Source organism: Salvelinus namaycush, chromosome 17 (genome assembly GCF_016432855.1).
Source record: "Salvelinus namaycush isolate Seneca chromosome 17, SaNama_1.0, whole genome shotgun sequence".
Classification (NCBI taxonomy): domain Eukaryota; kingdom Metazoa; phylum Chordata; class Actinopteri; order Salmoniformes; family Salmonidae; genus Salvelinus; species Salvelinus namaycush.
In genome coordinates this window covers 10,888,173-11,024,501 of record NC_052323.1, presented here as the reverse complement: position 1 = coordinate 11,024,501, position 136,329 = coordinate 10,888,173, and the positions used below count along the sequence as shown (strand labels likewise).

At 43.8% G+C, this 136,329-nt stretch overlaps 8 protein-coding genes across 10 annotated transcripts in view; 2 read left to right on the top strand and 6 right to left on the bottom strand.

Moving 5' to 3' along the window:
- The first annotated feature begins 18,585 nt into the window (after nucleotides 1-18,585).
- Nucleotides 18,586-49,325, top strand: LOC120062293 (large neutral amino acids transporter small subunit 3-like). Its single transcript, XM_039012144.1, has 15 exons — nucleotides 18,586-18,938; nucleotides 24,541-24,696; nucleotides 24,839-25,037; nucleotides 29,956-30,011; nucleotides 30,126-30,202; nucleotides 41,717-41,809; nucleotides 41,988-42,121; nucleotides 42,339-42,454; nucleotides 42,561-42,707; nucleotides 42,831-42,866; nucleotides 42,938-43,055; nucleotides 46,782-46,911; nucleotides 47,004-47,077; nucleotides 47,165-47,288; nucleotides 47,363-49,325. Exons 2-15 carry the CDS (start codon nucleotides 24,543-24,545, stop codon nucleotides 47,546-47,548), a joined length of 1,644 nt encoding a protein of 547 aa, XP_038868072.1. The 5' UTR covers nucleotides 18,586-18,938; nucleotides 24,541-24,542; the 3' UTR covers nucleotides 47,549-49,325.
- Nucleotides 49,326-49,581: 256 nt separating this feature from the next.
- LOC120062292 (mediator of RNA polymerase II transcription subunit 19-A-like) lies at nucleotides 49,582-54,421 on the bottom strand. Its single transcript, XM_039012142.1, has 6 exons — nucleotides 53,865-54,421; nucleotides 53,396-53,518; nucleotides 53,108-53,241; nucleotides 52,849-52,945; nucleotides 52,593-52,687; nucleotides 49,582-49,959 (listed from the first exon to the last, which is right to left on the bottom strand). Exons 1-6 carry the CDS (start codon nucleotides 54,082-54,084, stop codon nucleotides 49,900-49,902), a joined length of 729 nt encoding a protein of 242 aa, XP_038868070.1. The 5' UTR covers nucleotides 54,085-54,421; the 3' UTR covers nucleotides 49,582-49,899.
- Nucleotides 54,422-56,345: 1,924 nt separating this feature from the next.
- Nucleotides 56,346-59,637, top strand: LOC120062291 (thioredoxin-related transmembrane protein 2-B-like). The gene is made up of 8 exons (XM_039012141.1): nucleotides 56,346-56,651; nucleotides 56,758-56,818; nucleotides 57,311-57,424; nucleotides 57,697-57,773; nucleotides 57,964-58,070; nucleotides 58,222-58,287; nucleotides 58,462-58,591; nucleotides 58,700-59,637. Exons 1-8 carry the CDS (start codon nucleotides 56,463-56,465, stop codon nucleotides 58,853-58,855), a joined length of 900 nt encoding a protein of 299 aa, XP_038868069.1. The 5' UTR covers nucleotides 56,346-56,462; the 3' UTR covers nucleotides 58,856-59,637.
- Nucleotides 59,638-59,684: 47 nt separating this feature from the next.
- Nucleotides 59,685-70,588, bottom strand: LOC120062289 (palmitoyltransferase ZDHHC5-B-like). Of its 3 annotated transcripts, none has more exons than XM_039012138.1 (12): nucleotides 70,486-70,588; nucleotides 67,292-68,648; nucleotides 67,084-67,205; nucleotides 66,851-67,008; nucleotides 66,460-66,632; nucleotides 65,627-65,729; nucleotides 64,941-65,032; nucleotides 64,593-64,725; nucleotides 64,380-64,488; nucleotides 64,117-64,223; nucleotides 62,606-63,558; nucleotides 59,685-62,033 (listed from the first exon to the last, which is right to left on the bottom strand). In XM_039012138.1, exons 2-12 carry the CDS (start codon nucleotides 67,438-67,440, stop codon nucleotides 61,928-61,930), a joined length of 2,205 nt encoding a protein of 734 aa, XP_038868066.1. In that variant the 5' UTR covers nucleotides 67,441-68,648; nucleotides 70,486-70,588; the 3' UTR covers nucleotides 59,685-61,927. The 3 variants fall into 3 exon arrangements, with proteins under 3 accessions (XP_038868066.1, XP_038868068.1, XP_038868067.1); XM_039012140.1 differs by lacking the exon at nucleotides 70,486-70,588 and adding an exon at nucleotides 69,974-70,295; XM_039012139.1 differs by lacking the exon at nucleotides 70,486-70,588 and adding an exon at nucleotides 69,979-70,295.
- Nucleotides 70,589-71,130: 542 nt separating this feature from the next.
- Nucleotides 71,131-75,775, bottom strand: LOC120062008 (polyribonucleotide 5'-hydroxyl-kinase Clp1). Its single transcript, XM_039011807.1, has 6 exons — nucleotides 75,690-75,775; nucleotides 73,321-73,598; nucleotides 73,086-73,193; nucleotides 72,867-72,986; nucleotides 72,522-72,659; nucleotides 71,131-72,370 (listed from the first exon to the last, which is right to left on the bottom strand). Exons 2-6 carry the CDS (start codon nucleotides 73,594-73,596, stop codon nucleotides 71,675-71,677), a joined length of 1,338 nt encoding a protein of 445 aa, XP_038867735.1. The 5' UTR covers nucleotides 73,597-73,598; nucleotides 75,690-75,775; the 3' UTR covers nucleotides 71,131-71,674.
- Nucleotides 75,776-81,334: 5,559 nt separating this feature from the next.
- Nucleotides 81,335-83,257, bottom strand: selenoh (selenoprotein H). Its single transcript, XM_039011806.1, has 5 exons — nucleotides 83,174-83,257; nucleotides 82,666-82,798; nucleotides 82,088-82,230; nucleotides 81,881-82,006; nucleotides 81,335-81,601 (listed from the first exon to the last, which is right to left on the bottom strand). Exons 1-4 carry the CDS (start codon nucleotides 83,193-83,195, stop codon nucleotides 81,900-81,902), a joined length of 405 nt encoding a protein of 134 aa, XP_038867734.1. The 5' UTR covers nucleotides 83,196-83,257; the 3' UTR covers nucleotides 81,335-81,601; nucleotides 81,881-81,899.
- An 11,809-nt stretch (nucleotides 83,258-95,066) lies between these two features.
- Nucleotides 95,067-98,141, bottom strand: LOC120062006 (reticulon-4 receptor-like 2). The gene is made up of 4 exons (XM_039011805.1): nucleotides 98,084-98,141; nucleotides 96,445-96,671; nucleotides 96,048-96,281; nucleotides 95,067-95,939 (listed from the first exon to the last, which is right to left on the bottom strand). Exons 1-4 carry the CDS (start codon nucleotides 98,139-98,141, stop codon nucleotides 95,067-95,069), a joined length of 1,392 nt encoding a protein of 463 aa, XP_038867733.1.
- Nucleotides 98,142-129,843: 31,702 nt separating this feature from the next.
- The window catches only part of LOC120061893 (solute carrier family 43 member 3-like), a 7,876-nt gene continuing 1,390 nt past the window's right edge, over nucleotides 129,844-136,329 (bottom strand). Inside the window, exons 3-12 of the mRNA XM_039011670.1 lie at nucleotides 135,978-136,024; nucleotides 135,730-135,806; nucleotides 135,374-135,466; nucleotides 135,123-135,262; nucleotides 134,801-134,943; nucleotides 134,494-134,637; nucleotides 133,805-133,912; nucleotides 133,205-133,391; nucleotides 132,797-132,920; nucleotides 129,844-129,963 (exon numbers count right to left, since the gene is read on the bottom strand). Of these exons, the coding sequence (XP_038867598.1) occupies nucleotides 129,844-129,963; nucleotides 132,797-132,920; nucleotides 133,205-133,391; nucleotides 133,805-133,912; nucleotides 134,494-134,637; nucleotides 134,801-134,943; nucleotides 135,123-135,262; nucleotides 135,374-135,466; nucleotides 135,730-135,806; nucleotides 135,978-136,024 (1,183 nt within the window). The remainder of the gene's footprint in view (nucleotides 129,964-132,796; nucleotides 132,921-133,204; nucleotides 133,392-133,804; nucleotides 133,913-134,493; nucleotides 134,638-134,800; nucleotides 134,944-135,122; nucleotides 135,263-135,373; nucleotides 135,467-135,729; nucleotides 135,807-135,977; nucleotides 136,025-136,329) is intronic.

The window sequence follows — 136,329 nt, the reverse complement described above, 5'->3', positions numbered from 1 at the left end:
TGCAACTAAATATATAGAGTATATAGAGTAGAGAGCTTTAGATGTTGTTCGACCAAACACTAGAACGGGCAAGATGCGTAATCTAAGCAACTTTGACCGTGGTATGATTGTGGTGATTCCAGCATCTCAGAAACAGCTGCCTTCCTGGGATTTTTACGCACTACAGTCTCTAGAGTTTACAGAGAATGGTGCGATAAACAAAACACATTCAGTGAGCGGCAGTTCTGTGGTCAAAACACCTTGTTAATGAGAGAGGTCAGAGGAGAATGTCCAGACTCATTCAAGCAAACAGAAAGGCCACAAATGCTCAAATAACAGCTGTTTAAAACAGTAGTGTCTCTTAACGTACAACACCGTGAATAATTCAGGCTGTTGTGGAGGCAAAAGGGGGTCCTACCCAGTACTAGATAGGTGTACCTAATAAAGTGGCCGGTGAGTGTACAGTAATGTCAAATCTGAAAACATGATCTGGAAAAGTGTTACATGGGACCATAGAAACAGTGCCTGATAAAGAATGATGATGAAATATTACATCCATAGATAATGTAGTCCAATTGGTTCATATTCCACGGTAATTGGTGTCAATGGATCTCGTTATCCAGAAACTTTCATGATCTAAACATGGAATATTGTTTGTCAGTTTCCATAAAACTATGCATTAAGAGTAATGCAACAGTTACTTATCATTTTGAGCAGTTGTATCAATTGATAGTTAGATCATTGTAATGAAATGAATAGACAGTCATCTCAGATGTAATGTGTGAATTGCGTTTTGAAATGGTAATACTTTGATGTTAAGTTGTGTCATTTTGAACAGGTGATTTTTTTTCAATTAACAAATTCATTTAGCTTTATGTGTATTGTATCCAAGCAATTGGAAAAAGTGTTAGAGGTTTGAAAATTTTTCATTTTGATCATTGGTTGTGAGTTTTGTGCCTAGAGTTTTGAAAAATGACATCAAGGTTCCGAAATTAGTGCCAAAGTGATTGTAAAAACTGTAAATACAGTGCGTGATCATGGCTAGTTGGTGTTAAAACGAAGTGATGGTGTGTGACAGTGTTGATGCCTCAACAAAGGTTTTAGGAGGTTGAAATAATTAGTGACGATCAAACATGATTGGCACATCAAAGTGGTGACAGCTGGGACCGGTTTCCTTCTGCATTTGCGTACCAAACTTGCGGTTTGAAGAATAGGACACAAAAATAATTGACGTCAACAAAGATTATTAGCAGAGGCACAATCGCTTTATTTTCCATCCTCTGTTGTTTTACAGTAAGACCCAAATGCTATGAAGCAGTTACTGTAGTAAGACCAGCACCACATTATAAATAATTTCTCATTTATTTAGTATCACTGTCAGAATGACAGAATCAGAGTGACAGAGAGCTACAGGTAATTTTCAGTGAGGGTGTTCACATGTCACTTGTCAATTCTTAATTCCAGTCAATTCAGGAAGTACACTGAAAACTTGAATCCTAATTCTCTTCAATACTTGTAGAATGCGGAATTGGAATTGGGTTTACTTTCTGAATTGACCAGAATTGAAATGGAATTGACCCCAAACCTGCTGGTCTTTACATTCAGAATCTCTTCTATCTCTCTGACTCACCTCAGACTCACACATGGTACCCCCTCCTTAGAGGTCAAAGGCCAGGTTTCAGCCAATCACAGCCTTCTGACCCAAAGACACAAGGTCATACAGGCGAGTTGGCGAAAGAAGGAGCGAGAGAAGCACTAGAAACTTGTACGAATGTGATGTTTGGAAGGGATGGACAGGAGGAAGGAGGTGAGAAGATCAACAGTTTTAAAAAGCGGGATGGAACTAAAGAGGGAAGACAGAGGCTGAGGTTGGAGAGGATGCAGGAAAGAGAGAGAACGTCTTTAGCTGGGGGCACAATTCCTTTTCACACTGCCTTTCTCTTAGCTAAATCTGCCCTTGAAGGTTGATGAAATCATGCTTTTAAGGTCACTGCGTGATCTTATCGCGTATCTCTAACACGCCAAGCACTGCTTAAACCTCTTCACCCCCACCACTCCATTTGTCACTTCTAATCTCCCTCTTCCTCTCTATGTCCCCCACAGCCCCTCTCCCTTCATCTCTCCCCCACATTCCCCTTCTCCCGTTTTCACCTCCCTCCATGGATTTCTGTCTCCCTTCCCTGCTCCCCCTTTTCCTACTTGTTAGCTGTCCCTCCTCTCTATCTCTCCCCTCCTACTTATCTCTTTCCTTACCCTCTTCATGCTCCCCCTCTCTCCCCAGTCTTCCTCCCTCTCTCCCTCTCACACTCTCTCTCCCATCTACAAAGCACCTCATTGCTGGAACCAACTACAAAATATATTAGAGTTGGATGTTCTGGTGCCGCTCGGGCAATTTCCAATATTGATTGGGGACCTTCTAATTGAGGAATGTAATTGTTTTTCTTAAATATTTGTGTCGTGCTGTATTTGACTGGTTTTATGTTGTATTTGATTTTAGATTTTAGATTTTGTCTACGAAATTGTATATGCAGGGCTCCCTTGTGAAAGAGACCCTGGTCTCAATAGTGACTCCCTGCTTAAATAAAGGTCCAATACATATCTCTCCCTTTCACTCCCTCTCTCTCCCCTCCTCCCTTCTTCCCCTATATGATTTACTCAGTCTGCTAGGAGGCACACATTACACACTTGACATTGGTTCATCTTAGCCATAAAAGGTAGAAACAGAGTAAGGAGAGTATAAAAGGCAGCACTTAAGTCCGGAGACAACGCCCTCTCCACCCTTCCACTTCTCCATCCCACCCCTCCACCTTTCGTGTTGTCTTTCACTCTTATCCCTCCATCCACAGTTAATGTTACGTTAACCCTTCCCCCTACTCCCTTCTTACTATGTTCTCTCTCTCTCGCCCTCGCCCTCTCGCTCTCTTTCCGCTCTCTTTCTTTTTATCCCACGCTCGTCCATCATCTGCTGTCGCCGGCGGTAACTGTGCTGTCGTGTAATTATCTCATATTTATGTGACTATTCTTGTCCCATATTGGTTCTCTAAACCCCTAAACCCATCCAAAGCCTGTTCTCAGGGGTTGATGTCATAATTCAACAGAGAGTTAGTTATGGATGGCCCACAGGCACAGCGGCAGTATTTGAGGTTCTCATCATTCAGAGTACAGTAGTAATGAATAATTCTCAGACATGAAGGGAGTCTGTTGAATGTGCTAATTGGGGATCTTTGGGTACTGAGCAATTGCCAACCAACCAGACAGTGGGATGGTTAGACCTATATATTGAGTTGTGTTTCCGTATATGGTGAGTTGGAACGTACAGGTGACTTGTGACGAAGCCTTGTCTAGCAAAGTTCTGGGAATCACTGCTCTGTACGATCCTCTGCTGCCTCCCAGTGGTCACAGAGTGTCACATCAGGCACACATCTCCGTGTACCGTGCAGTAGATTAGATGCTGTAGGGACAACTCATTTTTCCAGCTGCGTGTAGTTTACACTTAATAGGAAATTGGATTTATGGTCTTTTCATAATGGAATCAAGGGATGAAGTGAGTTTAGCGAGGTATCGTGCGACTTCTACTCCTCTCTGCCAACTCAGAGGCTCGCCACATAATGAAAATTAAGAACACATTGACTGTGTGTGTGTGAGTGTGTGTGTGTGTGTGTGTGTGAGAGCGAGAGAGAGCGAGAGAGAGAGAGAAAGTGTGTGTGTGTGTGTGTGTGTGTGTGCGTGTGTGTGTGTGTATGTGCGTTTTTGCTGATTGCTGTCTTGACCTTATTAAGTAGAAACAGATTTAAGAATGATAATGAGGTCTAATAGTTAGGAATTTCCCTGACTTTGTCAAACATCAGCCGCATCACACAACTGGCTTTAAACAAGGTTTGGGTCAATTAGAAACACACACACACACAAAGTATGATTTTTTTTGTGAACATAGGGAAGAGACTTGCTGGTGGAGCACCTAAGTGACCTGGTCGACCACATACAGAACAAGACCTCTGACCTCTGACCTGTGGAGCTAAGACAGCTTGAGTAATGTTTGTCTTTAACCACAGATCTAGGATCAGAATATCCTACTGATAACTGCTACATCGGTAAAGCAAATATTAGTAACACTTTACTTAAAGCATCCTAAAATAATGCATTATAACTTAATATAGGCCTGTATGTGTAAAGTGGGGGATTTAACCAGGAAGTGCTTTGAAAGGCTGGTCCTGGCTCACATCAACAGCATCCTAGACCCACTCCAATTTGCATACCGCCCAAACAGATCCACAGATGACGCAATCTCAATCGCACTCCACACTGCCCTTTCCCACCTGGACAAAAGGAACACCTATGTGAGAATGCTGTACAGCTCAGCGTTCAACACCATAGTGCCCACGAAGCTCATCACTAAGCTAAGGACCCTGGGACTAAACACCTCCCTCTGCAACTGGATCCTGGACTTCCTGACGGGCCGCCCCCAGGTGGTAACAATAACACGTCTCCCATGCTGATCCTCAACACTGGGGCCCCTCAGGGGTATGTACTTAGTCCCCTCCTGTACTCCCTGTTCACTCACGACTGCGTGGCCAAACACGACTCCAACACCATCATTAAGTTTGCTGATGACACAACAGTGGTAGGCCTGATCACCGACAACGATGTGACAGCCTATAGGGAGGAGGTCAGAGAACTGGCAGTGTGGTGCCAGGACAACAACCTCTCCCTGAATGTGAGCAAGAGAAAGGAGCTGATCGTGGATTATAGGAAAAGGCGGGACGAACAGGCCCCCATTAACATCAACGGGGCTGTAGTGGAGCTGGTCGAGTGTTTCAAGTTCCTTGGTGTCCACATCACAAACAAACTATCATGGTCCAAACACACCAAGACAGTCGTGAAGAGGGCACGACAATACCTTTTCCCCCTGAGGGGACTGAAAAAATTTGTCATGGGCCCCCAGATCCTCAAAAGGTTCTACAGCTGCACCATCGAGAGCATCCTGACTGGTTGCATCACCGCCTGGTATGGCAACTGCTCGGCATCTGATCGTAAGGTGCTACAGAGGGTAGTGCGTACGGCCAAGTGCATCACTGGGACCAAGCTTCCTGCCATCCAGGACCTATATACTAGGCGGTGTCAGAGGAAAGCCCATAAAATTGTCAGCGACTGCAGTCACCCAAGTCATAGACTGTTTTCTCTGTTAACGCACGGCAAGCGGTGCCGGAGCGCCAAGTCTAGGACCAAAAGGCTCCTTAACAGCTTCTACCCTCAAGCCATAAGACTGCTGAACAATTAATCAAATGGCCACCAGACTATTACATTGACCCCCCCCCCCCCCCCCCCCCCCCACTCCATTTGTTGTGTACACTTCTGCTACTCGCTGTTTATTATCGATGCATAGTCACTTCACCCCTACCTACATGTACAAATGACCTCAACTAACCTGTACCCCCGCACACTGACTCGGTAAGGTCTACACTTGTTGTATTCGGCGCATGTGACAAATAAAGTTTGATTTGATTTAACAATAAATGCATTTATAAATAATGCTGCACTTTGGCAGTTTACAGTAAAGAACTGAATTACAGTGCAGCTTACAGTACATAAGATAATAAAAACATGAACATGATTAAAAGGAGAAACACAAAAATATAAAAAATGAATGTGAACTTCTACCCCATCTAATGTCCATTTAAAGGAATTGATGGAATTGGGCTTTTTCAGGCGCTGTCACCATTACATATTATTTTAATAAACTTGTCTCAGCAGCATAGCCTGCATATTCGTCCAAAGAGGGTAGAGAACAAAAATCAGACTTCTTGTGTGTGTGTGTCTGTTGGCGCATAGTATCCCACTATGCACCAACAGGATATTTGTATCTTGACAAGACAACTCTGCCAGGCTTGTTAAGCGATAACGGGTAAAACCATCTCTACCCTCTTTGGATGAATATGCAGGCTATGCTGCTGAGACAAGTTTATTTTAAAAAATGTGATGGTGACAGCGCCAGGAAAAGCCCAATTCCATCAATAGTTTTAAACTGACATTTTTGTTACTAAACATAAATATATTGTAAAGAAATACTGGGATTGAGACAGACAATAGGCTTAACATACAGCAGACTGTGCAGATATATACATTGACAGAGATAATATATAAATAAAACAAAAGAAATCAAAAGAAAGTAGAAATGAATTGACAGCAACTTGGTGACCAGGTACATTTTGTCCATAACCTGAGAGTCCTGCTTTGTACTGTATGCAGCCTAGCAAACTAAGCAGCAGATTTTGTCTAATCGATGCATGTTTCCTTTGCAGTCCTAAGAGCAGCAAGAAGGAGCCTACAGTGAGTAAAAAGTCAGATTTATAAATAAATTACTCATTTGTCACTTTGGTATTCAATACAAATAGAACAAGTACAGGTGTAGGATCTTAATTTGATCACTCTTTTGTTGCTGAGAATTGCCCTGCACTGCAGGAATTGCAAATGAGCTTTGTGATTTACATACATTTACTGAAACCTGCCCTAACACATGGTTATATTGATAGTGCAGGTTTTCAGTGAATTTATGTCAATCACAAAGCTCATTTGCTATTAGTTGGACAAAAGTAGGCTACATGAAAATAGAAAGAGAAATGTATTTCTATTTTCATGTAGCCTACTTTTGTCCAACTAGCCTAACTACCGACCAGGCAACATTATGTACTAAATGTTCAAATCCTGTTGCTGCAGGATTATTTTGTTACAACTGGTCAAATTAAGATCCTACGTTTGTATAACAAACAATAGAAATAAATAAATAAATAAATAAAATAAATAAATGCACAATCGATAGTTTCCATATTCAGTTTATGTTACAACCCTGATTCAGATTGCCTGGTATTTACTAAATATATATTTGAAATACCATTGAAATACAAGCTGACACAGGGCTGTAGAAAAAACTGTTACCCGATTAATGAATGTCTAATCTGTTCTATGAGGTGCAGTCGAGATTTAGACTGTTTAGAATCTTCATCCAGTGAGGAAGACGACCCATCTTCCACCTCAGACTGTTCCAGGGGTCGAGGTCGACATGGCACAGAGACAGACACGGGCCGGTGTCAGGCACAGCCTGGGATGCGAGATGGAAGAAGGTGTGAGAGAGAATCTTCAACCCAGATGCACACACACACACACACACACACACACACACACACACACACACACACACACACACACACACACACACACACACACACACACACACACACACACACACACACACTCACCGCTATTTTCAAAGACTGTCTCAATGATTGGGCATGCTTGCGGACAACTTCAGGCATGTTGTGGTAATTACAATCTATTTGGTGTAGTAGGCACCATGTCTGTAGGCAAAAATAGAATCAAATGACAGTATTAATATCCATGTTTGGCTGGCTATAGGCTGTGTTGTAATGTGTTGAGTTCTATAGAGTTATACGTCACCCACCTCTCTTATTATTCCAGATTGTTCCTGGGGCAATATCAAGTTCATCTGTTGGACATAATACATGAAACTTTAAAATGTACGTCACACTCGTACACACCTTCACAGATACAAACAGAATAGAACAGTATCAAATTTACAGCCATTAAACATCCGTGTGAATTTCTGCCATTTCTTTTGCCAACATCAATCTGTTAAATGACGATAAAATGTTTTAATTTACCTAGTTACTACCATGTCAGATACAACATTTCAATGTATTCAGTTTTGAGTTTGCATCCCAATATTACACTTTATATACATCACAGATGACTGAAATATAACAACATTTTTGACATAGCAACACCGGATTTTCGTTGTTTACATTTTTTTTTTTTCCATTAATTATGAAATTATGAAAAATAGTACGAATAGTCCATACAAGGCCAAAGAAGGCACTTTTGGTCATTGACTGCAGAAAAGGGCTACGCGATAACGGGTAAAGACATCTCTACCCTCTTTCGATCCAATATGCCAACATGCTAATATGAAGGCTGCTGAGACAAGTTTACTACTTTTTCAATCGTGTTGACAGTGCTTCAAACAGGCACCAAAAAGTCCATTCCGGAGGAGAGTCCAGGCCAGACCGTGCTATTCCCCATAAGATTTTTATTCATTCTTCACCATTTTTTTCTTCAGGAAATACAAATGTTATATTTCAATTAATAAGTCCACTAAACACAGTTTCCTTAAATAATTGTAGCCGATTAGTCACTGTAACCACAGGCTACCCTTTTCTCGCTGTTCTCCAATGTTTCTATTCATCCAATTAGCTAAATAAAGGCCTAACATTAACAAAACATGCAGGCTATTTGAATAGCTCCTGGATCTGCGGTTAAAGGCAACCATAACTCAAGCTGTCTTACCTCCAAAGGTGAGAGGTCAGAGTTCTCCTTCTGCATGAGGTTGACCTCATCACTCAGCCGTTCCACCAGCAATTCCTTTTCATTCTGAGCATGTTCTGCCGATTGGAGGCTGCAAAGAACTGGGGCTGCACAGATCCCTCGCACATACACCAACACACACACACACACCACCAGCTCCAAACCCGCCACTGAGAGAGATAGATAGATAGATAGATAGATAGATAGATAGATAGATAGATAGATAGATAGATAGATAGATAGATAGATAGATAGATAGATAGATAGATAGATAGATAGAGAGAGAGAGAGAGAGAGAGAGAGAGAGAGAGAGAGAGAGAGAGAGAGAGAGAGAGAGAGAGAGAGAGAGAGAGAGAGAGAGAGAGAGAGAGAGAGAGAGAGAGAGAGCAAAGGAAGGAAGGAGACAATGAGAAAGAAGGGAAATTAGTTGGTTCAATAAATGTTTTCCCCATCATTATGTACGTGATGCTATCTATATGGTGGTATGTTACTCTAAACAGATGATAAAAGACTTTCAGTCAAGCAGAAACCTTTTAACCTCCCCAACCAAGGCAATTATATACTTACTTTGCTCTGTGAAGTTGTTAGCCTTCAGGCTACTCTGTAGGTAGAAGTAGCCACCTGATTGTCTCTATGTAATAAGAGAAGAGTCTTTCTTTGTGTCGCAAGGCGGTGGCGCTCAGATAGCTAAGGGGTGCTTCCAATCAATGGTCTTCATTTAAGGCCAGGGGGATCCTTATTTATATGAGGGGTTGAAACATAGAAATGGGGTGTGAGTAATGTACAGAAGGAGAGGGGCTGGATGGTGAACAGAGTCAGAGTTCCTTAGAATGATGTTGTGAAAGACATCCATGCCTCTGTGACGGAAATGAGATGGGGTTTTTCCCAACATGTGCCTGGAAGTTAAATGAAGGAATATCCCAGTTGTTCGTGTTTTTGCCGTCATCCATCAAGTCCTTACCAGTCGTATGACACTGACTAATCTTTCAGAGGGAAGGTTTAAATTAGTGCGGTCATCCGTCGCTTGTTAAGACTGGGACAGCCATTACTATTATAATGGTTTTCCATGGAATGGACAACATTGACAAATGTTAATGAAATCCTTATTATACCAACACATCATATCCTCTTACTCACACTACTGGGTTTATTCTTAAAAGCACCATGGTGGCACCGTGTTCCTCACAAACAGATAGGCTATTCGTCAGCTGTAGAACACAGCTGTGGAACAATCAGTTACTATAGTGCACACTGTAACACCCGATAAGTTCAGTGAACTCACATTTTTGGGGGGGAAATCGATTACCTAAAAAAAAAAAATGGTTAAACTCTTAAACTTAAAGAGTAAGGTCACACCTAATTATTTTGAATTACTTGTACTTAACCTAATGGTTTTATGCAAACATATTTTTTAAAACTGTACTTCACTTAAAAATATTGTTTAAATAATTTAATACATTTAATTGCTGCATATTTAATTGCTATGCTTTATCTGTACTCAACTTCATTGAGTAGTGCAATAGTCGTACCAACTCAAAATATTAACTTCAATTAAACTCAAATTCTTATGACGTTACTCAAACCATTTTTGGAAACAGATTACCTCGATTTAGTTAGGTACTATTAACTCAAAACTTACCAAACCATGCTATATTCTTAGTACACACAACTCAAAGTCAGTCAATTTCCAGGCATTCAAGTCATCATTATTCTAAGGCTTGAATAATATAAAAACAATAACATAGATTACTATAAACATACTGTACAAAATACAATTTGGAATCAAATAAAGTAAACAATTTAAAATGTTCTTGACAACTCAAACCAGACTTTAATATTCCTATGCCTGTGTATTCAACACTACAACATTATATGTGAGTAAAGACAAGGTGGTATATTTTTGTCTCTGTAAAATTAATTATTTGAGTAATGTCAGTGGAAACGCTTTTATGAATAACGACACAAGGTGAGACCCAGGTGCAGACAAAGGAGGCAGATGGTTTGAGCTCTGATATTTATTATAGTCCAAGGGATAGACAAAAGGCAGTTTGGGGCCAGGCAAGAGTTCATAGCTAGGGCAGAGTCCAAAACGGTACAGGGCAGCAGGCAGGCTTGAGGTCAGGGACAGGCAGAGTGGTCAGGCAGACGGGCTCAGAATCAGGACAGGCAAGGGTCAAAACCAGGAGGACGAGAAAAAGAGAGACTGGGGAAAACAGGAGCTGAGAGAAAAACGCTGGTTGACTTGGCAAACAAGACGAACTGGCACAGACAGAAAACACAGGTATAAATACCCAGGGGATAATGGGGAAGATGGGCAACACCTGGAAGGGGGTGGAGACAAGCACAAAGACAGGTGAAACAGATCAGACTGTGACAGTACCCCCCCTCTAGGGGCACCGCCTGGCGTCCTACCTGGGTGCATACCTCGTTGACCAGGGTGCCGGCGGTGGAAGTCGGTGATGAGGCCTGGGTCCAGGATGTCTCTAGCGAGGACCCAGCACCTCTCCTCCAGGCCATAACCCTCCCAGTCAACCAGGTACTGGAAACCCCTGCCACATGGTCGAACACTCAGGAGGCGTCTCAGGGTGGAGGGGTGGGCCTGGGAACAGAAGACAAAGGGCTGTGAGACACGGGCTTGTTGTTGTGCTAGAAGGCACCGAATTGTGTTAAAATCCCCTCCACAGATAAGAGTGCCAGTGGTTTCTGTGGCAAATAAATCAAACACCTTCCCGTAAAAGACCATGTCACTCCCTGGGGGTGGCGTGTACATTAAATAATGTAACTTCCTTGTTATCCAGTTTACATTTAACAAGTATAAATCCACCCTCCTTGTCTTTTATTTCTGACATAGAATCAAAATTAACTGAATTTGGGATCAAGATTGCAACTCCCCTTCTACCCATTTTGTAAGAAGAAAAAAAAGTGTTCCTATATCCCATTTTCTTGAGTTTCTCGTGTTCAGGTGTGGATACGTTCGTTTCCTGCCAGAATAGTATGTCACCTCTCTCCCGTTTCATCTTTGCTATTACCTTACTTCTCTTGATGGCACTCCCCAGTCCGTTTACATTGAGACTTATGACCTTAAATTCCCGATGATGCATCGATATAAATTTAAAAAAACATGTGCCTAAAAATGAACGAAAAATCAAGAACGATAACAGTAAACCAAAGTGGGAAAATACTTTGGTATTTGGACTCCCATGTCAGAGGACTGTCTCTTGCCTCTGGGGTTTGAGGGGATGAGCCTGTCCGCAGGAAGGGCCCCTCGCTCAGATATGAAAACGCGTGACGTAGTCACAAACAAGACCTGGTGGAACCGAAAATAATAAGGGCACCTATTTCGTCGCTTATACACATCGGTTAATTACAAGTGAAAACTATATTGGTCATGCGTGCATATCATGAATCCTCCCCTTGATATGCCCTTCTGTCGCCCCGTTGTAAATGTGTCATTAATCCTTAGCTAATATATATGTTATTAAAGTGACGCTACTTAGTGTGTTCATAAAGAACACATACTTTTGGCTACTCAACCTTGTTCAGCATTGGGGGTAAATATGGGAGATATTTTACCTATTGCAATGTCAACCGTAACAACCCAAAGTTTTAACAGCTCGCGGTAACTATTAATTATGTTAAATCCGATTCAGTGTCTTCCATCTTCCCATTGGAAATGCCTGAGTCTCTCTCGGATGTGAACGTCCTCTCGCCGAGATGCTTTCCCTCTTTCTCCATGACCCTGCTTGTCGACAACGATCCATAGGAGAGCCTGCTCGAGTCTTTCCGCTGGTGATGTTGCCTTTCTCCTGGCGGTATACTCCACTGGGAAGCCCCTTGACTTCAGGTCCTCAGCCCCCTCGTCTGCATGCTCGTATGTAACCAGGCCATTTTCCAGAAATATCCGCATTTTTGCCGGGAATGGTGTTTGGAAGCGAATACCCTTCCCTTTAAGTGCTTTCTTAATGGGGGTGTAACGATTTTCTTCTTTTTCAGATGAGGAATATGAAGGATCGGACCAAAATGCAGCGTGGTAAGTGTCCATGTTACTTTAATATAACAGAACACGAAAAAATAACAAAGTGAATGACAAATGACCAAAACAGTCCTGAATGGTGAAAACAAACACAAAACAGGAAACAACTACCCACAAACACAGGTGGGAACAGGCTACCTAAGTATGATTCTCAATCAGATACAACATTGACAGCTGCCTCTGATTGGGAACCATACTAGGCCAAACACAGAAATACAACACATAGAACAAAACATAGAATATAGAACATAGAATACCCACCCCAACTCACGCCCTGACCAAACCAAAATAAAGACATAAAAAAGGAACTAAGTCCTGGCCCACTTATGTGGCGCCTCTGGAGTGGCGACCCACGCCACCGACCCCGGACTGGGAGCCCTTACAGCGGGCCTCGAATAGGAGGGAGACTCTGGCAGCGCCGGACAGGCGGGAGACTCTGGCAGCGCCGGACAGGCGGGAGACTCTGGCAGCGCCGGACAGGCGGGAGACTCTGGCAGCGCCGGACAGACGGGAGACTCTGGCAGCGCCGGACAGGCGGGGGACTCTGGCAGCGCCGGACAGGAGGGCGGCTCTGGCAGCTCCGGACTGACGGGCGGCTCTGGCAGCTCTGGACTGACGGGCGGCTCTGGCAGCTCCGGACTGGAGAGAGAACCTGGAGGGAGGAGACGGAGAGACAGCCTGGTGTGTGGGGCTGCCACAGGACCCACCAGGCTGGGGAGACCTACAGGTGTTCTGGTGCGTGGAGGAGGCACCAGATGGACCGGGCTGTGGGGGAGCACTGGAGCTCTGGTGCGCAGCCTTGGCACCACTCCTCCAGGCTGGATGACCACTTTAGCCCGGACCCTCCAGAGTGCAGGCACAGGTTGAACCGGGCTGTGGGGGAGCACTGGAGATCTGGTGCATACCACTCGCACCTCTCCATTAGGCTCAATGCCCACATTCACCCGGCACGGGCGGAGCGCAGGCATAGGGCGCACTGCACCCTCCCAGCGCCCCGGAGACACAGCACGCAGAGCCGGCGCAGGATACCCTGGGCCAAAACGACGTACCGGAGACCAAACATGCTGAGCCGGCACAATACGCCCTGGCTGGATGCCCACTCTCGCATGGCACTTGCGGGGGGGCTGGCCTATAGCGCTCCGGGCTATGAGCGCGTACTGGCGACACCGTGCGCTTGACCGCATAACACGGTGCCTGACCAGTACTGCGCTTCTTCCGGTAAGCACAGGGAGTTGGCTCAGGTCTATCGCCTGACTCCGCCAATCTCCCCGTGTGCCCACCCCAAACATTTTTGGGGGGGGCTGCCTCTCGTGCCTGTTGCGCTGCCTTACCTCTTATCGCCGCCGCTCAGCTTTAGCTGCCTCCAGTTCTTCTTTGGGGCGGCGATATTCCCCAGCCTGTGCCCAGGGTCCCTTGCCGTCCAATATCTCCTCCCATGTCCATTTCTCCAGATCGCGCTGCTCCCTGTTACCACGCTGCTTGGTCCGTTTGTGGTGGGTAGTTCTGTAACGATTTTCTTCTTCTTCAGATGAGGAATATGAAGGATCGGACCAAAATGCAGCGTGGTAAGTGTCCATGTTTAGTTGCCTGTGAGCACTACGTTGGCTTCACGTTTCGTTTGTTAGTTTGTTATTTTGTTAGTTTGTTAAGTGTTCTTCATTGTATTAAAATATGTATTCCAATCGCGCTGCACCTTGGTCCACTCCTTTAAACGGCTGTGACAGGGGGTGCATTCTTTCCTTCTTTTCAGTATCTCTCCCGCGTAGTCATGATCAAAGAACACTCGTTGGCCTTGGAAGTTAATAACAGGCTTTTTCCAGGTTGCATGTAAGACTTTCTCTTTGACTGAGAATTTTAGGAACCGTACTACTATGAATCTTGGTGGGGCACCGCTGGGGGGTTTTGAGGCCAGAGCTCGGTGTGCTCTCTCGATTCCCAGGTCCGTGTCGTCTTCAAGTATGTCCTTGAATAGACCCTCCACGAATTTGGGCATAGAGTATTTTTCTGCGCCCTCTACTACATTATAAAGTCTAATGTTGTTTTGACGTGAGAAACCTTCGAGTTCTGTCACTTTGCCTGTAGTGCGTGTTGGCTTTTCAGTGACTGTTCAAGTATTTCCTTGACTGCGAAGTTCCATGTGTCCGTTTGCCCAATGCGCTGTTCTGCGTCCCCCATTCTTGTAGATATGCTGTGAAGTTCTAATTTGTTTTCTTCAAGTTTCTGGTTAATGCCCTTCTTGAACTCATTTTAGTTATTTTCTTACATCTTTCTTACATTGGTCTCGAGTGGCTGTCCAGAATCTACACACAGTCAGCACTAAAGGACTGTAAAAAGCCTGCTAACCCACAGGCTGCAAGATTGTCAGCTGCAACACACAGGACAGTGCCCTGGACACACTGACCGATGGACTCAATGAAAACCCCATCCTGTTCTAGAGTGTGAATGTCTTGGAACAAAGGGCCTAACACACTTTCAGAACCGCACCTGTGGAGATCAGGCACCTTACATAGTACTGCCAGCTGAATCATTTGCAAAGCTGATCTGTATTTACTTGTCAGATTGGTAAGCACCCACTATACTGCACAGAGTTTTATGTATTTTCCTGGAAGTGCCCAGGGGATTTGCTCGTTTTTTGTCATCAATACACAAAAGCTATGACAATTTAAGTTCTGTAAAAGGTTGCGTCAATCGAATCTAGTATCAGGATAAAATGTGATTCAGAGTCACCGAACATACTTTAATTATTTTTATTTAACACAAGCGATAAATGGTAAATGCAATTTTCGTATATACTGGTTCACTGTATCACCACGCAGGGTAAAGCAGAGAACTGACTGAAATAGTACAGACATCTTCTTTTATACTGTGACAGATGTAGTTCCAACTTTAGAGTTGGCCTGTCACAGTAGAGGCTTAGCGTGGTTTAAACTTGCTAGCCTATCGGTGGTGCCCAGGCTGGTCCCAGCCTCACAGCACACAGGATCCAGATATATGGAAGTGTTTGTTGTGAAGTTTGAGCTAAGTTGTCGGTGGCTACACTGCTCAGTTCCTGTTTTCTTGTTATTCAGCATTTTTCCATCTTGTCTCAACCTTCTGGTTAGCCCAGTCCACACCCTAGATTAACAACAGCTTTTCTGCTGTCACGCTATGTTTTGTGATTAACATGTCCTATTTCTATAAGGCATATATTTTTGTTAAAAAGAGAACAAAACCATCCTTCACAATCCCCCTTTTTACACCCCTTGTGGGTGTAAATACTAAGAAAAAGATACCATCACGTTCAATGATCGAGACACACATACCAGGTTGTAGTTAAACCCGGGAATTTTAAACCCTTAAAGACCATTCAGAACACAGCTCTAGTTTATTGGTGTTTTTATGATTCCCCCTTTTGACACCCGCTAGGGTGTCACTCACCAAAAACAACATTATTAATTTTATAAAACATTATTGATATTAGAAAACACATTATTGATATTAGAAAACACATTATTGATATTAGAAAACACAGAGTAAAACATTATAAACCATCTGGTCCTCCCTGCTACACCTATCCTGTACCAGGTGGGCTCCTTGCCACCCAGGAACTTTAAACCTTCATATAAGGGAGGACAACATGTATGTTAGTTTCATCACGCTGCTGTTTGTTAACTTCTGTCATTCCACAACCTCACCCACAGCAAACCAGGGGTCATCCTCAGTCAGCCCCATTTTTCTCCGGAAGTTAGACTCAGTGTCAGCATCTCCTTCCGGAGCCTCAAGCAATGGCATCATACCTGAAGCCCGTGCCACATCTGTAATAGATTTCTTCAAACAGGGTATGATGCAAGCAGCACAGCACATCAGCATAAGGAATACAACAACGAGGGTCAGAAACCCAGTAACCATCAATGCAGTGTACTTACCGAACCAGCCACCCAACCAGGAGAACAGTCCACTCTCCCCTTAAATGACATAAGAGTGTTAGCTCTGAGAAGGGTTGTTTGAATCCACACATAGGACAGATGAAATACACACATTTTCCCTGACCTTACATCTCTCGGTGTCAAGCGATGGAATCAAGATAAATTCATATTGAGTGCATTGTTGGATTGAAATGTGCACAGGCAATCATGATAAAGACATGGCAGTGGGCTTATTATTTAGTCAAATCTGTGCTTCAAACAGTAGTGTTTAAGTAATTTAGCTCTGGTATCAAAGGAGGCAGCACACAACTTACATTTTCACTCCATTGAATAAAGAATCTGAAAGACAAAACGAAAATGGTGTTCATTCCTTAAGTCACTTAGATGTATCTAAATAGACTCCTGTTGAGGCTATTTCCTAAATCTTATGGCATCACAGGACAGATATTCATGGATACTCAAATGGTACAGCCTTCCATTGAGACTTGCCTTTAAGCACGACATTAATTAAATGATCTAGGCTTGGGTCATTGATAAGTCATTGTCTCAATGCAGCCTTCTAATGCTGTGAAAGGATGCAGGAACCCAAATGATTTGGGTGGATCCCATCCTCCTTATAAAACGAGCTTTGTTTCCAGAAGATATGAAAATGTTCAATAATGTTACACCCACAGAGCTGCAATAGTCTCGTAGCCAGTTATGGAAATCTGCTGAACTGTTCAATGCCAAGATTTAGGGAGGGCAGAGGGACAGATATTATGGGGCGTTTGTTGGTGTCAAGTAGTGACCAAATCAGTTCTTTAAAATCCATCTTCAGCTGTTTTGAGCTGCCTTTCAAAATGTCATTGAATCCCACATGAACTATGATAAACTCAATTTCCTGATGCTGGTTTACACATCGACAGGGCTGTAGTAGAGCGGGTCGAGAGCTTCAAGTTTCTTGGTGTCCAAATCACTTCTTGGTGTCCAAATCACAAAAACACAGTCATGAAGAGGGCATGACAACAACTATTCCCCTTCAGGAGGCTGAAAAGATTTGGCATGGGACCTCAGATCTTCAAAAAGTTATACAGCTGCACCATCGAGAGCATCCTGACTGGTTGCATCACCGCTTGGTATGGCAACTGTTCGGCCTCCGACTGCAAGGCACTACAGAGGGTAGTGCGTACGGCCCAGTATATCACTGGGGCCGAGCTTTCTGCCACCCAGGACCTCTATACCAGGCGGTGTCAGAGGAAGGCCCTAAAAATTGTCAAAGACTCTAGCCACCCAAGTCATAGACTGTTCTCTCTGCTACCACACGACAAGCGATACCAGAGCGCCAAGTCTGGGACCAAAAGGCTCCTTAACAGCTTCTACCCCTAAGCCATAAGACTGCTCAACAGTTAATCAAAAGACTACCCAGACTATTTGCATTGAGCCCCTCATTGTACCCCTTGATTACTTTTTTCTTCTTTTTTTTTATCACAGACTCTCTTGCACAGGCTCAATGTAAACTGAATAGACACTGACCACACACTCACACACACACACACACACACGCACACAAAACACACACACGCATGCATATTGACGCCACACACACACACACACACACACACACATACATTCACATTCCTTCACACCCTTTACATACCCTGCTACTACTCTCTGTTTATTATCTATGCAAAGTCATTTTACCCCTACCTACATGTACAAATTACCTCAATTACTTTGACAACCCCGTACCCCTGCAGATTGACTCGGTGCGGGTACCCCTTGTATATAGCCTGGTTATTGTCATTTTATTGTGTTACTATTTTTCCTATAGTTTATTGAGCACATTTTTTATAACATTTTGAACATTTTTGGTTAAGGGCTCGTAAGTTAGCATTTCACGGTAAGGTTTCCCTCCACCTGTTGTATTCGGCGCATGGACTAAAAGTTTCAGACATAGTTGTTGCAATACCATTTCTGGCCTACAGGTGTCATCCATGCCTCAGGGACTGGGGCCCCATACCATGTCCTGTGTGCTCTGAAGGATAGGGGGCCCATTTAATTGAGAGGGTACCCAAAGAAAATGTTGGCACTGGCAGAGGGAACAGATAGAGAAGGTGCATTTATAGGGTTTCTGTCCTGTATATATGAAACTTAATATCACCAATTCTAATAGGTATAATGGAGGAAAAGGGAGTTTATCTTCTTTTTATGTTTTTATGTGAAAAGGTGAAAATCTTCTTCCTCACGCTCACGTTTTCACTTTCCAGGAGGCTACAGGTAGCCTACACCCAGTCGTCCGCACTGGCAGAGAAAGCCACGACAAAGATAAAGGAGCGCAAATAGGCTACCCATAGTGGGGAGTGGGCGGATTGCTAGGAAGTCAAATTACAATGAGTAAAGTCAAATTCGGAGAAAGGAGAGTCAACCAAAGAGAGGGAGAGAAAGAGTACAGGGGGAAAAAACGTTTACATTATGCCGTGTCAGTAAAGACTCGTAAGAAGACGGTGTAGTTTTAATATAAGAGACCAGTGTTTTGTTTTAGGAGGGGAAGAGAATAAATAGAAGAACGTGACATTTGAAAAATAGTTTTCTACAGCTAGAAACTTTCTCTCAACGTTCTGTACTACAGACTGTGGTTTCTTTTTTGAGAAAGAAAGACAACTGAAGTAAGTATTTTTTTAAATTGGAAACTTAAACATATTTTAGTTGACTTTATATGTAAACGCGACAATAAAAGCTAGCAAATGTGCCGAAATGCCACTTCTCACACACGTGGCACGAGATTTCTAACTTTAGCTATTTCATTACGTTACATTTTGGTTTAGCTGAAGCGTCTAAATAGCGTTTTAGCAATTACTTCCAGACGTAGATAGCTATATGTGCTTGTTAATTAGTTATTAAAATGACAAAAGTCGATTTGTTATGTTATGTTATTTGCTTGTTATCTTTGGATGACAATAATGCCTATTAATTAGGCCTACTTAGCTAGCTAGCTTGTTAGCTGAGCTGAGATTAACCAGGTTAGCTAACGTTACTATTTTGGAAATGACTGTGACCAACCTAGATACGTTAGTCCACATTTGGCAAACCGGTCAATGTCAATATTTTGCATTGACATTGGAACTAGCTGGCTAACTACAGCTAGCTAATGTGATGCAGATGGAGACTTGGTTATTGAGCCACACATTTGAACGAAATATATATAGTACCAGTCAAAAGTTTGGACACAACTACTCATTCAATGTTTTTTTTCTTTATTTTGTACTATTTTATGCATTGTAGAATAGTAGTGAAGACATCAAAACTATGAAATAACACATGGAATCATGTAGTAACCAAAAAAATGTTAAACATAATATATTTAATATTTTAGATCCATCATAGTAGCCACCCTTTTCCTTGATGACAGCTTTGCACACTCTTGGCATTCTCTCAACCAGCTTCATGAAGAATGCTTTTCCAACAGCCTTGAAGAGTTCCCACATATGCTGAGCAATTGTTGGCTGCTTTTCCTTCACTCTGCGGTCCAACTCATCCCAAACTATCTCAATTGGGTTGAGGTCTGGTGATTGTGGAGGCCAGGTCATCTGATGCAGCTCTATCACTCTCCTTCTTGGTCAAATAGCCCTTATACAGCCTGGAGGTGTGTTTTGGGTCATTGTCCTGTTGAAAAACAAATGATAGTCCCACTAAGCGCAAACCAGATGGGATGGCGTTTCGCTGCAGAATGTGGTAGCCATGCTGGTAAAGTCTGCCTTGAATTCTAAATAAATCACTGATGGTGTCACCAGCCAAAGCACCATCACACCACCTCTATGCTTCACGGTGGGAACCACACATGCCAAAATTGTTCACCTACTCTGCGTCTCATAAAGACATAGCAGTTGGAACCAAAAATCTCAAATTTGGACAGATTTCCACTGGTCTAATGTACATTGTGTGTGTTTTTTGGCCCAAGCAAGTCTCTTCTTATTGGTGTCCTTTAGTAGTGATTTCTTTGTAGCAATTCGACCATGAAGGCCTGATTCACACAGTCTCCTCTGAACAGTTGTTGACGTGTCTGTTACTTGAAGTCCGTGAAGCATTTATTTGGGCTGCAATCTGAGGTGCAGTAAACTCTAATGAACTTATCCTCTGCAGCAGAGGTAACTCTGGGTCTTCCTTTCCTGCGGCCGTCCTCATGAGAGCCAGTTTCATCATAGCGCTTGATGGTTTTTGCGACTGCACTTGAAGAAACTTTAAAAGTTCTTAACATTTTCCGCATTGTCTTCAAGTAATGTGGACTGTCATTTCTCTTTGCTTATTTGAGCTGTTCAAGCCATGATATGGACTTGGTCTTTTACCAAATAGTGCAATCTTCTGTATACCACCCATACCTTGTCACAACACAACCGATTGGCTCAAACGCATTAAGAAGGAAAGAAATTCTACAAATTAACTTTTAACAAGGCACACCTGTTAATTGAAATACATTCCAGGTGACTACCTCATGAAGCTGGTTGAGAGAATGCCAAGAGTGTGCAAAGCTGTCAAGGCAAAGGGTGGCTACTTTGAAGAATCTCAAATATAAAATATATTTTGATTTGTTTAACACCTTCTTGTGGGTAAACAAATTAAATCAAAGTTTATTTGTCATGTGTGCCGAATACAACAGGTGTAGTAGACCTTACAGTGAAATGCTTACTTACAGGCTCTAACCAACAGTGCAAAAAAGGTATTAGGTGAACATTAGGTAAGTAAAGAAATAAAAACAACAGTAAAAAGACAGTGAAAAATAACAGTAGCGAGGCTATAAAAGTAGCGAGGCTATATACAGGCACCGGTTAGACAGGCTAAAGGAGGTAGTATGTACATGTAGATATGGTTAAAGTGACTATGCGTATATGATGAACAGAGAGTAGCAGTAGCTTAAAAGAGGGGTTGGCGGGTGTTGGGTGGCGGGACACAATGCAGATTGCCCGGTTAGCCAATGTGTGGGTGCACTGGTTGGTCGGGCCAATTGAGGTAGTATGTACATGAATTTCTAGTTAATGTGACTACGCATATATGTTAAACACAGAGTAATAGAGCAGCGTAAAAGAGGGGGTGGGGGGGCACAATGCAAATGGTCCGGGTAGCCATTTGATTACCTGTTCAGGAGTCTTATGGCTTGGAGGCAAAAACTGTTGAGAAGCCTTTTTGTCATAGACTTGGCACTCCGGTATGCGGTAGTAGAGAGAACAGTCTATGACTGGGGTGGCTGGGGTCTTTGACAATTTTTAGGGCATTTCTCTGACACCGCCTGGTGTAGAGGTCCTGGATGGCTTAGCCCCCAGTGACGTACTGGGCCGTATGCACTGCCCTCTGTAGTGCCTTGCGGTCAGAGGCTGAGCAATTGCCGTACCAGGCAGTGATGCAACCAGTCAGGATGCTCTCGATGTTGCAGCTGTAGAACCTTTTGAGGATCTCAGGACCCATGCCAAATCTTTTTAGTTTCCTGAGGGGGAATAGGCTTTGTCGTGCCCTCTTCACGACTGTCTTGGTGTGTTTGGACCGTTCTAGTTAGTTGGTGATGTGGACACCAAGGAACTTGAAGCTCTCAACCTGCTCCACTACAACCCCGTTGATGAGAATGGGGGCGTACTTGGTCCTCCTTTTCCTGTAGTCCACAATAATCTCCTTAGTCTAGGCTATGTTGAGGGATAGGTTGTTATTCTGGCACCACCCGGCCAGGTCTCTGACCTCCCTATAGGCTGTCTCGTCGTTGTCGGTGATCAGGCCTACCACTGTTGTGTCGTCTGCAAACTTAATGATGGTGTTGGAGTCGTGCCTGGCCATGCAGTCGTGGGTGAACAGAGAGTACAGGAGGAAATGTGTTATTTCATAGTTTTGATGTCTTTACTATTATTCTACAATGTAGAAAATAGTACAAATAAAAACCATTGAATGAGCAGGTATGTCCAAACTTTTGACTGGTGCTGTATGTATGTGTATATATATATATGTGTATGTGTATATATATGTGTGTTGTGTCCTAAATTTGAGGACATGAGGTCAGCAAGAATGAACTTCATTTCCTTCCTAACATGGCGAAGACCCACTACCACCCCACAGAGTCGGTAACCAGAGACAAGTTTGAGGTTAGGCCCGTAGAGAGACAGCTGTGAGCGAGTCACTGACCACGCACTATTGTGTTTTTTAGACACCATTGGGAAGAGAAGTCCCGTGCTGTGTGTCATTTATTGAATGAGAACTTGAAAGTAAATTGTTTTCCCTGACGTCTTGTCCTGTTGTCCAGCCCATGAGGTTGGTAAACCCCACTGGTCAAGGTCAGATTCAGAATGATCCTTTGGGGAGAGAGAGAGTGGAGAGAATTAGTTTTAAAAACAGTGTAATAATAACCATGTCATAAGTATTTCTAATAGGCTTCCACACATTTTCAAACCTCTAACCTACACACAGCCTGATCCATATCTGGGTAAATATCAAGTAGAAGTTTGTTACAGCATGTTGCATCATTCAGCTGTATCCTAGCTATGCTAGAGGTGTACAGTCGTCTGCGATACAGGCACTGCAGGAAATAATGTGTGTTTGTGGTCTGCTCTTTCTCCAACAGACACAAACATTACACACTTCGCTGTGATAGGGGTTGACAGGTGTTTGTTAACTGTAAATGACCTTGTTTCTTTGTGCTTCTACTTGTTTGCAAGCCTCTGTGGTGTGTATTCACCTCAGCTCCCAGGACTGTGCTAATGGACGTGTCGTTCAGTTGGGCGTAAACCTGTCTTTCCGTCTAGTGTTGGGGTTCAGTCTCTCGCTCTGTCAGAGATTTGTTGAATGGTGAATGTTGAATCATTGAAAAACAAATACAAGGGGGTGGAATTTAGATGTTATATTTTTGAGTAGTGCACCAAAAAGAACATGTCCACATTTCCTACACCGGTACAGTCACCTTTCTACTCTCCCCTCTTTATTACAAACAACTAATTACCCACTCAAGGCCAAGGGGAAGGAAGGAGTGATAACATCACAAGTAGGGGGAAAAAGAGGCAGGAAATCTTGTGAAGTGAGAGAGGAATAGTGAGAGAACCCACAAATGCTGACGCTCCAGATACTCAACTAGTCTAAAAGAAGGCCAGTTTTATTGCTTCTTTAATCAGCACAACCGTTTTCAGCTGCGCTAACATAATTGCGAAAGGGTTTTCTCATGATCAATTAGCCTTTTAAAATTATAAACTTGGATTAGCTAACACAACGTGCCATTGGAACACAGAAGTGATGGTTGCTGATAATGGGCCTCTATACGCCTATGTAGATAAAATTAAAAAAAATGGAATATTTGCCTTTCCAGCTACAATAGTCAATTACAACATTAACAATGTCTACACTGTATTTCTTATCAATTTGATATTTTAATGGACAAAAAAATAGCTTTTCTTTTAAAAACAAGGACATTTCTAAGTGACGCTGAACTTTTGAACGGTAGTGTACGTTGCTAAGTGCCTGTGAAGATGTTACTCATTGTTGAGAGGGTAAAGAGAGTCGTGTGTGATTGTGTGTCCAGCATGGAGTGTCAGTTACAAGAGAAATCACCCTCTTCAGATACTTTCTTGGGACAAAGGATTGAGCTGTACTTTGCTTAATCACATTACACACAGTCTCTATCTCCCCTCGACACACACCACCCATTTTTTTTTTTTCCCCCCTATACTTCTCACAGCCATCTCTCAATAAAACACATGCTCTCGGTCTGTCCTTAAGACACACATGCACAGTTTTGTATTGCTATCCTTGTGGGGACCAAATCATTGATTCCCATCCAAAATACTATTTTCCTAACCCTAAATCTAACCCTTAACCATAACCCTAAAACTATACCTATCCCTAAACTTAATTCTAACCCTAATTGTAAACCAAACCACTAAGCCTAAAATAGCAATAGCCTTGTGGGGACCAGCAAAATGGCCCTACTTGCCAAATGTTCCTTGTTTTACTGTCCTTGTGAGGACTTCTGGTACCCACAAGGATAGTTAAACAAAAACACACGCACACACACTGGACTCCCTCATAAAGTATGTTGAATGGGTTTCCTGTTCACATCTGTCCAACCCCCACTTAGGCAAACTCAAAGACCACTGACACAGACGCCCCCCTCACACTGACTGGATCCTAGCCAGTGTCCACTTGTCAAAGTGACATACTGGCCTATAGCTGGAAATTTGTAGTCTAATATTGTACTGTTGGCTGTAACATCTACATGAATTACTCTCTCTCTCTCTCTCTGAGCAGCAATGGCGCCCTCTCTTCTCCAGGCCTATAGGAGGCGCTGGTGGATGGCTATGACGGCGGTGTTGGAGAACCTTCTGTGTTCTGCCGTGCTGCTGGGATGGGGCTCACTCCTCCTCATGCTGAAGGGCGAGGGCTTCTACTCACACCTCTGCTCAGGTAGAACACACACACAAACACAGAGGAAGACAGTTTCACGCTGTCTCTCATGCACACACTATTCCTCAGCATACATTATCAGCATACATTATATGTTATCAAGGATGAGGGGTAACCTCTCCCACTCCCCCCTTTCCCATAGAGAACGACACGAATGCCCACGTGCTGTTGCTGGGTAACAAGTCCTCCTGGGAGAGTGGTATCTGGGTGAGCTGTGTGGACCAGGAGGAGATGCTCAACCTGGGCTTCACCATTGGCTCCTTCCTCCTCAGCGCTGCCACTCTGCCCCTGGGCATCCTCATGGACAAGTACGGCCCGCGTCCGCTACGCCTCCTCGGCAGGTAATAATAGAACATTAACTAGTGGTGGGCACCAATAGCGATAATTCGGTATGATTTCGATATGGATATGAGCAAGGTATATCTTGATATGGTTTATCCTTGCCGTTAATCTACACTATTATGTAGAAGAGCATACGTTACTGTTGGGGGCGGTGGTAGCCTTGAGAGTTAGCTGGAGAGTTACCGGCTTCAATATCCTTTGTACCATCAACTACCGTTGTGCCCTTGAGCATGGCACTTTACCACTAAGTGCTCCAGGGCCGCTGCTAGGCAATAAAACAAATATTTTATTGAATGGTATTGTCCCTGCTGGCACAAGACCCTCTCACGAGTTCTGAACTTAGCATACTTAAAGGAAAATTCCACCCCAAAGTTTATGGGGTATTTGTTTCATTAGTCCATTGTTGATATAGTCCCAAAATGTTTTGCATGTCAGCAATCAAGTGTAAGATATTTAACTTGAAAATTGCTTGAAAACTTGATTGCTGACATGCAAAACATTTTGGGACTATATCAACAATGGACTAATGAAACAAATGCCAGAAGAGTTTTTGGTTGGAACTTTCCTTTAACTGCCATCATCGGGCTTCCCATTGTATTCAAACTGATTGGGTATGTTAAGCTCCCCCAGTACATTCACCCCTGGCCCAATGATTCGGAGTGTTTAATTGTCACATGTACAGGGATGCAGGTGTGATTGCAGGGCACAGTGAACATTTTAGGCTTGGAGCTCCAACATGCAGGACTAAGTGAAATAAAATAATGACAGTGGTAATAAAAACAATAGAAATAGCACTATAATAACAACTGTGGCAGTGATGAATAAATCATGTCCATTGGGGTGGAGGCAGAGTAAAGACTGTTGAGGGGATGCGGTGGAATGACCATGGGGGAGCAGCAGCATGACCATTGAGTGAAATAAAAACAAAAAAGTTAAAATATACAATCAAACCATTGCAACAGTGATGAATGTTGTTGGGGTGGGGCCAGATTAAAGTCCGCTGGGGGGTGGGGCAGCAGGAGAAGGAATGTCCATGGGGGAGTAGCAAGTAAGGTAAGTCAGAGTTGAGCGTATGGAGGGGAGTAGCGGGGGGAATGGCCATAGGGGGAGTAGGTAGCTGACTAGTGGTGGCTATCCAGCAGCCTGATGGTCTGAGGCTATATGATCTTATTGGCCTTCCTGCGACACCTGGTGTTGTAGGTGTCTTGTAGGTCAGGAAGTGAGCACCCAATGCACATATCACCCTCTGAAGAGGGTCCGTGGCGTTAGAGTTGCTGTACCAGGCTGTGATGCAGTCCGACAGTATGCTCTCGATGGGGCTCTTGTAGAACACTGTGAGATCCCTCTGGAACATGCTTAATTTCTTCAGTATCCTGAGGTTGAAGAGCCGCTGCCTTCTTCACTATGGTGTCTGTGTGGTTAGACCATTTCACATTCTCTGAGATGTGTATGCAGAGGAATTGTAAGTTATGGACCGTCTCCACAGTGGCGCCGTTGATGAGGATAGGTGTTTGTCCAGCCTGGTTCCAGAGAATACAGGAGGGTACTGAGGATGCACCCTTGTGGGGCCCCCGTGTTGACGATCAGTGTCGAGGAGGTAATGTTGCTTACCTTCACCACCCGGGGGTGGCCCGTCAGGAAGTCCAGGACCCAGTTGTATAGGGATGAGTTCAGAACCAGGGCTGTGAGCTTTTAGGGCACTATGATATTGAAGGCCGGGCTGTAGTCAATGAACTGCATCCTCAGATATGCGTTCCTTTTGTTCAGGTGGGTAAGGGCGGTCTGCAATGCAGTTGCGTCGTCTGTGGATCTGTCAGGGGGGTAGGCGAATTGGAGAGGATCGAGTGTGTCGGGGAGGGAGGCGGTGACATAGTCTTTAACTAGCCTCTTGAAGCACTTCATGATGACTGAAGAGTGCTACTGGTCCGTAGTCGTTCAGTTACTTTCCCTTTCTTGGTCACAGGGAGGATAGTGGACATCTTGAAGCAGGTGGGTATAGAGGCCTGGGCTAGGGAGACATTGAAAATGTCAGAGAACACAACAGCCAGCTGGTCTGCACATGCTTTGAGTGCACGGCTAGAGATGCCATCTGGGCCGGCAGCCTTGAGGGTTAACACGTTTGAATGACTTACAAACATCCTCATTGGAGACAGTGTGTAGCCCATATTGTCATCGGGGGCTCTCCTCGGCAGCTCGGGGGTCATTGTGCTCAAATCTTGAGGAAAAGGTGTTTAGATCGTGTGGTAGGGTGACCGTGATGTGGCTTTCTTTTTGTAATCCATGATCGTTAGGAGCCCCTGCCACATACGCTTTGTGTCTGACCCGCTGAATTGCTCCTGCACTTTGTCTCTATACTTGTGTTTTGCCATCTTGATTGATCTGCGTAAGTCATATTTGTACTGTTTAACCAAACTATTGACCCCGGTCACCTTGCCCTGTTTATAAGCGGCATCTCTCTTTCAGTTTTCCTACAAGGCTGCTATCAATCCACGGTTTTTGATTCTGGTTCATTTTGAAAGATACTATCGGTATCATGTCATCTCTGCATTTTTAAAATTAATCCTGTGACTGAGTCTGCGTATTCAGTGACATTATCTCCAGAGGCAACTCGGAACATATTCCAGTCCGCTAGTCCGCGTGATCAAAACAGTCTTGGAGCGTGAATTCTTATTGGTCGGACCAACGCTGTACAGACCTGATCACTGGAACTTCCATCTTGAGCCTTTGTTTGTAGTCGGGGAGAAGCAAGATGGAGTCAATTGTTGGATTTTCCAAAAGTAGGACTGAAGAGGGCCTTATACCTGTGTCGAAAATTCATGTAGCAGTGGTCAAGAGTAGAATTTTCGGGAGCACGGTTCTCAAATTACTTTTGTTAAAGTCCCCCACCACAATGAACGCTGCCTTCGGGAATGCGGTTTCCATATTGTTCAGGGTCCAATGAAGATCTTTGAGAGCCTTTTTTGTGTCAGTTTGCTGCGGGATGTACACAGCCATGGCGACAATCCCGGTGAAATGTCTCGGCAGGTAAAAGGGACAACATTTTACAATCAAGTATTCCAAGTCGTGGAAGCAGAAACTAGCAAGGTCCTGTACGTTTCCCCCGTCGCACCATGTGTTATTGGTCATAAAGCAGAGCCCACCAACCTTGCTCTTGCCAGAGAGAGCCCGCTTCCTATCTGCTCGAAAAACTGTAAAACCCGCTGGTTGTATATAATCCGTCTAGATGCCAGAGGAAAGCCAAATCTCAGAAAAACTGTATGTTAGCGGATCTGATGTCCCTCTGGAAAGATATCCTCACTCTGAGTTCGTCAAGTTTGTTCAATGGGCAATCAAAACTTTGCAAAGCCATGAAAGTGAAGTCCACAGAGTTGCAATGTTAAAGGGTCTTCACACTTACTAGACTTTTCTCAGAAATACACTCTGCTACACATGTACTTGTCACGCCTGCCCCCGCTCCCCTCAAGCGCCAGGCTGCCCTTCATTACACCCACCTGTCACCATCATTACGCTCCTCAGCGCTCATTGGACTCAGCTGGACTACTTCACGTTGTTGATTGCCCCTCTATCTGTCTGTTCCTCGGTGTTGTTACCCGTGTCAGCATTATTGTCGGAATGTCGTTTTGTTCCCCCCATCCAGACGCTTTTCTTGTTTTGTTTGATGTTTGTTTTCCATTAAATGTTCACTCTCTGTAATTGCTTTTCGTCTCCAGCGTCGGTCCTTACAATACCAATGTAAACTTGCGAACCTGTCATGCCTCGACCGCTGCCTCTGGAAATAGCGCACAACACTCACCCGCGAGTTGCCTCCCTCTACACTCTTAGAAAAAAAGCAATCTAAAAAGGATACTCGGTTGTACCCATAGGCAAACCCTTTTTGGTTCCAGATAGAACCGTATTGGGTTCCATGTAGAACATTTCCCACAGAGTTTTTCTGGAAATTGTAGTAACAGCCTGTTACGTTCTGAAATGATTGCCCTAGTTTAAAATCTCGTGTTTGTTGAATTTTTTTGCTTGGCTGAGATCCAGGTGAGAGAAGCAACTCCCTAGGGAATTATCAAACTTTTCAGTGAAACGTCAGCATTCAGCTACAGCCAGCATGTTTGTGAGGATGCAGGAATTATTTTGTATGCTAGCTAACGTTACCTAGCTGTGTAGACTATATTATAATATGAATGACACTGTATGATAACGTTACATACTTTTATATTTGAATAGGGGGTAAACATTCAATATTGATATGCCAACGTTACTTGATCATGAAGCATGTAGTTTGTTCGCTAGTTCGCAGGAGTTAGCTGTGTTGTCAGCTAATTTAATGTGTATTTACAAGAAAATAAACCCTTTTAATTGTCTGCAAATGCTTGTGGATTGTTGCATTATTCACGAGAGCAATATGGTTTGGTTGCATTATTCAATATTGTAATATGTTTCAGAAGAAAAGTTGCTCGGATCGTTAAATAGTTTGTGCTAGTGGCTTCTGAAATATTTACGGGCAGTTTGAGCTGAGGAGTGAGAATTTTGCGTTGCCAACCACAATGAAAGGTAAGGCAAGGATGTGATGTGAATTGAAAAGTAGAAATCTCTTTTGCCACTCCGTTCCTCAGACTCCTTCATCTCTCGTAGTGGGAATAGGGCCTTATTCATTCTGTGTGTTTGTCTTTGTGACTGTGTGTGTGACAGACGAAAGAGGTGTGTGTGAACTCTGTAATGACTGATAGTGGGTGTAGGAGAACACCGGCCTCGTTGGAATCTCTTCCGGGGGACAAAGTAGGAGATGGAGAGCAAATAGAGAGATTTGACTAATAAACCTAATCTCTCTCCTTGGCTTGAAATAGACCATTATTTGTTAATAAATGTATAATTATGTATTCCATATTTTAGATATCCATCTAAAAACGAAACTTTCTTTTTCTGCAGTTTTTGTTTTGGTCTCTCCTGTGCCATAATGTCAATATCAGCGTACGATCCTCAACGTAAGTGACAGACATTATCCCCAGCAACACAAAATACACATTCACTTGCTGATACCTGTAGACGACACACCTAGTTATTTTTAAACAATGCTTTTTGCTGCTCTCTCTTATCAGGGCTCTCTGCTCTCATCTTTCTGGCCCTCTCCTTCAACGGATTCGGTGGCATTTGCTTGACCTTCACCTCCCTCACGGTGAGACACACACACAGAAACAATATTTCACTGCGACACTGTTCTCTACACTGTTCAAACAAGACAGGCTGAAACCCCGCCCCCTGTCACTTAACATACAGACAGTTCCTCCACGCTGTGCCTGTTTCTCTCAGAATGCACTCAACAGATTCTTTCAAAACAGCAACGAAACTGCTTTCCACATTGCTTCTAAATATGAATCCACATATTTTTTTCTATTGTAATATTAGTTTGTGTATCTTGCTCTTTTGCAAAATGCGAGTTAGTCTACGGAAGCTAGCATGTGCCTAATGCTAATCGCTTACTAGCTAGCTGCCCTTTAGCTAGGGCAAAGCAAACGTTAGCTCTAACATAGGTTGCTACCTGTGGTGGTGTATATCAGCATGTTTGTGCAATGGCGTGTTCTGAATCATATAGCCTATTCTAAATTCTTAGTCTAAATGTAACATTTATGCATCTATTCAAATGCTATTAGGGTCCTCTGAGAAACACTGACCAGCACTTTGGTTCTTACTCTGTCATAACACCTACCTGGATATTCTGTGGTTATGCCAAAGAACACCAACCATAGAATAATCATTCTATTAGATGTTAGATGTTTTGCCCATATTGCACTAACTAGAGGTCGACCGATTAATCGGAATGACCGATTTCAAGTTTTCATAACAATCGTAAATCGTTAATTTTGGATGCCGATTTTTTTTTATTTTTTTTATTTTTGTACATCTTTTATTTAACTAGGCAAGTCAGTTAAGAACACATTCTTATTTTCAATGACGGCCTAGGAACGGTGGACTCGTTTAACTGTAAGGTTGCAAGATTGAATCCCCCGAGCTGACAAGGTAAAAATCTGTCGTTCTGCCCCTGAACGAGGCAGTTAACCCACCGTTCCTAGGCCGTCATTGAAAATAAGAATATGTAATTTAACTGACTTGCCTAGTTAAATAAAGATTAAATAAAGGTGTATAAAATAAAATATTTTAAAAATCGGTGTCCAAAAATACCGATTTCCGATTGTTATGAAAACCTGAAATCGGCCCTAATTCCGATTTAATTGGTTGAACTCTAATGTTAACCAGGTGAAATTGTGTCACTTCTCTTGCGTTCATTGCACGCAGAGTCAGGGTATATGCAACAGTTTGGGCCGCCTGGCTCATTGCGAACTAATTTGACAGAATTTTACGTAATTATGACATAACATTGGAGGTTGTGCAATGTAACAGGAATATTTAGACTTATGGATGCCACCCGTTAGATAAAATACGGAACGGTTCCGTATTTCACTGAAAGAATAAACATTTTGTTTTTGAGATGATAGTTTCCGGATTCGACCATATTAATGACCTAAGGCTCGTATTTTTGTGTGTTATTATGTTATAATTAAGTCTATGATTTGATAGAGCAGTCTGACTGAGCGATGGTATGCACCAGCAGGCTCGTAAGCATTCATTCAAACAGCACTTTCGTGCGTTTTGCCAGCAGCTCTTTGCAATGCTTCAAGCATTGCGCTGTTTATGACTTCAAGCCTATCAACTCCCGTGATTAGGCTGGTGTAACCGATGTGAAATGGCTAGCTAGTTAGCGGGGTGCGCGCTAATAGCGTTTCAAACGTCACTCGCTCTGAGACTTGGAGTAGTTATTCCCCTTGCTCTGCATGGGTAACGCTGCTTCAAGGGTGGCTGTTGTCGATATGTTCCTGGATCGAGCCCAGGTAGCGGCGAGGAGAGGGATGGAAGCTATACTGTTACACTGGCAATACTAAAGTGCCTATAAGAACATCCAATAGTCAAAGGTATATGAAATACAAATCGTATAGAGAGAAATAGTCCTATAATAACTACAACCTAAAACTTCTTACCTGGGAATATTGAAGACTCATGTTAAAAGCAACCACCAGCTGTCATATGTTCTCATGTTCTGAGCAAGGAACTTAAACGTTAGCTTTCTTACATGGCACATATTGCACTTTTACTTTCTTCTCCAACACTTTGTTTTTGCATTATTTAAACCAAATTGAACATGTTTCATTATTTATTTGAGGCTAAATTGATTTTATTGATGTATTATATTAAGTTAAAATAAGTGTTCATTCAGTATTGTTGTAATTGTCATTATTACAAATACATTTTAAAAACCGGCCGATTAATCGGTATCGGCATTTTTTGGTACTCCAATAATCGGTATCGGCGTTGAAAAATCATAATCGGTCGACCTCTAGCACTAACAACCTGATAACCCGACCTTCATGCAATCATTTGGTGGCAGAGAAAGGAAAAAGGTTATCTTATTCAGATGTGCAGCAGAAGTAGGATTCATACAGGCCCAATGTAGGCTACATCTAAATCAATAAAAAATCTATCTGGTGCTCCTACACTTTGTGGTAAAAGTTAGCATCAGTGCTACCAATAGAACATTTTAATTTATACAACTGGTGGGTGTAATCCTGAATGCTGATTGGTTAAAACCATATTCCAGCCGGTGTCTATTCCACAAGTTACCACCGGCTAAATGTATGACATTAAAATGCCTATTTACTCTGTTCCATCTGACTGCTCAATCCACTGTCTCATCAGCCCAGCCATGCACTTTATACATTTGATCTCCACTATAAAAAGCATCTAGACATTTAGACTAACATTTAGTTTTCAACAGTGGAGATTTGTATAAACCTTGCTGTCTGTCTCTCTGACATTTGCAACATTGTTTCAATATTCAAATTCGATCTCCAGCTGTCCCATAGTAATGAACGTGTCGGGATGAGACCGACAGGCAGCGTGTCTGTCAGTTCGAAATCATGAAACAGCTGGCATAATTTGTATGGATATATACAAAGTAATGTCAATTGAAAAAAGGTCAGCTAGTTTGCAGTCTTTCCAGCTTCAATTTGAGGTGATTGTGTTAGCTGTGTTGTCTAGCTCCTCTGAACAACAGTGTCCTGGCGAGTGAGCACATTTTCTATGCCAGGCGAAATCACGCCTCATTAGCTCATTGTCCTGGATGTATCCAAATAAATGTCACTAGAAAACAGCTTATGCGAATGCAGCTACTTTGCTGTTATTCTGGCTGCGCTGACGTAACAGTAAGTTAGCCGTAGTTGGCTAGCTAGCAAGCAAGGGATAAGAACGTTACCAGCCAGTATGGCAATGGAACATTTAGAACCAACAACTGAGTCGCATCCATAGAAGCAGAACAAAAAGACTGAACGACTGGGTCGCGTCTCTAGCAACCGAACCGATAGAACGAATGACCAGCCGGCTTGGGCAGCAACCCTAGATTTGTGTCAGGGCTATATCTTGGTGAAGGATGAAATGGTATGAATAAATTCATCAAAATAACGTTTTTAATAAATGTCAATCATTATTTAAATATGCTGGTAGCCCGTTGTATTAAAGTGATAATGCCCTCAAAGCCGATGTTTGGAGGATATATTGGCACTGTTAACAACAGCCGTGCCTATATATATCTCGTCCAAACACTGGCTTCTCCGGCATTATCACTTAATTAGAGCCCAGGTTGTAGGGCTCTATAAAATCAGTTTTATCTTTAGCTAAATTCTATTTTCCCATTTGAGTATTTTTCTTATTTTCCTTGTTTCTTTCATGTTTTACTCAAAATCACACTTTTAAAATAGAACATCCCATGTTTTGTGATTTTATTTTAATTTTAAGTCCACAACAATGCTTAAACCACATCGAGAGATCCCTTTCGAGGCCTGGAAACCATTTTTTTGAAATGGGGGGGGGGGTGTAATTGCCCTTTTTAATTCAATTTTGCACTGTTTGGCTAGCTGTGTTTTTTATGTGCTGTACAATAGACGGTGTAGGCTACATATAATGGTAGAGTTTGCACAACAATTGCCCTGCGATACAAACAATCATATAATTCTGCCAGGTAGGGGACTTTGCAGTCAACATTTAATTGGAACGGTATTTGGGAAAGACTTCATTCAAATAGCGCATAATGCCTGAATTCCGCATCGCAAAGATTCAACCAAGACTTACATTTACATTTTAATCGTTTAGCAGACACTCTTATCCAGAGTGACTTATAGTTAGTGCATTCATCTTAAGATAGCTAGGTGGAACAACCACATACAGTGCCTTCAGAAAGTATTCACATTTTGTTGTCACAGCCTGAATTCAAAATGGATTAAATATATATTTTTCTCACACAATACCCCATAATGACAAAGTGAAAACATGTTTTTAGAGATGTTTGCAAATGTACATAAGTATTCACACCCCATTGCTATGACACTTCAAATTGAGCTCAGGTCTATCCAATTTCCTCTGCTCATCCTTGAGATGCCGCTACAACTTGATTAGAGTCCACATGTGGCCAATTCAATTGTTTGGACATGATTTAGAAAGAAACACACCTGTCTATATAAGGGCCCAAAGTTGACAGTGCATGTCAGGGCAGAACCTATACCATGAAGTCCAAGGAACTGTCCGTAATCTCCGAGATACATGCCTCATCACAATTCTATCTAGGGAATATATCAGAAATGTAACAAAACCAAACAAAAATATAAGCTCAACATGTAAACTGTATTTTTAATTAGCTGAAACAAAAGATCCCAGAAATGTTCCATATGCACAAAAAGCTTATTTCTCTAAAATGGCTACATCCCTGTTAGTGAGCATTTCTCCTTTGCCAAGATAATCTATCCACCTGGACAGGTGCAGCATATCAAGAAGCATGATCATTACACAAGTGCACCTTGTGCTGGGGACAATAAAAGTCCACTCTAAACTGTGCAGTTTTGTCACACAACACCACAGCTGTCTAAAGTTTTGAGGGAGTGTGCAATTAGCATGTAGTTTCTTATTTATTTATCATTATACGAATTAACCGTTTCTGGAATTTTCTGTTTTTTTCCATCAATTATATAGCATTATTACAAACAAAAAAATTCACTGGTCTAACTGGGCAACTGACGGATAATTGACTGACCCGGAAGGTTAACAAAATCTCCCCGGGCCCGTAGCAGCCCTGTATGTTGAGCCAAGCAGTATTTTCAAATAACTAGGTTAAATGCATGGGAGTTTATTTGAGTCAGTGTATTTGGGTATTTTCAAACGCATTGAAATAATCAACTACTTGTCTTTTCAAATAAAAGATATCTGAATACTTCGAATGTATGTGAAAGTAATTGAGATATTTAAAATAGTATTTGAACCCATGTCTGACCCATATCACTGAAAAAACAATATAGGTTTTGGCCTGTTTGTATGATGTGCCAACAAGGTGTTTTTGCAGCACAAATGAAGTTGAGTAATATGGTGGTGGTCAGCATCATAGAACTGAGAAGACAGAGAGTGTTGTTTTGTGTCTGGAAGCTATTTGTTTGTGTGTGTGATGTGGCGTATGCACGTCATATGATATGGGGCACCTTGTCTGTGTTTGTCTTGGGCAACCAGTGTGCTATTATTACCCTCCTGAAGGGCTGTGTTACCGTATGTTAGTCAGGTGTTGTTTAGTCCGTATCTTAGTCAGGTGTTTAGCCTTTTTCCGTATGGAAATTGTCCCACTTGTGCCCCCCACCAATCGTAAGCCCTGACTTGTCACACATCCTCCTCTGCTCCACCCATCCACCTCTACCCAAAACACCCAAGGGCGCTCTCCCCCCCTCCCTTTTGTCTCAGAGCGTGTTTTCATTGTCACACATATACACCAATCTTGCTAGACATTGACATTCACTCTTCTCCATTTGTCCCTTTCTGACCCCTCTCTATGATGTCTCTGTTTTTCCAAGCGGTTCTATATGTGACAGAGATTAATATCTGAGACATAGAAAGAGAATCTAATAGCAACAACTAAGATGGTTTGCTAATATGACTAGGATTGTGTCTTTAGGTTCTGGACAACGAAAGAAAGATATGAAAACCAATAGAGCAGTAGAAAATGATGGTTAATGGCATGAGGAAGTCTTTATAAAATAATATTTTCCTCCATGTTTCTATGGTTGGATTTTGGCTAGGCTACTCTAAAGCAAGGTAAGACATGCCTCGTTATTTAAAGTAAAGTGAAATGTTCAAGTTTCAAACAATTACACTGCCTCAAGCTCCCATTACTAAGTGGTGGGTGGTGCGCTAATAGCCTGCCTACTGTTGACTATAGCCTGCCTACTGTTGACTATAGCCTGCCTACTGTTGACTATAGCCTATGCACTGGAATGGGAGTCACGCTTTAGTTACGAGTTGAGATTGAGAAATACAAATAGTAGCTATTTTTAGTCGTGGCCATCAAAACAGTTTTTAACTTGCGATTTCCAATTTAAGAATTTATTTGTTGTGCAATAACTGGGCTAACAAAAGCACTTTTCACTCCAGTACCAGCTTCTTTTCCCCCCCAACTGGGCTCTGTATGCTGTGCGCATGTGATAAGATGCTTGACAACCAACGAAAATACACATGCGGCAATTTTAATTCCACTAAATTAATGCAAATTAGACCACTGAATCATGACATGTCAAATTCATTTTCGGTGGCTAACCGATTAACGGTTAACCGTTAACATCCCTAGTTAAAGGGGTTATATTGAGTTAAGGTTGTGTTTAGGATTGGCTGGTGGACAATTGGCATTTCATGCTATGTATAAGAGTAGGGCCAGGACTTTACCAGGAAAACACTAGACTATAACTAGGGCCTAGAGTTGTTTCTGGTCAGGAACACCTCCTGGCCAATTTTAAGCGGGCTGAGGCTTTCCTGAGACTGAGCCCGCAGGTGATTGCTACTCAGCTGTTCCGTTTTAAGATCTCCTATGGCAACCGCCACATTCCTCCCAAGCCCTTCCCCCCAGCTGTGTCTTGAGAGAGTCAAACAGACAGACAGGTGGCAGACCGACAGATGTGGACCTGACAAAGAGAGAGGGCAGATGAGAGAGGGGTTTGAAAACAGGATCTCACTTACTTAACTTGGGCCCAGAGTATTTCCTGGTTAGATTATATGGTCAGGAACCCCTCCTGGGCCTACAGAAGGGGGTGTAAGACAGAGACAAAGAGAGTACTATCAGCCGTGGTTTAGTGCTTCCTGCTAGGGGTGTGAATTTTTAAATGAAATTGGAATACTTCATGTTAAGAAAAATCCCAAACTGAAAAACAATTAAAATCCCAGTGCAGTTATCACAAAACATATCATTTTGCTTGTTATAGGCTATAAAGGCCTGGCGGAAAGAGGCGAACTTTAGGCTACTTTGGTAAATTTCCGAGGCATGCGAAACAGATTACCAAGACACATGCTCACCACGTTTTTTTTTGCCTCCTCTCCCTCGCGCTGGCTCGCTTGGGGCTTATTCATTACGTAGATTCTGTTGCAAAACATTTCTTAAACGGAAGCAAACGGAACCAAACCTGAATTTGTCCAGTAGAAACTCTCAAATCTTGGCACTCAGAAATGGGAGTTGACGTGCAAGGAGTCGAGGAATCAATTTAGAGTTGACTGCACCAGAACATCATCGTCGTTGACAGTTGGAAAGGCAAGCAACAGCAGCAAAGTCCTGTATGGCAATACTTTGAGAAGTTAAATGAGAAAGAAATGCAAACTTTGCAAGGTGAAATTGAGGTACATGTATGGCCCTATAAAATCCATAAATTTGCCCGCAAAATCACACGTTTTAATAGAAAAACAACAACATTGGATGTTCTAAGTCCACAACAATGCTTAAACCACATCAGGAGACCACTTTTGAGGTCAGAAATCAAGAGGAAAAAATGAATTGTGCATGTGTGCACCAGCCAGAGACCTTTTGTTTGGTTGGTTAGCCGTGTTTCTGTTTCATGCAATTGCAGAGTTTGCAAAACAAATGGCAACTGGATTGGTGCAAATAATAATGTCATTCAGCCAGGTAGGCATAGGCTACTTTGTAGTTCACCTTTAATTGAGAAGGTTTTGGGGAAACCTTTTCCATCTACCAGCAGGCGTTTATCATTAGCATTATTGCTAACGGCTACACTGAGTGTAGACTAAACTTACACACGCACAGCACACAACACACACAATGGGCGAGATGCTTGTAAATTCGGATAGCCACCCATGCTTTGAGTCAGGTTGGTGCTAGCAAGATATAAAAAACAGGCTAGGTGGTGCCTAGGTATCAACAGCCAATCCAGTAGGAGCTGGAAACTTTAGTGAGCTTTGATTGGTAAATAGCAATGAGTTGTCAGAGTATTTGCATAAAGTTCAGCTTTCCCCAACTTTCACGTCCCTCTCCCATTCTCCACATCGCCCAACGGTCCCCGCCCACTTAGCTTCCTTCATTTGAAAATGAATGGGCTTCGGTTGTTTTATCGTCCACAACGTGCTATGGATCTCTTGTGAAAGACTGGGGCGTTCCTGTGCCATTTCAAAAAGTTGCCGGAAAATACAAATCACTGATCAATTTGTGCATGTCTTATGATTTAACTTGGGCAACTTAATACATTTTCTAATAAGTTCAATACATTTTTTAATATTGTTGAATTCCGTTTTAATGTCAGGGATTCCGTGATTCTGGCTAGAATAACTGATAGGACCCTAGTAAATGGTAGTGCAGGTGCAATGCTTAACCATCTGAAAGGGATGCACGGTGAGACCCAAATCTTTGCTGGCAGCAGCACAGCTGCATTGTGAATTCACATGGAATGTTATGGATTTTTCTTAATGTTTGAATGGAAAACCGATGCAAAAATGGCTGTTTAAACGTTAAGTTAGAGTGAAGAGGCCAACCGCTGTATATTCTCTTTCTTTGGGGACCCTAACATCAACTCAACTACACGTTTCGCTCACACTGTCGTTCTTCCCTGTCTCTTTCTCTCTGTTTCTCTGACACATTTACACCCATATTCTCTTTTCACAGATCTGCTTTTTAAATGTATGTATATATATATATATATCCTGGAATGCATTTTCAAATCCATGTCAAATTTCCAGTAGTTCACAAGTACCTGACAGACTGTATGGTCTGTCAGTAAACCAGCTACACTATACAATGCATTCGGAAAGTATTCAGACCCCTTCCCATTTCCACATTTTATTACGTTACAGCCTTATTCTAAAATTAATTTCTTAATTTGTAGTTAAAAGTTGTAGAAACTTCAAGGATGATCAATGGAAACAGGATGGACCTGAGCTCAATTTCCAGTCTCATAGCAAAGGGATACTTATACTGAATACTTATGTACATGTGATGTGCACACAAAAAAATTGACTTTTTGCTTTGTCATTATGGGATATTGTGTGTAGATTAATGAGGGGGAAAACCAAATTATTTTAGATTAAGGCTGTAACGTAACAATATGGAAAAGGTCAATGTCTGAATATCTCCCGAATGCACTGCATATACAAAAGTATGTGGACACATCTTCAAATTAGTGGATTTGGTTATTTCATCCACACCCGTTGCTGACAGGTGTATAAAATTGCGCACACAGCCATGCAATCTCCTAGACAAACATTGGCAGTGGAATGGTCTTACTGAAGAGCTCAGTGACTTTCAACGTGGCACCGTCATAGGATGCCACCTTTCCAACAAGTCAGTTCATCAAATTTCTGCCCTGTTAGAGCTTCCCCGGTCAACTGTAAGTGCTGTTATTGTGAAGTGGAAACATCTAGCAACAACAGCAGCTCAGCCGGGAAGTGGTAGGCCACAGAATCTCACAGAACGAGAACTCTGTTTACAGAAGCGCGTACCGCGTAAAAATCGTCTGTCCGAGATTGCAATACTGATACAAACTGCCTTTGGAAGTAACGTCAGCACAACAACTGTTTGTCGGGAGCTTCATGAAATGGGTTTCCATTGCCGAACAACCGCACACACACAAGCCTACGTGTCGGCTGGAGTGGTGTAAAGCTCGCTGGCCATTGGAATCTGGAGCAGTGGAAACTTCTCTGGAGTGATGAATCACGCTTCACCATCTTGCAGTCCGACAGACGAATCTGGGTTTGGCAGATGCCAGGAGATCCCTACCTGCCCTAATGCATAGTGCCAACTGTATAGTTTAGTGGAGGAGGAATAATGGTCTGTGGCTTTTTCATGGTTCGGGCTAGGCCCCTTCATTCCAGTGAAGGGAAGTCTTAACTCAACAGCATACAATGACATTCTAGACGATTCTGTGCTTCCAACATTGTGGCAACAGTTTGGGGAAGGCCCTTTCCTGTTGACAATGATTTTGGAATGCGATGTTCGTCGAGCAGGTGTCCACATACTTTTGGTCACGTGGTGTAGGTCATTCCTGTCTGCTAAACACACGTGTTTCCACTGACCCTGGCTGTCTAAACAGGGATGTCGTGCTTGAAGGAAATGTGTGCTTTATGGGCTCCTGCCAGAGAACCAGTGGGAATATCTCCTCCTGCACACACACACACACACACACACACACACACACACACACACACACACACCACACAAACAGACAGGTGCCGAGACACTCTGTCACACTGTGCTGTACAGTTAGGTAACAGTCAAACAGGCAAACGTTAAGACTGGCATTTTAACATGGCTAGAATAACTTTACTTTGATGTTTGTAAGAGATACTAGCTTTCCTCTGTGTGTTTTTAGCACATGGCCCCTGGCATTCACAAAATCTGCCAGAGATCATCCTGGTATATCTGTACCGTTACACGTTGTCTGCCACGCCAGGATGGGAAATATTTGCCTTCTAGGAATCCATCAATGAGGACGGGTGTTTCAGGTGTCTTTTACTAGTCCAGTGTCATGTCGGAACACGGCCAGGAACAGCTTGTTGTTGTGCCATACCTGACTCCTCTGACCTGACCCTAGGGAGACCTCTAGGCTCCAGCAACACACCAACCTAGTGACAAAAAGATCACAACTTCCCCTCGCTCACGCCGTCACGTTTCACTTTGTCGGCACAAGTACTACTGCTCTTGGGAAGAAAATATTGTGTAAAAATATTTCCCTAAACTCTGAGATTCAGTTATGCAAATAACTTCAATGGGCATCTTGACTTGTTGAAAGTAACGTTAAGTTTGTGCTGCAAGATGGCTCTGTAGTCTGCTCTTACAAGTAATAATGACTATCATAGTGATCAATTTGGGATGAGATCCTGAACATGAAAAAATGATCAAAACTTTTTTTAATCAAGGGACGTTGACACTGCACGTCAGCGTGTCGCTGTTATTCGTTTACGCATCGTTGATGTATGGTTGCTAATAGAGAAAGTCTGTGCTGAGAATGGCCTAGCTCATGAACAGTACTCTTATTGAATGTCATTGGGTCTAAAACAATTTAATTATGCTTCCATCCTTCTGCGTCTATGACATGTCTATTATTAACTTTATTAAATGATAGGAAGTTGTTTTAGTTGATACTTCCTTTTCCAAAGTGATACTGTATGCCTGTTTTACTCAATACCTTTGTGCCCTCTGCTGGTGAAATTGCATTACTGCACTCCTAAAACAAGACTTTACTAGTACTGAGTGTCTGTGCTCTCACTGTATCAGTGTGTGTTGATTTTGGTCAAATTGTCAATGTTTAAGACTGTTCGTAAATATATATCTTTCTCCCTCCAGCTACCCAACATGTTTGGCAGTCTGAGCTCCACCATCATGTCTCTGATGATTGGCTCCTACGCCTCCTCCGCTGTCACCTTCCCTGGAGTCAAGGTAACCATGATGGATGCACATTTGCACGTTTGTCAGATATGAATGCATATTTGTTACCGTTGCCCCGTAACACTCATACATATAGAATGCACGTTCAATGACCTTTCCACCGTTAGCCTCAAATATTTGTACTATTCTATACAAATAACACCCCATTTTCCCTTCGTCCCTCTCTAAGCTGATCTATGATGCGGGTGTGTCGTTCCGGGTGATCATGTGGGTGTGGTCGGGTCTAGCAGGCTTAGTCTTCCTCAATTGTTTCCTCAACTGGCCAGTGGAGGCCTTCCCCACGCCCGACGAGGTCGACTACAGGTCAGTACAACAGTAAAACAACGTCAGATCACAAAAGAATGGCTATAACAATATTATCATAATACTTCTACAATGCTAGAACAAGACAGTAAACTTAATCAGGTTACTGTAGTAGTAAGAGTGACAGTTAAGTAGAAATACAACAGTTACCATACTGACATGCAACATAAGAGGTAATAAACAACTTTCTCCTTTGTTTTTTCCCCCTCTTTAACAGTAAGAAGTTAGCGCTGACTTATCTGTCTGGGGACCATAAGGGTGTGGGAGAGAGGTTGAGTCAGAAGAATGGAGGCCTGAACGACTCCACTGAGAAACTCCCAGCTGACACACAGAGTGAGTCCAGAACACACACCTGAAAACACAACAGCAGCTCTTGCTCACAAACACATCCCATAGACCCATATTAACTGTCTGCCTACTCTCTCTCTCTCTCTCTCAGATGCCATCCCATTCCGTAGGTCGGTGTTCTCGCCCATCTTCCTGTGGAGTCTGGTTACCATGGGGATGACCCAGCTCAGGATCATTTTCTTTATGGGCGCCATGAACAAGATGCTGGAGTTCCTCGTCACCCACGGCAACCCTCACGGTGAGTAACTGACAAACCAGACCAGCTGGCAGTCAACTGACAAACCAACACACTGTTATGACTGGGCCCTATTCCCTCCATGTAAATGTGTTCTAATCAAGTTGTCCTCCTTTTTTCCCTCAGCTTCTGGGGAGTTGATCGTCGAGGCAAAGAAGAAAGGTGAGAAATGTCTCCTGGTGAAAGTGACATGTCCTTGTCATGTGTGTCTAAATGTGTGTTCTCTCCTCCAGTGAGTTTCTACTCGTCCATCTTTGGCACCCTGCAGCTGCTCTGCCTGGTCACCTGTCCTCTGATTGGCTACATCATGGACTGGAGGATGAAGGAGTGTGTGGCAGAGACAGAGAAGAGGTGTGTGAGAGCGAAAGCAAGAGAGCAGTGTGAGAATGACACCATGACATTCCGGGGGGTGTCTCTATTGGGCATGTATACGTGAAGTTTTTATGGGCCTACTAGTAAAACGACACAAATTAATTACCTTTATGTGGCATGAACACAACCAGTCATCATGTTTTCATCTGATTGTCAAACAAATCACTTCAAAAAGTGAGCTACCTGTGCATGTTCGTCCACTTCAAAATAATTCCCGCATCCAAACAGTGCATGTGCACTAGGACCGTTTAATGAACTGAAATATACATCTGTTACAAAACACCCAAAAGTGTGCTTAATGACTAGGCCTACATTAATTGATGCATTTTGCGGACAAATTTACCTTTTTTGTAGACTGAAAAGTTGGTACACCTGAAATGGGTCTGAAACGGGCCAATTTACTAGACAAAGCAACAATGTGTATGAACTTTAACACTCATGAACATATGCAGACTCCAGATACAGCTGCTTAAGATAAAACAGCTAACACAACCATTTAGAAACGGAGCCAATTAATTGATAAGGCCATTGTAAACAGTAACATATTGGAGATTTTTATGTTAGTGCTTGCTCCTGTCGTGTCTGGACTATCATTAAATGTGAAGACTTATTTTATCAAATCAATTCTCTAGGTTTAATTATTACATGATTTAAACTAAACATGTAAACATTAACTAGGAAGTCAGGGCACCACAGAAAATGTTGAGATTTAGAGTTATAGTTTTCTGAATTAGTCTTCTATAAATGAAACCATGAGGAAATCTGTACGAATCCTAGCCTAAATTATAAATCAGCGATATACAAATTGGGTTATTTATTTACTAACTAAATAATCACACACAATTAAATAAAACAAACAGTAGATATTTGGGTTACTACATGATACAAAGAAAAAGTCCCTAGCGGACAAAGCCAATATGACGGCTTGATAGACAAAGGAAAGGGGTGGGGACAGAGAGAGCGGGAAAGACTAAATGGATTCACTACACACAGTTGATAATTATATTCATTGAAATGCTAATCGAGAATAATTGCAATGTATATATTTACACCCGTATGTTGTCTTCTCTGTTGGAATCGCTGGTCCGTCTGTTGGAGAGTCAGTTCATCAGGGTCTCTGGTTAACTTCCCCAGAAGTCACAATGTCCTTCGTGGTTGTAGTTTTCTCCGCGGCTCTGGATAGTTGCTGTTGTAATTAGAGGTCGACCGATTAATTAGGGCCGATTTTCAAGTTTTCATAACAATCGGAAATCGGTAATTTTGGATGCCGATTTTGACGATATATATATATATATTACACCTTTATTTAACTAGGCAAATCAGTTAAGAACACATTCTTATTTTCCATGACGGCCTAGGAACGGTTGGTTAACTGCCTTGTTCAGGGGCAGAATGACAGATTTTTACCTTGTCAGCTCAGGGATTCAATCTTGCAACCTTACGGTTAACTAGTCCAATGCTCTAACCACCTGCCTCACGAGGAGCCCGCCTGTTACGCGAATGCAGAAGCCAAGGTAAGTTGCTAGCTAGCATTAAACTTATCTTATAAAAAACAATCAATCAATCATAATCACTAGTTATAACTACACATGGTTGATGATATTACTAGTTTATCTAGCGTGTCCTGCGTTGCATATAATCGATGCGGTGCGCATTCGCGAAAAAAGACTGTCGTTGCTCCGTGTACCTAACCATAAACATCAATGCCTTTCTTAAAATCAATACACAGAAGTATATATTTTTTAAACCTGCATATTTAGCTAAAAGAAATCCAGGTTAGCAGGCAATATTAACCAGGTGAAATTGTGTCACTTCTCTTGCATTCATTGCACGCAGAGTCAGGGTATATGCAAAAGTTTGGGCCGCCTGGCTCATTGCAAACTAATTTGCCAGAATTTTACGTAATTATGACATAACATTGGAGGTTGTGCAATGTAACAGGAATATTTAGACTTATGGATGCCACCCGTTAGATAAATTTCACTGAAAGAATAAATGTTTTGTTTTCGAGATGATAGTTTCCGGATTCGACAATATTAATGAAGGCTCGTATTTCTGTGCGTTATAATTAAGTCTATGATTTGATAGAGCAGTCTGACTGAGCGATGGTGGGCACCAGCAGGCTCGTAAGCATTCATTCAAACAGCACTTTCGTGCGTTTTGCCAGCAGCTATGCTGTTTATGAATTCAAGCCTATCAACTCCCGAGATTAGGCTGGTGTAACCGATGTGAAATGGCTAGCTAGTTAGCAGGGTGCGCGCTAATAGCGCTTCAAACGTCACCCGTTTTATACTCTGTGGAAAAAGGGGCAATTCCATGACGCTGACGTAATGTCTATGCTCACGTGGGCGTGACCACTGATTTGGTTAACTTTATATGAAAACCCATATTTTCTCATTTAGAAGGTTAACATCACATTACATCTTTTCACAAATAGTTTAATGTTTAATCACATACATTTCACAATATTTAGATGTTAACCTGACAGCTGGGAAATGTACACTTTAAGAGATACAGTTGTGTGCGTTTCCTGTCCTTCATGAGATCACCAAATGAAACACACTTGTCATGACTGTCCCTTAAGTGTCCACGGACCACTCCCACATTCTCAACAATAGAAATATTGTTCAATTATTCAAACTTTTGATGTCCAAGGGTGTCTCTGTGTTCTCACAGTTTACATTCCAGCCTTGAACACTACAGAGCATTGGGGCAGCTATTTGATTAGCGCCATAAAACAGCAGACTTCCCGCTCTCCCCCTCTACGAGAGAGAGAGAGCACGCTGTAGAGCGGACCCACTGTAAACTGATCCTTCAGATCGTCACAGGAGAGTCATGACACTCCTTTCAAAACACCGCACAAGAAAATAGTGATTCAGGATCACGGCTCGCTACCACAACTCAGCACAGAGAGCAGTGTGATGTTAAAATACAAAACGTACAAAGTAGTAACAACGACTTAATAGGGAGTTAGTGACACAACAATCAATGGCAATAGCATGAGAAATACACAAAATGATAAACATCAAGTGCATTCCTCTGAACAGATAGCCTACACATTCAATATAATACAAATATTGCTAGAAAATAATGAAGCTAATTAAAATGGTCTACCTCTTCTGGCCAGGGAGAACACCAGTACCCGCACGCACCTGAAAAACAAAGCAATGTGCGCTCTTAACAGCTGACTGACAAAAGAAAACCATGACAAATCAACAGATAAATCTAATGCATTGGAATGAAAATCTGTGCGTAAAGGAGCTCAGCTGAGGCCAAAATTCAGCACTACTGAGTGGACAGCGCTGCGGTCTAGCCAGCTATAGAATTGTACCATCCGAACAGCACTCCGCCTGGCCTGGATGACAAGTGCTGCCCTTTAGAAATAAATGGTTTCCACCATGACAGAGAGCGGGGGTGTTAGTTTCAATTGGAAGCTTTTATTTGAATATTTAAACACCTGTAAAACATATTTACCACTGCATTTTAAACAAATAGGAGACTGGTCAAATTATCATTATTTAGAGACACCCCCCCAAGTTTGACCTATTGTTGCGTTCAGGGGAGCTGAGCACCCCTGGATCCCCTGTAATTTGCACCCTGGGGGGGGGGCATAATGGGAGCTCTGTGGAAAAATAGAATGAGGAAAGAGGCTAAATGGATATGAGGTGAGGTTGATGTCTTTTGTCCCTGTCCAATCCCACACAGACCAACAGACGGGCCGACGAGAGACAAAAAGATCCAGAAAATCACCAATGCCATGAGAGCCTTCATCTTCACTAATCTGCTACTGCTGGTGTTCGGAGTATGTTGTCTGATAGACAACCTGCCGCTCCAGGTACACACACACACTAATGATTGCTCGTTCATTCTGACATACTATATCAGACAAACGCACAGGAATACCCAAATGTCAACATTCTCCTGTAGATCCTGACCTTCATCCTCCACACCATGGTCAGAGGGTTCATCCACTCTTGCTGTGGAGGCCTGTATGCTGCCGTGTAAGTTCTCATCTTCATCATGCAACTATGGTCACCAACATCTTTTAAATACAGAATTTGACTTTAGGAATAATTTCTCTCCCTCAGGTACCCCTCTAACCACTTTGGTACTCTGACTGGGCTGCAGTCGATGATCAGTGCTGTGGTGGCCCTGCTGCAGCAGCCCCTCTTCATCATCATGGTGGGATCCCTGCACGGAGACCCCTATTGGGTGAGTCAGTTAACCATACAAGGCTTTTTAACCCCTCACTGGTCGTCTAACTTCCCATATCCGTCACCCATCAGATCAACCTGGGCATGATCCTCTTCTCATTGGGTGGCTTCCTGTTGCCTGGATACCTATTCTACCATCGCAGACACCTGATCCAGGAGAAGGAGGCTCGAGAAAAGAATGGCATTGGCCAGGAGAGAGAGGGTCTCAACCACTCAGATCACAATGGCCTCAAACACCATAGCAACGGTCTAGCATAGGAAGTGGTTCCTGCGCAATGCTAAGGATTGTGGGAACTGTAGGATTTTTTTTGTCAGTGTCCATGGTTATCCACAAAATCAGCAACGTTTTCTTTTTCATTTAGGATTATTGCTGTTTTTGTTGACTAAACCATATTTTTTATCCTAATCCACACATTTGTCTCGATAAGGAGAAGTTGTGTCGTCAATATTTTATGCTGTTTAGTTTCTGGGTTCAGTTCAGAATATCCAAATGACTTGTTAAAAAGCCACAACACTTTTCACTGGTCACAAGCAGACACTCACACCTTCATATGTCCGTGTTGCTAGGCCAAAACTTCTAAGGTACTTGAAAGACCCTTCTGTGGCGTGTTAATCCTTTAGTATTACTCAATCCATGCAGACGAACACACACACAACACCAAAGAATGATATTCAGATATGAATTGTGCAACTTCTCCAGGGAAAAAAAGCCATTCATGATAGTGTCTGTTGTAAATCAAATACACTGGTTGTCATATACAAAAAAAGGAATCAAAATGTCATTAAGTATGAATTAACACAGTAAGGTAGTGATACGTTTTACTAGGAAGCTTGGGAAAACCAAAGCCATGCACACTTCACCCAGCCATGAGTAATGCTACAATTTGCTATACCAAATATGCCAATGCTTTTTCTATTGCAATATTTTTAATCACATTAACACAGACTGACTGTAGAGACACTGACTACCTCTTCTATCCCCCAACTGTCTCTCTTCAATCAAGACCTGTCTGTGTGTGGTGTGTAGAATTGAAATACGTAGATATTCTATGCGAAGATTCAAGAAGTGGAGTTAATCGGTCATTCTCCACTGAACATACAATTCCGATGTTTTTAAATAGGAAAACATGAACTTGTGACACTTGACCCCCAAAAGCATAGACTTTTTAAAGTAGACACGTAGAATGGTAGTGTCCACTGTGTCATATTTTCACAGCTTTGTGCACAGGAATGAACTTGTGTGTGTAAATAAATATGTATTCAAGTGTCTTTTTGTACCTTTTAGCTGCATATGTGTTAAAAAAGGGAAGTTGTGTGTTATTGTTAGCAGATGTATTCATTGTAGTGCCATGAATATAACTACATCTGATGAAGATTGTGTTTTTGCTGTGTACTCTACCCGGTTACAGAGCTCATGTATAGTGTAGGGCCAGGAATTTTTCCTATCCACATATCCTGACCAGGGAAAACTCTGTGCCCTATGTATACACAAAGCTCTGGCCTACAGAGACCGTTTTTGTAAATATAACTTTTTTTTATATCTCTTATGCAAATGCTTCTGGTGTAATGCTCCACTGTGCATATGTAACACAACACTATTGGCTGAGAAGACACCAATGTTCTCAATATAGTCTGATGCGTTTCTATTATACAACTGTTAATGTGAATCATTAGTTTATAGTGGGGAAGGGGGGATTGGAAGTGTTATTTTTGTATTAACTCAGTGCCTTGCCTGACCTCAGTGCATAGAATTGAATGTAAATCGACAGGAAAAGACTACCAAACTTCACCTAGGAAACCAAATCCATGTTGGGAGCCGTTCTAGTCATATTTCTATGGGCTGCTAACAGCACCTTCAGGGGCATGTAGCTATGCCAAAATGATGAAATGTATTGTATCTAATCCCCTCCCCATCATGCTCCTGTTTATAGCTTTTGTGTGTCAGAAGTGATATGCATCATTTTTTTGTGCCATGTCTCATTTGGGGACTAAAACCAGCTTTAAGTCTAATCAAATAAACATATGTAAGAAACTGTCCTGTGACTGTTTTAATATCCCTGACAATCTTCCAAGTTAGTACTATATTCTTCATTCATTATATTCATATTAGAAATGAAAATGTTGAATGGATGTTTTCAGATTGTAAACACGCCGGTGCATATTCCTGACTTCGCTAGTTCCCCTTTACCTGGAGAAGAGTCCTGTGCCCAAGACTGAAACAGCATATCACTAAAGGCAACCCTTGAGGCGTCAGGGAGAAAACCATGCCACAGACAAAGAGGATCAACGCAGCATGGACAAAAACAAAGTTTATTGGAATATAATGTGGTCAGAAAATATCACAACCAAATGAAAAAGGGGAACATAATATACACTCATTCAGAATATCAGTGGCCTTCCGTCTCTCATCCTCGAACAATATTACACTGCTGACATCCAATCTACCACACACACACTTTGACGACACATACATAAGACTGTCTTTCCCCTCCCTGTCACACAAGCATAATCTCTCGTTATCTAAATACATACTCTCCTAAACATTTCCTGATTCTTCTAAACACACTCGTACCACCTTCTCACACACACACTTGTTGTCTCTGTCTGGTCTATCGGAGGCTGTTGGGCTGAGAGCCAGCCAGGCCAGGGTGGTCCGGACTGTGGCGGTTCTGTAAGGACAGACAGAAACACTATAGAAAAAGTGCCGATCCATAACCATTGGCTTCATCTCCAATAACCTCCCTCTGAACTCGTATCCCCGTTTATGTTCCCCCTGTATGCGCTCATTTGATGCAATATGGAGATTTCAGCCATTTTTCTGCAGATTTCAGTCCATTATGTTTTTGTTGGGACAGTAAGTGTTGATAACACAAATGTTGATGTATAGCCAGCAATATGTTAAGTTGGCTAACTCAAAAAGGTAGACAGCTAGCGTTTAGTCTCTCAAATTTGGGGAAATTATTTTGCTAGCACACCACATGTTTTCTGATTTAGAGCCACAGCTTGCAGTCATGTGATTCGCTAAGATCAAATAATGATAAATATGCTATTATTTAGTCGACTGCTTGCGCGATAGGCTGTTGGTCGACCTACATTTATTTAGTCGAGCAGTAGCAAAAAAATCTAATTAAAATACAAATCATGGACACCTGTCTGATTGGCTCCTGTCAGTGGACTAATCCATTGTAGAGGCCGTGGGGATGGCACAGTCAATCAGTCCAAGACGTGCTACTGAAATTGTATATGGTTATATTAAGTAGCAACAATGGTGCAACACTAATAAAAATATTATAACAGATGTGCTTTCTCCCACGTTGGATAGCGGTTGCTGTCCGCGGTTCTGAAACATCAGTGCGCTGTTGAATTGGTGCCTTTTCCTAGAACATGTTGCTACGTGTATAATAACAAAGTTAATCAGCATATTGGTGTTGAGAACAATGCGGCGGAGGCAATAATGGAATGAGGACACAAGAAAACAGCCCTTGCCTTACTGTCTTAGAAAAGTGAAGAGAGGAAACCAACTTAATTAGGTCTATAATCAATAGCCTAACTGTTAAATGTGCCTGCCTCTATAAATCATTCACATAGTGTCTGTTTTTAATCATTGCTATGCTGTAATAAGCTTTTTTTTTCGTTAGACCAGCATCTCTGGTATTAAATATAATGTATTTAGTGCTGCTTAAACTGTTCCAAATTGTCAATTTTTTAAATAATAATAATAACCACCCTCCTTTTTTCTTGATCTCCTTATGTTATTACTATTATTATGATCATAATAATAAGTAATGTCATTATCATTAGTAGGCTTATTATAAACTGGGAGCCCTGAATGCTGATTGGCTGACAGCCGTGTTATAGCATACCGTATACCACGGGTATGATAAAAATATGTATTTTTACTGCTCTAATTACGTTGTTAACCAGTTCATAATAGCAATAAGGCACCTCGGGGGTTTGTGGTATATGGCCAATATACCACAGCTAAGGGTTGTATCCAGACACTCTGCTTTGTGCCTAAGAACAGCCCTTAGCCGTGGTATATTGGCCATATACCACACCTCCTCGTGCCTTATTGCTTAAGTATATCAGTCTTGTATAACCACCATCGCGCTGTAGGCCTAAGAGCGCATCCTGTTTAGTCTTAATACCGTAACTTACTTAGTAGCCTATATAAGTATTGAAATATAGGCCTGTCTCAATCATTTATTCATTCATGTCATCACACAGCATACGAGTCATTCATGATGTGAAATGCAATCAAGCATTTTTTTGTTTTTAAATAAAATAAAGCGACCATTGAATAATTAGTGTAACAATAAATAGGCCTAAACCTTTCCGTTTTGGAAATTGCATTCACAAATGAATGCTACTATTTTTTAAATGTTATTAGTTAGACTCTTTGGTACGCTTATACATGTATTTAGTGTTGTTTACATTGTTCTAAATGGTCAGAAAAATGATATTGTAAAATAACAGCACCTGTTTGGCCCACACAGGCCTAATATGCAAGCAGCGCTTGCGCCATAGCTTATTTTTCTTGATCTCCAGTATTTTCCACAACTAGTCACATTTATTCCACACGTCCGTCTTCCCCTTTACCTTCTGCACAAACAGTAAACATTCCCCCGTTTCGAGTTTGTCACGTCCTCTCCACCCATTTTGCTGTCACATGTGTTGCGGCGTTTAGAGTTTGTTATTACCAATTTATTGATGTGATTATGATGTGCAATAGGTCAGGACCTATTGGTCACGTGCATGCGAAGCATAGATATGCCACGTAAAGAGAGCAAGGGTTGAGAGAATGTTTATCCTAAACAACTGAGGGATTTCGGGGAACATAATTTGTCACTTCTGACTGAAAAGTTATGTTGCAGCTTCAGCAACACAGACAGCGCTATACACACAGTTGATGTTCTGTGGTGGTCACTGCAGCAGGGAGACACACAACGGGTGCTAGTCCCTCGCTGTCTCTAGTCATTTGTGTGTCTTAATTATTTCATCATACAGTTTGCTTAAAACATCAGACAAATTCAGTGCATATAGTTGATTTAATTAAAATACATAGGTTGTGTCAATATATGGAAAAATACATGTTTTAAAACCGGTCGAAAGAACAGACGACTCTTGGTCGACAAATGTTGTTTTTTGGGGGGGAAAGCCCTAGTTCACTCCCACATTTGACTCGTTGTTGTTCCAGGCGTATATGAGCAATTAGCCCGGGGACAAGGTTGTAGGCTTATAGGCCTCCTATATACCAACTTCGGTGCAAGAGATGGAGAAAGGGTCAGGGCAGCAGTCTTACCTTCTTCTTTTTCTTGTCTTTCTTTTTCTTCTTGCGGTCAGGGTCGTCATCCCTTTTCTTCTTCTTCTTCTTGGGGTCAGAGTCTGAGGGCGTCTCTGTGAAGACAGAAGGGTTTCAAAGGCTGAAGGGATGGTTGTGTGTGTGTGTGTGTGTGTGTGTGTGTGTGTGTGTGTGTGTGTGTGTGTGTGTGTGTGTGTGTGTGTGTGTGTGTGTGTGTGTGTGTGTGTGTGTGTGTGCGTGCGTGCGCATGTGTTACCTTGCGGTATGGGATCCTGTGGTCGGTTGTGTTTGTGCTTATGCTTGCTCTTCTTCTTTGGAGGCTGGATGTGCATCAGTCGATACTGCTCCGGTAGCTGGAACACAAACACACAGAGTAGATAACGTCTTAACATCGTCGTTAACAGTACAGAAATGATACGGAGGCCTAGTGTTGGATGAATAAAGTACCCTAAAAATTTGAGTATTGTGGTCAAAGGAAGGTGTGTGTGTGTGTGTGTGTGTGTCTCTCTCTCTACCGGTCCGGTGTGCAGTCTGAAGCCGGTGAGGCTGGCTCCGGTCAGAGGGCTGAAGGAGTTGCCACACACTGGAGGCTTCTCTATCAGAGAGCGCAACGAACTGCCATCCTGGGTACCAGGCCAGTCTATCATACCTACAGATACAGGAAAGAGGGAAAACAGACAATTTATTACTCAGAGAAAGGGGAGAGATGGGGGAAGAGGCAAGTGAGGTGGGATACTCAGTGGGATGGGTCCACAGAAATCACTTACAGACAGACATAGTAAAGGTGATGAATGGTAGTTCACCTGGTAACTCTGGCAGGAAGTTGCTGAGCTTCTCCTTGACTTTCTTGCCACAGAACTTGTTGTAAGCGTGTTCCAGGTTGTAATGGGTGATGAGGTTGGTATTGCCCGTAAGCTCATTGCCCACTGTGAGGCAAAATACACTGTCAATGCAGTAACAAGATCCAGAGTTTGTCCACACGGACGTCAATGTCCAATACTACTAGGGTCCAGACCCCAGAGGGAGTAACTTGTGATGGCTAATGTAGGAAGTGCACTTCGAAATTGATATAGCAATATAACACACACAAAATGTAACGTTCTACTAGTCGCTGGGCTCTTGGCCAATAACCAGCTAGCTCAGAAAGGCTAACGTTAGTTAATGTTATAATTAGAAAATAACCTAAGGGGCTAGCTAAAAATTACTTAAAATCCTCCACTCGGGTACGAATAAACATATTACGTAGTGCCCACACTGAAATGTTAACTGTACCTGGTAGTTCTCGCAGTAAATAAAAAGGTTCGTTCATGGCTCCCGGCTTCCGTAGAGCAGGCCCCTCATCCCCGAGCTGAGGTGGCATCTGGGCCGCCATCGGGACTTGGTTTGGCGGCAGAGGGGGTGGTGGATTTCCCGGTCCAAATCCCAGAGACGATGATCGGGCAGGACCCTGAGCATCATTTTGCCCATACAGAGTTGAAAACATTTCCGTCATATCTATTGCGAGTAATACATTTAAATAACTAATAAATCGATGTATTCCTAAAGCGATACGGTTAGTTTTGTACACATGTGACTACAGACGATAATCTGACAACAACCGCTTAATTAGTCTCTACTCCTTTGTGGTATAGTTGCATACTGTCATTGCATATTTTCCATTGGAGAAGTACCGTAATACCAGGAATATATTGGCCGACCAAATTTGTACTGACGATGGCCGAACTCCCCACTACAAAAGTGTGCGTTTCTAACGTTCATCAAGTACACTTGATTAAGCACCCTAGCTACTAAATGAAGGAAAATGTGTTTTTTAATTTTTTGGGGGGGGAGTTTATTTAATGACAAAAACAGAGCACAAAGCACATAATAAAACAGAACTGGTATACTAAGTACAAAAATGTAACATGTTAAGGTTCAAATTGTTCAAAGCCTAGTGGTTAGAGCGGAAGACACATTTCAGTTGAAGGCATTCAGTTGTACAACTAACTAGGTATCCCCCTTTCCAATCTGTTTTAGTACAGGGCTGTACTCAGGGTCATCAAAGGTCGCAAGTGGGCAGAGGGAGAAAGAGAGCGTCTGGAACTCACTAACAGATGCAGGAATTGACAAAAACAAACAGTGAAACTACAGTAGGCCTAGGCTAGTCTCTATGGACGCAGACGAATGAAAATATTTGTGCTTTACAATCACCATTGTATAGCAGGGGCAGCCTAGACAACCTAATCTTCATAACATCTGTTCTTTCTTGACAGCTAAACCAAAGCAAAAGCGTACACCAACTAATTTATTCCATTCCATTTACAACTCATTGGATCTGGGCGGCGCACAATTGGCCCAGCGTCGTCCGGGTTAGGCCGTCATTGTAAATGATTTGCCTAGTTAAATAAAGGTTAAACAAAGTGTGGGCTCCAATGCATCATGGTTCTCTCTCACTCGTGTAATGGAGTGAAATCATACTGGATAAACTCACCCCACAGCTTGAAATGACACCAATGAACTGGATCCTTTTCAGGGGCCCAACTGCTTTGCATGCTGTCAATCGTGCGGTCAAATGTGTTGGCGAGGCGTAGGACCCAGGTTCAAGCCCAGTCAGAGGCAAGTTGAGGGAGGAAGTGAAGCTGCCAAGCTAGCACAGTGACGCCGGTTACACTCACCTTCCACAGCTGTTGCAATGCGCTGTTCGGTCTGGGTGATTCCTTCCCTGCCTGCCTGCACCCTCTGAGCCAGCACAGCGTTCTCCTGCTAAATCTTCTTCAGCTCCCTCCGCTGGTACGCCTCCTGCTTCCAGTAGTAAGGCATCACAAAACTACACAGGTCCTGCTCAGGCACTCCACTGGGAAGCCTGAGGGGACACGAGGTGGAGTAGGTGCCCCTGGACACTGATCTAAGGTCCGATTTTTCAAGGTGAACACACATACAGGACAATCCAAGATGGAGGAAAACACTAGGTACGGCAGCATACAGACACAAACAAAGAGGCCAACGTCTTCTTTGGTGGCAGACAGTGACTAACCATGCTGTGTCTTGGCTGTTCTTAGCAGCTTCTTCTAGCTTGTTCAGCTGATCCAGTTTGCACTGTAGCTCCCCCTCATCGATCAGTTGTTGATGTCATCCTGTATAGGTGCCACACACGCACGTGTCAAAAGTCTAACAAAAGCCTACTTAAGCCAAAGGGATGGTGCCCAACCTGTAAAGTCCTCTGTAAATATTTTCTTAACTGCTTATGGATGTTCTCTGTCACCTGCGGGTTCTTCTTATAGAACGGATTGAACGTGTGGCCAAATCTGTGAAAACTGACGACACATTCAGACAGATTTAACGTTAGCTAGTTTCCCAAGGATGCAAAAAAAATTCAGCTCAACGTGATGTATGGCCAAATGTATTATTCATACAATATGTACCTGGCATCGGATATAAACTTCTCTAGGCTCTTCTCCGTGACTTTGCTGAACAACAGTTGCCTGTTCCTCTGGGGTTCGGGTCCGTCTGACAGGTGAGAATAATTTCCACGACTGAGACGAAACATCTCCTGTTGCATTACTAGGCTGATCCTGTACGTTATCTCGTGTACTTTTAGCAACTGTGTGTGTTGTTTCACCAATTTACTCGATTTTTTAAAACGTTGTTTGTGTTTTAGAGTACCCGCTAGAAACGACCGTCTACGGAACGACAACAGGTACAAAAAAGGTTTTTGCTTTTCTGTCAATGTCCGCATGCGCAGTCAAGTGTCATATGTCGCGCTCATTCACGTTGAGCAATCTTTGGTTGAACTCTTGCTGCTTCAGCTGTCACCACTGAGGTATAATAAGAACGGCTGTCACTGTGCTCAACCCCCTTTCTTTCTCTTCTCTTCTCTCATGCTGAGGGAACATGGGGTTGATCACCGGAGTTATTGCTTTCTTTTACCACTTACCTCAAATATACAAATGGCTCTTCAAGCCTTATTACATCTTGTCTATATTGATGTCCTCCGCATTCCTCATACTTCGCAAGTGTCCGGGACTTTGCGAAAACCTCAACACAGAACGGGAGGACGGGAACCCATGCGACTTTGACTGGGTCAGTATCGGGGTAGAGTTGCTCTTGCGCTAAATCTTGTGGGGTTTATTGTTACCGTAAATGTTGCAATACTTGTATGTAATATTATGGGGCCTATGTCTTACAGAGAGAAGTGGAGATTCTAATGTTTCTCAGTGCGATTGTCATGATGAAGAACAGAAGAGCCAGTAGGTGCAGAATGAAACACAAATACACACACAGGTTTGGCCATGTAGCAGGGGTGAGCCCACTGTTGTCACTGAAAATCTCTCATAGGTTTACAGTATAAACAGTTAACATCAGAACAAACACATACACTGTTATTTCAATTTTCCCAACAAACCCGGTCCCTCACATCTTGTAAACCATCTCCTGAGAATACAGAACTCCCAAGGTTCATCTGCTTGTTCATTGGCTCTTGACAATGTGTTTGCTTTGTAAACATGAGAATACAGTTGTGTGAGGGGGGGGCACTGTTTATTTTGTTAACTCCTCCTACCCCCCCCCCCCCTCTTTTCTATCCTTGAGTCTTATTATTGCTCTCTGTACTATCTCCCTCCCCCTGTCACTCTATTCATCCCCCCAGTCTCTCTTACCCCTCTCTTTCTCTACTCGCCCCCCCCCCCCCCCCCCCTCTCTGTTTCTCTGTCATGAACCCTAACCTTTCCCCTGTTCTCCAGTCACATTAGAGCAGCATGCAGGGAACCTGTTTATGTTCAGTAAGGTGGCCAACGTCATCCTCTTCTTCAGGCTGGACATCAGACTGGGCATCTTCTACTTCTCTCTGTGTATTGGTGAGCTGCTTGTCATACTGCCCTTCATGTCACTGCTGTCAGTCAGTTAATATGCATTATAACTAGTGACCAGAGGAAGTTGGTGTGCTCCTTGTTAAGACAAGACAGTGCTCGCTTCAGGGATTGATTTGCACTTTGACTTTACTGGTCGAAACCAACCAGTCTGTCTGTGCTCTGTGAGTGAATTTGACAGCATGGGTTAGGAGTTAGGGTTAGTACCAAATATACATTCTGCAATGTCAAGAATGATTCTGTTTCCTTTCCTGTCCAAGCATTTGTCATGACCTGCAAACCGCCACTCTACATGGGCCCAGAGTACATCAAGTACTTCAGTGAAAAGACCATAGACGTAAGTGGGTTGATCCAAGACTTGAGATGTGACATGACAGCCATGAGTGTGAAGACGAGACGCCATACTGTAGGCTGTCAGCCTAGTGACAATACTATTAGTAGGGAGACACCTGGCTGGGAACCAGACTACTGATACAGTGATTGTGATCTACTTAGGTAATCTGATCTGGTCTAATCCCATTGGACAGGAGGAGCTGAATCATGATACTCGCTTGACGTGGATCGTTGAGTTCTATGCTAACTGGTCTCCCGAGTGCCAGTCCTTCGCCCCCGTCTTTGCCGACCTTTCCCTCAAGTTAGTATTCTTCCCGTTTCCTCTTTCGCTCCATCTCTCCTCTATCTGCGTGACTTCACCCCTCTACTCTTCCTCCAGTGAAACACATCTTTCTAATGTTGTTGTGTTAACTTAACATGGCCGTCTCTTGTTCTCTTCCTCTGTTATGCAGGTATAACTGTGCAGGACTGCGGTTTGGGAAGATAGACGCTGGCCGGTACGGAGAGGTGGCTCAGAGGTAAGACTTTCCCTCTGACGTTGGTAGTGTCTCTTACAAACTACATTTTCACCAGAATGCAAAAAAAATTAATTTACATTGACATGCAGTCTACAGTCTTAGTTTGTCTATAAGTCAGATGAGAAGGGACCACCTATTTCTATAGTCTGACACTTTTTCTGCCCTTCTCTGCAGGTACAAGGTTAGCACCTCCCCTCTGGCCAAGCAGCTCCCCTCATTGGTGCTTTTCCAGTCAGGGCGGGAGGTCATGAGACGTCCAATGGTGGACAATAAGTGTCGAGCAGTGTCCTGGACTTTCAGCGAGGTGTGTGTTGTGTGGGGATCACTAATCTGTGCGTGCGCCATACTTTTTGAAGTGTGTGAATGGCTTTGGGTCCCCACTCACACACCCGTTTGTCTCATTCTTTTCTAGGAGAACATCATCCGCGAGTTCAACCTGAACGAGCTCTTCGAGGCGTCAAAGAAGATAAAGAAGGGTCGTGGCGAGGACAACCCCTTACCACCAGAGGGCAGCGAAGAGCCTCAACCTGAACCCGACACCCCAGCAGAGAGCAAGAAAGACCAGTAGCGACAAAGGGAGAACAGGGACTGGATTCCACTACCAGTCCTACACACAGTTCACTGCTAGTCATATAATCTGCCTGTGTCTGTTATATCACTGTTGTATTATCAGACTACCAGTATTCAAGTTAATTCAAGACTCGGGGCAGAATGAGCCATCTAAAACGGAAACATCTAACCGTCCTAATTATTGATGCCTTAAAAAGGTCCAATGCAGCAGTTCAATAGATTATGATTATTCTGCGCAACAATTAAGTACCTAAATTGTGATCAATTTAAAACAAAATTGTAAAAAAGAAACAAATAGCAATTTCTCAAGCAAGAATTTTGCTAAGACTTTCTGGGAGTGGTTTGAGTGGGGAAGGGAAAACTAGTTATTTGTAGATGTTTGGAACTAATTTACCACATTGTCACCATGGAAGGCCAGAACTCCCTCCCATCAAAACAGGCTGAAATTACAGGAATTCTTTTCAAATAGCTCCTACACTAAAAGGGCATTAACATTATTTTCACAATATTATTTCAACCTCAGTTTGGAAAAATATATAAAACAGAAAAATCAAGTTTGATTGCACTGGGCCTTTAAATGATTTAAGTGAAAATGCCTTACACTACCATATCACTCATCCATTTCAGTTCACCTGTTTTTCAGTTCACCACCTTTTTCATGTCCTGCTGCTTTTTGGGTCATATTTTTCAACACCAAAGAATGAATTCAAACTGACAGTTTGTAGGCTATAATCTGTTCTGCCAAAAGTTAAATAAAACTTTTCAATGTTCCGAGACCCCCATACGCTCTTGGCTGATCTTTGATTGAAGACAGACACGTTTTTCCATCAGGTTGACCTTTTATTCTGAGAAAACACCTTAAACTCTTAAGGCCATTTTGGAAATGTCTTCTACATATTCATCAGAAATATTTGTGACACTCCATTCAGCATAGCCCACAACAATAGCAGCATTCTTATTTAATCACGTATATTCTGTTGTTCAAAGCCCCCTTCCCCACCAGGAGTAAGACTCTCTCTAGCCCTGTATGTTTGACTGCTTGTACTCATATCAACCAGGTGTGCATTTGACAAGGATATTCTCACACATACACACCGGGAGTGCATTCAACACACACAGAATCACATGCACACCTACTGTACACATGGCGAGGGGGGGGGTGGGGGTGCATACAAACACTGACTGTGGCCACACTGCTGTGTGATTGGTTGATCGTTTGTGTGCTTCAGAATTCCCTGAACATAAAACGTGCTACATTCAGCTAGCTTTGACATTCCAACTCTGTAGTGGGCTTGGATTAAACATACCACCTCCTTCTCCCAACCACACACTCCTGACACACAAACACATCTTTCTGTTTCTGACTGTGCCTTCCTAAACCTATACATGGGCAAAATGTTAACTGTACCATAAAGAGATTAAAAAAACAACAGAAAGCAGATAAGGAAATCAAGAGGCCAGAATGTCAACAAAACCAATACAAATATTAAATACAATAGTTGTAAGAAATACTTAAAAATATATTTTTTCAACGCTTTGTTTTACTACGAATGGTCTCAAGGCAAAAAAAAAGATCAAAACAGTCCTCAATTTCAAACCAACTCCGACATCTGTCGCCTCCTAGACACGTCATACATATATGAACAAAGAAAAGTTACTACAGAATACCTATATTTATATCACCCCCCAGAATTTGATTTGTTGGAATCTTCCAATTATATTAGAATCTAAGGACAAGGCACTATGATAGGGATGTGGTCTCTGGGTAGAAGTTACCCTTCTGGGAGTAGATTTAGAACCAGCTTACCCTCCCTTAGTGCCCTAACAATTAGGGGCAAAAGGCCTCAATGTGTAGGGGCAACTTCTTCCAACTCCTGGATATAGAGATTGGTTTGGAATTGTGTTCAGAACTCAAAGGGTTTTCCTGTCCGGTAAAATAAATATGCCCCCTCACACTCTTAACATGTTTGGCTGACCATCCTTAAAGTTTTTCTAGCACTGATTGACAAACAAAACATTTTGAACACCAAAATGACAGGCAAATCATTTAAAAGCTACGAAGAGAGAATTTGCATAATGTATCAATAATAAACATTTCTAGTGTACATTCCACAAAGAGGCTTGTACTGTATTTATGATTCGGAATAAACATTTTCTTTGTGGCTTTCAACATCCTCAGTGACAGGCCTCTTCCGCTGGCCGTCATATAGGATCACCAATCTTTTTGAATGAGAATTGCAGCGAGCTCTATGACTGGCTGATACAGCCATCAATCAAAACAAGCGATTAGTCTAACTCACATTCATAGTCATTCACAAACCCCAAAACGCTATCTCCAACATCTGAACAATTGACCCAATAATTCTTAAAGATTCTTTAGGCATTTATATAAAAAAACAATATAAAAAAAAAAAAGCTTTATAAAACTCAAATGAAACTGTGTTTGCAGGGGTTGAGGCATCATCTCTGCAGTCTGAATATTCTCTGCAGCCTAATTACATTAGTGACAACTGTGGAGTGGTGATCCATTGTGATTGGTCCATCCATTTGAATGGGACAGGAAGTCTTGAACCACTGAGCACCACAATTGGTCACCAGTCCATATGCGCCCTCTCAGGCTCCATACTGATTGGTTCAAATGCCCTCCTTTCCAGGATTATATTTTATCGTATAAATTCTCCATGTACTAACGTACCGAAATAAATAATCTTTGTATATATGCGTTAAAGAGTTTAGTACCCAGCTGTCATAACAGACTGCGGAGAGGTTGTCCCATTCCATTACTGGTCAACATTCAGAGTTTCACTTCAGTCGCCATTCGATCCAATATGAAAGATCGGCAGTAAAAAGATGGCCAGTGGCATTATAAAGATACTAAGGTCATTGAAGTACCAGTGAGCCAAACACTTCTGTTCCACTATCCACACCATATTGACCAAGAGCAGAGGATAGTCCTTTCATTGTGTGCGTGCATGTGAGTGAATAACCATCTCCAAGTCTCCTCAGAGTAAGAACATTGGAATCTGTCCAGTGGAACATTCTATCTTCGGCTGGGGCGGATGTCCGTCACTCAAACCGATATCTTATAGGTGGTCCCTCCAACGCCAGTCACCTTCTTCACCCCCCCCACTGGTTTGGATGTGCTGTGATTGGCCAAGCCTGGGCGACAGGTGGATCTGATTGGATAGCCGTTAGGAAAAGGGGGGGGTTAAGGATGTAGATAGGGGTGACAGAGGGAGGAGTGAGAAGAAGAGGTGAGTAGATCCGATTCAAAAATAGACTAATAGAACAGGATATATGATAAGGTTACAAGAGTAGAAAAATCATTGAAAAGGAGGAAAAAGGGCCCAGAAATAGACAGTGAGAAAACAGTAGCATGCTAAACTGCTCATGCTAACAAACACAACCACTCCTATTTCACACACATAAACACATACTTGCATGCCTCTATATCAAGTAGACAGCCTACAGATACAAACATCTATCCTACTACACAGTTATACCCGAGCATGGTTTTGATCAACTTTAAAAAGAGACTCCTCGTAGACAAACACACACACACACACACACACACACACACACACACACACACACACACACACACACACACAATCCAGCAGAAACACACTGACATCAAGAGGAGGAAAAGGAAGACTCACACAGATCAGGGAGGAAGAGGGCTCATATAGATCAATCAGGGAGGAAGAGGATGAAGAGTAGCAGGCTCATGGCTCAGATCTCTACTCACTGTTGAGCCTGGGTCACGCCGATTCCGCCCCCTCCCGACAAACTGCCGCCTCCCATTGGCCGAGCCTTGAGCTGGAGCCCTGCCTCCCCGGTGTAGGAGGGGGACTTCCCTAGGGAGCGGCCTCTGGGCGGGGGAGACACAGGGGGGTCCGGGGAACAGGCATGCGGGGAGGAGGGGGAGGGCTGTTCAGAGACGGGAGGAAGGGGGCGAATGGAGGAGGTGGCACGGAGGTGTGGGTGTCTTGAGTCCTGGTGGAGGAGGTGGTGCTGTGTCTCAGGGTGGGCAGCGTGTGGGGGATTCGGCGGGGGAGGGCTGACGGCGCGGAGGTATGCCCTGTTGGGGGAGGAGAAAGAGGCAGAGCCCTGGAGCAGCTGGCCCTCTCTCTGCTGGGCCATCTGTGCTGAGAGGAAGGGTGAGGTGTACCCCTGCAAGGGCACGTCCCTGACCCCGGGGGGCGGCGAGGAGGTAATCGCCGGGGGAAACGTTGCAGGGGCGTGGGGCTTCTGTGGGGACAACTCGTGAGCGGCCGACTCAAACTCAGGGCTCTCGGACGGCGTCAGCAGGCTGTCGTAGGACAGGCTGCCGTTCTGAGGTGTCTGATTGGCCAGGCTCTTGTAGCTGGTGTCGGTGGTGCCCTCTGATTGGAGCGTTCCCAGAGTATTATGGTGTGTGTGGGCAGAGCGCATGCTGGAGGAGTGAGAACCACCGGTGGACAGGACCAGAGAGGAGGGGTAGGAAGTGTACGACCGCCCCCCTAGGGAGTACCCGGAGATACCCCCCGCAACCACCCCACCCGTCCCACTGGACCCCCCGGGGCCCTCGCCCCTCTCCCCTCCACGTGCCGCAAAACCAATTACCGACCCCCCATCCAGGCTGCTGGGCTCAGACCGATAGCTGGGCTGGCGACTCGACTGGAGAATGGAGGGAGAGTCCAGACTGTCCCCACGAATCATCTGGAGTGCGAGAAAGAGACACAGAGACAGAGACAGAGGCAAGGAGAGCAGTAAGAGGTAGTGAAGGTAGAATGAAGAGAGGGAGGGAGGGTGGAAACCTATGTTACAAAAGGGATTACTTTGAGGAGACATTCCTCAACAGAAGACAACAGACGTTTCTACAGAACACAGTTTCTCCAGAGAGCCAGCAAGACGGAGGACTACTGGGGAATCACATGATCAAGACCACTAACCTCAACACCACAAGAACAAACACCTAAGAAGACATATGCATTGAAGTAGATGGAGTCACGAGCACAAACCATTTTCACAGACATTCACGGACACACACAGAGAGATGACACTAACAGACTTACTCATCAACCGATGACCAGAGCGATCAATTCAAAGTCAAAGAGAGGGGGATGGAGTTAAGCACAAAGGAAAGAAGGGACAGTACCTGAGAGAGGGGTCTGTCAGAAACCTCTGCTCGTCCCACCTGGATGCCCTAGGCTTAATCCTTCTACAGCTGATCTATCAACTGATTTGACCTTTTGTTTAACGTGTGTGTACGCGTACCTTGTTTGGGTGTGTCAGAGCTGTGTGGTTCCTCTGTGGGCTGCTATAGGCCGGCCGGTACATGTACATAGAGGGGGTGGACGGACCTTCAGACAGCAGGCTGCTTTCTGAGGGGGGGGGGAGGGGAAAAAAAAAAAAAAATATATATATATATATATATATATATATATATATATATATATAAAAACCAGTGTTACAAACTAGACAGCACGTCCGTGTGGGATACTTGAGCGAGTGTGTGTGCGCGTGCGTTCACTGCTCACCCTCGGTGTCTGCGCGGGGCAGGCCAGGGTAGCGGACCTCCGGTTTGGGAGGAGGTGGAGGCTCTGCATCTGCTGACTGGCTCTCCATCTGCTCTAAACTGCTCTTAGACTGACAGGGACAGGAAAGGGACAAGACTGTTCATATGACACAAATGAGAGCTGTATGTTAGATCTGTATGTTAGATCTGTGTGTGTGTGTGTGTGTGTGTATACCCGTGTGCTGTGGTGGTCGTTCTGGATGCCGTTGTCCAGGACTTTGGCCTCTAGCTGCGCCTCGGCGAGAGGAGGGCGGAGAAAGGGAGGCTGCACCTCCACTGTCTGCTTGCCCCGCCACCGCCCCACGTACCTGACAGATGGGAAAACACATGAATGACCCAGAAACCTTCCACTGAAATACAAACTTCATACTCCATTACACACACATATATATTGTTAGATATTTTACTTAGTTAACAACCATAACTCTTAAGCTACACTGAGTTGTCCCCTTAGGGGCTTGTTCAACCAGAAGCTGCAACAGCAGAGGAAAACAGGAGGAATGAAGGAGAGACCGTCGCTAACCTGGGAGCCTGAGAGCTACAGAGCACGTGCGAGACGTTCCTCAGACAGCCATTGGTGAAAGGGTTAACTCCGCCCCTAAACTTCCCTGTGACCTGAGAGCGAGAGAGACAGAGAGAGAGAGCGAGACAGAGAGAGAGAGCGAGACAGAGAGAGAGAGCGAGACAGAGAGAGAGAGCGAGACAGAGAGAGAGAGCGAGACAGAGAGAGAGAGAGAGAGCGAGACAGAGAGAGAGAGCGAGACAGAGAGAGCGCGAGAGAGCGAGACAGAGAGAGCGAGACAGAGAGAGAGAGCGCGAGACAGAGAGAGAGCGCGAGACAGAGAGAGAGAGCGCGAGACAGAGAGAGAGAGCGCGAGACAGAGAGAGAGAGCGCGAGACAGAGAGAGAGAGCGCGAGACAGAGAGAGAGAGCGCGAGACAGAGAGAGAGAGCGCGAGACAGAGAGAGAGAGCGCGAGACAGAGAGAGAGAGCGCGAGACAGAGAGAGAGAGCGCGAGACAGAGAGAGAGAGCGCGAGACAGAGAGAGAGAGCGCGAGACAGAGAGAGAGAGCGAGACAGAGAGAGAGAGAGCGAGACAGAGAGAGAGAGAGCGAGACAGAGAGAGAGAGCGAGACAGAGAATCTATTTTTAGATAATCTGGATCATGTCGGCCCTCTCAGAGGAGCACACCCAGATAGACAGACGTACCTGCTCGTTAGTGGTCCTACCCCGAGCTACCAGTACCATGTGGAAACCAGTAAGACCAGCTACCGGGATGAAGAACAGGCCAGCGGTACACATCGTAGCCATACTGGGAACACACAGTCAAGGACACAACCTAAATCAGCGCAACAACGAGACTGTGTGTGTGTCTATGGTCGTGTCTACACTTGACACTTAGATTGCGACTTCTGCGATCAGAATAGGAAGATCGCATTGAAAAGACGGGTTTAGACGCACAAAAGTGGCTTTGTGGTCTGATTGTGTTCAGATCTGTCTGACCACTTCAGGAGCTGATCAGGGAGGCGTTGTGTGTGGATTTCTCCTCAGTCTGGACACAATCAGGCTACCGAAAGCATATAGAGTGGGCGACGTCATCAGCGCTCCTCCCACAAGTCTCCAGAAAAATGTTGTTTTGGGACCGAGAGGCACCGCTTCATTATAACGTTGGAGGAAGTACGTTCCTAGCATGTGAGGAAGGTGTTTGCTGGACCCCTAAATGCTAGCCAGCTAGCTAATTAAAAAAAAATTTGGGCTAGACTTACGCTGATCTATTTTCAATCCCTTTAGCATTGCTTGCTAGCTACAGAGGTTAGCCGGCTAGTTAGCTACAGCCATCGGTTGCTGTTGCGTTATCATATTTAGCCTATTCCACCGTTTGTAGAATGCATAGTGGCATTTGAATATAGCGCGGGAAAAGGGAATCCGGACACACTTAAATGTAGGTGCATGACTAGTTCAGGACTCCATGATCAGAACTCCATGATCAGAATACTAAAGCTGCATGAACTGTCAAGTCTAGACACGGCCTATAAGGATACGTGACAGAGGAGTGAACACTGTCCAGCTGGTGCTGGTGCTGGAGGATGTACAGCAGGCCGAAGCCAAACACACCCATGATGTGGATCGTCAGGGACAACAGGAACAGGAAGAAGTGACGGTAGTTCCTGCGCCCGATACAGTTGTTCACCCAAGGGCAGTGGTGGTCAAAGTCCTGCCAGGTCACACACACACACACACACACACACACACATCCAACGGTCACAAAAGGGTCAAGAAATAAAACAACAAAAAATACCAATCAAATAACTGATGTTTTGCTGATATTTCTACTGCTGCCTCTGACAACTTGTTACAACACAGTTGTCACCTGTCATACCGCGTGTAATGTTAGCACGGTGGCAGTCTGGAGTAGTGTGGGTGTGTGTTTACCTCCACACAGTTGTCACACACAGAGCAGTGTGAGCAGCGGGGCGGTCTGTAGAAACGGCAGCTGGAACACCACTTCATCCGGACCTGAATGCCCTTAACCTCCACCGTTTTATAGAGCGGAGCGCGGAAATCATCCTCTTTATCCTCATCCTCTTCCGCTGTGAACACACACACACACTGAAACACTTTCTTTACACCTTAAGACAGGCATCTCTAACACACACTCTGCTTACCTCTGGGAAAGACCCCTGGGTCCATAAAGGTGGCCATGCAGAAGTTGGCGAGGGTGAAGAGGAAGACCACAGCGTTATAGATGGGAATGACAGAGGAGACATGCTCTGACAACCACGGAGACCTGGAGGGAGAGGGATGAGGTGAGAGATATTTTATATGGGATTCAGTGTGTGTGTGTGTGTGTGTGTGTGTGTGTGTGTCACTCACGTGAAGCAGAAGAAGAGCGTGGTGGAGCCGACCAGGAAAGTGGTTGCCGCGGAGACGGGAACGTAGCGACTGGGTCGGAACGGGCAGGGAGGAGAGAAGGCGGGGCCACCCACCTCCTCACCTAGTCCCCCACTACTGAACCCCGGCATCAGAGGGAGGGAGAGAGGAGGAGGGAGCGAGGTAGAAGAGGTATATCTAAAGAGAAGGATGTTGGAAAGGTCAGAGGGAAGACCTCAGTGTCCGTATGGGATAAGGGGGCATGATGGTAGATGGGAAGGGTCTTAGGTAGCAGAAATAGTATTATTACAGAAAGAGGCCATTTGGAAGAAACATCTTAAGGTAGCCAGATATTTGCACTTCAGCCACTAAAACATCTTAAACTAAAATACTTATTTTATAGTAAAGTCTACACCTTTGTTTGCATATGTGTAGATTTTTGCAGGTATATCTACAGCTAGCTATACATTTTATATCTTTTGAAAACAAAACTATACATTATACAAAAAGAATTGCAACTTTTATAAATATTTCTGTATGGCTTTCATGTAACCTTATTTGGTGCAACAATATACATAAATCAACCAAATCTTTCCTGCCTACTGCAACAAAGACCCACAAGGGCACACACAATTAACTGCTTTTACAAATACTTCCTGACCTGGTGAGACCACAAACCAACCATAACCCTCCACCAGGGATCAAAAACTACATCTATCACTACTATTTACAAACTCTCTTGTAAGGGAAATATTGGGGGGGGGGGGGGGGGGGGAGGAAATTAGGCAGTAGTAGCAGGACTGCCTGTAAAACAACAGAACAGGGGTGTCTAGCAGAGCAGTGACCATCCACTGAACTCTGGTCTTGTACAAGGTGTATCTAGGCACTGAGTGTGTTTGTGAGACAATGTGATTGTGTGAGACAGAGAAAAGTGTGACAGAATGCTTGCAAAGGAGGGAGTTCCAGGGTCTATATTCTGGGGAGGCAGCAGCAGCTGGGACAAAACAACAACAAAAAATGTAAACCTGCCCAGTAAAAATCCAAGCACCCAGTAAAAAATGCCTGAATACAAAAGCTCTCAAATGTTGTATACACTATTCAGTGCTCTGTCCGTCTAAGAGAGCGTTCATATCCACAGGTGAGATCAGTCTTGTTGGATCAACTTGATAAATTATCTGTTTTTCTAGCTGTTTGTTTTAGTCTTTGTAACAGTGCAGGTAAAACCCCTCCCATCTCTGAAACCACCGTAGACACGCCTCCTTTCCCATGATGCCACGCAGAAAGAGGAAGCCACTCAGACAACTGCAGGTCTTCTCAGTCCAGTGTTCGATCACACGGTTGTTGTCTATGACAGCACCTCCTGAAACATAGGGCATGTTACACAACTACTAGATTACATCAATAGCATTAACCAACACCACAAGCTTCAACCATTAGTAATTGCACACACAAAATCACTAACACGAATGCAGCCATGAACAACATATTGTTGCAAGGTGTGACAATAACATGTACTTTACATAGCTAGTTGTTGCACGCCACAGAAGTGTGTGTACGTTTAGGGAGTGGCAGGTCGTGTGTTGAAACCTGACAAATTTGTCAACTGTACTCCATCTTAATTTCCCAGTACTGACTAACGAGGTCAAAACGGGTATCTAAAAGCGTTTCTAGCGCTCTCTCACACGTATTCACAAATATACAACAGCACCCTCATCCACACCGTTAGAACACTGAAAACAGTTCTAAGGCAATGGTGGAACCTGAGCATTAGAACACACCTCTACTTCAACCTTCAACAACCTAGCTAGCTACTCAACACACCCCCATCTATGACAGAGGCGCACAAAAGAACATACCGGTACAATCAACAACACCTGACATTCAAATATTCTGTAGATAATATATTTAAAGCAAACACTACATATCTTATTAGCACCAAAACAACCCTAGCCTTCTCTACACGGACCGTGTCTGTGATAACAGGCTGCTGAATGTTGGACGTTGTGTGACCTACTGTTAGCAGACGACTAATCATCTCCATGCAGCGCACACATTAAATCCCCCTGATTTAAATGGCTGTTATAATCCTGAAATATCCCTGTTCAGCAGAGTAACGTTACCCTGCCTTTGCCACTGTCACGTTAGCTTCCAAACATTATGTCTGTTAGTGACGAGTCTGACAGCCAGCACTTCACTTCTATCAAGTCTGCTAACTCAAACTATAAAGTATCCGATTGCATGCTCCATCGTCGATGCTAAACAGAGCTAGTCAGCTAACCATGTTCTGCAGGAGATGCTAGGTATGTAGCTAGTTAGCGAGCATAGGCATTGTAATTGTGTCCCAATGAACATGTACGTTTATTTTACGCCTGCTGCGATGGGTTAGTGTACATGTGACAAAATTAAAAGACAAGAGGATAATTACTACGCATTCTGAGAGCTGTTGGGACTCGAAAGTTACGTGAAACTGTAACCCCCAGTTTTTTTTAAGTGACCTAGCCTAACGTTACTCCTTAGTCCAAGGACCTAATATGTTGTTAGGGCGAATTGGCTCGTGAAGCCAAAACAGCCAAATACTCCATCTAAACGTGAATCGATTCTCAATTGGGGTATGGTTCTAGAAACACAAATCCCTCTACTTTCATATCACATTAAAACAACTTCACAAATGCAAAATACACTTACTGTACCGGGTTAACAGTTGCAGCGGACAGTATTTTTCAGTGACATGTTTGTGGCGTTTGTCTTCCGTTTACACAGGTGTTCGGATTCCCAGATAACGTTAGCTGTCTGCGTAAACAAACACTAACATGGAAACATGGCCGTGTGGGAACCCAAACGCTATGAAGTTGTGTAACAATTTAACCTTTTGTTTGGAAAATATGTATCTTTGATGTTAAAGATTAGGTCATTATGCTTCCAAAATCGTACCGCAAGCGAATCGTTTTCATGTTCAGACCGAGTGTCGTTAAAAATACTCCCCCGCACAGAAGACGCCTTCTTCCAATGACTCGTTATGTGTAATGTAATAATGGAACAGAGTCCTGATCAAGGAATAAATGTTAGCTAACTAGCTAGCCAAACCAGGGCAAGTTTGTCGCGACGACCTGTGTTTGATCACCGCTTGAGACAGTAGAACTATAAACTATCAGTTACTTGAATATTGGGGAAAGCAGTTCACCAAAAACGGGGCATACCTGACATCCAGGGCTGATGTTTTAAAGTTCTTAATATTTGGGTGAGTTTCGAGTCCCGAGGCTAGTTAGCTACTAGCTAGGCAAATGGGGGAGTTATTTTACGCTGGCCCGTGTTGAACCGGGCAAAAGCCCATCACGGCATCCGGAGGAGCGCCCTTCTCAAATCGAACAGTAATTGAGCATGGTGCATCGTCCAGAAACATTATTTTCCATAAAGTAAATAGTTTTCATTTGGAAGACAGATTTAACAATCACTTTTGCATGTGAAACAGAATCCTAATAATTACTAAACGTCACTTTTGTTTGAGCCGACCCCCGTTGGACAGAGCGAGGCACCTGGCGCCAGCTCGGTTCCAAATCGAATGCAATCAACTTTCAGCCGGTGCAAAACACGCCATCACCTGCGCCCGGGCGAGATTAATCGAACCCCCTCAATGTTGGCACGCCGGAACTGCCCTCGCTCCTTTAGGTGGGACGTTTGTCCAATCAGTGATTGAGATTAGCGTCATTCCCACAAATCTCTTGGCCTTCGCGGGTGAGTCGGTATGTGTATGAGGGACAACATTTGAAAGCTTTCAACATGCCAGAGGTCGCTCAGGATAGTGGTCTGTTATCTAAAGCAGTTTACAGCTTCTGAACAAAGAGTCATATCTAAAACATTGCTTTTATTTAAAAATGTATTTTCACAATAAAAACAATCATACCAAACAGTCTTGTGTGGGAAAACAACTTGATAGAACTGATATAAAACCAAGACCAGTTTCTGTACATTGCAATTGATAAGTTGAAGTGAAAAAATATTTACAGCCGTTTTCCCTCCTCCCTCAGCTCGATTCCTCTCCACCCAACACTAAACCCCTCCCTCCTCTATTCAACACTCTCCACCCTACACTTGTGCTGTATTTCATCTCTCCCTTATCAGTTGAGTGTGAAACCAAATATTGACAGAACAGATACCGCTCTCCTAGTCTGGGTACCACTCTGTTTAGCTATCATTCCAACCCTTGTCATATGCCAAAGATAGATTTTTGGTACAAGGAGTGTAATGTCAGCTAAACAGAGCAACCAGGCTACTGCTCTGCTGCCCCAAACACTGTGCTACTGAAAAAAAACTCCTTGACAGAGCCATCAGATTTCAGAAATACTGCATCTCTCGCTCTTCCTCTTGCGTTTTCCCCGCTCTCCTCCTCTATTTGAGGTCGATAAAGCGAATGTCCATGATGAGCAGTGTGTGTCTGGGGAGGGGTCTTGGGGCGGGCGAGAGCACGGTCATCACCTGTCCCTGTGTGTCCACGTTAGTCACCACAATGAACCCACACACCGGGCTCTCCAGCAAGCCCCTGCGCACCCCACCAGCCACCTCCTCCCCCTCATCGGCACAGCTTACACTCAGTACGTGGTGCGTGAGGTCGCGACCTGGGGTCACAGGGACTAGCTTCAGCTGGGTATCGTCCTGCGACATCCCCAGAGGAAGGCACGAATCCGGGATGGACGGCGCTCCGATCTTGTAGATGCGCACGTCAGAAAAGCGCACGTCGAAGGCGTGAGGGTAGAACGAGACACCGCGGAAACCATAGAAGTACTCCCGGATCTTGTCGTCCCGAGCCTCACGCCGGCAGTCTTTGGAGCGCTCCACGACCCCTCCGGATTTGGGTAACAGCACGACTCGGACGAAATGCGGCAGGTCCCGCTTCAGCTCGTTGTAGAGCCTCTCCTGGTCCAGCACCAGAACCACATCGACCTCGAAGGCTGAGGCGCAGTGGACCAGGGCCTGGTAGCCAGAACCCTTCACCCACCCACAGGTGTTGATGATGCAGCCGCCCACACTGGCTTTCCTGTTCACCTCACAGCGCTGGGAAAACACCTCAGCCAGACATGATGTCAACTAGGAGGGAGGGAGAGAGAAAGAGAGGAATGGATGGGGAAGAAAGAGTGAGAAAGATTACATACACCAGGGGGAAAAAGTCCATTACAAAGTTATGGGTTCATATAACCTAATACCATAATCATAGAGGGTTATCTGAGTCATCTTTCACCTTGTTGTAGAGTTTGATGTTGGTTCCTGGAGTGGTGGAGCCAAAGTGGTAGACCAACGGAGCCTGTACTGAGTACCCCTCTTCCACGTCAGCGGGACGCTCAATACACAGCGCTGACATTGTGCCCGGGACTGACACCTGACACACACACAAGACAGGAAAGCGTCACGTCATCAACAGCACTAACCAGACACAGCCAGTCAACACCATCACAGAAGCATGATTCATTTCAATATTACATGCAATTATCCTTATTAGCGTAATAGCAGTGATAGTAGAGGGGAACAGTAGCAAAGAGACGATATGCACGCCTCCATCCACAGAGACAACATATTCATGTCTCACCCCACTCTGGCCCACATCGAGCTCCACCAGTGTAGGCCTCCTGCCCAGTCTGACAGCGTAGCTCAGCAACAGCCTGCACACCGTCGACTTCCCCACGTCTGTAGGCCCCACCACCATCACCTGTGGGACAACGTTGAAGCAACGATTACACAACAAGCGAAAACACACACACTGACCAAGGGCCACTTCTCACAAACAGACACACAGCCGAACACAGACCCGTGGGCCCCTTTCGTTGTCTCTCTCCGCCTGTCGTCTCATCTGTTCCAGTGCGGCGTGGGTGTTCAGGTAGAGCAGCATGGGTGTGTCCTTTGATACGTATGCCACCTAGAAGAGAGCGAGATCGACACATTTCTGCATCCGTCACTCCTAGCAGTTGCAGATACCAAGGCAGACGTTTCAGCCATGCACATATCCCCCTCCATCCATCGGTTACTCCTCCACAGCCTCTCACCTCTGTCTTCCCTGAGAGAGAAACACTGCAGCCCTGCCAGGTGAACACAGCGATCTTGGAGCCCGGTGGGAACGTGTACTTCTTGTTGCGGTTGAGCTCCGAACCAAAGACTTCGGCCAATCCCGTGAGCAGCTCCAGCTGCACCTTCTCCCCAGCCTCCACCTCGAACCGCAGCTCTGTCTCTTTCTCCAGGTCGAACCTCGTCCCCCCCCCACCAGCGCCCGCCCCGGCCCCCGCAGCCTCCTCACCAGTCTTCTCTGGGCCCTCAGTCGCCATGGCTGTACAGAGACAAAGGTTCGATTTAGCCTCAACAGCACTGATACTTCACTGACATGGCTGCTTCATCTCTGCCATGTGATAAGTTGACGCTGGATAGGATTTATAACGTGACTGATCATTAGATGCTGCAATGTCAGATTTCAGTGGTGCTCTCTCATAAGTCATGACAGGATATGAACATCCCTGGAATGACTTATGATAGCACAAGCACACTATAGTGCAGAGTCCTCTATTTCAGTGTGGAACAGTATGCCGCTAATCACGGTACCAAAACAGCATGATACTTATGATACCAACATTTTAGAGTACCGTTTCATATCATACCACCAAATTTGTCGGCCCTGCCGATCTTAAGGAGCTGCTGACGCCTGTTATAACATGTTTATAAAGTCAGCTTTATTCATATATTCAGTTGAATTGAAGCAACAGCCACTAGTATGCACGGTCCAATAGTATCCACATCACTTTCATGCGCATATCAGGTGGCAGCTGTAATCAGCTAGCCGCATTCCCCTACCAACCCTCACCCACCTGCTTCTCCCCGTCCGCTCTTCCTGCACATCCATCATTTATAAATATAATTTAGCCTTAATGGCGAGCGGGGCTGCAGACCCTGATAAGTCTTGTGTTGTTATATTTGTACATGTGTTACAGTGGAGCAGAGCTAGCAAAGTTGATACATTGTATCATTTCAAGTGTTATAAGTACACTGTCATGCAACCTCTGAGTGCCAGAGAGGGGAAATTGAGCACAGCTTCACCACAGGCATGCTTGCAGCTTTGCAGCAGAGAAAACCGCTTGTCTCTAGCCTAAACGTAAAAAAATATACGACCCATATTAGATACATTTTCTCTCCATCAGGAATTGCACTCGTTTTATATAATTTCACAAACCATGTCACGGTCCGCTAATTATTGGTTTGATAATGTTGTTCAGTCATGTTACATAGCTAGCTAACCACCTTTTAACTTCACAGTAGGTCTAGGCAACTGAGATTTTTTATTTAACTAAGCAAGTCTTATGAACAAATTATTATTACAATGACGACCCACCCCGACCAAGCCCTAACACGGCCGGTTGTGATAGAGCCTGGAATCGAACCAGGGTCTGTAGTGACACCTCTAGCACTGAGATGCAGTGCCTTAGACGGCTTCGCCACTGATTGGCACAGGAAGAAAGAAAAAGGGCATGCTACTCATGAAATGTGCTTCAAAGGTAAAGATTCATATAGGCCGAATGAAAACCTAAGCTAAATAAAAAATAGATTTTTGGTGCTGCTTAATTTGTTTGATGCCTAACGTTTCAAAAGTTGAGAGCAGTGTGTGTTTGTGGTAGAGAGGAGAGTGTGTGTGTTAACTGAAGAGTAAAGGTTTTATGCAGTGTTTTCCCTTACTGCCACAATGACACGCAGATCATTATGCATGTAAAGTTATATTCCTTCCTTCCTCCCATTCCTCCAGCCAAATCACAGGTAGGCCTATACAAATATGAGCAAATCAGCCATTCTGTGCAGTATTCTATAATTACACTATTCAGTGTAAAGTTAAATTCACCATGTTTTATTGAGTAGAAGTGCGACTTTCAGTGACAGGTTTCTGCGTAGCACATAAGCAGAACATCTGAAACCCGGAACAAGCGTCCGGGGGACGGGGCGAACAGGACAATAGGCCACTGACATTTCCCCCCCATCGTTTCGTTAGTACAAATGTGGTATCGTGACAACACTACAAGGCTCTGGTATAGGCAAAAGCAGAACAGTAACGCGTGCCAATCATTTACAACACTTAACATAAATTACATGTTGAAAAGCTACAACTAAGTTGATCAAGAGGGGTGTTTCTTTCTACCTTTATATATGAACAACTTGAAACGGCTAGGTACAAAAAAAGTGAGCGTCTGTATAAAGTCCAATATCATGCGAGAAGTAAATAACAATGCTAGCTAATGTTAGCATGCAGGCCAGCTATCCGGCAATGCCTGGCTAGAACGGTACCAGTGAAAACCTGCTGAATGCATAGAACTGAGATATATATATTTATTTTTTATTTTTAGATAATCGTTTGTGCCAAAATACTACATTTGCTACTTACAGGATAAGTGATTGGTCCTAAATTCGTTTTCAAAGCGTCCTCCACCTCACCGGAAGACCAACCATAGAACCATAGTCTGACAGACGTCATTCGTCTTAGAACCAATCAGCGTCTGTGATTGTGTGACTCGTTGACGCATTTTTTAAAAAAAGTATGAAATCCGGTTGATTAAAAAAAAAAAAAAAAAACTTTATTTAACCAGGTAGGCTAGTTGAGAACAAGTTCTCATTTGCAACTGCGACCTGGCCAAGATAAAGCATAGCAATTCGACACATACAACAACACAGAGTTACACATGGAATAAACAAAACAAAGAAGAAAAAACAAGTCTATATACAGTGAGTGCAAATGAGGTAAGATAAGGGAGTTAAGGCAATAAATAGGCCATGGCAGTGAAGTAATTACAATATAGCAATTAAACACTTGAATGGTAGATGTGCAAAAGATGAATGTGCAAGTAGAGATACTGGGGTGCAAAGGAGCAAGATAAATAAATAAATACAGTATGGGGATGAGGTAGATAGATGGGCTGTTTACAGATGGGCTATGCACAGGTGCAGTGATCTGTGAGCTGCTCTGACAGCTGGTGCTTAAAGCTAGTGAGGGAGATATGAGTCTCCAGCTTCAGTGATTTTTGCAGTTCGTTCCAGTCATTGGAAGCAGAGAACTGGAAGGAAAGGCGACCAAAGGAGGAATTGGCTTTGGGGGTGACCAGTGAGATATACCTGCTGGAGCGCGTGCTACGAGTGGGTGCTGCTATGGTGACCAGTGAGCTGAGATAAGGCGGGGCTTTACCTAGCAGAGACTTGTAGATGACCTGTAGCCAGTGGGTTTGGCGACGAGTATGAAGCGAGGGCCAACCAACGAGAGCGTATAGGTCGCAGTGGTGGGTAGTGTATGGGGCTTTGGTGACAAAACGGATGGCACTGTGATAGACTGCATCCAATTTGTTGAGTAGAGTGTTGGAGGCTATTTTATAAATGCCATCGCACTCACAGCATGAGTGAAGGATGCTTTGTTGCGAAATAGAAAGCCGATTCTAGATTTAATTTTGGATTGGAGATGCTTAATGTGAGTCTGGAAGGAGAGTTTACAGTCTAACCAGACACCTAGGTATTTATAGTTGTCCACATATTCTAAGTCAGAGCCGTCCAGAGTAGTGATGCTGGACGGGCGGGCAGGTGCGGGCAGTGATCAATTGAATAGCATGCATTTAGTTTTACTTGCATTTAAGAGCAGTTGGAGGCCACGGAAGGAGAGTTGTATGGCATTGAAGCTCGTCTGGAGGTTAGTTAACACAGTGTCCAAAGAGGGGCCAGAAGTATACAGAATGGTGCAGTCTGCGTAGAGGTGGATCAGAGAATCACCAGCAGCAAGAGCGACATCATTGATCTATACAGGGAAGAGAGTCGGCCCGAGAATTGAACCCTGTGGCACCCCCATAGAGACTGCCAGAGGTCCGTACAACAGGCCCTCCGATTTGACACACTGAACTCTGTCTGAGAAGTAGTTGGTGAACCAGGCGAGGCAGTCATTTGAGAAACCAAGGCTGTTGAGTCTGCCGATAAGAATGTGGTGATTGACAGAGTCGAAAGCCTTGGCCAGTTCGATGAATACGGCTGCACAGTAATGTCTCTTATCGATGGCGGTTATGATGTCATTTAGGACCTTGAGCGTGGCTGAGGTGCACCCATGACCAGCTCTGAAACCAGATTGCATAGCGGAGAAGGTACGGTGGGATTCGAAATGGTCGGTAATCTGTTTGTTAACTTGGCTTTCGAAGACCTTAGAAAGACAGGGTAGGATAGATATAAGTCTGTAGCAGTTTGGGTCAAGAGTGTCACCCCCTTTGAAGAGGGGGATGACCGCAGCCGCTTTCCAATCTTTGGGAATCTCAGACGATACGAAAGAGAGGTTGAATGGGCTAGTAATAGGGGATGCAACAATTTCGGCAGATCATTTTAGAAAGAGAGGGTGCAGTGCTTTTGTTGAAGCACAAAAGCCTATGCACACATTCCATACTTTTCGAAGCAAAGACACTAGAACAGTATAGAAACAATGCAGCTTTATTCTCCATAGATAAAAATATATATATAATAGAAAAACATTAGATAAGACATCTCACATTGGAAATTGATGAGTGGATACTCAGCAATAGCAGCAAATATACTGAACAAAAATATAAACGCAACATGTAAAGTGTTGGTCCCATGTTTCATCAGCTGCACAAAAAGCTTATTTCTCTCGAAATTTGTGCACAAATTTGTATACATCCCTGTTAGTGAGCATTTCTCCTTTGCCACGATAATCCATCCACCTGACAAGTGTGGCATTTCAAGAAGCTGATTAAACAGTATGATCATTACACAAGCGCACCTTGTGCTGGGGACAATAAAAGGCAGCTCTAAAATGTGCAATTTTGTCATGCAACACAATGCCACAGATGTCTCAAGTTTTGAGGGAGCGTGCAATTGGCATGCAGACTGCAGGAATGTCCACCGGAGCAGTTGCCAGATAATTTAATGTAAATTTCTCTACCATAAGCTGCCTCCAACGTCATTTTAGAGAATTTGGAAGTACGTCCAACCGGCCTCACAACAGCAGACCCTGTGTAACCGTGCCAGCCCAGGACCTCCACATCCGGCTTCTTCATGGTCTGAGACCAGCCACCCGAACGGCTGATAAAACTGTGGGTTTGCACAACCAAATCATTTCTGCATAAACTGTCAGAACGTTTCAGGGAAGCTCACCTGCGTGCTCGTCGTCCTCAGCAGGGTCTTGACCGGATTGCAGTTCTGAATCTTAAGTGCCTTCAGCGGGAAAATGCTCTCCTTCGATAGCCACTGTCACGCTAGAGAAGTATGTTCTTCACGGATGAATCCTGCTTTCAACAGGTACCGGGCAGATACCAGACAGTGTGTATGGCCTCATGTGGCCGATTGGTTTGCTGATGTCAACGTTGTGAACAGTGCCCCATGGTGGCGGTGGGGTTATGGTATGGGCAGGCATAAACTACAGACAACAAACACAATTGCATTTTATCAATGGCAGTTTGAATACACAGAGATACCATGACAAGATCCTGAGGCCCATTGTCGTGCCATTCATCCGCCGCCTATCCTCATGTTTTAGCATGATAATGCACGGCCCCATGTCGCAAGGATCTGTACACAATTCCTGGAAGCTGAAAAGGTCCCACTTCTTCCATGGCCTGCATACTCACCAGACATGTCACCCATTGAGCATGTGTGGGATGCTCTGGATCGACATGTATGACAGCGCGTTCCAGTTCCCGCCATTATCTAGTAACTTCGCACAGCAATTGAAGAGGAGTGGGACAGCATTTCACAGGCCACAATCAACAAGCTGATCAACTCTATGCAAAGGAAATGTGTCACCGGATACTGATTGGTTTATTGATCCACGCCCCCACCTTCTTTTTTTAAAGGTATCTGCAGTGCTTGACTTGGGCTGGAGCTCACCGGAGCTGAGTACCGGCACCTAATACTGCTTGAGCTCCTGTTCGTCTTACAGAATATTAGCTAAAAGTATTGTGGAGCTCCTGTACCTTGATATAAACAGTACCGGCACCCAAAATGAGTACCAGCACCTATTTCAGTCCAAGTCAAGCACTGGGTATCCGTGACCAACATATGCATGTCTGTGAGATCCATAGATTAGGGCCTAATGAATTTATTTCAATTGACTGATTTCCTTATGAACTGTAACTCAGTAAAATCTTTGAAACTGTTGCATGTTGCGTTTATATTTTTGTTCAGTGTATATTGGTACCCAGTGTTTCCCAAACTGTGAAGCAGTAACCCTCCAGGGCAGACAAGCCAGCTCCTCATGCATCAAGCCCCATTTTGTCACATTGTGGTCATCATTATGGACAGACATGATTTTTGAAGGGGAAACTCAGGGAGCTGGTCGGGTTTTACTTGGAGTACACTGACAGTATATTGAAAATATTTTGGGAACCACAGTTGTACAGTAACCTAATAGAGGATTTGTGTTGCACTGCAAAGAGACACCGCTAGAAGTCATCGGTGTCCTTGCCAGAGGAGCTTGGCGCTTGGGTCATCAGAAGAAGGACTGGGGAGCAACCCCATTGGTCAGTCCTCATCGTTCTGCATCCAGCTAACAAAACCTAGAGGACCGGCAGGGAAGAACAAGGATAAAGGAGAAACTGAGAGACGGTTTTCAAACATGATTTTGGATCAGTGGATCATACTCATAATAGTTGAGTTAGGTAAAGTTAGGTAAAGTTGAGTTAGGTACTGTAAGTGTCAGGGCTCAGTCCGAAATACAGACCTTCACTGGGTCTCTATTCATTCTTCAGTGCCTCTTCCAGGGCTACAACCACAATTGCAGGTTCAGGGAACTTCAGCCTGGCAGTTGGGCCTAGCTTTATGCCCGTCCAGAGGCACACCGCTACAGGAAAGAAAGATGGTTAGTACAAGAAAAAGGACAGCTTCTGGGTGCCGCCGTGTCATGCCAAATATGGTCCGTGTCTCCAGACACCGAGTCGTGCACTAAAAAGCACTTTCAATGACGAGTCTGTGTCCAGTGAACAGGCCCGATGACATGGAAGTAATCACCTTTCCCTCCCTCCACAAAAGTGTGACCTCCAGGCTTTTCTTGTTGGGTTTCAGGGGGTTCAAAACCACAATGAGGTTTGGACAGGCGGCCAGGAGGGCGTCTCGCACCCCCGCAGCACACGTATTATCTCTTACTGCAGAACGACAGAACAGTCACAACTCACTATCACAAATTTTTATTTTCAGAGGCAATTTGTCTACAACTTTTAAGTGTTCTGTTCCTTTCCTGTACACTGAGATTATCCAGATGGTACAGATGAGCTATTGGTGATGGGAATAAATCAGTGTGATTATGGGAAATTGACTCAATGCATTTACCTAAATTGACGTGTGGTCCCAAAAGTGGTAATATTCTTTAGGGGGGGGGGTGGCTGTGGATATTTCAGTAGTCAATGACCCCCCTCTCCCTCTGTTGTCCAAGTCCTGCTCCTCTCTTTTCACCCTCTTCCACGGTCTCCTCCTCCTCCTGTCCCCCCTTGTTGCTTCCCGTCCAAAAAAAAAGCTGCACCAACAGCACAGTCAATCTGTTAATGAACTTCACAGCTGCACTGTTCAAGTATTTTTTCTGTTAAATGTTCAGTGGACATTTCAAAGTAGTCCTTGCGCATAGAATGGTTTGTTTAACTTTCAATCATTGTGTTTGACATATTTTAAAGTGAGAAATCTGAGTCTCAGCCTCACTGTTATGGTGGAATTGCCTGACTAAATATCCATTTAGGTGCCATAATGTGTACTGCTTAAAATAGAAAGACTGACAGGACAGGCATCAAATAAATAATGTTGGGGGTGAACATCTGGGGGTGAATAAGGTCTACATTGGAATTAGAAAAAAGCCCAAATAAAACAGAAGTGATGGAGGTGCAAGAGACCGAGTGCAGGAGATGGGCATTTATGTCCTCTGCTAAATTGAGTTAACTTGCTATTTGTAAAATATGATATTAATTCCATTCACAGCCAGCCAAGCACATGTCAGACACATGGAATGTGTCAGAATACATGTTACCTATTTCAAAATGCCTAATTTCCAAAACGTGACACACTGAAGGAAATGTAGAAACAATCTTTATTCTTCATAGACATACAAAAGCAGGTGAACGATTTTACAGCGTTATTGGATAATATGAACAAGAGAACACAACAGTAAAAGCAGCAATATTGTAAAAGAGGGACTGAGAGACACCATTAGATGTCACTGTGTATCCAGGTCAGAGGAGCTTGACGCTTGGGTCATCAGAGGAAGGACTGGGGAGCAACCCGGTTGGTCAGTCCTCATCATTCTGCGTCCAGCTGCTACAAACCCCGGATGACTGGCTGCAAAGAACAAGAGGGAGAATTCACTATTTTACCCAAAAATGATCATGGACAATTGGATAATGGCATATTTGATCCAATCAAATAAGTGGATTACATTGATTTAGTACTTTTCTCTTGGTCTGTGTTATTACTGGCTCTAGTAGCCAAACACACTCAACCAGTCTGCCTAGTTCAAATGGCTTTCTTTCTCTCACAGTTTTGGTCAATCCAATTTGAATCTAGTCAGTTGAATTGGACCTGGAAGGACATAACTGTTAAGGTTCTGCCTATACAGACCTTCATCAAAGGTGTTTGTCTATTCAGTCTTCAGTGCCTTCTCCAGGGCAGAAACTACAACTTCAGGCTCAGGAAACTTCAGCTTGCGAGGTGGGCCTTTCTTTATCCCTGACCACAGACAAACCTCTGTAGGAGGAGAGTAATGGATTCAACAAAAGAAAGGAGATGAAATACATTTCACACAGATGCATCCCTAGACATCCTTACCTTTCTCTCCTTCAACCAGAATCACTTCAAAACTTTTACTCCGGGGCTTCTGGGGGTTCAGAACCACAGTGAGGTCTGGACAGGCAGCCAGGAGGGCAACTCTGACCCCCTCGGCATTACGCCCATACACTCGTCAGCTTTTACTGCCGTAAGACAACAGAACAGTGAGCGTTAGTTAACTGGTTATATTTACCTGCAGCAGAGATGTAGCTTATTTGTTTGCACTTTAAATTGTGCTAATTGTGTAAATGTTGTTAGACGACAATAAGCTATATCAGGGCTCTCCAACCCTGTTCCTGGAGAGCTACAGTCCTGTAGGTTCTCACTCCAACCATAATCTACAACAACACCGATTCTAATAATTAGCTGGTTGATAAACTGAACCAGGTTAGTGCCAACTGGGATTGGAGAAAAACCTACAGAAGGGTTGCTCTCCAGGAACAGCATTGGAGACCCCTGAGCTATATGCATGCCAGATCATGCCATTTTCATTTGACGGACACTGGAATACAACGTCCAATTAATTTATATTTTGTCATCCAAATGTAATGGGTCTTATTGGTGTGTTCAGTTCTCACCAGTGTTCAATGACCACCCTCTGGCCTTCTGTGACATTCTCTGGGTGGTCGTCCTCTCCTTTACCCCTCTTCCCCTCCACGGACTCCTCCTCGGTCTCCACCTTGGCGCTCGCCTTGCGCTTCAAAACACGACCTGTCCAACAACAGACAGTATGGTTGACCAGAGATGAAGAGGCGAATCAAGTAGTTTCACTCTCACCTAAATTTGCTTTCTATGCGCTTATTTTTGGACCTAAACGTGTCGCCTGCCTTTCCGTCTTTGGGACAACGACTCCCAATTGTTATGACGGAGACAATCTCGTCACATATATACAGATCTCTGGGTTACCTACTGTAAAAGTCAACAAGCTAATGTTAGTTAACTAATCGGTCCTTACATAGCAAATGTAGCTAGCTCGGAGTTGTCTGTCTCTGATTTAGTGTCTTGCAATTTATCTTGTAAATCAGTGACAATTTATTTCATGAGTGCGTGCAATTTGATGAATAAACTAGATTTTGTATGGTTTACCTGCTTTAGTACGGGACGCCATTGCTGTTATTGATCTTATGTAATGAGTGAACTTTCGCGCGTATTGTGGGCTTGGGAATGGGTTTCTTCTTCTTCGGGTAGAGTTTAACGGTGGTTGGCATCCAATATATTGCATTACCGCCCCCAACTGAACTATAATATAAATACATTACACTTTGTGATACAAAATGGTAAAAGTGAAAACAGCAAAATTAAATAAAAATATTGAATTACCCTACACTCATTAAAACCCACCACCTTATTTGATCCTACCCCAGGCCAACAACCTGAGAGGACAGGCCACTACCACTCAACACACCCTGTAACTCTTCTGAAGTCAACTCATACCTCCAAGTATTTCTCTGCAGCTGCCACCACATCTATTTCCTGTGACTTTTGTTCCATCTCTGCGGAACGGTTGATAACCATTGCTATGAACACTAAGAAGCCAACCTTACGGAAACATACATCATATTTGTTTTATATACCTTCATTTAACTAAGCAAGTCAGTTAAGAACATATTCTTATTCACAATGACGGCCTACCGGGGAACAGTGGGTTAACTGCCTTGTTCAGGGGCAGAACAACAGATGTTTACCTTGTCAGCTCAGGGATTCAATCCAGCAACCTTTCGGTTACTGGTCCAACGTGCTAACCACTCAGCTACCTGCTGCCCATATCCCTCTGTTCTGGCACAGATCTACTAGGGGATCAAAGGGATCCTCTCAGCATCCCCCATGCTTGATCCACCCTCCTCTACTTTCTTCACTGCCTCAGCATACGACACTACTCTGACACCTGCCTCTCTCTCTCAGCGGACACCTCCAATCCCCAGCAACATGGGCAGCACTACAGTTGACACACAACTTTTCCCACCAAAACTACACATTCCTCTGTCCCATGTCCTCCTGCACACTTCCCACATCTTAGAATCTCCCTCCTATACACTGCTGCGACATGCCAATAAACGTGACACCTAGAACACTGCAGTGTATTCGGCACAAAAGCTCTAACAGCATAACTTGTATATCCTAACATTACTTTGTCAGGTAAAGACTCTGAATCAAAGCTCAAATGAACAGACTGTGTCACCTCTATTTCACGACGCTCCCCATCGGATCTGTGTCGCACCAAACAGTGGGCGTCACAAACACCAGGAGTCTTCAACTTAAATTGCTCCACCTCCACACTACCCCAGAAATCACGTCCTTCAATGGTGCCCTGTACTTAAGCACAAAGCAAGATACAGGTCTGTCCCCAAGTCTTTTCCTCTGATCTGAAGTAACACAAACATTCATCAGGTAACCTTCACCGACCCAACAACACCCACCATCTTTTCCACCTAACCCGAAACAACCCATGGAGTGGCCAAAAGGCCTGGTTCCACCCTCTTCAAATATCTCACTCGCACTGGACCAAACGTATCTTCAGTGGTCGACCCGTCATTCAGGGCAGGTGGGGCAGTGCACCACCTGTTTGGAGCCCCATCTATACAGTACCAGTCAAAAGTTTGGACACACCTACTCATTCAAGGTTTTTTATTTATTTTGACTATTTTCTACATTGTAGAATAATAGTGAAGACATCAAAACTATGGAATAACACATATGGAATCATGTATTTACCAAAAAAGCGTGAAGCAAATCAAAATGTATTTTAGATTTTAGATTCTTCAAAGCAACCACCCTTTGCCTTGATGACAGCTTTGCACACTCGCTGCAGGCTCCTTGCCATGGATCATCACTAAATCAAATCAAATCAAGTTTATTTTATATAGCCCTTCGTACATCAGCTAATATCTCGAAGTGCTGTACAGAAACCCAGCCTAAAACCCCAAACAGCAAGCAATGCAGGTGTAGAAGCACGGGCCATGGACCACTACAGGCTCTGGGCCATGGATCATCACTGGAGGCTTCGTGCCATGGATTACCACTACAGGCTCCGGGCCATGGATCATCACTGGAGGTTTCGTGCCATGGATCATCACTGGAGGCTTCGTGCCATGAATTATCACTAGAGGCTCCGGGTCATGGATTATCACTGGAGGCTTTGTGCCATGGATCATCACTACAGGCTCCGGGCCATGAATCATCACTGGAGGCTTTGTGCCATGGATGATCACTGGAGGCTTTGGACCATGGATCATCACTGGAGGCTTCGTACGTGGAGCCGGAACAGGTCTCACCGGACTGAGGAGACGTACTGGAAGCCTGGTGCGGGAGCTGCCACAACACGTCCTGGCTGTATACCCACTCCAGCTCGGTGAGTGTGGAGAGCTGGCACGGGACGCACTGGGCTATGACGGTGCACTGGAGGCATAGTGCATAGAGCCGGCGCAGGATATGCTGGGCCGTGAAGGGCACTGGAGGTCTGGAGCGCAAAGCTGGCACAACGCTTCCTGGCTGAATCCCCCCTGTAGCACGGCAAGTGCGGGGAGCTGGAACAGGCCGCACTGGGCTGTGCTGGCGAACTGGGGATACCGTGCGTAGAGCTGGCGCAGGATATCCTGGACCGAAGAGACGCACCGGAGGCCAGGAGCGCTGAGCCGGCACAATCCGTCCTGGCTGAATGCCCATTCTAGCACGGCAACTGCGGGGAGCTGGAATATAGCGCACCGGGCTGTGACTGCGCACTGGAGACATGGTGCGCATCACCTCATAACACGGTAAGCACGGGGAGTTGGCTCAGGTCTAAACCCTGACTCCGCCAATCTCCCCGTGTGCCCCCCCCCAACATTTTTTTTGGAGCTGCCTCTCGGGCTTCCGTGCTAGCCGTGACCCCTTGTATAGTTGCTCCCTCCTTGCTGCCTCCGTCTGCTCCCATGGGAGGCGATCCCTCCCAGCCAGGATCTCCTCCCACGTCCAGGACCCTTTACCATTCAGGATGTCCTCCCACGTCCATTCCTCCTGACCACGCTGCTTGGTCTTTTTGTGGTGGGGAGTTCTGTAACGACTCTCGTCGGATGAAGAAGGAGACCAAGGTGCAGCGTGGTAGGCGTTCATGATTTTTAATAAAACTGAACACCGCAACAAAATAACAAAGTAGAAAACATAAGCGAACAGTTCTGTCAGGCAACAAAACAGCTAAACAGAAAATAACTCCCCACAAAACCCAAACGGAAAATGACAACCTATATATGATCCCTAATCAGAGACAACGATAGACAGCTGCCTCTGATAGGGAACCATACTCAGCCAAAAACACAAATAAATAGAAAACATAGATTCTCCCACCCGAGTCACACCCTGGCCTAACCAAACATAGAGAATAAATAAGGATCTCTAAGGTCAGGTCGTGACAGTACCCCCCCCAAAAGGTGCGGACTCCGGCCGCAAAGGATCTCTAAGGTCAGGGCGTGACAACTGTAATGGTTTCCACACTGATGGTCTCACGGCATACCTCACATATCCAAGCTTCACATATTCAGGTAGAATCTCCTCAAACAACAATAATATCGACAGGCTTTTCTCCTTCCTCCCATTTACCATACGTGTCAGGTGACGTGCACTGACCACTCCTAGGATTTTCTGACTAAGGTACTCATCATCTATATCCAGCGAGACTCCAGTTTTAACTCTTTTGGGAGGTGCCCCGCCCCCGAAGATCAATACATGTTACTTCTGACGTGGTCAATTTTGCCAGATCCACTGCACGCTTCTTCTGTTCTTCATCAACACAATTAACCAAAACAAGGCCGCTTCTAGTCACCTTGATTGAATCCACCTTTCCCGCTGCTTTCTTCACAGTCCTCGATATTACAAATGGATTTCCCAAATTAATCTCTTTGTCCAAAAAACGCAGCTCAATAGGAAATGCATTATTGGACCGGTCCTTGTCTTCTACTGCAACTTTTGCTCATTGTGTTCCATTCTTTGATTTCACTATTTTCCATTCATTATCACACACTTCACTTGCCTGGCTATTCCCACCTGTTCACCATCTTGTCTCTTCCAATGTGAGGTTGAAGTTTTTTAAAATTCTGGTTGTGGACAAAACCATTCCAGAAAGTGGGGTTGTGAACTTCAGCTAAGATTCATGGAGGTGCTTCTGTCACCTAAAATAGAAGTTGGCTGACAGAATCTGGCCAACAAAAATTATCTTGGATTTTGCTAAATATCACAAATATTTATAAGGGAATATAAGATTTCACAGATTGTCAACACAGGACAGAGGACCAGGGCTGGAAAAATGAGAAGTGATGGAGGTAGGCCTAGAGAAACGTGATAGAGAGACGGAGTGAACCAAATGGCTGTGTTTGTTTCCTCTTTCTGCTAAATTGAGAGTAAATATGATATCACAGTGCCAAGCACATTTCGTCGTTTCCATTCTAACTAACACAAAGACTGTCTCAGAGTGTCACTGCTTCCGTTAGTACCAAAAAGGACGGACTCACAAAGAGTGAGACGAGGTGAGACTAACTCATAATGCAGTCACACTGTATCACAGTCACACATTCTTTCTTTCTTTCTCTCTCTCAAACACACACGCACGCACGCACGCACACACTCTCTCTCTCTCTCTCTCTCTCTCTCTCTGTGTTCTCCTCTGATCGAGCCAGGGGCGTGCAGACCCTCAAACAGATGTACCCTCTTCCCTTTTCCCATCCTTCTACACCCTCTTACCTGACAGTGTGACGCAGAACCGGATGGAGCGAGCCCCTCCCACCCCCATGCTCCTCCTAGTATAGACCTAGGACCATCAGTGACACACACAGAACACAACAGCATGCTGTAAATAGTAACGCAAAGAAAGACTATCCAAAATCTCTTCAATACCTAGGGACAGACACAGCCCGCCATACTATGAGTGTGCGTGTTCTTTCTTGCTTGCCTACGTATATGTGTGCGGAAAATATGTCAATGCCAGCGATTATTATGATGAAGATGAACCTTTACACTTCCGTCTCACATCTTTCTCGCTCTCCTTCCCTCTCGCCACCATTTCCCCTCACTATCTGAACTGAGACTGTGTTGTTATCGCATATTCATTTGAATATTATTAATGTAATGGATGTATCTCACCCTCTCTAGCCAAAGACCTGGCATGTACAGGCATCCTCCTGTGGGGTGGGTGGAAAAACCTCAGAATTCCTCTCTCTCTCTCTCTCTTTCCCTCTGTTGCTCTCGCTCTCTCTTTTCGCTTGGTGATATGTCCGGAACTGGGGGTCACTGACCTGAGGGGTTGTATTACCCTGCTCTGCTGTAGTTGATAGATGGAAGCGGTCACATTCTGATGTAATTCACATGTAACCTGTGAATCAATAACGGATGTTGGTCACATCCTTTTTAGCAGTGGGTGTCCTGATACTGCACTTAATATTGAGATAATAATGGCAGGCAATATATGGGCCAGGGACACACACAGTGAACCATGCAGCTTTCCAAGAAAAACATCCAGTTTAATTTGAACGAATCCATTTCAGCCTCTCTGAACCTCATAACTTCCCTCTAAGCTCTCTCTGTATCCCTCTCTGGTCCCACTGACGTCACTGGTTGGCTGGGTTTGGGCTCAGTGAATAAGATAATTGTGTGAAGACACACGTCACCAAACCCGCCAACGACACACCAACTCACTCAAACAGACTCAGAGGGCCTAGCTGGGCAGCAAATACAAACATTGCCATCTGGGAGGGAGAGGCAGAGAGAGAGCGAGAGACAAAGAGAGAGGGGGGGGGGGGGGGGTATACAGCAAGAAAGAGCGACATAGTGATCGATGTGACAGTAGTCAAGGATTAAACAAAGTGACTGAGAGTGTTAAAAAGATTTGCAGTACCGTGAAAAGTTTGACAACTAGACAAAAGAGCAGGAGAAGAAAGAGAGATGAAACAGAAAGAAGAGAGAGAGCCACTGAATATGAGTAGGCTCTCTGCGACACATACTGTACACATCAAAGTCTATAGCCTGCTAATGGCGTCTGTTCCTAGAGCAGAGTTAGGGCCTATGAGCTCTGCACAGACACCTGTGGAGAGAATGGAGACATTATAAAAACATAGCGATGATGAAATCAAGACATGTTTTTACACATCAGTAAACATGTTGTTATGAACTGTGCTCTCCTTTGTGGCAAGAGTGCGGGTATGGAAAGAAATAAAGAAATGGAAAGTAACTGAGAGAGAAAGGGAGAGGTCACAGAGGAGAACCCACTTGTGTTGATGACTTACGTACCGTGAGACCAAATTGGGGGAGTGAGTTGTCATCAAAGAGAGGGAGGAGAAATGTTGGGATGAAATGTGCCTATATATCCTGTTAGAGAGAGGGAGACTTGGACAGAAAAAGAGAGTGAGATCGCAAGGCAACTAACATCTAAATGATTTGAACCCTTAATGCTAGACAGAAAGTTGTGTACATATGTGCGCATGTGTGTTTTAGTGCGTGCGTGTGTGTACAGTACCTGTCAAAAGTTTGGACGCCGGGGTTCGCGGCCACATAAAAAGCCCAAAAAACAGCCCAAATGTTTTTTTGGGGGGGGGCACATGGGGTGGTCGGCAGAACCGGGGAGTGAGGCAGAACTTGTGTGGGAATAAGATAGAAGAAGGTAATGAGAGATACCGGAGAGAGGTTGTGGAAAGGAGTATGCTGCAGCGCAGACGCGTTGAAAAGCGCCTTCTCAGCCCGGCACCATCTGTGCCAGCTCTACGCACCAAGTCTCCAGTACGCCTTCACAGCCCAGTACGTCCTGTGCCAACTCCTCGTACTCACCGTGCGAAGTGTGTTAAAGTTCCGGTACAATTGATGCCGGCTATACACACCAGGTCTCCAGTATGCCTCCATAGTCCGGTACGTCCTGTGCCTGCTCCCCGCACTCGCCCTGAAGTGCGTGTCACCAGTCTGGCGCCACCTGTGCCGGCTCCATGCACTAGGCCTCCAGTGCGTCTTCCCAGTCAGGTGCGTCCTGTACCTGCTCCCCGCACTCGCCCTGAGGTGTGTGTCAACAGTCCGATGCCACCTGTGCCGGCCCCACGCATCAGGCCTCCAGTGCGTCTCCCCAGTCCAGAGCTTCCGGCGACGGTTCCCAGTCCAGAGCTTCCGGCGACGGTTCCCAGTCCAGAGCTTCCGGCGACGGTTCCCAGTCCAGAGCTTCCGGCGACGGTTCCCAGTCCAGAGCTTCCGGTGACGATTCCCAGTCCAGAGCTTCCAACGACGTTTCACAGTCCGGAACCTCCAACGACGTTTCACAGTGCGGAACCTCCAACGACGTTTCACAGTCCGGAACCTCCAACGACGTTTCACAGTCCGGAACCTCCAACGACGTTTCACAGTCCGGAACCTCCTGAGACGGTCCACAGTCCGGAACCTCCAACGACGTTTCACAGTCCGGAACCTCCTGAGACGGTCCACAGTCCGGAACCTCCAACGACGTTTCACAGTGCGGAACCTCCAACGACGGTCCACAGTCCGGAACCTTCTGAGACGGTCCACTGTCCGGAACCTCCAACGACGTTTCACAGTCCGGAACCTCCTGAGACGGTCCACAGTCCGGAACCTCCAACGACGTTTCACAGTCCGGAACCTCCAACGACGTTTCACAGTCCGGAACCTCCAACGACGTTTCACAGTCCGGAACCTCCAACGACGTTTCACAGTCCGGAACCTCCAACGACGTTTCACAGTCCGGAACCTCCAACGACGTTCCACAGTCCGGAACCTCCAACGACGTTTCACAGTCCGGAACCTCCAACGACGGTCCACAGTCCGGAACCTCCAACGACGGTCCACAGTCCGGAACCTCCAACGACGTTTCACAGTCCGGAACCTCCAACGACGTTTCACAGTGCGGAACCTCCAACGACGTTTCACAGTCCGGAACCTCCAACGACGGTCCACAGTCCGGAACCTTCTGAGACGGTCCACTGTCCGGAACCTCCAACGACGGTCCACAGTCCGGAACCTTCTGAGACGGTCCACTGTCCGGAACCTCCTGCGACGGTCCACGGTCCAGAACCTCCTGCGACGGTCCACGGTCCAGAACCTCCAGCTCCAGGGCAGGAGCCCTGGAGAGCCTTCCTCTGCGCAGATGCCCATACCGAGCACGGCGTCCAGCCCAGCTCCAATGCAGGAGCCTTCCTCTGCGCCGATGTCCAGTCCAAACACGGCGTCCAGTCCAGCATCTCACAAAGACACAGCGGTTGGAACCAAAAATCGCAAATCGCATCAGACCAAAGGACAGATTTCCACCGGTCTAATGTCCTTTGCTCGTGTTTCTTGGCCCAAGCAAGTCTCCTCTGAACAGTTGATGTTGAGATGTGTCTGTTACTTGAACTCTGTGAAGCAATTATTTGGGCTGCAATCTGAGGTTGGTAACTCTAATGAACTTATTCTCTATAGCAGAGGTAACTCTGGGTCTTCCATTCCTATGCTAGTCCTCATGAGAGCCAGTTTCATCATAGCGCTTAATGGTTTTTGCGACTGCACTTGAAGAAACTTTCAAAGTCTTGACATTTTCCGCATTGACTGACCTTCATGTCTTAAAGTAATGATAGACTGTCATTTCTCTTTGCTTATTTGAGCTGTTCTTTCCCTAATATGGACTTGGTCTTTTACCAAATAGGGCTATCTTCTGTATACCACCCCTACCTTGTCACAACACAACTGATTGGCTCAAACACATTAAGAAGGAATGAAATTCCACATATTAACTTTTAACAAGGCACACCTGTTAATTGAAATGCATTCCAGGTGACTACCTCATGAAGCTGGTTGAGAGAATGCCAAGAGTGTGCAAAGCTGTCATCAAGGCAAAGGGTGGCTACTTTGAAGAATCTCAAATATTAAATATATTTTGATTTGTTTAACACTTTTTTGGTTACTACATGATTCCATATGTGTTATTTCATAGTTTTGATCTCTGCACTATTATTCTACAATGTAGAACATAGTCAAAATAAAGAAAAACCCTTGAATGAGTAGGTGTGTCCAAACTTTTGACAGGTACTGAATGTGTTTCTCTGTATCTGCATCATTCGAGTGTCGATCTGTTGAGGGGGAGGATTAATTCCGGTGCTAAATGTCACTCTTTCACCCTATACCATCACCCCTATCACTGTCTCCCCTGACTCACGCCCCCCCTGCCCCAAGACAACCACGTTTCTGTATTTATCATCATTTTGCTCCAGAAACAGAGCAATCGAGAGGTTGAGAGAGAGGAGATCAAAATGTGAGAATGCAGTTCAAATCACACACACACACACACACACACACACACACACACACACACACACACACACACACACACACACACACACACACACACACACACACACACACACACACACACAAGAGCTTTAGGGGTTTAGAAGGAGCAGATTAAGACTTTAAATGAGGTCATAATTAAGACGTTTGACTTTGACTAAAACCATCTGTCACAGAGTGAGCAACCAAATACATCAAACCTCTGACCTTTCTGTTAGAACATCCAAGACCAAAAAATATTGTCAATGTCTTACAAATGTTACTATTAATTTCCCCCATATATTTACATTTCATCAAACTTGATGAACTTTACCAATTGATGTCTTTCCACTTTAGATTCTATTCCTCCAGATACTTTGACAGGGACCTGTAAATGTAGCAAAGTCTGCAAGTGGGTGTTTCTTGTGCGTTTTATACTTCATGGCTCTTCTCCCGAGCGACTGCCTTTTGAAGGAAACCCAGAGAACAGAGACTCCCACAAAGTTCTGTTTTAGTAAAACCAAGAAAATGTTTATTCACAGCTTCCACAGAAAAGAAGTAACTGTATCACAATTTCATTCTTATTTCATTCAACCACAGTCTGCGGAAGAGAGGAGTGACAAACAGAAATGCTCCAACACCCTCATCATTACCTTGTTGGATTTGCATTTGATTCGACAGAGATTTACATTCAGCCATGCACCTGCTGTTGGTGTGTGTGTGTGTGTGTGTGTGTGTGTGTGTGTGTGTGTGTGTGTGTGTGTGTGTGTGTGTGTGTGTGTGTGTGTGTGTGTGTGTGTGTGTGTGTGTGTGTGTGTGTGTGTGTGTGTGTGTGTGTGTTAGATCTGGAATCAGACAGCTGCGTTTTCTGCTCACAGCGGAATCCTCTTAGACTCAGACTCATTAACATATGAGAGTTGCTTGAAACATGACAGCTTGCTAACGAAAGGGGTCGTTAATAGTCTTTTAACACATGAGAGGCTGCTGACACACACACACACATACACACACATATCAGGGATGACTGGACACTCCTCATCTGCTGCTGACCCACAGCAGGTCACTCATTTGGACTAGATCAACCGGGCTGGACCTGGGCTTCAGTTACTATAATGGTCTATAGGTTCTCCCCAGTACTGTCCCTCTGTGCACATCTCACAATAAGACATTGAGAGAGACACACACTCTGGTCAAGAGGGTAACCACAGACTTTAAAACAAGAGGTGGAAACGAACATTTGAAGGAAATCAAAGTTCTCTTCAAATCTCCTCAATCTTTACATACAGTACACGAATACACATGATGGCATCACTCATGGCAACAATCACCAAAACAAAAACCAGGAAACAAGAAGAGCGTTGAAGCACGGGCTTCATACACTAAACTACACAGCAGTGTCATGTATGTTGCTACTGTATATAGTGTCATAAGTGTATCAGTACCTATGGACAGAGTTTAAAGTGTGAGATATTTTCAGTGTGCTTGTTATTGATGGTGTTGACAGGAAAAATAGATTACATGTCAAATGTTGGAGCTGGAGAGACGCCCTTGCTTTCACTCCCTCGCTGGCTCTCTGACCTGGCCTGCTCTCTGACCTGGCCTGATCTCTGACCTGATCTTTGACCTGGCCTGATCTCTGACCTGTTCTTTAACCTGACCTGATCTCTGACCTGATCTTTGACCTGACCTGATCTCTGACCTGGCCTGATCTCTGACCTGATCTTTGACCTGGCCTGATCTCTGACCTGATCTTTAACCTGACCTGATCTCTGACCTGATCTTTGACCTGACCTGATCTCTGACCTGGCCTGATCTTTGACCTGACCTGATCTCTGACCTGACCTGATCTTTGACCTGACCTGATCTTTGACCTGACCTGATCTCTGACCTGACCTGATCTTTGACCTGATCTTTGACCTGACCTGATCTCTGACCTGATCTTTAACCTGGCCTGATCTCTGACCTGGCCTGATCTCTGACCTGACCTGATCTCTGACCTGGCCTGATCTCTGACTTGATCTCTGACCTGACCTGATCTCTGACCTGGCCTGATCTCTGACTTGATCTCTGACCTGGCATGATCTCTGACCTGGCATGATCTCTGACCTGGCCTGATCTCTGACCTGGCATGATCTCTAACCTGGCCCGATCTCTGCTGTACATCTTAACAACTTAACAATCCTTTCACTCTCACACTCTCTGCTTCTCTCTCTATTTTATCATCTCTTGTTTGTCATCATCCTGAGTATACAAACTAGTAGTTGTGGTGAAAAACTTCCTCAAAACATCACCATCTTACTGAGTGGTATGAATTGAATGCAGTATTGTGTTACGGTGCTATATGTATGGACGTGTAAGTGTCCTGATGTGTGATGTGTTAGTGCGGTGGTACAGTAGTGATTGGAGCTTGCGTAAACTGACCACACTATCGTGCTGTCACGGCGACAGTACCTGCTGCTGTGATGTCATCTCAGTGAAAAATGACCTCAGCCCTATCAGCAGCAGCGGTGCCCTCCAATCAAATGGTGTTAGCCTACACTGCATCTCACCTGTGCTCCTGAGAGCAGCTCCCTACTGCCTACCTGCTTCTACATCAGTGTACCGCCCCCTGGGGGGCTGGGAGGGGGGGGGGGGAACTGAAAGGAATCAAGATCCAGGTGTGAAGAGAAGAAAGAGGAGGGAGAAAATAAAGTTGGAGAAAAGAAGCAGCTGATGGGGGGGATGTTCAGCCAAAGAGAAGATGGAGGGACAGAGTTAGCACAGAAAGGGAGAGGAGAGGGAGTAAAGACGGAGTGAGGGAGAAGGAGGATGAGGGCGGGAGGACCGGGGTGTCGTAACCGGGTGGACACTCAAGGTCGAAGCAGCGCACGGAGGCGTCTTCATTCCCGTAGTCTGCCCAGTACTCCTCCTGGTCCACCTTGGGAAGGTTCACCTCCTCTTCCGCCAGCTCGTACTTAGAGGCGAAGGAGGTGGAGGGAGGGTTGGAGGTCTGGCTGGGCTTGACTGAGGACAAGGGGAACACCTTGACCTTCTCCGAGCTCTTCTGGAAGATTCCTTTGGATGAGGACGCAGGCTTGTGCTTGGAGAACCACCATCTTGTCTTGGTGCTAAAGGTGGTTGTGGTGGTGCCAGCCAGTGACCCAGGGTCAGGGAGGGGGCAAAGGGCAAAGTCCATCTCTCGGAGGAAGCGCAGGTCCTGTCCACGGCGGTGGGAGGGGGATGAGCACATCAGCTCAGAGGAGGAGATGCGGGCACTACGGAACCACTCCCACAGGGGGCGGGCCTCACAGCCGCAAGACCAGGGGTTCCCATTGAGGCGGAGGAACTGGACTGCCACAGCGTCCTTCATGGCCTGGCCTGGCAGCTCTGCCAGGGAGTTGTTGAACAAGTAGAGGATGGTCAGACGGCCCAGGTCGCGGAAGGCACGGCGGTTCACCTGCCGGATGCGGTTGTCGTGGAGCAGGAGGCGGTCCAGGTTGACCAGGCCGCGGAACACGTTCTCGGACAGCGTGCGGATACGATTGCCATGCAGGAAGAGGTGGGTCAGGTTGACCAGGTCGGAAAAGAGGTCATCCTGGATGAAGTGCAGCTGGTTCTCCTGCAGGGAGGGAGGACATTGTCAGTGTTTGTGTGTGTGTGTGTGTGTGTGTACGTGCATGCATGCAGGTGTATGTATGAAGTTCTATGAGTGTGTGTGTATCCATACCTGCAGGTAGAGGAACTGCAGGCTGTAGAGTTTGAGGAAGAGGTCGAGGGGAAGAGCAGCCAGCTTGCAGCGGTGCATGTGCAGGCTCTGCAGCTTCTCCAGTCCCCGGAACGCTCCACCCTCCAGTCGCCGTAGCGACGGGTTGTCACCAAGGTCCAGCTCTTCTAGAACCCTCAGGTTGCTAAAGGCTCCAGCCTCAATCAATGTGATGTTATTGGAGTAGAGCCAGAGAACCTATCAGGGGGAGGGGTTGAAAAGGGGAGAGGTAAATAGAAAGGGGTCGTTACACAAAGGAGCAAGGACACAGCTCCTATACGAACATATCAATCCACAAACACAAACACACGAACACCTCATTCACAAAAAAATAGGTCCACACAAACACACACATTCTCACCTGTGTCTCGAAGCCAAAGGAGTCTGCTCTGAGTTCGGTGATGCGGTTGTTCTGCAGAAAGACACGCTGGGAGTCGTAGGGCACTCCGGAGGGCACGGTGGTGAAGTTCTGAGACTGGCAGCTAACCGTCATGGGTGACGGGTAACACACACACAGCCTTGGACACGCCCCCGCCCCACTCGGCTTCAGCACCACCAACCACAGCACCAGCCACAGGGTGAGCCCACCTGAACAACACACACAAGGAGAGAAAAGAGACAGGAATAAATGTAACAAAATATCGGGACAATATTTTCTCATTTTATCTTATTCACTCATGGACATAGATGACAATAATGGGACATTATAACAACTAGCAGATGCATTGTACAGTGAAGACAGTCAGAGAAAGATGGAGTCAGAGAGAGAAAGAGAAAGAGATTCTGAGCTGTTTTCAGCACTTGGAGTTGTCCAGTGGAGTGGCGCAGAAAGTAGTTAATGACGCCCAAATGACGCACGAACCAAGATTATCAAAGAACTGCTGGGATCTCAAGTCTGATTTATCGACCAAAGGTCTGAACAGTGGCAATCATTCATAATAAATGACATTATACAAATCATCCGCCTATTTATATCTAGCTGATCATGTTACATAGGCTAGTCACAGTACGGGTTTATAATTCCGGGAACCCAACAGTTATCCAAGACTAAACAGCTGAATGTGCGTAAAACCGAATATTCTGCTCCTCTGGTTCAAAGTGCTATCAAGTTCTATAACACGAGCTACAGAAGTGCCAAACAAGATTTACCCTAGTAGCTTAAATTCACGAGCCAACTTCACAAAAAGTTTGGATCACCAAGAGGTTACAAAGTATGGAGACGCGTAAAACAAGGTAACCCGGACCCGGCTCAGTTTCGCTCTGCATGAATTATTCAGAGGCGGTTTGGCAAGCACGGATACGCGGAACAAAGCGGCCCGGGGAAAATAACATAGCATTAAAAGATAATCGCATGCCCATTCAGCTTCGCGCGCAAGATTTTCCAACCTCCTCACCTTCTGACACGGCTCGTTAACTCCACGCGCATAGGACATGGAGAGGACTTGTTTCGTACGTGCGCGCTTGTGAGCAACATGAACAGTTTCCACGTTTGTTCTTGCATATGATATAACTAGTTTACCTTACTTATGTCCTTGCTTTGGATTGCATACATTGTCTCTATGAATTCATCTACAAAGTTGTTTTATCAAACGTAGGATACAACGGTACATGCGCAAAAGTAATTTACAAAGCAGATGAAAACTGAACGAATGAACAACTAAGCTTTACAATTTTGAGGTGGATGGAGAGTTAAGGGAATGAAGGTTTTAAGTGTAATCTTGTTTGCAAGCGCCAGATTCGTACTTCAGGGAGCCAACAAATTGATTGAAAAAAGTGAATAGGCTACAGAAGTAGCACATGCAGGCACCCTATTCAGGTAGACCTAGCACTTAACTGTGAACGAATTCAATTGACTATAAATGTAATAAACTGTGAGTCTATAAACACTGTAAATCACATCTGGCGACAGAACCATCCTCATACCCATTACCATCAACCACATCTAACCTAAAACAAAACATTTAAGATAAAGCCTAGCCTATGAACTGAAGTCAACTCACTCTTGAAGTTGTGGATATTGGAGCTCCGAGATCTCCGTGCAGTCGAGCGAGTCTCCATCTCGAACCAAAGCCGAAAGCGAGCTAGCCTGAGCGCTGAGAAAGTGCCTGCTATCTCCGCTGAAGTTCAGCTCTGGTGACGGAGTCGGTGCGATTGAGTGAGTGACAAGCCGAACTCCCGGGAATGTGTTTATACTTGGTGAGCTGGCACCCACGGATGTGGAAAGCCGCGGAATAGCTCATACGTCACTCTGTATGGCTCAGACTCGCGCGGGCGAGGAGATAGGGAGGAGGGGATGGTGTGGAAAAGTTGCTCAGGGGAGGAAGTCACTGGAAAAGAGAGGATGGCCACGGTGGTGTGTGTGTGTCTGGGGAGCTCGGCACGATTCCAGCGCAGTGAGTTTAGATCACAGATGGGGGGTTGACGAGGATAAGGAGGTAGGAAAGGCTAATTTGACAAAAATACTTATTGCCCAACTTCAATGTTTTTAATTAGTCTAAGAAATAGTATGATATTGAGAATGTTTTCAAGTATTTTGTATTTCATGAATAAGATCGTAGCCTACCTGTGAGCTGAGACTCAGTGGACATCATGAACGTGACGTCTGCGACTATGCATGAATGAGGCAGTTAGTTACCTCATCCTCTCAAATGTATATAGTCGCTCTACTTCCTGTCTTGATCATGCGTGTGTTACAATCAGTAATAGCAAACATTCATAACCTTGGTTGGCGCAATAGCCTACCGTTTCAACTCATACAAGTAGGCTACCGCGATGCGCCCTATTCGCGGTAGGCTACAGATCATTTACCCCAGGGATTTGACCACAACCTTGCATCGACCTCTATATTATTAAAAGGATAGATCGAGACGTGCTCCAAAATACGGAAGTTGCTCGACCTTTCAGTGCTCAGATGTTCAGAAGAAGATGCTGTCAAATCACCCATTCACGCGCCGTTACGCGCGAGACTGACTGGTTTATTTTTGTACGGATAGTTAGCAGGACATTCTGTCGCAGAGTCTGGACGTGCATTGGAGAGGACTAGGATCGGATGGATATTGTCAACTAATCGCTTGAGATTAGTTTTGGATTAGAGTATTGATTTGTGAAATTACACACATATAAGCAGCCACAAGTTAGAGGTCTTCTAAGGTCCACAGAGTTGGACCCAGACCCGAACGGACCCGATCATTTAAAAAAAGGGGGACCCAGACTGAACAGATCGAGAACAAATCAGACCCGAACCCAAATGGACCCGTTGACACCCAGACCTAGAGTTTATCTGTACCCTAGTGGTCAGGTCTACACCAGCCCCGATTGAACCCGAGGGAAACATGTTTTTTTGTTTATCAGCCAAGTTACTCTTCTGGTTAATAAATAGGTTTTATATAATGGCTAGGCCTTATATAAGTCAATAAATCCACTTCACTAGCATGAAATAAATATTATATAGACCAGGGGTACTCAACTACTATTTGAGAAGGTCCAGTCACACATTTTGCAGTTTAAGATAATTTCCCGCAATTCTACACATTTTGCATGCGGGAGCATTTTTTTTCCATCCCTTAGGGATGTTTATATGAAACCTGGGTCGAAGCCTGACTGAGTTAAACAAAAAAAATAAAAAATGTCCCTATTTTTTGGGGGGGGGACCCACGATTCCATCCAGGGTCCATTGATTATGGGGGCTATAGACTATGCAGAGCATTGGTCGGGTCCATTCTGGTCCACTCGGGTCTATCAGCTGTAGTTACATTTATTTTAATTTCACCTTTATTTAACCAGGTAGGCCAGTTCAGAACAAGCTCTCATTTACAACTGCGACTTGGCTAAGATAAAGCAAAGCAGTGCGACAAAAACAACACAGAGTTACACATAGGATAAACAAACGTACAGTCAGTAACACAATAGAAAAATCTGTATACAGTGTGTGCAAATGAAGTAAGGAGGTAAGGCAATAAATAGGCCAATAGTGACGAAGTAATTACAATTTAGCAATTTACACTGGAGTGATATATGTGCAGATGAGGATGTGCAAGTAGAAATACTGGTGTGCAAAAGAGCAGAAAAACAAAAACAAATATGGGGATGAGGTAGGTAGTTGGTTGGATGGGCTATTTACAGATGGGCTGTGTACAGCTGCAGCGATTGGTAAGCTGCTCTAACAGCTGACGGTTAAAGTTAGTGAGGGAGATATAAGTCTCCAACTTCAGTGATTTTTGCAATTTCTTCCAGTCATTGGCAGCAGAGAACTGGAAGGAAAGGCGGCCAAAGAGGTGTTGGCTTTGGGGATGATCAGTGAAATATACCTGGGTGTTGCTATGGTGACCGGTGAGCTGAGATAAGGCGGAGCTTGACCTAGCAAAGACTTATAGATGACCTGGAGCCAGTGGGTTTGGAGACAAATATGTAGCGAGGACTAGCCAACGAGAGCATACAGGTCGCAGTGGTGGGTAGTATATGGGGCTTTGGTGACAAAACGGATGGCACTGTGATAGACTGCATCCAGTTTGCTGAGTAGAGTGTTGGAGGCAATTTTGTAAATGACATCGCCGAAGTCAAGGATCGGTAGGATAGTCAGTTTTACGGTTGCTGCGGGGGGTGCAGAGCTGTTGGCCGGGGTTGGGGTAGCCAGGTGGAAAGCATGGCCAGCCGTAGAGAAATGCTTAGTGAAATTCTCAATTATCGTGGATTTATCAGTGCTGACAGTGTTTCCTAGTCTCAGTGCAGTGGGCAGCTGGGAGGAAGTACTCTTATTCTCCGTGGACTTTACAGTGTCCCAAAACATTTTGGAATTAGTGCTGCAGGATGCACATTTCTGTTTAAAAAAGCTAGCCTTTGCTTTCCTAACTGACTGTGTGTATTGGTTCCTGACTTCCCTGAAAAGTTGCATATCGCGGGGACTATTCGAAGCTAGTGCAGTACGCCACAGGGTGTTTTTGTGCTGGTCAAGGGAAGTCAAATCTGGAGAGAACTAAGGGCTATATCTGTTCTTAGTTCTAAATTTTTTGAAAGGGGCATGCTTATTTAAGATGGTGAGGAAGGCACTTTTAAAGAACAAACAGGCATCCTCTACTGGTGGGATGAGGTCAATATCCTTCCAGGATACCCGGGGCCAAGTTGATTAGAAAGGCCTGCTCGCAGAAGTGTTTTAGGGAGCGTTTGACAGTGATGAGGGGTGGTCGTTTGACTGCGGACCCATAACGGACACATGCAATGAGGCAGTGATCGCTGAGATCCTGGTTGAAAACAGCAGAGGTGTATTTAGAGGGCAAGTTGGCCTGGATGATATCTATGAGGGTGCCCATGTTTATGGATTTGGGGTTGTACCTGGTAGGTTCCTTGATAATTTGTGTGAGATTGAGGGCATCTAGCTTAGATTGTAGGACGGCCGGGGTGTTAAGCATATCCCAATTTAGGCCACCTAGCAGTACAAACTCTGACGATAGATGGGGGGCAATCAATTCACATATGGTGTCCAGGGCACAGCTGGGAGCTGAGGGGGGTCTATAACAAGCGGCAACAGTGAGGGTTTTATTTCTGGAGAGATGGATCTTTTAAAGTAGAAGCTCGAATTGTTTGGGCACAGACCTGGATTGATTGCAATTCCGCCCCCTTTAGCAGTTAAGTCTTGATGGAAAATGTTGTAATTGGGGATGGAAATTTCAGAATTTTTGGTGGCCTTCCACCAATCAGGGTTGGCGGAGTGTGCTAAAGCAGTGAATAAAGCAAACTTAGGGAGGAGGCTTCTGATGTTAACATGCATGAACCCAAGGCTTTTACGGTTGCAGAAGTCAACAAATGAGAGCACCTGGGGACACACAGGGCCTGGGTTAACCTCACACAAGGCCTGGGTTAACATAGACAGAGACCAATGACAATCAAACAGGAACCAACCCTGACCCGAGGGAAAAGTTAGCATTTTGGACTTGGACCCGCTCGGGTCCCAGGTCGGGTCTCGGGGTATTTGGTTTCAGGTGAAGACCTCTAACACAAGTAGGACCTAACCTGAGTATGGATCTCTCCATTGTGAAGGGACAGAACAATGTGTGTCTGTGTGTGTGTGCCTGTGCAGTCTGTGTGCTTTCTAGGGTACATTTCAGTGGGTGGTGGGTGTAGTTTGGTAGAGATTGTATGCAGCATGTGTGTGTGTGTGTATGTTCATACATGTTTCGGGGGTGGGTTGAGTCAGAACTGAGTGCCTCCATGACTTGGGTCAAGGCTGTTCCATTTTCAGCAGCATGACACACACAGTCTGTTCCTTATGGCAACACTGCACAGAACAATAACAATGGCTACTCAGAAGGTCAGCTCCACAGGCTGGGTAAGCATATTACATCATTCATCAGTAGAGAACATATTTGTGTGTATGTGTGTGTGTCTGTGCCTGCATCCAGGACCTTCTGCATAACAGCACTTCTCTGGATTTTCAACTAATCACTCTACCAAAAACCATTGTCACTGCTTCAATGCATGCAGGGTGCAATGCTTGCTCTGGTGATCAGTTAACCAGCTAGCAATCTGCTATGTGTGTGCGCGCGTGTGTAAGTGCAAAATGTTCCTTGGCCCTCTGGGCATTGGGGGTGGTAGTCAGCTCAGCAGGAGAGTTGGTAAGGGGTGGGGAGGGGAGAGATGGGGGGAGTGAGAAGCTAATTGCACAGCTGACCTAGGGTGGCTCTCTGTGCCCCCCTCCCTTCATCAATCACCCAGACATTGGTCATGAGTAGGCTGTATGTGTGTGTGTGTGTGTGTGTGTGTGTGTGTGTGTGTGTGTGTATGTGTGTAAGAGAGATGGAGAGTGAATACATGTGTGTGTGTGTGTCAGTATTCTGTTGATGACCTATTGCAGTAGTCAGAGATCACACGCCTTCACTACAACTTCACTCTTTCTCTATCTCTCTCTCCCTCTGCTCCCACACACCCCTTCTCTGTGCTCTGGTACACTAACAGTTGATCTGGTAAACACACAATGTTGGAAATATTTCTCCTCCTGTTCTTACACATGCTGACCCCTCTATCCTCAAACACAGTCATGCAGAGTGTGAATGATACAAGGACATTCGCTGGTGGCTCCATTTCTTTATGGGCCTAATAGTAAAGCAAAGTACAGGTAACTGCCAAAATAAAGGAAACCCCAACATAAAGTGTCTTAAAAAGGCGTTGAACACGAGCCAGAACAACTTCAATGCACTTTGGCATAGATTCTACAAGTATCAGGAACTCTATTGGAGGGATGTGACACTATTCTTCCACAGGACATTCCATTGTTTGGTGTTTTGTTGATGGTGGTGGAAAACGCTGTCTCAGGTGCCGCTCCAGAATCTCCCATAAGTGTTCAATTGGGTGAAGATCTTGTGACTGAGACGGCCATGGCATATGGCTTATATAGTTTACATGCTCATTAAACCATTCAGTGACCACTCGTGCCCTCTGGATGGGGGCATTGTCATCCTATGGGGGCATGGCCATGATTGCCAAAATCATGGCCTGCCCAGAATTTTTATACAGTTGAAGTCGGAAGTTTACATACACTTAGGTTGGAGTCATTAAAACTAGTTTTTCAACCACTCCACAAATGTCTTGTTTACAAACTATACTTTTGGCAAGTCGGTTAGGACATCTACTTTGTGCATGACACAAATAATTTTTTCAACAATTGATTACGGACATATTATTTCACTTATAATTCACTGTATCACAATTCCAGTGGGTGTAACGATTGTCGTCGGGAGAAGGAGAAGAGGAACAAGGTGCAGCATGGTAAGTGTCCATCTTAACTTTTAATAAATACTAACACTTGAACAAAAACAACAAAACAACAAACGAACAGTTCTGCAAGGTGCACTACACTAAACAGAAAACAACTACCCACAAACACAGGTGGGAACAGGCTACCTAAGTATGGTTCTCAATCAGAGACAACGATTGACAGCTGCCTCTGATTGGGAACCATACCAGGCCAAACACATAGAAATACAAAACATAGAACAAAACATAGAATGCCCACCCCAACTCACGCCCTGACAAAACCAAAATAGAGACATAAACAAGGAACTAAGGTCAGGGCGTGACAGGGGTCAGAAGTTTACATACACTAAGAAAATAATAAGAAAATAATGTCATGGCTTTAGAAGCTTCTGATAGGCTAATTGACATCATTTGAGTCAATTGGAGGTGTACCTGTGGATGTATTTCAAGGCCTACCTTCAAACTCAGTGCCTCTTTGCTTGACATCATGGGAAAATCAAAAGAAATCAGCCAAGACCTCAGAAAAAAATTGTAGACTTCCACAAGTCTGGTTCATCCTTGGGAGCAATTTCCAAACGCCTGAAGGTACCACTTTCATCTGTACAAACAATAGTACGCAAGTATAACACCATGGGGCCACGTAGCCGTCATACCACTCATGAAGGAGACGCGTTCTGTCTCCTAGAGATAAACATACTTTGGTGCGAAGAGTGCAAATCAATCCCAGAACAACAGCAAAGGACCTTGTGAAGATGCTGGAGGAAACAGGTACAAAAGTATCTATATCTACAGTAAAACGAGTCCTATATCGACATAACCTGAAAGGCTGCTCAGCAAGGAAGAAGCCACTGCTCCAAATCCGCCATAAAAAAGCAAGACTACGGTTTGCAACTACACATGGGGACAAAGATCATACTTTTTGGAGAAATGTCCTCTGGTCTGATAGAACTATTTGGCTGTAATGACCGTTGTTATGTTTGGAGGTAAAAGGAGGAGGCTTGCAAGCCAAAGAACACCATCCCAACCGTGAAGAACGGGGGTGGCAGTTGTGGGGGTGCTTTGCTGCAGGAGGGATTGGTGCACTTCACAAAATAGATGGCATCATGAGGTAGGAAAATTATGTGGATGTATTGAAGCAACATATCAAGACATCGGTCAGGAAGTGAAAGCTTGATCGCAAATGGGTCTTCCAAATGGACAATGACCCCAAGCATACTTCCAAATTGTGGCAAAATGGCTTAAAGACAACAAAGTCAAGGTATTGGAGTGGCCATCACAAAGCCCTGACCTCAATCCTATAGAAAATCTGTGGGCAGAACTGAAAACGTGTGCGAGCAAGGAGGCCTACAAACCTGACTCAGTTACACCAGCTCTGTGGTGTAACTGAGGAATGGGCCAAAATTCACCCAACTAATTGTGGGAAGCTTGTGGAAAGCTACCCGAAACGTTTGACCCAAGTTAAACAATTTAAAGGCAATGCTACCAAATACTAATTGAGTGTATATAAACTTCTGACCCACTGGGAATGTGATGAAAGAAATAAAAGCTGAAATAAATCATTCTCTCAACTATTATTCTGACATTTCACATTCTTAAAATAAAGTGGTGATCCTAACTGACCTAAGACAGGAATTTTTACTATGATTAAATGTCAGGAATTGTGAAAAACTGAGTTTAAATGTATTTGGCTCAGGTGTTTTTTATTTTATTTTATTTCACCTTTATTTAACCAGGTAGGCTAGTTGAGAACAAGTTCTCATTTACAACTGCGACCTGGCCAAGATAAAGCAAAGCAGTGCGACACAAACAACAACACAGAGTTACACATGGAATAAACAAACATTCATGTGTATGTAAACTTCCCGACTACAACTGTACATGACCACAAGCATGATGGGATGTTAAAACCTCTTGAGCCTATGGGGGGTGCTATTTCGACTTTGTAAAAATGAGTTCCCAAATTAAACTGCCTCGTACTCAATTCTTGCTCGTACAATATGCATATTATTATTACTATTGGATAGAAAACACTCTCTAGTTTCTAAAACCGTTTGAATTATTTCTCTGAGTGAAACAGAACTCATTCTGCAGCACATTTCCTGTCAGGGAGTGAGATTTCAGAAATCGAGGTCCCTGTTCTGAGGTCAGTTTATAAGTCCCCATGTAAGCCATCGGGCTACATGCACTGCATACGTCTTCCTCTAGATGTCAGTAAGCGGGGAGAATTTGAATGGAGTGGATTGCGCAATCTGGGACCTTATATAAGACCGTGGAACGGAAGTACCGTCCTTTTCAACGGTGCGCCTGGCGCAAGAAGACATCACAATGGCGTCCTGCAAACGCTTTCGTTTTAGTAGTTCTATATCTCCGGTCATGTTTTTATTCGTTATAGGTGTTAAAGACATCATAAGGTAGTTAATTTAAACCGACTTATAGCAATTTATATCAGTTTATTGCGATTTTCTGGCATTTCTTTGTGACGCGCTTTCAAGAGTTGGACACCTTTCCGGCACATGTCTAACGTTAGGGGCGATTTCGACAGGACAAGAGGACATCTTTCAACCAAAAGACGATTGTTCTGGACAAAGGACACCTTTCCCAAGATTCTGATGGGAGTTCATCAAAAAGTAAGAACTATTTATGCTGATAAATCGTTGTTCTGTTGAAAAATGTTAAATGCATAAGCCGCCATTAATTTCAGTGTAGCCTTGCTTTAGCGCACGCTGTATTGCGCAGTAACGTTAATTTTAAAAATGTAACAAAGCGATTGCATTAAGAACGAATTTGTCTTTCATTTGCTGTCCACCCTGTATTTTTTAGTCAAGTTTATGATTATTTATTGATTAGAATAGGTGCCTCTCCAAGATGGCGCCCGACATTTTCTGGGCAGCTTGGCAACTTTTCTCATTGTATAACCACGATTTGTGCCGCTAAATATGCACATTTTCGAACAAACTCTATATGCATTGTGTAATATGATGTTACAGGACTGTCATCTGAAGAATTCTGAGAAGGTTAGTGAAAAAATTAATATATTTTGGTGGTTTATACGTTATCGCTATGCTTGGCTTGAATCAATGCTGTTGTAATGTTTGCTATTGTGGTAAGCTAATATAACGCTATATTCTGTTTTCGCTGTAAAACACTTAGAAAATCTGAAATATTGTCTGGATTCACAAGATCTGTGTCTTTCATTTGCTGTACGCTGTGTATTTTTAAGAAATGTTTTATGATGAGTAATTAGGTAATACACGTTGCTCTCTGTAGTTATTCTAGTTGCTTTGGTGAGAGTTGTGATGGTGGCTGCAATGGTAAACTATGATTTATACCTGAAATATGCACATTTTTCTAACAAAACATATGCTATACAATAAATATGTTATCAGACTGTCATCTGATGAAGTTGTTTCTTGGTTAGTGGCTATTTATATCTTTATTTGGTCGAATTTGTGATAGCTACTGATGGAGTAAAAAACTGGTGGAGTAAAAAAAGTGGTGTCTTTTGCTAACGTGGTTAGCTAATAGATTTACATATTGTGTCTTCCCTGTAAAACATTTTAAAAATCAGAAATGATGGCTGGATTCACAAGAAGTGTATCTTTCATCTGGTGTCTTGGACTTGTGATTTAATGATATTTAGATGCTAGTATTTACTTGTGACGCTATGCTAGGCTATGCTAGTCAGCTTTTTTACTGTTGGGGGTGCTCCCGGATCCGGGTTTGGGAGGAATTAGAGGTTAATTGCTTAATTAACTCAAGAACCACACCTGTGTGGAAGCACTTGCTTTCAATATCCCTAATTTATCCAAGTGTTTTCATTATTTTGTCAATTACCTGTAAGTTAGACTCCATGTCATCAGATAAGAACTTGTGTGCCTCTGCTACTCTATCATATCCTCTCTTTCGCGTAGGTACAGTACATGTTCGTTTTATTTTTTGTCAAGGTATCTCTTCAGTGTCATTCAGTCTATTTTTTCATCCCTTGCTACTGGTCGAATGGACTTATTCCCTTCTCTCACTTCCTTGGATGCTCTCTCAAGAACCTCAAGGGAGGGGGCTAGACCCCTACTTGTTTTACATTTGTTTCACGTCTGCTCCCGCTCCTCCCCTCCGGCATTCAACGACGCCAGTCTACTAACCACCGGTCCTGGCAACCCATCTTCACGCACACCTGGCAACCACCATTACACGCACCTGCGTCTCATTATCAGTCACACCTGGACTTCATTACTCCCTGATTACTGACCCTTCATAGAGCACTCTTTTGTTTCTAGTCATCAGGTAGTATTGTTTGTGTTTCCATGTCAGACACTTTTCTTGTTTTGTATTGTTCGTTGTTATTAAACTCACTAACTGCACCTGCTTCCTGACTACCTGCATCTATGTTACAATTTGTATACATGGGGCATGATTATGTCTGCTCTGTAACAATAAAAATGCACTATCTTGAGTTTATAATTAATATGCATAACACATTACAAAAGTACTATGCATAAAACTGACAAAATGTTATCATCATTTGTATAGTGGCCATCGGCTCAACTTACCCCAAGGCAAACATTTTGACAAGTCCACATACCTACAAGGATGCCCGTTCATGCTAGGTTGAGGACCTCATATTGTAGCTTATAGAGACCCCAACTGATGTATAAAACGATCTTAAAACTACTTTGGTTTAGATACAAGCATCATGAAACCAATAACACATTCATTTGACCTTGTGAAAATCAAAGTTTTTTTGGACCTAACTTGCTTACCACTTTTCCATGGGGTTTCATCCTTCAGACTCCATGAAATGACCTCTCCCTAAATATTTGGTCACAAGATTAATTTTGTGTTAAGTTTCCTAAAAACAAGGGGTGGCTCAACTAACCGTTTGGCTCAACTTACCCCACTCTCCCCTAATGACACTCTTGTAGCCTGAATTAATGAATGCCCTTGTTCGATTGTGCGTCAAGAATTCAGCATAGCACGTTTGTATGAAGGTCTAGTTATTAATGAGTACTTCTTAGTTCATTAGTAATATCCTCCTAAAACGCTCTGGTGACAAACAAACTTTGCTGCCCTGTTTTCAATTGTCCACATGGCTGTGGGAACCTATTCAAGTAAGTAAATACATTTCGGGAAGAAGAAAAAAACCCTGTATTATTAGCAAACTAGCTACAGTGCAGTCTAACTCAAATGATCTGCTAAATGAGCTAACGTTAACTCACTCCCTTTTGTACATCGCCTTGGTCCGTACAATTTATCTTATTTTAGCGCCCCAAAAACGTAATACTTCCAGATCAACTGTAATGTCAAGACCATTGTAAAGCACAATTTCTCCCCTTTCCAACAGAATCAATTACATGACCACCACGCTGCCCGTTTCTGAATGATTCAAGAAGGCAATGAGCCCCATCGGGTCTTTTTAAAAATGGCGGGTGGGGAAGCGAAACTAATACGCATTAGTTTCGCTTCCCCACCCGCCATTTTTAAAAAGACCCGATAGTGATAGTGAGAAGGAGAGATGTTGTGTGGGAAAATTGCTTTTTTTCACTCGATCTGTCCAACTTATTACCTTATCGCCTCTAAAATGTAAATAAAACACTATAAAGAGTTGATATAATGTGTCATTACATACCTATTTGAAGGTTTGTGTCGAATTTGAATCGGGTTTTTAGGGCGGTGCTAAAGTGATCTTAGAAGTAAACAGCGGCTTTGAGAATAATGATGCAAAAAATGACTAGGTATCCCCCCCTTACCCCCTTAAACCATGACAGAGAGGTGGGGGTGATCGTTTCATTTGAAATAAGCTTTTATTTTCATATTTACCGCTGTAGCAGTACAAAATTGGAATTTAAACAAATCGGAGAATGGTTAAATTAGAGCCCCCCCAAAGTTGAACTTTCGTTGCATTAAGGGGAGCTCATGACTCAATCGAATGGGCTGAGCCTTCCCTAACCCTAATTTGCACACTGCACTCATGCACCCCCACACATGCACCAACCTTCATAGCCACCTACACTAAATCTGGCATGTACACATACAGTACAGAGCCAAACCCACACAGACACGTTTCTACAAACGCAAACATACTGTACAAACATAAGGACAAGCATATTAAAAAACAACCACGTGCACACCCCCACATACAAGGGACAGTGTGTGTGGACTCCCTGGTGTGTGTGTCTCTCCATGCTTAGAGTGAAAGGCGTGTCAGGCAAAGCCATGGCCTGAGGGGACTGTCCACTCACACAGAGACACTCCAAAAACTGACCTTGAGAGAGAGGGTAAACAGAGAGAGAGCAAAAGAGAAAAAGATACAGTATGCAGAGAGAGGGAAAGAGAGAGACAGAGAGATGGAGGGGGAAAGAGAAATGAAGAGAGGTGGGAAAGAGAGAGATTATGGGAAGGAGAGAGAAAGAGGCAGAAAACCAAGGGGAAGAGGACAAAAACAGTATTCTAGTAAGATTATATGAGAGAAAACAAGGAGAAAAAACAAGGGGAATCCTGTTTAGAATGACATAACTGTGATAACTCCAGTGGCGACCCCACATTGTTTTGGGCCAGTGCAGGCTGTTATTGTAAATAAGAATTTGTTCTTAACTGACTTGCCTTGTTAAATAAAAAAATATCGGTATGCATACAAACATGGTCTCTTTTTTGTTTTCTTGAGTAAGGCAGGTCTAAAAATGCAGGTGTTTCAGCCTAGCTCAGTGCTTTCTGTGGTGGTGGTGGGGCAAGCCAGCAGAAAATACGGAGCGTTGCGCCGTGATTGGCTCAGTGTTCTGTCACTCATGGGGACAATACGTCACCGTCAAGTCTAAGGGTAGAGCTCTAAAATTCTAGCCCCTTGGGTGCTGCCATAGAGTTACATTAGATGTGCCCATCCATCCAAGGCTCAAGGTCATTGGCCACAGATAAAATGACATCAAAAACATTATATCTACAATAGCTTTGACTGGACTGATGTCAACATCATACTTTCAAAATCTTAGCTAGCAGTCATCATCATGAATCAAGTCGACAATCTACTGGCAAATCCTTTTTAATCCTTGTCATATGAAGAGAAATAATGAAGAGAAATTATAGATAAAATGTGTCGATGCTCATCGGCCATTGGACATAGACATTACACAACAAGTTGGAATTCGCAAATTCAGCAATGAATGGTTTTGAAGGAGTCAGTGGCAAACTGCAAGCATTGCAAATCAATCATTAGCCAGATATTCAGTGGAGTGGCTGTGTGGTCGCGAATCTAAGATTAAGGGTCTCTTTTCCTAGCTTAAAATGATCAACATTCAACATTCGCCATGCATGACCAAAACAACTGTTAGCTCAGAACTGCAAAATCAGATTTTAGTGAGTTCAAGACAACTGGGAACTCGGGAAAAACGAGCTACGACTGGGAAAATACGTTTTGAACTCAGAATTGTAAGTCTGGAACTCGGGCCTCTTTCTAGAGCTATGACCTGATTCAACAATTTTTTTCCCGAGTTCCCAGTTGTCTTGAAAGCACCATACATCCAGAGAATGCCAGACTTTGATAACAAAGTTTGATGACAAAATTTGCCGACAATGGACGGACACACCACCTTCCTGTTCAAGTGAGCACAGCACAAAAAGGTCCAAACATGTCTTGTATGCTGCTGCATAAATTATGTAATATGGAAGGGAGGTATGTATACTGTAGCTAAGAAAGTAGTACTAAGTGTATGTTGTGTAGTAAACTGTTAGTAGCCCATGTGCCTCACTCTAATTTGGTCTATTTTCACCTTAATTTCACCCACTGTTCTGACTTGGTGGTGCACATGTAGCCTATAACCTGTTTCTGAGAAATGTAATCATTAAATATTGTAAGAGTTTTCATTGTCTGCTTATATGCCCCCTTTATTTATCCTACGGATTTGACTTGGTATACAGGGAGAACTCTGTAAGAACGGCCCATGTTCTGAATTCTGTCACTGTACATTTTAAAAGTGCTGAACAAATAGTTATATTGACTACGTCGGTCCTAGCTCGCTCATTAATGTCTTAATCAAAATCACGGATTGGCTCTTATCCGCTTGTCGTCCCCTTATGCCATAGTTTGTATATCTCAACTGTCAGTAGAAACCACATTTGTTTAAGCAAGTCAGCCATATCAGCTGTGCTTTTTTTAAAGGCAGTAAATTAAGCTGAATTAACTATTTCGCTGCCAGACAAGGCTCCGCTGATAGCCATGTGTAGCATTGGTATAGTGCCATTAATGTATTGTTTAGTGTTGTTTTATGTAGTGGCTTTGCTGGCATGCATCCCACATGCCCCACCAAGATTTACATGCTAAAATCGCCACTGGATAACTCAGAGGGAGATGTTTGTGTCTGTCTGTGTGCGTGTGTGTGTGTGTGTGTGTGTGTGTGTGTGTGTGTGTGTGTGTGTGTGTGTGTGTGTGTGTGTGTGTGTGTGTGTGTGTGTGTGTGTGTGTGTGTGTGTGTGTGTGTGTGTGTGTGTGTGTGTGCCATTAATGTATTGTTTAGTGTTGTTTTATGTAGTGGCTTTTCTGGCATGCATCCCACATGCCCCACCAAGATTTACATGCTAAAATCGCCACTGGATAACTCAGAGGGAGATGTTTGTGTCTGTCTGTCTGTGTGTGTGTGTGTGTGTGTGTGTGTGTGTGTGTGTGTGTGTGTGTGTGTGTGTGTGTGTGTGTGTGTGTGTGTGTGTGTGTGTGTGTGTGTGTGTGTGTGTGTGTGTGTGTGTGTGTTGAAGCAGAGAGAGAGCGAGAGAGTTAGAATAGAGCTCGCCGGCTTGTAGTCCAATAAAAAGCTCAATTAGTTACCTCTGGTTCGCTCAGCTATTCCTATGGGGAAAATTAATGGGGAAAGAAAAGGGTTTTGGGATAAATGCCGAAAATAAGATCTGAGGTTAACATTTTGTTCTATGAGATAAGGAGAGAGCCAGAGCCTGCCTGGGAGTCGATGGAGCAGCGTGAGGAGGGATATCGGAGAATGATGTTGGCTAGGAGTATGCTGCAGCGCAGGCGTGCTGAAGAGCTTTACACCAGTCCGGTGCCATCTGTGCCAGCTCCCCGCACTCGCCCTGAAGAGCCAGAGACCGCCAGGGAGGCAATGGAGAAGTTGGGAGAAAGAGAGAGGAGAGAAATGTTATGTCGGTGTGTTCTGCACGGCATCTGACCGGAAGAGCCTGTCAGCAGTCTGGTTAGTCCTGTGCCAGCTCTTCACACCCTTCCTGAAGTGCGTGTCAACAGTCCGGTGCCACCTGTGCCGGCTCCACACACTCGCCCTGAAGTGCGTGTCAACAGTCCGGTGCCACCTGTGCCAGCTCCTCGCACTCGCCCTGAAGTGCGTGTCACCAGTCCGGTGCCACCTGTGCCGGCTCCACGCACCAGGCCTCCAGTGCGCCTCCCCAGTCCGGTACGTCCTGTGCCAGCTCCCCGCACTCGCCCTGAAGTGTGTGTCACCAGTCCGGTGCCACCTGTGCCGGCTCCACGCACCAGGCCTCCAGTGCGCCTCCCCAGTCCGGTACGTTCTGTGCCAGCTCCTCGCACCCTCCCTGAAGTGCGTGTCACCAATCGTTGCCTCTAATTGGGGATCATATTTAGGTAGCCATTTTTCCCACCTGTGTTTGTGGGATATTGTTTTGTGTTTGTGCATGTGCACCACTACTTTCATGTTTCATGTTATTGTGGTGTTTTATTACGCGCTTTACTTTTGTTATGTTCCGTGTTTTGAACGCATTTGATTTATGTAGTGCTCTCGTTTTGGAACTAAAATAAAAGTGTGCCTGTTTACATCACTCTACTCTCCTGCACCTGACTTCACCTATTATACACCCGTTGACACTATGCCCAATACAAAAGCACACGACCCTCCCCCCAAAAAAGTATGCCGTAAAACGCGATGTGTATGATACCTTTTAAAATATATATACTGCTCAAAAAAAAAAGGGAACACTAAAATAACACATCCTAGATCTGAATGAAGGAAATATTCTTATTAAATACTTTTTTCTTTACATAGTTGAATGTGCTGACAACAAAATCACACAAAAATTATCAATGGAAATCAAATTTATCAACCCATGGAGGTCTGGATTTGGAGTCACACTCAAAATTAAAGTGGAAAACCACACTACAGGCTGATCCAACTTTGATGTAATGTCCTTAAAACAAGTCAAAATGAGGCTCAGTAGTGTGTGTGGCCTCCACGTGCCTGTATGACCTCCCTACAACGCCTGGGCATGCTCCTGATGAGGTGGCGGATGGTCTCCTGAGGGATCTCCTCCCAGATCTGGACTTAAGCATCCGCCAACTCCTGGACAGTCTGTGGTGCAACGTGGCGTTGGTGGATGGAGCGAGACATGATGTCCCAGATGTGCTCAATTGGATTCAGGTCTGGGGAACGGGCGGGCCAGTCCATAGCATCAATGCCTTCCTCTTGCAAGAACTGCTGACACACTCCAGCCACATGAGGTCTAGCATTGTCTTGCATTAGGAGGAACCCAGGGCCAACCGCACCAGCATATGGTCTCACAAGGGGTCTGAGGATCTCATCTCGGTACCTAATGGCAGTCAGGCTACCTCTGGCGAGCACATGGAGGGCTGTGCGGCCCCCCAAAGAAATGCCACCCCACACCATGACTGACCCACCGCCAAACCGGTCATGCTGGAGGATGTTGCAGGCAGCAGAACGTTCTCCACGACGTCTCCAGACTCTGTCACGTCTGTCACATGTGCTCAGTGTGAACCTGCTTTCATCTGTGAAGAGCACAGGGCGCCAGTGGCGAATTTGCCAATCTTGGTGTTCTCTGGCAAATGCCAAACGTCCTGCACGGTGTTGGGCTGTAAGCACAACCCCCACCTGTGGACGTCGGGCCCTCATACCACCCTCATGGAGTCTGTTTCTGACCGTTTGAGCAGACACATGCACATTTGTGGCCTGCTGGAGGTCATTTTGCAGGGCTCTGGCAGTGCTCCTCCTGCTCCTCCTTGCACAAAGGCGGAGGTAGCGGTCCTGCTGCTGGGTTGTTGCCCTCCTACGGCCTCCTCCACGTCTCCTGATGTACTGGCCTGTCTCCTGGTAGCGCCTCCATGCTCTGGACACTACGCTGACAGACACAGCAAACCTTCTTGCCACAGCTCGCATTGATGTGCCATCCTGGATGAGCTGCACTACCTGAGCCACTTGTGTGGGTTGTAGACTCCGTGTCATGCTACCACTAGAGTGAAAGCACCGCCAGCATTCAAAAGTGACCAAAACATCAGCCAGGAAGCATAGGAACTGAGAAGTGGTCTGTGGTCACCACCTGCAGAACCACTCCTTTATTGGGGGTGTCTTGCTAATTGCCTATAATTTCCACCTGTTGTCTATTCCATTTGCACAACAGCATGTGAAATTTATTGTCAATCAGTGTTGCTTCCTAAGTGGACAGTTTGATTTCACAGAAGTGTGATTGACTTGGAGTTACATTGTGTTGTTTAAGTGTTCCCTTTATTTTTTTGAGCAGTGTATATATATATATATATATATATATATATATATATATATATATATATATATATATATATATTTGCATAGTTCGTTATGTTAAAATGATGTACAAAAAAGTATACCTACATTGGGGAAAAATGTAAACTAAAGAGAATTACTACTTTTTATAAGATGAAGAATATTATACGGTGGAGCACATAGAGAAATGGTTGGACCTTAAGGTAATGAATGTAAAGAACATAACAATATACTACTGGTAAGAAATAAATAATAATTATTTGATTGTATGCTTCATGTTAATTTACTGGTGCTATTGTTCAAGCATGCAATTTTGAAATAATTTAATGTTTGGGAAAAGTCACTGTATTTTTGTTGTATTGCACAAACAAATTGCAATGTACAGGGAAAACGATTGATTCTGTGCCCATAAAACCAGGATCCAGTCTACTCACTAGAGTCTCCAGAATACAAAACAGATGAGTTTGAACAAAAGCTAGGTTATAGGAAGTGTTGCTGAATTTTTACTGTGGTCAAACAGCTTAAAGTGGGGTGCCTGGACACTATATGGTAAAAATATAACAGTAGACAGGAACATATTATTGATTGTATGTCAATAAAACCAGGATCCAGTCTTTATTTTTTTAAATTTTTATATCACCTTTATTTAACCAGGTAGGCTAGTTGAGAACAAGTTCTCATTTGCAACTGTGACCTGGCCAAGATAAAGCAAAGCAGTTCGGCACATACAACAACACAGAGTTACACATGGAATAAACAAACATACAATCAATAATACAGTAGAAAAATCTCTATACAGTAGAAAAATCCATATACAGCATGTGCAAATGAGGTAGGATAAGAGAGGTAGGATAAGAGAGGTAAGGCAATAAGTAGGCCATGGTGGCGAAGTAATTACAGTTACGCAATTAAACACTGGAATGGTAGGATGTGCAGAAGATGAATGTGCAAGTAGAGATACTGGGGTGCAAAGGAGCAAGATAAATAAATACAGTATGGGGATGAGGTAGATTGGATGGGCTATTTACAGATGAGCTATGTACAGGTGCAGTGATCTGTGAGCTGCTCTGATAGCTGGTGCTTAAAGCTAGTGAGGGAGGTAAGAGTCTCCAGCTTCAGAGATGTTTGCAGTTCGTTCCAGTCATTGGCAGCAGAGAACTGGAAGGAGAGGCGGCCAAAGTAAGAATTGGCTTTGGGGGTGACCAGTGAGATATACCTGCTGGAGCGCGTGCTACGGGTGGGTGCTGCTATGGTGACCAGTGAGCTGAGATAAGGCGGGGCTTTACCTAGCAGAGACTTGTTGTAGATGACCTGGAGCCAGTGGGTTTGGCGACGAGTATGAAGCCAACGAGGGCATACAGGTCACAGTGGTGGGTAGTATATGGGTCTGAGTATATGAGTCTACTCACTAGAGTCCCTAGAATACAAAACAAATGAGTTTGAACAAAAGCTAGGTCATAGGAAGTGTTGCTGGACTTTTACTGTGGTCAAACAGCTTACAATGGGGGCACAGTGTTACACAGTGTTTTCACTCTGCAGGGGGCAGAGTGAAAAGCAAGCAACAGACAGTATGACACAGTCCACCTCAAAACTTAAACATATTTGCTTACTAGAGATCTACTGAGTATTTCCCACCCCAGTTTGAGACAGATAGTAATGTTTATTCTCTACAGTCCAATTTGTATTTCATATACAGTGTATTGTAGGCCGTACAACACAGTCCCAGTGGCGTAGCGCAAACTCCCAAAACAAAAATGTTCCCTTATAAAATTCCCCTAAATGTACATTTTAAGCTGAAATAATGCCACAAAATCTATTTTCTCAACTATAAAAATAAGGTTTCCCTGCAGGACAAGGATTGTCCTGACTTTCAACAATCCCTGAGCTAATTTCCTGCTATTCTAAACTTTTGCATTTTGAAAGCTAATTTCCTGTCATTCTAAACAAGCTCATGTGCCCCTCTGCCAGTGCACAGTCCCCATTCAAAACAAACTATATTTGGTTGGTAGAGACCTACTGAGTATTTTCCACACCAGTTTATTTGAGACAGGTGGTAAAGTTTGTTCTGTCTACAGTCCAATATGTATTTCATATACAGTGTATTGCATTGGGGACTATGGAGGGGACAAGCCAGCAACAGTCTGTATGACAAAGTTCCCCTCCAAATCAAATTATATTTGGTTATTAGAGACAGCAGCATACCACTGCTGGCTTGCCTCTGAAGCTAAGCAGGGTTGGTCTCTGGATGGGAGACCAGATGCTACTGGAAGTGGTGTTGGATGGACAGTAAGAGGCACTCTTTCCTCTGGTCTAAAAAAATATCCCAATTCCCCAGGGCAGCGATTGGGGACATTGCCCTGTGTAGGGTGCTGTCTTTTGGATGGGATGTTAAACGGGGGACTTGACTCTCTATGTTCACTGAAGATCCCATGGCACTTATCATAAGAGTAGGGGTGTTAACCCCGGGGACCTGGCTAAATTCCCAATCTGGCCCTCATACCACCATGGTCACCTAATCCCCCCCAGCTTCCAATTGGCTCATTCATCCCCCCTCCTCTCCCCTCTAACTATTCCCCAGGTCGTTGCTGTAAATGAGAATGTGTTCTCAGTCAACTTACCTGGTAAAATAAGGGTAAAAAAAGAAGAAAAAAAGACCCTACTATTTTCCACCACAGTTTATTTGAGACAGGTAGTACATTTTTTCCCCTCTACAGTTCAATATGCATTCCATATACAGTAAATTGCATTGTGGGCTATGAAGGGGTGGAGTAAAAAGCCAGCAACAGGTCTGTATGACAAAGTCCCCCTCCAAAACTAGTTAGTAGAGACCTGATTGAGTATCCCCTTCCCCCCTAACGTTTATTTCAGACTCGTAGTTCAGTTTATTCTCTACAGTCCAATGTGTACAGTATTTCATATACAGTGAATTGCATTGGCGGCTATGGAGGGGCCAGCAACATTTCTTATGACCTAGCTTTTTGTTCAAACTCGACTGTTTTGTATTCTAGGGATTGTAGTGAGTAGACTGGACCCTGGTTTTATGGACACACAATCTATAGTTTTCCTGTACAGTGCAATATTTGTATGTGCTGTATGCAGAAATGTGTTATTCTTTATTTGACCTTGGGACATGTTTTAAACCCACAATTTAATGCAAATGACACTTAAATATGAACAAATATGAATCATTGTTAATGTTTTGACAATTATTTTTCATATATCATGAATAAATACAGGTTATTGACACGTTTCTACTACGTGGGGGACTTTTATTTTGAATTTTTTTCCTGCTTTCCTCACGTCTTGTCACTAGCCTGGTAGCTAGTTGACAACAATGGGCGATAGTGAGCAGGTAGAGTGGAAGTTTATGAAATTATACCTTACCGATATTGTAAAAACTATTTCGAATAAATCTGCTACACGGAGGTCGAAAAGAAGTAAGTGGCTCGCTAAAGTATTCATAAAATGTTAACGTTACAAGATAGCTATTAGCTGCTTTATGTTTCATCAAATGCAGAATCATCAGGCAAGCAGGCAATGACTGCAAGTAGGGTTTTAAAGCGTACGCTGCAGCGTGAGTTAAATAAGCAGTAAGGCACATCGGGGGTTTGTGGTATATGGCCAATATACGACGGCGAAAGGGTTGTTCTTCAGCCAGACACAACGCGGAGTGCCTGGACACAGCCCTTAGCCGTGGTATATTGGCCATATACCACAAACCCCCGAGGTGCCTTATTGCTATTATAAACTGTTTACCAACGTAATTAGAGCAGTAAAAATACGTGTTTTGTCATACCAGTGGTATAAGGTCTAATATACCACTGGTGTCAGCCAATCAGCATTCAGGGCTCGAACCACCCAGTTTATAGTACCTGATAGAACAGCACAGAGGCATAGGCTATATGGCTATGAGAAAGAATCCAACCTTTTGATTCCCTACACACACATCTGGTCAACCTTAGTGAGTCCTAAGGCCTACATTAATACATCATAACTTCATTGGGGATTCTTGTTAGGAACAGTTTCTGTATAATTATCCTTGGAAAACCTAATGAGAAATACAACACATTTAGTCCATAGAAACTAAATTTTGTATTTTATTCTACTCTACACTGCAAACTGACAGCATAATGCTCTCTCCACCATGCAGTTTACACTCATATTAAATAATATCTTCAATAACCATTAATAATAAAGATATTTTTATCGACATGTTTTATACAACTCTGTAAATCCCGTATTGATAGATGTTCCAGAAATAATCTTAGAATGATAAATGTTTTTTACAACTTGTTGACAACAACACAGATAAGGCATTTTATAAAACCAGGTACTAAGAGAAGTGTTTTTCAGTTTTGTTTTGGTGAAGACCTTCCTGAGTTTACTAGCAATTATAAATATTTGGGTCTTTTTATTGATCAACATATTACCTGTCTCTCCGGAACGTCAGCCCGACTCAGGAAGTAGAGCTCTTGGGGGAGTCATAGGAGAAACAGAAACAGAAACACAGATATTGGTTATGCTAAGTATTCCAAACTGTATCAGACATGTGTGTGTCCTGCTCTGGACTATTCAGCAGGAGTGTCGGGTTCTAAAAGGTGTTTTAAAAACGAACATGTTCATAACAGAGCAGTACGTTACTTTTTAGCTGTCCACAAGTTTGCACCTGTACTAACTGGGGACATGGGCTGGGAACACTGTGAGGTGAGATGGAAGGTGTGTATGGTGAGACTATAGAATAGACTGTTGGATATGCCAACTGCCAGAATAGCTAGTAAAGTTTTTTTTATGGGATCTATCCATTGGCGGCGCCTGGGCAACTGAAATGTCCGACCTTTTTCAAGTGTGACTGTGAACATCTGTACGAAAACCAAATTAAGGGAGACATACATATGATTAAAAAACAACTGTTGATGCAATATGGGGGGGGAAAATGGGTGGAAATGAATCAAAAACCCAAATTGAGAACCTTTTGTTTGATTAAGGGTGTATTGGTGTGTGAGAGATATATTATGTATAACCTACCTAAAAGCAAGAGATCGCTATGTGCACAGGTCAGATCAGGGATATTGCCTCTGCGTATTGAAACAGGTCAGTATTGTGGTGAAATGGAAGAGGAAACACTATGTAACTATTGTGACCTCGAAGAAATAGAGAATGAAACTCATTTTATCCTCTATTGCCCTTTCTACCACGATATACACTTGCTCTTATTCCAGAAAGCACACCAGATATATCCTGGCATTAGGTGGCTGAGCGATGAGTAAAAATGTAAATGTTTTTTGTTGTTGTCCATTGTGTATTTTTGTTTGCGAGAATACTTAGATGAAGCCTGGAATAAAAGAAAAAGGGCTACCTGTAACTTAAGTATCTTCTATGTGGTTAATGGCGTGTGTGTATATAGATGATGTATAGGTTTGTCTCCCATATGAATCTTCTCTTTGTGCCAGACTGGGTTCAAGTGACTTCTGTTTCTTTGTTTTCTGTATTTATTTATCCGTATATGTTATGTATGTGTGTATGTGTATATATACAGTGTATGTACAGTTGAAGTCAGAGTTTACATACACCTTAGCCAAATACATTTAAACTCAGTTTTTCACAATTCCTGACATTTAATCCTAGTAAAAATTCCCTGTTTTAGGTCAGTTAGGATCACCACCTTATTTTAAGAATGTGAAATGTCAGAATAATAGTAGAGAGAATGATTTATTTCAGCTTTTATTTCTTTCATCACATTCCCAGTGGGTCAGAAGTTTACATGCATCAATTAGTAATTGGTAGCATTGCCTTCAAATTGTTTAACTTGGGTCAAACGTTTCGGGTAGCCTTCCACAAGCTTCCCACAATAAGTTGGGTGAATTTTGGCCCATTCCTCCTGACAGAGCTGGTGTAACTGAGTCAGGTTTGTAGGGCTCCTTGCTCGCACATGCTTTTTCAGTTCTGCCCACACATTTTCTATGGGATTGAGGTCAGGGCTTTTTGATGGCCACTCCAATACCTTGACTTTGTTGTCCTTAAGCCATTTTGCCACAACTTTGGAAGTATGCTTGGGGTCATTGTCCATTTGGAAGACCCATTTGCGACCAAGCTTTAACTTCCTGACTGATGTCTTGAGATGTTGCTTCAATATATCCACATAATTTTCCTCCCTCATGATGCCATCAATTTTGTGATGTACACCAGTCCCTCCTGCTGCAAAGCACAACATGATGCTGCCACCCCCGTGCTTCACGGTTGGGATGGTGTTCTTTGGCTTGCAAGCCTCCCCCTTTTTCCTGCAAACATAACGATGGTCAGTTCTATTTTTGTTTCATCAGACTAGAGGACATTTCTCCAAAAAAGTACGATCTTTGTCCCCATGTGCAGTTGCAAACCGTAGTCTGGCTTTTTTTATGACGGTTTTGGAGCAGTGGCTTCTTCCTTGCTGAGCGGCCTTTCATGTTATGTCAATATAGGCACCGTTTTACTATGGATATAGATATTCGGAAGCTTCTAAAGCCATGACATCATTTTCTGGAATTTTACAAGCTGTTTAAAGGCACAGTCAACTTAGTGTATGTAAACTTCTGACCCACTGGAATTGTGATACAGTGAATTTTAAGTGAAATAATCTGTCTGTAAACAATTGTTGGAAAAATTACTTGTGTCATGCACAAAGTAGATGTCCTAACCGACTTGCCAAAACTATAGTTTGTTAACAAGAAATTTGTGGAGTGGTTGAAAAATGAGTTTTAATGATTCCAACCTAAGTGTATGTAAACTTCCGACTTCAACTGTATATATGTATGTATATTATTGTACTGCTCTAGGGATGTAATTTAATATTATGTATTGATTTTTACCTTACATTTTCTTTATTTAAATGTTTTATTTTTTACTCTTTAGGCGATGCGCATTGCAGAGAACACCGGAAGAAGAATGATCATTTAATTACCATAGTGAATTATTGTAATGTTTGTTTATGTGTCAATTAATCCCATAAGGGATGGGTTGCCAATTGGCAATTTGACATAAAAATAAAATGTGATTCCTTCATTCATGTTGTTTTTCATAACTTTGGAATGATAAAAATAAGGTTTAAAAAACAAATCTAAAACCACCATTCTGTTTCCCACAGAACCGGTTTCCTATCATGAAGAACAACAGCCGGAGGTGGCCACTCCTCAAAGCTCTGAGAGGCAGCTGAGAACTCCTCAGAGAAACTCCCGGAGGCAAAGTCCCAGGACGCATTCTAGTGTTCTAAAAGAACAAGAGAGGGGCTTTTCTCCCGTGTCTGGTTCTGGGGAGGAGAGCGACAAGGAGGCCTCCCCACCGAAAAGGAGGAACAGAATAAGCAGCTCCAAAAAGACAAGAACAAAGTCTCCCTCAAAGGATTGTGATGACTGTTCCGGGGCCGAGCCTGGTGAACAGCTAGAAGAGAGCACAAAAAGAAAATGTAAATATAGCAACTCAAAAAAGAAAAGGACCAATATTTGCTGCAAGGAGGAGGATAATGACAATTTGTCAGATGTACAAACTGTGGTGGCTTCCCCCAGAAAAAGGCGGCAACGTAGTGACTTCAATGTATTTGAAGCGGAGCCTGAGGTGGAGGAAGTTGTGGAGGAGGAGACTGAAGTGGCCTCTGCTTCTAAGAGGAGGAAGCAGCGCAGCCCCCAAAAAAGAACTACGCCTCGTGGAGAGGACAAAGCTGAAAGTGATCATTATGAATTGGTAGAACAGGCTGAAGAAACTCCCCCTAGAAAAAAACGTAGCAAGTCTAAAAAGGTAAGAACCAGGACTCCCTCTGAAGACGTGGTGGAAGTTGAAAGTGCCCACTTCAAGACGGAAGAACACGCTGCAGCTGAAGACACAACCCTCAGAAAAAGACAGAGGAGGTCTAAGAAATCTAAAAAGAAGAGATCCAAGATTCCTCCCAAGGAGGCCAGCGACACTGAGAGTGATGGTGAATCAGGCAAACATGTTTCCAAGACCTGGCCTAAGGACTTACATGAAGAAGAGCGTGACCAAGATGGCAAGACTCGGTCTAAGGACCTAAGTGAGGAGAGTGACCAAGGCTCCCAGACTGAGCCTAAAGACTTAAGTGAAGAGTGGCACTGTTCTGACCATTCAGAGGAGACTGAACAGGAGGTGTTACCTGCAAAGAGAAAAAGAGGACCCAAGAGCAAGAAGACAATGAAGTTAGATTCTGAAAACGTCACTGTTAAAAAGAAAGGCAAAAAGCAAGGTGCCGCGGGTTTGAAGGCACCAAGAATAAGATTCACACCACCTATAGAGAAAAGGATAAGGGTGAAAACACTTCATATTTGCAGTTTCTGTGAAAAGGTCCTGCCAAACAGAGCTGCGCTGAGTAGGCACCTTCAGCATCACACAGGGGAGAAGCCTTACCACTGTGAGGTGTGTGGCAAAGACTACGGCAGCAAAACCACCCTGAAGATTCACAACATGCAGGTTCACCACAAGGGGACAAAGGACTTCATATGCAATGAGTGTGACCAACAGTTTACCCACCTCACATACCTCAAACGCCACATGTACTCCCACACGGACAAGGAAAAGAGGCCACACCTGTGCAATGTGTGCGGGAAGCATTTTATCCAGAAGTCCCACCTGGACCGCCACAAGATGATTCACACCGGAGAGAAACCATTCAGCTGCGAACACTGCGCCATGGCCTTCAATCGGCCGGAGTACCTGCGAATGCATCTGAAGCTGCACGTGTCGGGCAGTGAGGGGCCAAATATGCAGAGCAAGAGAAGACGAAGTGCACAGAGTGCAACAAGAGTTTTGTCAACCCAAAGTACCTCAACATCCACATGAGAATGCACACTGGGGAGAGGCCATACAAGTGTGAGGACTGTGCTAAGAGCTTCACCCAGACCAGTATTCTCAACGCGCACCGACGTACGCACACTGGAGAAAAGCCACACAAGTGTAAGGTGTGCGGCAGCTGCTTCACCCGTCGCAAGTACCTGGAGGATCACATAGGCAGAAAGCATGGGTCTTTACAGCAAATGAAGGAACAGCAGGATGAACAATGACAACACTGGGTGTTGTGTGGTAATGTAATGTTACGGTGGGGTCTGGAAATATTGGATGCTTTGATAAAGATGAGCAAAAAAGACTGTATGAAATAAATAATACAAATACTGAGCTATATTGTATGCAACATTTTTGTATTTGTTTTAGGGATGGATCCACATTTACATAACGGGTACCTGGAGGAAAATGGGGTAGAGTCATGCTTTTTCAATTTCAGTCCAGAGGAGTGTGTAGTTAAAAAAGAATCTAGTCCAGGGGAGATTTTTTTGTTATTTGTAATTGATGAAATGTCTGTATTTCTCAGTGTTTTAGAATGAGTTGCTTATAAGTCTATATAACGCTGTGTGCCCGATGCCGCACATGTCGGCATGTCTCAATCAAATAGACTATAGGCTATGAAGTGCATGCTGGGAGAAGCACAGAACAAACTTATATTTCTAAGATAGCTGCTGGGATGGTGTAAATGCAACTAGACTGCATTACACACTGCAGTGGATATTCCAACCCTGAGCCCCGACCTGCTCTGCTCTTATGGCTGTGTTGTTTAGGCCTATGGTGGCAGTTCAAGGAGTCATGGTTCTTACGATTTTTTTTCTTTTTTTTCTTTTCGATTCGGCCTAGTAAAAATCGTTCGCCTGCACTTATGGACTGCCCTCTTCAATTCAAACCACAGGTTTTCAATGGGGTTCAAGTCTGGAGACTTGATGTTGATTTTGTGGTCAATTACCCATTTCTTTGTGTATTTTGATGTGTGCTTGCGGTTATTGTCTTGCTGGAAGATCCACTTGCGGACAAGTGTCAGCCTCCTGGCAGAGGCAACCAGGTTTTTTGGCTAAAATGTCCTAAAATGTCCATTGTTTTTCTTCTTTTGGCTTTATACTTCAAAAGTTTGGATTTGAAATCAAACAATGACTACGAGGAAGTGCAGTCAGCTTTATTTTTTAGATTGTTTTTCATCCATATCTGGTGAACCGTTTAGAAATTACAGCACTTTTTGTACATAGTCACCCCATTTTAGGGGAGCACTAATGTGTATTGAAGTAGTAAAAAGTTAAATATTCGATCCCAAATTCATAGCACGCAATGAACACATGAAGCTTGTGACTACAATTTTTTGGGGGGATTTGCTGTTTGTTTTGGTTGTGTTTCAGATTATTTTGTGCCCAATAGAAATTAATGCCAAATAATGTGTTGTAATTTTTTGGTAAATAAGAACAAAATATGTTTCTAAACAGTTCTACATTAATGATAATGAATTAATGATACCTTAATACATCACACATTAATGATGAGTTAGAAAGGCGCACAAATATCATACCCCAAAGACGAACCTCTCACCATTACAGTACCAATAACAGGGGAGGTTAGCATTTGGGGGGGAGGGGGGGTATGATATGTGTAACTTTCTCATCATTATTCACGATTCATTCAGGATTACCTGTAATCATGGTAGCATCCTCAAATGAAAGCTGACAGTCTGCACTTTAACTTCATAGTCATTGTCTGATTTCAAATCAAAACTTTTTGAGTATAGAGACGAGAAGACAAAATGCTTCACTGTCCCAATAATTATGGAGGGCACTCTAAACAGTTAATTCAGAAAGTATTCAGACCCTTTGACTTTTTCCACATTTTGTTACCTTACAGTCTTTGATTAAATCGTTTTTTTCCCTCATCAATCTGCACACAAAACCCATTAATGACAAAGGAAAAACAGTTTTTTAGAAATCTTAGCAAATTTATGAAAAACATAACTTTTACATAAGTATTCAGACCCTTTATTCAGTACTTTGTTCAAGCACCTTTGGCAGCAATAACAGCCTCGAGTCTTCTTGGGTATGATGCTACAAGCTTGGCACACCTGTATTTGGGGAGTTTCTCCCATTCTTCTCTGCAGATCCTCTCAAGCTCTGTCAGGTTGGGTGGGGAGCGTCGCTGCACAGCTATTTTCAGGTCTCTCCAGAGATGTTCAAGTCCGGGCTCTGGCTGAGACACTCAAGGACAATCAGAGACTTGTCCCGAAGCCACTCCTGCTTTGTCTTGGCTGTGTGCTTAGGGTCATTGTCCACTGTGTTCTTGGGGACCTTCAAACTTTATGCTTACACTTTTGTATGATACATTTTTTTTGCTGAGTGAATTTATTGTTCTCCATGCTTAATCAATAATTTTATACCCCTCATCATTTTGAATTGTTTCCTTGGTGGATTTGCTTGTTTTGGCCTTTTCACTGGAAATGTGAACATAGGTCATTCATAAATCTTTAGGCTTGATATAAACCAAAGTGTTTGAAACTCTGTGTGTCTGATATTTTCTCTTCGCCATTATTGACAATGTTGAAATTAATTGACCTTAAGAAATAGCATCTTCATACTTTTCTTTCTTTAAACAGTAACTCTGAGAGGTAAAACATTAGAAAGTGACACTGTCATGCATAATGTGAAGGTAAAAAAAGTGGAATCTAGTCCTTGCATACTGTTGCCTGGCTACCCATCCACATCCTTCCGACCAACTGATGTTTCTTCTCCACGATGAGTCTGGATTTGCCCACCTCCCCTCCCCACAATGCGAACACATTCTAACCGTTCTGATTGGTCCCAAAAACCGATGGGTTGGCTTCCACTTTTGAACGTTAACAAGGCGACACTCCATTTTAACTCCTCCCTCCACATTTACTGGATTGGTTGAACAGTGCAGAAGAGAACCTCCCCCGACAGTTTTTTATTTTCTTCTCAAGACCAGTATGTAGTGGATCTTGTTTCAGGCGTTTCTTTTACACCTGCTACATTAGGTCAGATCAGATCAGAGCCAGCCTACATGAAGACATTATCAACTTTGATACTCTGATTGGTTACATTTGTTAGAGACCACCCGATCGCTGACTAATTTGTTTTGCACAACGCCCCTCATTTTGAAGTCCCTCAAATGACTTCTAGGATGGCAGTTTCAGACTTAATGTATGTAGCGATTGATAGAGCAGAGGAAATCAATTATTGGTGAGTCGTCAGGTAAAGTATACTGCATTATATGCATAGTACAATGTGAAGTAATCCCTTTTACAAAAAATACAGTACATTTCCAATACAAATGTAATGGTCTCTTCAATGTTGACTTCAATGCTTAAGGCATAGGTGCTCTAACTCTTGTATATATACCAGACACTCAGGTATATTCAGTGTGGTGCTGATCGTGCTGTGCAACACTTGCTTTCTCATACAAAATCGCCAGTGAACCCAATAAAGGTTATTGCTGTTATGTGATTAGTTGATTTAATGCTTTAAAACACCCTCACCTCATGACATGGTTTGTTCACAGGAGAAGTAAAGGCCATCTGGAAACAGGCTGTTTCCCCCAGTTAAAACCAGTAGGTGGTAGACCTGTACAGTCTTTCCTGACAAAAATGATCTCTCAGACTCTCGAAGAGAGCCGTTTTGAATTCTTTTGGAATTTGAGACATTGGGGACCCAGGGTGGAACATGTGGTCAGTTCAGTATGTGTGGTTATGTTGAAAGCCAGACATAATCTCATCATCTGAGCATCTTCTTGCTCCCGTCCAACTGAGCAGTTTCTCCGATCTGTAAATTACTTAGAATTCCTAAAATACATCAAACTGATTATCACATTCATTAATCATTATTCTAAACGGCGTAATAAACACTAGATATGTTTTCCTTGACTGCCTGGATCCTACAATGTAAAACATGAGTGTAGGGGTTTGGGCAGCAGTGTCACAGTGCACGGTTAGTTAATACTGCTTTAAGAGGCAAATCAAATCATATTTTATTGGTCACATATGCATGGTTAGCAGATGTTTTTGCAAGTGTAGCGAAATGCTCGTGCTTCTAGTTCCGACTGCAGCAATATCTAACAAGTAATCGAACAATTCCACAACAAATACCTAATACACACAAATCTAAGTAAAGGAGTGGTATAAGAATATATATATACAGTGGCAAGAAAAAGTATGTGAACCCTTTGGAATTACCTGGATTTCTGCATAAATTGGTCATACAATTTGAGTGTGCAAAACTGTCATCAAGGCAAAGGGTGGATACTTTGAAGAATCTCAAATATAAAATATATTTTGATTTATTTCAAGCTTTTATGGTAACTTCATGAATCCATATGTGTTATTTCAAAGTTTTGATGTCTTCACTATTATCCTACAATGTAGAAAATAGTAAAAATAAAGAAAAACCCTTGAATGAGTAGGTGTGCTAAAGTAGGTGTTCTACTTATAACACTTTCAAATGGTGGGGGGGGTCTATATACATAAAGTGCATTCATTTCTAAACCTTCGGAAAGTATTCAGACCCCTTGACTTTTTACACATTTTTTTTACGTTACAGCCTTATTCTAAAATGTATTAAATAGTTTTTTTCCCCCTCATCAATCTACACACAATACCCCACAATGACAAAGCAAATGTTATTTTTATTTATTTTGCTAATTTAGTAAAAATTAAAAACTGAAATAAGCGGGCTGTCATGTGCCTTTTACTGAGGAGTGGCTTCCATCTGGCCACTCTACCATAAAGGCCTGGTTGGTGGAGTGCTGCAGAGATGGTTGTCCTTCTGGAAGGTTCTTGCATCTCCACTGAGGAACTCTAGAGCTCTGTTAGAGTGGCCATCAGGTTCTTTGTCACCTCCCTGACCAAGGCCCTTCTCCCCCGATTGCTCAGTTTGGCCGGGCGGCCAGCTCTTGGAAGAGTCTTGGTGGTTCCAAACATCTTCCATTTAAGAATGATGGAGGCTACTGTGTTCTTGGGGACCTTCAATTCTGCAGAAATGTTTTTGGTACCCTTCCCCAGATCTGTGCCTCGACACAATCCTGTCTCGGAGCTCTACGGACAATTCCTTTGTCCTTATGGCTTGGTTTTTGCACTGTCAACTGTGGGACCTTATATAGACAGGTGTGTGCATTTCCAAATCATGTCCAATCAATTGAATTTACCACAGGTGGACTCCAATCAAGTTGTAGAAACATCTCAAGGATGATCAATGGAAACAGGATGCACCTGAGCTCAATTTCGAGTCTCATCGCAAAGGGGCTGAATACTTATGTAAATAAGGTATGTGGTTTTTTTTTGTAGTAAATTTGCAAAAAAAATCTGAAAACCTGTTTTCACTTTGTCATTATTGGGTATTGTGTGTAGATTAATGAGGATTTTATTTGATTTAATCCATTTTAGAATAAGGCTGTAATGTAACAAAATGATGAAAAAAGTCAAGGGGTCTGAGTACTTTCCGAAGGCACTGTATGATGAAAACACCCTTGAATAAAAGGCGACATTCTGTGCTGTCACCTAATACAGTATAAACCATTTGATCTAAAATCCAAAATGCTGGAGTATAGAGCCAAATAAAAGTTTCAGCTTCACTGTCCAAATAAATATGTAGGGGAGTGTGTATATACAAACTGGTGTTTTAACAGAGGAGTGAGGGCTGAAATGACCGTTTGAAAGTATTTTTAGAGCTGGTCTAAGAGGAAGGTGAGTCCTTGGGTTTACCCCTCCGGGCTGCCAGGCCACGACAATGCAGATAGACACAGACAGGATGGATGAAGGCCAGCAGGCTGAGTAACGTCAGAGCTATGTTCACCTGTAGAGGGAAGAGAGAGAAGAAAGAGAGTGAGGAGGTGGGGTAAGGGAGATGGGATCATCCACTCTGCAATAACTCCACTGTAGAGCTGAAAAGCTCTACCAATGGCCAGTGTTGGAGAGTAGTGAACTACATATAGTTTAACTAGTCATTTAATGACAGTAGCTTGGAGGTCGTTGAAATAAATTCAAATCTTGGTAGTGTTTTCAGTAGTTAATTACTTGTTTGGCATGTTTTTTTATATATATATTTTTATTTTACCTTTATTTAACTAGGCAAGTCAAAACAACTAGGCAATAAGAACAAATTCCTATCTCAATGACGGCCTAGGAACAGTGGGTTAACTGCCTTATTCAGGAGCAGAACAACAGATTTTTAGCTTGTCAGCTCGGGGATTCGATCTTGCAACCTTTACGGTTACAAGTCCAACGCTCTAACCACTAGGCTACCTGCCGCCCCATGTAGCGGTGTTGCTAACCAGTGTCGGGGAAGCTACTCTGAAAATATAGTTTCAGAAGCTACTAATTAATTCACACTGGAAGAAGTTCATAGTCACTAAAGTTACCCTTAAGAAAAATAAACTTTACTTATTAAAGTTATTTTGAAAAAGTACTTCACTAACTTCCAAACTACTAATTATGATATCTAAATCTGAAATGTCATAGACTACAAATTGAAAGAACAAATCACCCTGGAGTCAGATGTTAACAGAACGTGTAATCACCCTGGAGTCAGATGTTAACAGAACGTGTAATCGCCCTGGAGTCAGATGTTAACAGAACGTGTAATCACACTGGAGTCAGATGTTAACAGAACGTGTAATCGCCCTGGAGTCAGATGTTAACAGAACGTGTAATCACACTGGAGTCAGATGTTAACAGAACGTGTAATCACCCTGGAGTCAGATGTTAACAGAACGTGTAATCACCCTGGAGTCAGATGTTAACAGAACGTGTAATCGCCCTGGAGTCAGATGTTAACAGAACGTGTAATCGCCCTGGAGTCAGATGTTAACAGAACGTGTAATCACCCTGGAGTCAGATGTTAACAGAACGTGTAATCGCCCTGGAGTCAGATGTTAACAGAACGTGTAATCGCCCTGGAGTCAGATGTTAACAGAACGTGTAATCGCCCTGGAGTCAGATGTTAACAGAACGTGTAATCGCCCTGGAGTCAGATGTTAACAGAACGTGTAATCACCCTGGAGTCAGATGTTAACAGAACGTGTAATCGCCCTGGAGTCAGATGTTAACAGAACGTGTAATCACCCTGGAGTCAGATGTTAACAGAATGTGTAATCACCCTGGAGTGAGATGTTAACAGAACGTGTAATCACCCTGGAGTCAGATGTTAACAGAACGTGTAATCACCCTGGAGTCAGATGTTAACAGAACGTGTAATCGCCCTGGAGTCAGATGTTAACAGAACGTGTAATCACACTGGAGTCAGATGTTAACAGAACGTGTAATCGCCCTGGAGTCAGATGTTAACAGAACGTGTAATCGCCCTGGAGTCAGATGTTAACAGAACGTGTAATCACCCTGGAGTCAGATGTTAACAGAACGTGTAATCACCCTGGAGTCAGATGTTAACAGAACGTGTAATCACCCTGGAGTCAGATGTTAACAGAACGTGTAATCACCCTGGAGTCAGATGTTAACAGAACGTGTAATCACCCTGGAGTCAGATGTTAACAGAACGTGTAATCACCCTGGAGTCAGATGTTAACAGAATGTGTAATTTAGTCTCTTAAACACAAAAACGATGTATTAAGTGAGAAGTAGGCAGGTGTGATGCCGAAAAAGAAAGGAAATTCTTGCCTACTTCACCCATATTTTATTTTAGCCAAAAAAGTACTGTGTAGTTCAAGTAGTTAGCTACATCACTACATGGCAAACAAGTAATGAACTACTGAAAACGACCTAGATTAGAATTAGTTCAACTACCACCAAGCTACTGAAAACACTACCTAGATTAGAATTTAGTTCAACAAACACCAAGCTACTGAAAACACTACCTAGATTAGAATGTAGTTCAACTACCACCAAGCTACTGAAAACACTACCTATATTAGAATTTAGTTCAACAAACACCAAGCTACTGAAAACACTACCTAGATTAGAATTTAGTTCAACTACCACCAAGCTACTGAAAACACTACCTAGATTAGAATTTAGTTCAACTACCACCAAGCTACTGAAAACACTACCTAGATTAGAATTTAGTTCAACTACCACCAAGCTACTGAAAACACTACCTATATTAGAATTTAGTTCAACTACCACCAAGCTACTGAAAACACTACCTAGATTAGAATTTAGTTCAACTACCACCAAGCTACTGAAAACACTACCTAGATTAGAATTTAGTTCAACTACCACCAAGCTACTGAAAACACTACCTAGATTAGAATTTAGTTCAACTACCACCAAGCTACTAATGTAATTAAATGACTAGTTGAACTACATGTAGTTCACTACTCCTCAACACTGTAGGAATTTCCTTTCTTTTTCGGCATCAGACCTGCCTACTTCTCACTTGAAACAGTTTTTGTGTTCACTGGGCTAAATTACACGTTCTGTTAACATCTGACTCCAGAGTGATTTATTCTTGCTATTTCTAGTCTATGACATTTAGATATGATAATTTATCACAAAGTAACTTCAGTAAAGTAAACTAGATTTGTCTTAAGGGTAGCTTTAGAGTAGCTTGACCTCTTCCAGTGTGAAGTATTTGGTAACTTGTTAAACCGTATCGTCAAAGTAGCTTCCCCGACACTGCCAATGGTAAAGGTAGTATATCTGGTAATTCTAACGACAGTAGCTCCACTCACGTATAGTGGGTCTCCTCCCAGCGCTCCTTTGACCAGGATGAAGCAGGGGTACTGTAGCAGCGAAACCACTGAAGACAGAGCCATGGTCATACCATACAGCTTCCCAAAGTGACAGGGAGGAAAACTACACAGAGAGAGAGAGAGAGGGAGGCAAGAGAGATCATTCAATTGATTTGTTACTACGGTACAAAAGTATGACGCTAGAAGGTGTTGGCGTCTATCCGTGCTCCCCTTATCCTGTTCCATTATGTTTGTTATTGCGAACAACTGGTGTGTGTGTGTGTGTGTGTGTGTGTGTGTGTGTGTGTGTGTGTGTGTGTGTGTGTGTGTGTGTGTGTGTGTGTGTGTGTGTGTGTGTGTGTGTGTGTGTGTGTGTGTGTGGTGTGTGTGTGTGTGTGTGTGACTCACGCAATAGTGATGAAGGCTGCATGGCCTCCATAGAGGAAGGATCGGTTGAGGACCTGCAGGATGAAGGTGAGGTACTGGAGGGGGAGGAAGGGGGTGGAGGCACAGATGGAGAACAGGACACACTGCAGCGCCGTCAGGGTCAGGGAGAGCACCGACGCACGCAGGTCTGCCTCCTTCTCACTCACTCCTACACACACACACACACACACACACACACACCAAATACACATACATCAAACATATACAGTATGTACACACACAAGAAACACATGTACACACACCAAACATACGTACCCACACACACAAAGACGCAAATCTCTATTCAATTCCATCTTCTCCATGGCATTTCTACGCCACCTCCGACACTACCACTTCCCTTACCTCCCTCCGAGCAGTAATGCAAAGTCAGAGGCTCTTCAAGCCAAATGTTCCTGCAGTAAAATGTAATAAAAACATATACAAAATCTGGAGAAATACAAATCTGACGCCGGTACGAGTCTAAAAACAGTCTTAGTGTGTTTGGTTTGGAGTGTGAGTGTGTGAGGTTTCACATGTGTGTTGTAGGCGGGTTGTAGTAGTGTGTATAGGTGAGGTTGGTACCGGGGGTCCTGGGCTTGCCCTTGTGTCGGTCCATGATGAGGCCGTTCCAGGGGGCACACAGCACCCCACACAGCTGGGTCACAGCAAACGCATTGGTGTACGTGCTCACTGCAGGGATAAACAGAGCGGAATAAGGACGTGCTTAAAAAGAGAGAAGGGTAGCACTTTAAAGTAAATGTCTGGGAACATCTACCTTTTTAAAGTTAATATTATGTTAACTCATTCCCAAATAATGTTGTTGACTCATTCTATACTCGTATTTGTGGCCAAAACATAAATTGGAGAAAAAACACTTTAAAAAAACCACCTCAAACTATTTTCTCAAACAGACCGTTTCAAAAATGCTTGCTATTTCCTAATAGAGGATGATGTCATCCACCTGAGAAGGATGAGCTGGCCATTCAGCAGTCTACTCACATGAATATTTTTAATGACCGCTATACGCCCACACCATTCCAACACAGAAAAGCTGCTTTTTAACATACTTAATAAAAAAAGAATTGGAAGGAAAATAATTACAATTATTGTAATTAATTATAAGTCATATTTCATAGAAATCTGGAGAAAATGGACAGTAACTTTAAAATAAAGGGTAACACTTTAAGTCAACTTTATTAAACATCAATAAGATATTTATAAACGTTTAAGACTGAACTATAATGCCTGTCAATAGACAATTGTGTGCGTACCCAGAGAGGGTTCTCCCTGGGTCAGTCTCTGCAGCATGGGGTTGAGGGTGCCGATGAACAGGTAGTGCCTCAGCTGCATGACGGAAAGCCACACCAGGTGCCAGATGAAGAACTTGGACAGGAAACACTCCCAGAAAGTAGCCACTGAGAAGAGGAGGAGGTAGGGGGTTAGAGAGGTCAAATCAGTTACAAATTCACGTAAGATTATGTAATTGTAGTGAACAAGGTCTGTACGGGCAACTAATCCTGAATATTTGGGACCAGGGAACGAGCAGAGCTGATATCAAGGTAACCTAAATCTACACACCATTCTCTGTGCTCTCCTTGTTAAAAGGCATTTCCTCCGTGACATCATCCCTCTGCATGTTGCCGTTGGCTGCTGCCTGCTCTGGGCTGAAGGTGTTGGTCTGACCACAGCTCTTCATCCTGTCACAGGAAGTAACGGCAGCACTGGTTAGAATCACACAGGGAGGCCAGAAAGACCAGGGGGTGTGCTGGGGGTCTCTAGTATTTGTTGGACCTTCTTCTAAGAGCAACAAACATTCAGCAGACATTTATTCCCTTCTTTCCCTGGGTCTATTTTCTGTCCAGCCGCTGTGCTGTGGAGGGGGTAGGGGATGTGTTCTTACCCGTAGGTGTAGCCTTCAGGGGGGGGGTAGGGGATGTGTGTTCTGGGTAGCAGGAGGAAGGTCCTGACCAGGTGGATGACGCCACACGCAGCCAGGAAGAGGAAAGAGGCACGTAGAGAGATCCCAACCTCAAATAGCAGCTAGAGGGAGACACGAGGGATGGAATCACCATCATCATCATCATCATCTTAATTAACTCATGGACAGCTACCAACTGATAGTCTGTGGGCGGGTGTGTTTAACAATGTTACCTTGATGATGAGGAAGAGGGCAGAGGAGGAGTCGAAGGCACCATTGTAAAGGGTGATGACGGTGGAGCGAGTGGAACCAAACAGGTTGCCTATCTACAGGGGGTCACAGAGAGGGGAAACATAACTCGCCGGGCCTGTGTGTCTGAGTGTCTCATGTTTCTCATCAGTACACACCACAGACTGACAAACCCCCAGGTCAAATGGAAGCAAATGTATGGCCCAAGGCAAGGTTGTCCATGGTTACATCAAGGGTATGTTCTCCGTCACGGTCCTCTTTGTTTACTGAGAGAACCCTGAGGACTGCTGTGTACATGACTGATGTTTACTCAGGAGGTCATAAATATGAGAGGACGGACCTGCATGTTGGTGACCAGCAACAAGATGCCTCCCACAGCGATGAAGGACAGCGCCGGGAAGAGGAGAGAGGACAGAGCTGAAAGAGAAAAAACAACAGACTTATCCCTCTTGAGATCTTGCGAATTGCTGATGAAAGTGTAACGATCTTGTAAAAAATGTATCAAACTCCATGGTGTTCGAGTAAGCTGTGCCATCAAACCTGTTTTTCTCAAATAGTATTACACTATAGAAAAGTCAAGGATTTTACCTGAACTTGAAAAGGCCACAAACAAGGCACCAGTGGTGTACAGTGATCTGGAGAATAAGAATAAGTGACCACAACCATCATGTGAATTCAACCAGGTGTGCGCTCGAACCCACACCCACACCCACACACACACCACCCTGCCCAACTTCATTCTTAGTTACTACACAACTTCTCCATTTATTTCACATTCCCTCTTTCTGTCTCTGCTTGGCACGTCCACTCTCCATCCATTCCTAACCTCTGGCACTCGTTCTCTGGCTGTCACATAGACACCATCCCCTGGCTCTGCCTTGCACCGTCTCTTGGATAACTAAGCACCGAGTCCGATCTACTCAAACAAGAAACTAGAAGC

Bases quoted from the DNA above. Each gene is read 5' to 3' on its own strand.
- LOC120062293 (XM_039012144.1), top strand. From the start codon at position 24,543: ATGGCGCCCTCTCTTCTCCAGGCCTATAGGAGGCGCTGGTGGATGGCT. The intron at 41,810-41,987 runs GTAACCATGATG...TCCCTCTCTAAG, and splicing joins TCACCTTCCCTGGAGTCAAG to CTGATCTATGATGCGGGTGT. The intron at 47,078-47,164 runs GTAAGTTCTCAT...TCTCTCCCTCAG, and splicing joins GGAGGCCTGTATGCTGCCGT to GTACCCCTCTAACCACTTTG.
- LOC120062292 (XM_039012142.1), bottom strand. From the start codon at position 54,084: ATGACGGAAATGTTTTCAACTCTGTATGGGCAAAATGATGCTCAGGGT. The intron at 53,242-53,395 runs GTGAACTACCAT...CTGTATCTGTAG, and splicing joins CTTCCTGCCAGAGTTACCAG to GTATGATAGACTGGCCTGGT. The intron at 52,688-52,848 runs GTAACACATGCG...CTGTCTTCACAG, and splicing joins ACAGGATCCCATACCGCAAG to AGACGCCCTCAGACTCTGAC.
- LOC120062291 (XM_039012141.1), top strand. From the start codon at position 56,463: ATGGGGTTGATCACCGGAGTTATTGCTTTCTTTTACCACTTACCTCAA. The intron at 56,652-56,757 runs GTCAGTATCGGG...TATGTCTTACAG, and splicing joins ACCCATGCGACTTTGACTGG to AGAGAAGTGGAGATTCTAAT. The intron at 57,774-57,963 runs GTAAGTGGGTTG...CCCATTGGACAG, and splicing joins TCAGTGAAAAGACCATAGAC to GAGGAGCTGAATCATGATAC.
- LOC120062289 (XM_039012138.1), bottom strand. From the start codon at position 67,440: ATGCCGGGGTTCAGTAGTGGGGGACTAGGTGAGGAGGTGGGTGGCCCC. The intron at 66,633-66,850 runs GTAAACACACAC...GTGACCTGGCAG, and splicing joins TGTGTGACAACTGTGTGGAG to GACTTTGACCACCACTGCCC. The intron at 64,224-64,379 runs GTGAGCAGTGAA...CCCCCCCCTCAG, and splicing joins GCCCCGCGCAGACACCGAGG to AAAGCAGCCTGCTGTCTGAA.
- LOC120062008 (XM_039011807.1), bottom strand. From the start codon at position 73,596: ATGGCGACTGAGGGCCCAGAGAAGACTGGTGAGGAGGCTGCGGGGGCC. The intron at 73,194-73,320 runs GTGAGAGGCTGT...GCTCTCTTCTAG, and splicing joins CTCTCTCAGGGAAGACAGAG to GTGGCATACGTATCAAAGGA. The intron at 72,660-72,866 runs GTGAGACATGAA...TGTGTGTGTCAG, and splicing joins TCGATGTGGGCCAGAGTGGG to GTGTCAGTCCCGGGCACAAT.
- LOC120062006 (XM_039011805.1), bottom strand. From the start codon at position 98,141: ATGGAGACTCGCTCGACTGCACGGAGATCTCGGAGCTCCAATATCCAC. The intron at 96,672-98,083 runs GTGAGTTGACTT...TGTGTTGTTCAG, and splicing joins CAATATCCACAACTTCAAGA to GTGGGCTCACCCTGTGGCTG. The intron at 96,282-96,444 runs GTGAGAATGTGT...TCCCCCTGATAG, and splicing joins CCTTTGGCTTCGAGACACAG to GTTCTCTGGCTCTACTCCAA.